Raw genomic sequence first — 119,246 nt, forward strand, 5'->3', positions numbered from 1 at the left:
GGTTGGTATTTTATTCAATTTTTATTCAGATAAGGAAAGTGAAGTTACAGGGGTTAAAGAAATAATCGCCAAGATAATTGTGAGAATTGAGCTAGGATTTGAATCCAGTATAAATTCTAAACACAGTGTCTCGCAATAATTTTTCAAATTGTTGGTCCTCCCCAACCCCTCTGCTTCATTTACTTTTCCCAGCCCTTGAAGTACATCCTTATCTTCCAGGTCCCTGAAATAACCCATTTCCCACCTATTTCAATGGCTTCTTTGGTTCCATTGTTTGTGGCTTTTTTGATTTTCTTTTCTTATTCTTCATATACAATTATCCCCCAAGATTCTGCTCTTTTCTTCACATTTTGTAGACTCCTAGCATTTCCACCTGTGGCAAGATCATCCCCTCCTGTGACTTCACCTTGTGTCTTTACGTGACAAACTTCCCTCTGTCCTCTTTCCAAAGCTTATGATCCAGCCATGCCAGCTGTCTTCTGGGCCTTTCTAACTGGATGTTTTATCTGAATCATAAAGTCGTTGTATTCAAGTTCTAAGCAACTCTTTTCCTCACACTTTCCCCATTCCTGTTGTAGGAACTGCTATTCTTTGAGTCATGAGCTGGAAACATCCACATCATCTTTGACGTTCTCAAGGTAATTGGCCCCCAGAGAGTCCTGCCAGGCCCTGCTGATTCTTCCTCTATGGTGTCTCCATCATTCATTTCCTACGGTGAGACTCACTCTCAACTCCCCTCTCAGGACTTCATCTCTTGCCTGATGCATTGCTGCTGCACCAGGCTCTGTCTCCTCAGTCTCGCCTCCCAGGCTTTATTTACAGATCAACCATCTCGAATCACATCTCTGATCACACTCTCCTCAAATGTCTCTACTGAATAAAGCTCAAGCTATTTAACTTGGATAAAGGACCTCCTTGTCCTCTTCTCAGTCTTAGACTCCAAGTCCACGCCCCTTCACATCCATCACTCTTGTTGACCTCCTGAGTTTTTTGCTCATGCTGGTTCCCCCCCCCACCCTTCTCTACATACCGAATCCTCTTCATAATTCAAGGCCCAATTCAAGTGTGACAATCTCTTTCATGCATATTTTTCCTGATTCCCCTTAGCCATATAAGATTTCTCCAGTTTCTGAATGCCCATTGCACCTTGTAATATTTTTATCTTTCTTATGTTATTTTTATCATTGCATTTTTAATATTGTACATCCATGTGCTTTCTTTCTTTTTACCTTTGACTCTCATCACTTATTTCTCCCACCCCATAATCTCCCCACCTACCAATCTATATGAATCTATTCTCTGTATCCATGAGCTTGGTTGTGGTTTTTTTTTTTAGAGTCAACATATAAGAGAGAGCATATGGTATTTGTCTTTCTCATTTCACTTAGCATAATGCCCTCGAGGTCCCTCCATGTTGTCACAAATGGCAAGATTTCATTCTTTTTTATGGTTGAGTAGTAGTCCATTGTATATATGTACCATAACTTATTTATCCATTCATCCACCAATGGACACTTAGGTTGTTTCCATATCTTGGCTATTGTAAATAATGCAAATAATTATGTTTATCTTTCTTATAACTTTTTAAAATCTCTTATTACTTATTTTTTCATCTCCATTACTAAATTGTAAGCTTGAAGGCCAAGAGTATATATTTGTAATGTTTGTTATGATACCTAATTAGTATAGTTTTTTTCTAAGACCCAGATCTGATCATTTCATTCCCCTGCTTTGTCTATGAGATAAAGGCCAAGTTCATCACCATGTGATGCATGACCTTTCTCAAACTGCCCCCTTGTGCTTCTCCCACCACTCCTCACGCTAGGCGCCCATCAAGCAGAACCACTTAGAGCACTGCAAACAAGCTAGCTGTGCCCAGGCTTCTGTGCCTTCATTTGTGCTATTTCTGCTACACCATTCCCTCTGCCTCCTCTATTGGGTAGAATCTTAATCCTCCATCCAGATTAAGCTCAAGTATTACCTCCTTTGTGAAATCATCCCCAAACCCTAAATTGAAAGTTATCACTTACTCTGGGCTCCGCTACACTTTAGACACATCTCTAACTCTGATGCTATTACATTATAATTAGTTAAATGTTGGACTGTCCCGTCTGACCACCTCCCTGAGACTGAGGAAATCAGGGCCTCATGGTCATCTTTGTGTTCTCCAGTACCAAGTAAGGAGCCTGTCATTGGTGGACACTCAGTACTTCTTGAACGGAGACCTTAACAAATAAATGAGTGAATGAAAGACTGAATGAAAGAAGGAAGGAAGAGATATAAATAAGTATTAAATGGACGCATCTTGATTTGGCTAAACATATTAAAAAAAATAAAATTCTTATGTATGGTCCAAATTTCTATCTTTACAAACTTCAACAACTTATGGGGGGAGGAAGCAATTCTATGTTTATTCATTCCATTCTTCAAGTTTTCCAGTACATGTAGGCACTTAAAAAAAAAAAAATCAACTGCAGGCCTGGTTCCCATTCTCTGAAATCCAAGAACCACCACTATGTACTGTCGTCTTAATATACTAAAATAGGCGTCTGTATCCCGATATAACAAATAAATATATTTCCACAACAAATAATGCCAAGAATTCAACTTTGGTACTGATGAACATTTACTTCTAATGAGTATTGGAGCAGTTCACTAACTGGTTCAGTATCACTTATTTATGCTTCCATATTTCCAAAATGTCTACTTGCCATCTTAATGAATTTAAATTTTCTGAGGAGAAGATGACTTGGGGGTAACTTGATGGCAATTGAGTTTTCTGTCTTCACAAGAGAACCAGTATTTTGGCTGCTAGAGACAGAAGGACATGCTACCATTTGAGGTTTGTTGAATACATACCCTTATGCTCCTTACATGATAAATCACAAAACACATTTTAACCAAAGCGCTATTTCCCTCTGGCAGATTTTATATTTAAATTTTAAATGACAGTACATGATAAAGAAAGACAACCCAATCTGACATCTGAAGAGAGTTGTGTGAGAAGGGTCTCCAGACATAGATAAATAGAAATAAAGGGTCTTAGTCTCTGCTTCTGATGCTGCCACTAGCTAGCTATGATCTAGGACAATATACTCTTTCTGAGTTTAACTCCCTTGTCTATAAAATAAGGAACTTGAACTTTGTGATATAAGCCCCTTTGTGGTTCTTTAACAGTCTATGCTTTGAATTTTAAGGATCACATTCATAGATATTTGAGTAAGCTCTTCTTCTGAGAAAAAAAAAATCACTTGACCAATTTGATCCCTCTGTCACAATATACTGGTGCTGTAACATAAAACCATCCTAAAGTGTGATTATTTCATGCCATCTATGCCGACTCAGTGTTTACATGGTCAAGTGGTGACTCTTGGCACCAGCTGGAAAGGAGCTCCTCTCTTGGGGCGGGATATCTTTAAGTAATTTTATGAATGGAGAATGACTTGACTTGCAGCTAAAAAACCCAAAGAATCTGTGTGTCTTGATGAGTAAAGGAACTGATTTAGGTCCAGTCAAATCTGAGACCTTGCAGTGGCGTGAGGAAAACGACACCACTGTTATTTTAAAAGGACACAAACTGAGATTAGCTTTATCCCCATTGTGAAAGGGATAACAAGGAAGCAATAACAAAGAGCTAATACCTAGAGCTCCACCTTGAGAATGAAGCCACTTCCTTGGGCTGGGAGATTCCTAAGAAAGGAATAAGAGCAGCTGACAGAAGATGGAGAGCTCAATTTTTTTTTTTCTTCTTTTGAGGAAGATCAGCCCTGAGCTAATATCTGCTGCCAATCCTCCTCTTTTTGATGAGGATGACGGGCCCTGAGCTAACATCCATGCCCATCTTCCTCTGTTTTATGTGGGACACCTGCCACGGCATGGCTTCACAAGTGGTGCGTAAGTCCGCACCCAGGATTCAAATCTTGGAACCCCACGCCACCAAAGCGGAATGTGCAAACTTAACCACTGTGCCACCAGGCCGGCCCCATGGAGGGCTCAATTTAAGGAGGAGTCTTTCAATAAGTAGGATGTCTACAAATAGGAATTCATTAAGTGATTACTTCAATAATATATTTGAGAACTTTATTACAGGGAGAACATTTGAACAGGATATTAGGGATTTAAATATTGACTCTGCCCTCAAGGAGACTACAGTCTCGTAGAAGTCATAACATAAACATAAAGAACTCTAAAACCAGACAGAAGGTAAATTTATGAACTGAGTAGAAAGGTAATAAATCCAATGTCAGTGGCAGTGTTCAAGGAGAGGCTGTGTGACTGTTTGGGGTGACGTAAGCGAGATTTATACATCCGGTAGGAAGTTCAACTGCACGACCTTCAACATCCTTTCCAACAAATGCTTCATGGTTTTATTAAGTCTGTCACCATAGCAAAGATTTTTTCTTTAAAAAGCAAATTGTCTGATTTTCTGTTCCACTCACATCTCAGTTAGATGTTCTTCTTACAGAAATGTATCTCTATTATATACTATCATTTTCCAACACTAGCTCTTAGAACAAATATTCTTAATGTACTTAAAACATGTCTGAGAATTTAATCAGTTAGAAAAAGCCAATAGAGCATATTTAAAACTATTTCTAAAAGGCAGATACATTTTTTCTGATATAATCATGATGGAGTTTTAAAGGAAAACTTAATTATTTTATATAATACAAACCAGAAAAATGGGACTAATATAACAAACCTACATACATCTATAATTTCCATTCACTCTTCATACTATTTTAGCTTTAAGATTAATTGTTCAGAATCTTATTTCACAGTCACTCAACTTTTATTGACTTGGATATTGACACACTTGGTACAAGTTATAACGCCTTATGTGGCATGATATATAATTAAAATACTTTGTCTCATAACTTATATTAATGGGTACATGTCAGAGAATGCCAATTCGCCTCTAAGAAGAATGTAAGTCCATGTTAATTACTTTACTGTGGAAAAGCTTCTCAGGGCCATTAACCACTTTGCCTTTGCCTTACACAGCGACATGCCCTGCAGGCTCTGGCTCCTCTTCCTTAATGTGACTTCTGTTAACAGTAAATTCATAGTCAACTAAGCTACTGGGTAAATTTTTCAAAATGTAAAGCCACTAGATTAGATTAAAATAGAGAAAAAAAAGCATTAGTAGAAACATCTTTTTTTGGAACTACCCGCTAGTGACTTTGCTTAGTACTTTAAATAGTCCCCAGATTTCTCCAAAAGGCTTCACCAATGCCTAAGATCATCCATTTTATGTGGGCTTTCGAAGAGTACTTATATTTCTAAATTATTGTGGTAAGAGAGCCTTTCACTATTGTTCCTAAATACTCATAATAAAATTCAGTGGAATGGTAATGGCTATGGTCTGGTCCAACCATTTTTAGAACACTGAGTTATAAATAAATTAGTAGGATTCGGTCCATTGTTTATAGGTCAAGATACTTACTCTGTTCTTATGCCCAAGGGTGATAAGGCTCTAGCAACTGATTTAGCTACCCAAACTGACAAGAGGCTGCTACGTAAACTGGAAAGCAAATGTATTAATGTGTCAGGGAAAAATTCACTTCTGAGGAGAAAAGATACTCTGTTGTCTGGTAGTTATGGTATCTCCCCCAGGTAAGATCAATAATGTCCCTGTTGCTTGGTGAGCATAGCATCTGATCAAGGATAGCTAGTTGAACGATATTTATGGTTACTATTTTCCATCTGGGAAAAGACCAATGCATCTATCTCCATAGTAACAATATCCTTGAAGCCACTGGTTGGGCACATTTTTCTCCTAGACAGTGCTGGAGACACTCTGACAAATTCTTGCTCTTTGGAATCTCTGTTTAAAGACACCATAAAGGTCATTCTCTTTAATATAGACTTTCACAAAAGGATGATTGAGCATCATATAGAGGCTTAGGTCAAAGTGGGGGTTACTCATTCAAATGCCTACAGAGGCCGGCTAGTCACGAAAGTGAGTGAAACAGATGAGATGTGAGAGAAGTCCAGCGTCAGAAAAAGAACCAAATTTACTTTCTATTTCTTGACCATAGTACAAACAGGTACGTCCAATATTTTTAGAGATATTTTCAGTTTTAAAATTAAAAAAAACATTGAAAAAAGTAGAAATATTTGATTACTGAATTTTCTTTCATAATTTGTTACTTTTTGACTTATCATTGAACCTTACATAAGAGATCACCATCAGGCCATGGAAACCTAAACCACAAATCCTTCAACTGGGTGCAATAATTTGATTTACTCAGTTTCATATGCATAAATGGCGTTTACGAACATCAGTGCTACTTAAGATGGATAGACTCTCTTTACCCGATGGTTATTATCTGGAAACATATGTTCAGTTCTGGCATTCCAACATCATTGTATTTAATTTTCAGTTACTTATTGCTTTGCAGTTCAGTAACTTCAATTTGTAGGTATTTTTTCATATGATCAATATCAAGTTATAAAAGTAAACTTTCTAATGTTTCCATGTTAGTTTATTTTCATAAAGTTTAAAATCAGAGAACCTTTTTGGAATTCCATTTTCAACTCTACAGCTTTGGTAATGCAGTTCAAGCCATGACTTTCATTTCAGGAAAATGATTTCAGTGTAGGATAATGGGCCAGATTATTCCTTGCCAAATTAGTTTCTTAAAGACACAATTTCACTTCAAGTGAACAGACTGAATCATACATTTCTATGACTGTTTGTGAATGCCTTTGCAGAAAGCTGTCCAAACTGGATCGGCTCTAACATCAGCCCCAAAGGCCAAGACTTTGATCTACTTTTCACTATGAAAGGTTGAGTCAGGATTTTCTCTTGAATGACTTAAAAGTGTCCAAAAATCTCTCTCAGCACTCAGCCACGTAAGTCGATGTACTACCACGGGCAGCCATAGTGTACATCTAAGTCATAAAAGGAAGCCCTGGAGTGCGTGGGTTTCATGCTATGGGGTTTCATCCAGTTCTCAGTGCTAATTACTGCACATTCATGGTATATTACATTTTAAATTCTTCGGCACAGTGCAATTCCTGGCAAATGATGTAATCAGGAGACCTAAATTCTATGTCTCTTGGAAAATGCTCCGTTCTTGAAGTTAAGTTTCCACATAACACTGTCCATTGCAGGCGTTGAATCACACTGACTGATTTTGACCAACTACACTACATTTTGCAAATTTTCTTACAGACAAAGATAAGTCATTTGCTGAGTTCTAATCAGAGCCTCTTATCTTCTGACACATAAAATTTCTTTCCAATATCATCAATTCAATATAGCTAACTATGTGATATTATTTATATCTGTGCTCTCATCCTCTGCAATAGAAAATGGTATCACATTTAACTTTCTTTATACTTTTCTGTAAGTGCTAAGACATAACTTTAATATGCTGGTCAACAGTATTTCCAGTAAGACTTAAATTTATAAGTGCTTGTGTCTGTGTAGAACACATAATTTCTGCTGGATTCTATTCTATGCTTTTATAAACTTGCCATCTATAAAAGCTTTTGCTGTCTGGGCAATTTTCTCACTTAATATATAACCTCATTTATAGTAGCATCAGATATTTTATTCATATTCAAAAACAATTGTGTGTTGATAGTTCAGTCCCTTTTCAGGTTAAGGTTTTCATTTCTCATCTTCTCCACATGCCAGTCATACATCTTACTGTGATTTAGTTCATAACAGTTTCATATGGTTTATTTAATTTTTCACGACCTCTTAAGTTGTGGTTCTTTCAATATGGACATCTTCTATTTGCATACTACAGATGGAAGAATAGTCTTCACTTCATCAAGGAAAGATGATCTCTTCCATTGTGCCTCAATCAAGCATCTTTTTCCCACACTTAGTGGAGATAGGAGCATAGAGAAGCAATTCTCTACTCTAGGACAAACAAGCGCAAGTGGCAACTGAAATCAGCTTCCATGTCAGAGAGACAATAGGGAGTGATGGTGATTGTGGTTAATGAAAGAGCAAACGCTCCATCTCAGGGCATAGTTGCTGTGGCTCCATGTAAAAAAGGTGGCTGATTATTTTCATTCAGGAATGCAGATCTAGTATTGCCAAAATTGATCTTTTTTTTTTTAAAGAGGAGCTGAACACGAGTGGTTCAATTAAAAAACAACAACGAAAATACTACAGGTCAATAGGCCAGACAGAATAGGTCAGCAGGCTAAAGTAGCCCCATAGGCAATCAGTATGCAATCTCTGTATTAATGTGTAAGATATTTTCATAGAGTTTTGCTTCTCTGAGACTAACAAACCACTGTGATTGGAGCGCCGCATACCCCCAACGCCTCAAACATTTGCAAAACTTTTTATAGATTTGAGTTCATCGTGTGAATCTCTTATTTTTCTTATCTCACCCGGTTCTCCCTAGTGGTAGGGATGTCAATCACGTGTCTCTGCATCCAGCATCATAGACAGGATGTCACGCGATGCAGCCTAGCCACAGTTCTGAGATCTATGGATGGGCACGTGACTCAAGCCAGGTCAGTCAGAAACCTCTCCAGGTTTTTGTTTAAACAATTGAGATACTCTCTTTTTTCCTGGGGCTCACCACCTGAAAGTACAATAACGTCTAGAATTGTTTATCATCATTTTTGTCAACCACACAGGAAGGGTCCTCCTCAAAATGATGCCAATATGGAAGAAGATATTCGAACTAAATATTGGAAGAAGAGAGACAAATTGGTCATAATACCATTTGAACTGCTGAATCCAATCATTTCTGAAGCCAGAATTTTCCTCTGTCTTCCTAGTTACATGAACCAATATATTCTCTTTTTGGCTTAGGCTGGTTTAAGGTGGGTTTCTGCAACAAGCAGTCCTGACTCTCTATTTGACTAGTACAGACAACTAATATTACTCATTATGTCTGAGATGTTTGACAAGCTATATGGTCCATGTAATCCTGAAATTTCTCCATTGCAATTTACTACGCTTAACCGTAATCTTTTATTTAACATCAATTTTACATGCTAGATTTAGAAAACTTTTTCTGTAAAGGGCCAGATAGTAAATATTTTAGATATTTTGGGCCAGACACTGTCACAACTAACTCAACTCTGACTTTTAGTCCGAAATCAGTCATAGATACTACATAAACAAATGAGTGTGGCTATGTTACAATAAAACTTTATTAATGGCAGAAATTAGAATTTCATATAATTTTCACATGTCATGCGATATTACTCTTCTTTTGATTCTTTTTGAGCCACTTAAAAATCCTTCTTAGCTTGTGAGCCATGTTTAGCCTGCAGGCTGGAGGTTGCTCACTCTGTAGTAGGTCATAAGCTCCATGAGGATGAGGAGTGAGTCTCATCGTCATTGTGTCCACAGCACCAAGGAGCAGTGCCTGCATATAGCAATTCATCACTAATTATCAAATGGATAAATGAATGCTCAAGGAAAGTCAAGATTATGGGAAATTCAGTTTACACCAAACAACAGTCATACCCAGCATTTTGGAAATTTAGTAGAAATTATTAAAGATTGAAAGAATCTAAGAAAAGTCACTGCTTTTACCTAGTTCTCTGGTCCCTTTGTCCCTCTCATCTCTGTACAACCTCCCTCCTGAATGGTCCCAGGAACCCCAACTTTATCTCCTTGTGTTACGCAGATCAAGTTTTTCTCTTTACAACTTCTACCTCTAAACTTGCATATCAAAACCAATCAAAGTATTCAGATGGCAGAGGGATCTACCCTACAAGTCAGGTGACCAACCTTCCCAGTTCTATTAATGACATTCTCAACAGGTAATAGGTCTCTGGCAACACACTTAACTGCTCATTTTTTCACACATAAAATGGAGACAGTGTCACCTATCAAACCAACTTCATACGTTTTCTTGAAATGTTCACATGAAACAGTGAATATATAGAGTACATAAGCTTTCTAAATTCCTAAAAAAAATTAACACATTATTAATAAAGATTTTAGTAGTCTCATGATGGTGAACGTGTATGAGGAATGTGATCCATCGTGCTTAAAAAAGTAGATCAAATTTGTTTCAAAAGAGTAATCGCTATAATGAAATTTCTCATCTTAAAAATAAACTAGTTATTTTAAATAAAGAATTACACATGGAAGTGATTAGAATTTAGCTTGTTTTAACTGTTTGGATTATGTTTCAAACTGCAAATTCTCACAAATGGAAGTTTGGGTTTACAGCCACACCACCCAGTTAATCTGTCCATTTTTGCACTTATGTCTGTTTATGAAATGTGTAAGTAAAATATGAAATACCTAATGCTAAGCAAAGGCGATTCCATCATTTAAGAAACACAGGATGAATATATATGGTTGTTTTAATACTAAATAGATCAGTAATAGCTCTTACTGGTTATCTCCCTCTGGCTCTGCAGAATCAAGTGTGGACCTATAATGGAACATTCTTTCCCCTACTCTATTTTTTAGAAAGTAATACTTTAGAAAGTAATATCATTTTTCACAGCTGACCATGAGGAGCTTTTTAAAAAAAAGATTTCACTCATTTTTTTGTTTTAATTGAAGGAGTGGGTGTGGGGAAAAGGGCAGTAGAGGAACACAGAGAATTAAATCAAGTCCAGCTAATTTTCAAAAAAGAAGTTGTGTTCTTGCCACCTCTCAGTTGTAAGCTCCTAATAGGTAGGAACCAAGGTTGTGCACAAATCTAATTCCCCCATTATACTGTGAGTTCTCCAAGGGCAGGGCCCTGCTTTACTCATCTTTTTACTCCCAATACCCAGCAGAGTGCAAGGGAATTAGGAGGAGGAGTTTAGCAAGAATATTGAAGAAATTAGTGAATGGTCAAAAGGCTAATGATTAAGATTCTATTTGTAGACAGCCATAAATCCCTTTAGAAGAAAAACGATGACATCTCATTAGCTAGGACTGTAGGGTGACCCCCAAAGAAGAGATAAGAGTAATCATTGTTATTGATTATTATAACTATAGAAAGTAATTAGTAAAAGCCACTCAAAAATTTGCATTCATCTATTGAGATCTGAAAGGTTGGGTTAGTTTATGACTGACTGTAGAATAGGGATGAAAGAAATACCATTAGGAACTAAACAAAAATTTTGCATATCAAGGACCATTTTGACCAATTGTTAGAATTTTTGTTCCTTTTGAATTAGTGTATTGCATATGGCAATATTTTAGAATGAAGTGGGGTTAGAATTGTTTTTCACCCAATATAGAGTTAAATGGAAAAACTGGCTTATCTTCTATCTATTTTCTGGAGACAAAGGTGAGATTCCATTGAAAAAAGTGGACAAGAAAGGGAATAGTTAACTCATTCTCAATAATCCTGATCTCTATCCTGGTACTCAAGTAGATCCCTTGTTTTAAAATGAGCACTTTGGGACACACTAATGAGCTTGTTGATCAGTATACAACCCAAGATTTCAAGGAACTTGAAATCAGTGACTGTTTCCTCACATGGTTTGTTGCACTGAAAAGCACCCTATCTGATACAGCCAGAAACAGCGCAGAGAAGGGCAAAGCAACCCAGGCAGGGGGACCACTTAGAAAAGTGTCTTGGGAAAGACGTGATTCACATCATTAAGAATCCAGGTACATAAAACTGATAATATGGCCTCAGCAAATTGTCGCCAATTTCCCTAAATATAATCTGGGGAACTGGGAGCTTCTAAAAAGAAACCTAACTCCATCTGCATTCAGACATTACACCAATTTACTTGAAAACTAAAATATGTATCTCTTGTTCTAAGGGGAAAAAATTGAAAACCAATTAAATTAATGAAAACAGAGGGCCTCAGACTAGTAGGACAACCCCAGTGGGCTACACCAAGTCCCTTCAAAAAGGTCCCAAATCTATAGCTGCAGGAACATTTTGAGAGGTGACCAGCGATCCATCAAATAAGGACCTAAGCACCCATATTTAGTGCTTACAAGCTACTCACTTTTTACTATATTTTTTGTTCAATAAACGTGCACTACTCCTGAATTATTTTATAACCCACTAGAAAAATGTTGTTCCATGATATTAAACTCACCAGCAAAAAGATGCTTTCTGGAATATCAAGGAAGTAGTGCTGAGTCCTGAATTTGTGTCAGAACATTACAAACACAACCACAATTTCTTGTGCTTCACATTGAGAAATTAGACAGCACTGAGGGAGCAAATTCTCACTTTTAAAAGACAATGTCCTCTACAAAATGGAACCAAATAACGGAAGCCCTTGGTCTTATCTCAGAGTCAAAAAGTTCTAGAATTACATCTATATAATTTACCTTGATTACAAGCTGCTGTCTGGGCTACAAGGAGGACACGTATGTTTTGGACTTGTGGACAGAGAGAAGCCATAGTAAGCGGCTTGGTGTGGATAGTTAAGCCTGGTGGGAGTAGGAAACAGGTGTTTGGATAAATAGGACTCAAAGTTTCTGACAGGAATAGCAAGGAGAATAGCCTTATTCATGTGGAGTCAGGCGTCAGTGCCTTGGTTGAGAGGTGGTACCTGGAAGACAATGACCAGACTCAGGAAGAAGTCCCTTAGAGGCCAGGACAGTGTCCAGTAATTTTTTCTCCAAGTAGAAAAGAGAACAGGAAGGGGCAAGAGAACTAAGCACTAGAGATTTATAGGAAAAGAAAAACAACTCAGCTGACAGAGATACATCAGTATACTCACTTCCCCAATTTCCTCAATAGTCTAGAGAGAAGAGCAATCCAAAAGTGTGAAAAAGAAAATACAGTCATCCCTCACTATCAACCAGGGGATTGGTTCCAGGACCCCCTCAAATATCAAAATCCAAAGATGCTCAAGTCCCTCATATAAAATGGCGTAGTATTTGCATACAACCTACACACATGTTCCCGTATACTTTAAATCATCTCTAGGTTACTTATAATACCTAATACAATGTCAATGCTATGGAAAGAGTTATTATACTGTGTTGTTCCAAGAATAATAACAAGAAAAAAATGTCTATGCATGTTCAGTACAGATGCAACCATCACAGGCCTTTCCATCTGCGGTTGGTTAAATTTGCAGATGCGGGACCCATGGATTCAAAGTGCCGACTCTAATTTTCTTTGGCTCTGAGCCACCAGCAAGAACCTAGACCTTTATGACACAATCATAGTTGCGTTGTAGTTACTTGCACCTGACAGATCACTAGATAGGGTAGTTTCTGACGCTGAGTCTGAATGAATGGCTTAGTTTGTCTCAGTTGATAGTAGGCAGCCTGTGAACTAAGGGACTATTTGGTCTGCCCTCATGGTTGCCTCATGCAAATGGTCAGGTGGAAAGGATGATGTAGATAACAAAGATTATGAAAGAAGATTGCCATCAAGACTTACCGCGTTTCTAATTACTCTGGGCTCACGTATCCCATATTAAAAACTAGAGTCTGTCCTGTGAGAGTGTGGTGCCTCACCCGGCTTCAGCTGTCAAGCTAACTGAGAATTCAGAAGACAGTCCTAAAGGATTTTCTGCCTGTACCTACCCTTCACTCATTTTTTAACAAGTTGGTTTTTGCAAAGAGCTGTGGAGTTACCAGGGCTGTTTTCTGCCCTGGGTACTGAGGAAGCCAACTTTGAAATACACAGTACAATGTGCAGAACGGGCTAACAGTTCTGGAATGGCCAACTGGAAAATGTTTCCCCAAGGAACTCAATAACACCAGAACCATTAAAGTATTTCTCAGCCTTAGCTGACTATTCAGCTTAACTGAATTACTCAGGGAGCTTTCAAGCCTTGGCATCAGTTTTTGTCTGCTTGTTTGTTTTGTTTATTCAGCATTTTTTCACTCATTTAAAAATATTTTAAATTGAGGTATATTTAACTTCCAATAAAATATACAGATCTTCAGTGTTCATTTCAATGAGTTTTTTTGTGTGTGCGCTGCAGTATAGATAACATAAAATTGCCATTTAAACAATTTTTAAGTGCACAGTTCAGGGGCATTGAGTACTCTCACATTGTTGTGCAGCCATCACCACTATCCATCTCCAGAGCTTCGTTTTTCCAAAGCGGAACTCTGTACCCATTAAATATTAACTCCTCTATGATGTGGAGCATCTTTTCATACGCTTATTTGCCATCTGTGTATCTTCTTTGGTGAGGTGCCTGTTAAGAACTTTGGCCCATTTTTTAATTGGGTTTTTTTTTTCTTATAGTTGAGTTTTAAGAATTCTTTGTATATTTTGGATAACAGTCCTTTAACAGATGTTTCTTTTGCAAATATTTTCTCCCAGTCTGTGGCTTGTCTTCTCATTCTCTCAACACTGTCATTTGCAGAGCAGAAGATTTTAATTTTAAAGAAGTCTAGCTTATCAAATTTTTTTGCTTCATTTTTAAATATTGATTTATAGGAATTCTTTTTATATTCTGGATACAAGTCCTATGTCAGAATTATGAACTATCAATATTTTTGCCAGTCTGTAGCTTGTTTTTTCATTTTTAAAATAACATCTTTTGATGAGCAGAAATTTTTAATTTTGATGAAAACCAATTTATCAGTCCTTCTTGTTGTGGTTAGCACTTTTTGTGCCCTGTCCAAAACACTCTGACTACCCCAAAGTTGCTAAGATGTTCTCCTATTTTTTCTTTCTAAAAGGTTCCAGGTTTTACACTTAGGTCTGTAATCCATCTCAAATTAAGTTTTGTGTATGTGATGAGAGAGAGGTTTAAGTGTATTTTTTTTGTATATGGAGATCCAGTTTTTCTGGCAATATTTGCTTAAAAAGATTTTCCTCCCCCTCGCCTCCCAACCCCTAATTGCTTTGATTAGTTTGGTCAAAAATCAATTGATCATGTATACATAAGACTATTTCTGGCTTCTCTATTCTGTTCCATTGATTTATACGTTTATCTTTATGCCAATACCACAATGTCATGATTTAAGCTTTAAGGAGTAAGTCTTGAAATCAGGCAGTGTAATTCTACCAATGCTGCTTGCTTTTCAAGATTGTTTTGTTTGTCTATTCTCGATCCTTTGCATTTGATAAAAATTTTAGAATTAGCTTGTGCATTTCTTCACAAAATTCTCCTGGTAACTTAATAGGGATTTAATTGAGTGTATAGACGTATTTGGAGAGAATTGACACCCAGGTGGTACTGAGACTTCTGATCCCTGATCATACCATATCTCTCCATGCATGAAGACATTTTAAATTTCTCTGAGTAACAGTTCATACTTTTCAATGTAGAAGAGTTGTACATCTTTTGTAAGATATTTTCCAAAGTATTTGATGTTTTTTGATGCCTTTGTACTTGGTATAATTTTAAATTTAATTTTATAATTGTTCATTGCTCATATATAGAGACACAATTTTTTAAAATTGCCTATGTATCTTATGATCTTGCTAAATTCACTTATTAGTTCTACTATGTTTTTGGACAGTTCTATAGAATTTTTTACATACAGATGTCATCCGTGAATAATGAAATTTTCTTTTTCCAATTTAGATGTCTTTTGTTTCTTCTTCTTGCCTCAGTGCATGAGCGAGGGCCTCTAGTACACTACCGAATACAAATGGTGAGAGCAAACTTCCTTGCCCTGTTTCTGATCTTAGGGGAAAAGGATTTAACATCTCACGGTTAAGTATGTTGTTAGTTGAAGGTTGTTTTGTAACATCTTTAACAAATTGAGGAGGCTCTCATCTAATCCTAGTTTGCTGAGAGGTTTTATCGTGATGAAATATTGAACTTTGTCAAGTGCTTTTTCTGTATCTATTTATAAGTTTTCTCCTTTATTCTGTTAAGTGGTGTATTACATTGGTTTGATTTTCAAGTGTTAAATCAACCTTCCACTTGTGGAACAAACTCCACTTGGTCATGATATATCATCCTTTGTGTATATTACTGGGTTGTTACAATTTTTGTGTTATGTTTATGAGAGTTATTGGTCTGTAATTTACTTTTCTTGTAATATCATTATTAGGTATCAGGGTTATTCTGGCCTCCTGAAACAAATTGAGAAGTATTCCCTCCTGTTCTACTTTATGAAAGAGTTTGTGTAGATTGGTTTTATTCTTCCTTCCATGTTTGGTAGAATTCACTAATGAAGCTATCCGGGGCTGTACTGTTCTTTCCAGGAAAGTTTAAGATTACAGGACAAGGGACTAAAAGAAGGTATGTGTTGCTGGGCTCCCTGGCTATTTTTGCAAAATCACAACAGTCTAAGAGGCAATGCCACTGAAATATCCCATAAATAAATGAAAGGATTCCTTCGCACCAAAACCAAAACCTTAGATGCTTTTAATTCAATTTCTTTAATAGATATGGGACTATTTAGATATTCTCTTACTTGTCGTATAAATTTTGGTAATTTATGATTTTTTAAGAAATTTGTCTTATTTATGTCTCATATATCTTATTTATGTTGCCAAATTTATCAGCATAAAGATATTTGTAATAGTCACATTATCCTTATAATACCTGCAGAATCTGTCGTGGAGTCCCCTTTTTCATTCCCGATACTGGTGATTTGTGTTTCCTCTCCTTCTTGATCAGGCTTGTTGGGGTGTATCAATTTTATTAATCTTTCAAAGGATCGTCTTCTGACTTTGTTGATTTTTTTCTCATTTGTCTATTTTCTATTTCATTGATTTCTACTCCTATTTTTATTATTTCCTTTCTTGTTATTTTGAGTTTAATTTGCTCTTTTTTTTTGAGCTTCTTAAGTTGGGGATTTAGATAATTAATTTTATTCCTTTCTTTTCTAACAAACATTTAAAGCTATACATTTCCTCTAAACACTGCTTTCACTACATCCCACAAATTTTGATACGTTGTACTTTCATTATCGCTCAGTTAAAATTATTTCCTAGTTTCCTTTTTGATTTCTTCTTTGACTCATGGGTTATTTAGAAGTGCATTGTTTAATTTCTAAATCTTTGGAGGATTCTCTATTTTATTGTTGATTTCTAATTTAATATCATTAAGGTCAGAGAATACACTGTGTATGATTTCAATTCCTTGACACTCATTGAGACTTGTGTCCCATCATTTACTCTACCTTGGGGAATATTTTATGTGCACCTGAAAAGAAGGTGTACTCTGATGTGGTTGAGTATGGAGTTCTATAGATTTTAATTAGGTCAACTTGGTTAAAAGTGTTGTTCAAATCACCTATTTCCTCACTGATTTTTGTCTACTTGTTTTATCAGCTACTGAGATAAGGAGTTAAACTCTTCACGTGTGATTGCAGCTTTATCTATTTCTTTCTTTAGTGTCTTGGATCAAGACAGGGACACATTTGCTTTTAATTCTTCTGATATTACTCTTCAGTGGATATGCTGCCACCAAGGTTTATTACTTACAATATTACATTGGTTATATATTGAATAAGATTATTAATATTTAACATATATAGGGTATTTAATTTTCAAGCTATATTCAAATAAATTCTCTTGGAAGAAATCACTGTTTAGTGTGTATACCTCGAGACTTTTTGGGGGGGCTATTTATACAAGTATAGACTTGTGTACAGGTGTGGTAGGTAGAGTAATACCACCCCCAAAGATATCCACATTCTAATCCCCAGAACCTGTAAATATGTTACGTCACGTGGCAAAGGGGAATTAAGGTTGCAAATGGCATTAAGGTTGCTAATCAGTTGATCTTGAGATGGGGAGACTATCCTGATTTCCATGTGGGCCCAATGAAATCACAAGGGTCTTTATAAGTGGAAGAGGGAAGCAGAAGAGAGAGAACCAGAGATACAGCACGAGGACTCGGCCTGACACTGCTGGCTCTGAAGATGGAGAAATGGGGCCACAAACCAAGAAATGAAAGTCTCTAGGGGCTGGAAAGGGATTCTCCCCCAGGGCCTCCAGGAGAGACACAGTCCTGCCAACATTTTGACTTTAGACTGGTGAGACTCATCTCTTATTTCTGACCTTCAGAACTGTAAGATAATAAGTGTATGTCACTTTAAGCCACTAAGTTGGTGAGAATTTGTCACAGCAGTAATAGGAAACTAATAAAATATATCACCATCTATCCATCTATATATGATGTCTATAAGTACATATGTAAGTTCCACATTACAAGTTTTTTAAATGCTATTGTCACATATTTTCTAAATTGCTTTTTCTACTAAAGAATATATCATGGACATTTTTCAAAATTGATAATATAGATATTCTTCAGTTTTTAATAGTGGCATAACATGCCCTTGATTCCATATTTAGGCCATTTCCAAATTTTTTAAAACTGCAAATGATACTGTATTCTTGTTCACAAGTGTTTACACAACCCATGTTGGTACCTCGCAGTACCTGCTAGGTTATAAACTATGAAATTAAATGTTGATAGATCCTCAAAAATATTGTAAAGTAAGAGCATGCCCTCTCCCCTTAATTTCACCAATTCTGGCATAATCTTTTTGTTTAATTTTTGCCAATTTACGGGAAAACTTATATCTTATTTTTATTTGCATTTCTTTAATTATAAATGAGTTTGAGCATTTTTTCACATGAATATTAGCCTTTGTATCTTTTTCTATGAATTATTGATATCCCTTGCTCCTTTTTGTTTCCTTTTTATTAATTTTTTGAAGTTCTCTCTATATTATTCATGTTAATAGTTCACTTATTCAACCCTTCACTTACGCAAATATATTTTCCCAGTTGTGTGTGTGTGCATGTGTGTTGGATGTCTTTTGTTCTAAGTATTAGAATTAGATGAATGTTTATAAAATGTCTGGCACAATGTCCAGCACATAGGAGGCATTCAATACATGGAACTATTGTGATTAATCTTGTTCTCTGAATGGTTGATACTATGAGCCTATCTTGTCTGTCTGTACTACTGGAGTCCCCTAGGAAGCTAAAGGCTTCATTTTCCATACACTTCTGACTTGTGTGGGGTTCCTCCCCCGCACACCAGTCGTGGAGAACTACTGCTTTCTTACTCCCACATTCTGCTAACAAAACAGCTAAATGTGAATCTTCTACAAGAAGTTGAGTTTTAAGAATCTAATCCAACTCACACTGAAACGTTCATACCATTTTTCATGACAAGCATCAGAAAATAATTTAAATTCTTATGAGTCATTCTTGAGCACAAAATGTCCTCAGACAATGGAACACAAGTGTAAAAGGTGTCGGTCAGCCGTGTAGTCACTGTCTCATGCTCCTTGGATGAGAAATAATGTACCCTGGACAAGAAAGAAATGAAGAATGTTGCTGTAATTCACTGTATTCCCTGTGCACTTTCTGCACAGTGGACTATCTTGCTTGGCTTGATCCAATAGGCTTAATGACATAAACAGTTTCTGCAGGCGTTGTTAGATAAGATAGGCACTTTTAACAAAGAAGCACAGGCTCTAAGTGGACCTAGACGAAAAAGTGGTAGGGCTTTCATGAGGAATCGAGAGAGCATGAGATCTGACAGTTCACTACACTTGCAAACAAGGCCTTTCAAGTGAGAGACTGATAACTCCTGGATGCTCTACCAATACAAGGTAGGCTCATGGTCCTTTACCTACCAGTGACACCTTCCTCTGGTCTAGAATAATTAAGCCCAAGCCAGTTTTCTGTCACTGAGATTGTTCAGCCACTGGGAGAAGTAGAAAGCTGGGTAAATATTAGCATTACAATGATGTGTATCCTTATATGTTTTATCCCATCTTCAAGTAGGCTCATCTAAATTTTTAACAAAAACAGTTCATTCAATTACTCATTTATTCAACAAACATCTATTGACCAATTACTGAAAGTTTTTACCCACTCTCATATTCTTAGTACCTAGCACTGAGCCTGGCATAATTGTTGATGTTTAATAAACATTTGACAAATGAATTAATGAATAAACGAATGAAATCAGGAGCTGTGCTGGCTGTATGAACATGTTTTAATCCTTACCTTTCTTGACAGTATTTGAAACTGCTGTCCATCCTTTCTTCTTGAAAGCTCTCTTCTTAGGCTTCCTCGGTGTCACACTCACCTGACCTGTTTTTTCTCCTACCTCTTAGGGCAGTCTACGCTGGTCTTTGCTGGTTCCTCCTCCTCTTCTTGACCCTTGACTGTTGCTAGTTCCTCCAGAGTCTGTCATAAGCTTTCTTCTAAGTCTATTCACTCTCTCCAGGCCATTTCATCCATCTCCATGTCTTTAATTATTATTTATATGTTGACAATGAATCTTTATTCCCAACTCAGGTCTCCCTCTTGAGTGACAGATTATATACCTAATCGCCTCTGGGCTTCTTCACTTAGATATCCTGCAGATACTCCAGATTCATCATAATTAAACTGGAACTCATCATTTCCCCCTTCACTTCCTTTCATCCTGCCACTGTCCCATGACACGCTGTCTCAATAAACGGTACTCCCATGTAACCTAATGTTCAGGTTAGAAATATAGAAGTCACGTTTGATTCCTCTGTCATCTTCATTTCTCCCTTCTATTCTCTCTCATCTAACCAATCACGAAGTCCTTTTAATTTGAGGGCTTAGATTTTTCCCAAATCTGTTTCCTTCTCCTGATCTTCTCCACAATGATTTTGGTCCAAGCCACTGTGAACTTTCACCTCCTCCTATAACAATAGCCTGTAATCTCCCTGCTTTTAGTCTTGTTCCTCTTCATTTTCTTTCCCATACAGCAGTAGCAAACAATGATTTGATGTAAATATGGCCATATTCTTCCCCTTATTGAAATCCTTTGTTCATCTTCCTTCAGGTAAAATCCAAACAGCTGAAACAGCTTATGACCCATTCTAAGATCTGGCCTAAACTTACTGCTTCTGTAGCATATGAGATGCAGCTCCTTGAACACTCGTGCTATCAGCTCCTAGCTCAGAGGTTTCACGCAGGTCCTTCCCTCTTCCTGAAACAGTCACTTCCCACCTCCACTCCACCCTTCATTGTGCTAACTCATTCATTCTCTCTGTTATTTGTCATCACTGCACCCCTAAACCCTGTACTATAAAATTCAAAAATACTTTGTAATTCCTTCTTCGTTAGTTTATCTTCCCCATTAAAATAAGCTCTGTTAGTGCAGGGATAATGTGTGTATTGGAGTCCACCATCTTTCTAGCATTAGCACCATGTCCAGTACATAGTAGCCACTCAATAAATATTTGCTGACTAAATGAATGAATAAATGGGATTCAAACAAAAATAGTCTCTGCCCTCAAAGAGCCTGGAGGAAACAGAAAGACAAAATGATTGATTATAATTAAGCCAAAATTATGTGTCATAACGTACATATATGTAAAAGTTAAAAGGGAATTAAAGGACTGATTAATTTTGCCTATATTGAGAAGGGTGCAGAAAGGCTTTATAGAGAAAATGACACCTGAACCCACCCTTGAAGCATAAGTTGACATTCAGAGTGCTTGGATATACTCAGTGCTTTTGCTGGTAATGCCAGCATTCATCCTTCCTTCTTGGGTAACAGCACTGGCATTTCCTTTTTGGGAAATATGCTTCCCCTTTCTCAGTACCTGAGGTTTGCATTAAGCTGATCTCACTCCTTGCCCTACCCCTCAGCCTGGCCTGACCAATCAGAATCGTAGAGAGTGGTTCAGGCACAGGCCCCTGGTCCCTGGCAGGCCAGTGAAAGCCAGTTCAGTTCAGTTGATAGAACTATTGGAGAAAGGCGCTCTCTCTTTCCCTGGGGCTAGCTAAACTGATGATAAAAGCCTGAAGATGCCAGTAGCCATCTTTGCCACCACATGGGCAGAGTATACCTGAAGATGAAGCTGCAAGAGTGAAAAATGGACCTGGGGTGGAGGGAGGGACTGGTCTTACTACTTTGTTTAAGCCCTTGGATCCAGCTGTGCCTGAGGTCAAGATGCATTCTAGGACTTTCTAATTGAGACGGCACACTCCTTTTTTTTTTTTTTTTTAAGCTTGTTTGCGTTAGATATCTGGTTCTTTGCAAGTAAAAGTATACCAACTTGTTCAGTGCTCAGCACATATCTATTAAAATGTATACAAAGTTAACAGGCAGAAAGCATTAGACAAGGTTCCAGATCAAAAGAATAAACAGCATAAGCGAAGGAGGAAATTAAGTTTTAGACAGCTTAATTTAACCTTTCTTAAAAATGGAGGAGAGTATATATATTCCTGTTCTTAGCAGCCCACAGATGCAAGATTTTTGATGTCTTTTAAGGCACCTATCTGAAGGATCCTTCTTCATCTCTCAAATTGTCATACATGAGAATCATAGTACATTGTAAAAGAATGAGTTCTGTTTTGTTCAAAGTTTTGTTCAAAGAAGCCTATAAATTTTGTTCATGTTCTGAACAAAAAGATTCAAGGCAATGTTATAGGACTCATTTATTATATCTACATTAAGCTATTAGAATCAATCCTAAAACCAACCATTATGATGTCATTCTTCTTGACAAACACCAGGAAACAATTCCTATTCTCAATTTATAACAGAAAGATTTGCACAACCTGTGCTATATTCAAACAGCATGCATTATGCCAACTCGTGATGACATGATTTTCCTACCTCTTCTGCATTATCACATTTCACATCTATTGAATTAGCTCTTCTCAGCTTATCTTGTGTAATTTCGATGTTAGAACTTTTCTATAGACACAAAAACCTCATTTATGTTTCTTAACATACTTCAAATGTAGTTCCAACTTAGTCTTATTTCCAGCACACCTTCTTTTTTTTAATTGGAAATCCAAAATTTATATCCTAAAGAATTTATATAACAAAAATATAAAAAGGGCACCAATTGGCTTTTGTACCTCTACAACCTAACTTCTAAATTAACTTCAGCATTTGCTAAAATGCACTAATTGACAGAATTTCATAGACTTAATCAATACTGGTGCTCAAATTTTAGTTATACCTGGGGATTCCACTATATTTAAACATTATATCCCTTACAATCTTAAGAAACTGACTAAATATAGAATACAGGAAAAATAGATATTCGTCACTTTATAGCCTTGCTTAAAGTTCCCATAGTCATAGTACCCATTGCTCTAAAATATCCCACATTTGGTATATATGCTCTAACACAGTGAATAATAAGTGAAAATTGAACTAAGTCTTAGGCACTTAAAAATTGGCTTGATAAAGACGTCAAGGGCTCTCAGTTAAATAGTTAATAAGCCCCAATGTAAATTAAAACAGGTTTCAAGGATAACAATTTATTATATAAAACCTAATTAATAAAGGGTGGACCATCCCCACTGATTCTCCATTTAAAAGCCTAATTTTGCCTATTCTTAAAATGTCGCCTGGAAAAAAATAAAGGGCCTCACATGGCAGATTACTACAATCTTAATGCCGTAGTCCCATGCACGAAGGCTCCTTATCCGATATCCATTATTATTAAAATTACTGATTCCATCCAGTCGACAACTATAAATATTTTGCCCTTATGGATTTGGCTGACGTGTTCTGTTCAGTGTCTATTTCAGGAGCCTCTCAGCTGTGGTTTGTCTTCACTTACTAAGGGACACAACCACCTTTCCAGGCTACCCATGGGGTACCTCAACAGCTTTGCCATCTCACACAATCTTTGCAGACAAGATGCTAATTACACCCACCTTTCTCCAGGAGCACAGGTATAAGATTACATTGATGACGTCCTCCTCCAAGGAGATTCATCTGACACACTCATCTTTCTTTAATAAGAGACAAAATTTTGGGGCCGGCCCCGTGGCCTAGTGGTTAAGTTCGCGTGATCCGCTTCGGTGGCCCAGGGTTTCGCAGGTTTGGATCCTGGGCGCGGACATGGCACCGCTCATCAGGCCACGTTGAGGCGGCATCCCACATGCCACAACTAGAAGGACCCACAACTAAAATATACAACTATATACTGGGGGGGGTTTGGGGAGAAAAAAGCAAAAAAAAAAAAAAAAAGATTGGCAATAGTTGTTAGCTCAGGTGGTGATCTTTAAAAAAAAATAAATAAATAAAAAAAGAGACAAAATTTTTGGTTGTTACAAAGGCCAAATGCAGGCCAGGATTCCAAGGCCACAGCTGGCTACTGCTGTGTTAGCAAAGGCGTTTTTTTAACCTCTCATACTATGAGGAACAAAAAGTCTTTGCTTCTTGTTCTAACAGGTAAATGATCCTTAGACTTGCCCTCTCCCCACCCAACACCAGTTACATCTAGCCCCCAGCCAAACTAGCCGGCCCCTTATCTTCATTTATCCTGTGGAGTATGGGAGGCGAGAGTAAAGAAAGAATATTTCATGTTTTAATATTTTTCAAAGTTTTTAGCATAGCTGCATATTTATTCATTCAGTCAGTTTTTCATTCCTTCACTTACACAGTCATGTGCCACATGATGACATCCCGGTCAATAATGGACTGCATATATGATGGTGGTCCCATAAGATTATCATGGAGCTGAAAAATTCCTATCGCTTAGTGACGTTGTAACATTGTAGTGCAATACATTACTCACGTGTTTCGGGTGATGCTGGTGTAAACCAACCTACTGTGTTGCCAGTCATTTAAAAGTATAGCACATACAATTATGTACAGTACATATTACTTGATAATAATAATAATAAATGACTACGTTACTGGTTTATGTATTTACTATACTATACTTTTTATCATTATTTTAGAGTGTCTCTTTCTACTTATAAAAAATGTTTACTGTAAAACAGTATGTCATGTTATGATGGCAGCAACCTCATACATCTTGTGTTTACCGCATCTCTTCATTGCATCATTATTTTCTCTTGTGTTTGATTTAATCTCATATTGTTGTGTTCATCATGGCCCCTAAGTATACAAAATCCACTGCTAATGCTGGCAGTAAAAGGCCACATCAAGTGATTGACCTGGAAACAAAATTAAAAGTGATTAGGACCACGAAGGTGGAAAATCAGTGACAGTTATTGCTCACCACCAGGCATGTCCCATTCCACCATAACTATGCTCTTGAAGAACAAGAACAAAGTGACAAGAAGCTGTTAAAATATCTTCTTCATTGAAGGCAATGAGACTAACAAAAACTCAAGAAGGACCTATATTGGACATGCAGAAACTTCTAATCCACTGGATTGAAGACCAGACACAGAAGTATATCCCTCTTAGCACCCTGATGATCATGGCCAAAGCAAAACGTTTGTTTGCAATGTTGAAATAAAAGGCTATACTCAACCACAATGTTGAATATACTGCTAGCTCTGGGTGGTTTAAACGATTCAGGAGTCGTTATTCCTTACATCATATGAAAATGAGTGGTGAGTCTGAAAGTGTGGATGTGAAGGTAGCTGAAGAATTTTTGGAAACTCTAGATAAGCTGATTGTGGAGGAAAATTACTTGCCAGAGCAAATATTCAATATGGATGAAACCTCCCTAATCTGGAAACAAATGCCTGAAAGGACTTTCATCCATAAGGAGGCTAAGTCAATGCCAGGTTTCACGGAATAAAGGACAGGATAACAGTCTTGCTTGGGGGCAATTTTGCAGGTTACAAATTGAAACTCCTTGTGATCTGGCACAGTGAGAACCCCAGCGCCTTCAAGCACACACGTGAAGTGCGTGCTTCAATAAGCACACACTGCCAGTGTACTACAGGAGCAATAGGAAGTCACAATGACCCAGTTCCTCTTCCAAGATGGCCTCCTGAATTGCTAAGCCAGCAAAATGGAGAAGAACTGTTTGGAGAATAACAAAACTTTCAAGATTTTGCTTATTGTTGATAACGCTCCCAGGTATCCTTCTTTTATTGGTGATTTGCATCCCAATACCAAAGTGTTGTTTCTCTCTCCAAATACCATCTATCTGATCCAACCAATGGATTAAGGAGTTATAGCAGTTTTCAAGGCCTACGATCTGAGGAGAACATTTTCCAGACTATTGTTGTGACCTAGGAAGACAGTGAGAAGACACTGATGCAATTCTGGAAGGATTACACCATTTTTGATTGCATCAAGAACCTTGTTTGGGATTGGGTGATGTTACAAGGAGTGTATGAATGGCATCTGGAAGAAGACACTAGGAGGTTTGTCCATGACTTCACAGGACTTGCCAAAGATGAGGATGTTGCAAAAATCAACCAGGTTGTGGCTGAGACAGCAAACAACATTAGCCTGGGTATGGATGAGTATGACATTGAGGAGCTCCTAGAGGTGGTTCCTGAGGAAGTGACTAATGAGGAGTTATTGGAACTGGAACAGGAATCCATAGCTGAAGAGGAGGCAGGAGAAAAGGAAACTTCAAGAGGAGAAAAAGAAGAATCCCCAAGAAAATTCACAATGAGGTGTTTAGCAGAAGCTTTTGCAGACCTCAACAAGCTCCCTAAAAAGTTTGAAAACATGGACCCCAACACAGAAAAGTTGTCATTAATGGAGAGGGATGTGCATGGTGCATTACCTGCTTACAAGCGAACCTAAGATGAAAAAAAGAAACAAACCAAGCAACCCACCAAGGACATATTTCTGAAAAGAGTAACACCTCCTCAAGAAGAGCCTCAGGCAGGTCCTGTAGGAGGTGTTCCAGAAGAAGGCATTGTTAGCAAAGGAGAGGACTGGTCTATGTGTGTTATTGCCCTTGAAGGTCTGCCAGTGGGACAACATGTGGAGGTGGAAGGTGGATGATGTTGATGATCCTGACTTTGTGTAGCCTAGGCTAATATGTGTGCTTGTGTCAAGTTTTCAACAAAAAAGTTTAAAAAGCAAAAAAAAAAAGAAAAAAGTTAATGGAAAAAAGCTTACAGAATAAGGATATAAAGAAAACATATTTCTGTATAGCTGTACAATGTGTTTGTGTTTTAAGCTAAGTGTTATCACAAAAGAGTAAAAAAGTTAAAAAAAGTTAAAAAGTTTAAAAAGTAAAAAGTTACATTAAGGTTAATTTATTATTGAAGAAAGAATTTTTTTTTTATAAATTTAGTGTAGCCTAAGTGTGCAGTGTTCATAAAGTCTGCAGGAATGTCCCAGGCCATCACATTCTCTCACCACTCACTGACTCACCCAGAGCCACTTCCAGTCCTGCCAGCTCCATTCATGGTAAGTGCCCTATACAGGTGTACCATTTTTATCTTTTATACCATATTTTTACTGTCCCTTTTCTACGTTTAGATGTGTTTAAGTACACAAATATCATTGTGTTACCACCGCCTACAGTATTCAGTACAGTAACAAGCCGCACAGGTTTGTATCCTAGGAGCAACAGGCTGTAGCACAGAGCTCAGGTGTGCAGTGGGCTGTACCATCTGGGTCTGTGTAGGCACACTCCATGACGTTCGCACGACGACGAAACTGCCTAACGACGCATCTCAGAACACAACCCCCTCGTTAAACAAAGCCTGAGTGGAAATCATTCACTGAGAGCTGACAGTTTTGGGTCCAGAACTAGGTCCTAGAATACAAAAAGGACAAGGCACCCACTCTCCCTGTAGAGGCTTGGTTTCCATTTGAAGGCCCTTCTCAAAAGAGGCAACGGAAGAGAGAAATCTTGTTTTTTTTCCTTCAGTTTTTAGTCTTATCCAAGTTATAGGTTAAAGAGTCAAATCTTTCTACACATTCCTGCTTCTAGTCATGAGACAATTGGCACTGGACTTGCTCTCCCAGTGAAAACAATGAGAAAACGGGACAGGATGTATGAGACAACTTTCTTAGGCCCTGAGGACAGGCAGAGCAGGAGCAGGCACCGCAGGAAGTGAGCTGGGGGCAGTTTTGCTCACAGACAGGTGAGCCCCAAGCAGAGACAGGTGAGATGGGTAGTCCGCCTGAGCTGAGAAAGCACACACTCAAGGTCCAGGCAGCGGAAACAGCTGGAATTTGTGGGGCAGTGTACCAGCTGGCAAAGAGGCTGCCACCCAAACAGGTGGGAGCAGAGGCCTGAGTTGGTGGGGTAGGGGGGAGGGGCGGGGTAGGGGTGCAGTTAAGATCTTCAGAAAGGCCACACCTCAGTATAGGGACCACACCCTGGAGTAAGGGCCCTGCCCTAAGACCAAGTTCAGAATGAAAATACAACCACCCAAAGAATAAACCAAGACTAACAGGATCAAAAGACTTGGCCAGTACTCTGAATGCCTATCAGGACAAAATGACACGCTCTTTAAAGGAAGATGTAATAATCCAAATTCATCACAATGCATCACCCACAATAAATCATAAACACAGGTGTAGACATACAATGAAATACTCGGTACACTGAATGAATGAACTGCTGGTACGGGCAACAACACAGGTGACTCTCACAGACATTGTGTGAAGGTGGATTCAAAGGAGCACATATGTTAGAATTCGTTTATATAAAGTTCAAGTACAGGCAAAACTAATCTCTAGTGAAAAGTAATCAAAACAGTGGTTACCCAAGGCAGGGGCAGCGGTGGGAGTAGGCAGCTCTCCTTGCGGTCAACTTGGAAACTTCCGGGAGTGATGAAATTGTTCTCTCCTTTGGTTTGGGTGGTGGTTACATGGATGTTTACCATCGTCAAAACTCATCAAACTGTTCACTTAAAATCTGTGCATTTTATTGTACGTGAATTACATCTCAAAAATTGATTTAAATTTAAAGAAAAAATAACAGCAAAGAAAGATATAGAACCATATTTCACATAGCAACACTGAGCTTTTCATGCAAGCCAGAGAGGACTTTTTACTTAAAAAAAAAACCCACGTATTTTTATTGAAGTCATTGTAAGCTGATTTACACTGCTTTGCAAGAGCTGATTGTTAAATTTTAGGAACTTTGTGAGCCAGCTGTTAAACTACTGTTAGCCCAAAATTGGCCATGGTAGGATTCTTTACAACACATTACAAATCAGGGCTTCCCACCCACTTCACCCCCCTGAAGAAAGCTGGTTTACTAGCATACCACTGGATTTATGATTTATATTAAAATAAAGATGTGCTTTGCATGTCAAGTTTAGGGTTATGGTCAATAAACAAAGCAAATTTTCCAAAATAGAATTCTACAAAGATTATTTATATTTATAGGGACGATCAGTACCTCCTTCTCTGCTCTCCTTTTCTTCCCATCACCCCTACTCCCAGGCAATAATTTCAACTCTTTTCGCTGTTTATTTTTGAATTTGCCGTCATGTCACTATATAACATGCTCATGCTGCTACTTACTTTTTCCAATTTTAGCATTATCTACTGATTTCTACTATGGAAGATAGGAATTTAGTTTTCTTTCTCACAAAACATCTGCCGCCACCATAAATACACTTCTCACTACCCTTATCCTTCCAACATTGTGTTATACTTCATTAGATCAATATTCAGTGTTGACACTAATATGATTATGAAAATATCCACAGCTGAGCTGTCTAGTATTATTAGTATTACTTTTCCCTCCTTGCATAACTTTTGTTTTCTCTGGAGTTAGTGATATTCTTGTGGTTTGTTGTTTTCATTTGCTTAGTTTTCTATGTACCTATCAGTGATTTATACCAATCTCTATCCCAATTGTTTAAATTTTCTCTTAATAGTTCCAACGTATCAGGTATTCCAGCAATTTCATCTTCCTGGAAACTTCTCTTTGGAGGCTGCTCTCATTTGAACTGGTTGCTCTCTAGGCCTAGTGCACAGCTACCATCCTGGGATTTATCTTCCCTATACCAATGAGTTTCTCATCACCTCTCTTGTGAATTGGTAAACCAACTGCTAGATTGGTCATCCAAGTATTGCTGTTGAGAAGTCCAAGGCATTTTGATTCCTGTTTCCTTAGGGGTGACCTATTTTTTACTTTGGAATTTTATAGGATCTTATCTTTGTCCTCCATATTCTGAAATTTTGTGATGATGTCACTTTGACAGTGGGTCTAATGCATGGATTCCACTAGGCTCTTACTGGGCTCTTTCAACCTAAAACCTCATGTCCTTTAACTCTTGAAAATTTTCTCTTCTCTGTTTTTTCTGCTTTCTCTTTCTAAACTCCTATTATTCAAATGTTGAACAAAATGAACTGATTCTCTAATCTTATCTCTCTCCTTTTTTTCCTCTCTTTGTCTTTTTGCTCTATTTTCTGGGAGATTTCCCTAATTTTATCTAACTCATTTTTTTTAAACTTCTGCTAACATATTTTAAATTTCACTCATCTGCATCCTATAATGGCAAACATCTCTTATCTGTCTGAGGATTTCAATGATTCTTTAGAAGTTTTCATCTCCCTGCGTAATCTCTCTCTTCTGAGTTGCTGTCCCCCTATTTGTTTGGATAGGTCCTCTTCATGTTAAAGGCATGTCTCATGAATACTGACTGCTTCCATTTTAGAGTCAAGCTATAAAAGGTTAATTGAACACATGAGTGGCACTTGTCACTTGTGAGCTTCACCCTGGGGTCACCTGACTGAACTGTTTCATTGAAAAAATTCTTTCTTAAGCCTTTTCCTTTGAGCTTGTAAAATTCCTCAGAGAAGGATATTCCAATCTTTTGTTTGGAGCAGTGTGATTCTCAAACTTCCTTAGGCATCAGAATCTCCTGGAGGGCCTGTTCCAGCACCGATGCTGGGCCCACCCATAGAGTTTCTGCTTCGGAAGGTCTGGGGTAGGGCCCTAAAATCTGCATTTCTAACAAGTTCCTAGATGATACCGATGCTGCTGGTATGCTCCTGGGACCGTACTTTGAGAACACCGGCCAGCCTGAATGATATAAATTTGATTGCCTCAAACAAAATCTGAATTAGAAGGGTTGGGATTACAACATTCAGAATGTAAGCTTTTCATAATCCCTCTGTTTTCAGTAATCATACTCTATCCCCCACAGTGACTGGTGCCCTCTGTCCAGAGGCCTTCTGTTTTATATTCTCCAGAAAACAAACCTAAAAGCTTCTGCTAGGGTTGGGGAGGGCCTATTCCCCCACTGTAATGGGGAAGACGACCTGAGGATCTCAGTGTTTCTTAAACATACATTTAATCAATCCCTTTATTTTTAGTCCCAACTTCACCGTCACTTCCACAGGTATCTCGTACTGCCAATTTCCCAGTGTTTTGAGAGTTCTCTAGAGGCAAATCAAGATGGTTTTATCTTTTTCTCTGAGGGTTTGGAACCCACTTTCTCAAGTTTGCTAAGGCATTTCGCACCCATCCATCCACTTCCCAGCTTCCAGAATCGCACTGCTATCAACTCCTCTACGTCATCTTCTCTTTCCCCTTTAGGTCTTTAAAAGAAAATCATTTCACTATCATGTAGTGGAGTTTGGAGGAAGACGCAGAGGTAAAGGTTTGTGTTCAATTTGCCACCTTCAACTGGAAGTTGGAAGAGTCTTTAGTGTCCAATAAACCATGTTCTCAGACTCTGATTGTATCTCAGAATATGAAACAAACAGGATTTGCCTGAAAGCAAATTGAACCATCCCCGAGAGTTCCACTAGGCTGGTCAGTTTAGTTGTTTCAGACCTGGCAAAAGATGTCAACTATGTTTGCCTAGGAAAATGTGTTCCATAGCTTCAGCCTGCATCTCTCCCACAGTCAAGTGTGTCATGGGTCTGGGATACAAGCCACACGTGAAATTCTGGTGACTCAAAGAAAGAAAACAAAGTATATGAACCAGAAAGCTCATCTTTGTGTATAAAGAGCAACACTAAAAACATTAATACCATGCTAAGGTACTCTATCTATTTCATACTATCTTCTGCCCAGCAACAATTAAAATGACTGTGATGCACTGAGCATATACCCAATGTCAGCATTATGCTAGGTCCTTTAGATACTTTGTCTCATTGAATCTTTACAACAACCTGATAAAATAAATATTATTTTATTCTTTCATTCCCAAGTAAGAAACTGAAATCCAGAAGAGTTAAGTAACTAGCCCAAGGCCATACAGGAAGGGCAGAGCAAGAACAGGATTGCAGGTCTACCTGATTCTAAAGCTACCACATGACCATTTTGAAATAAGTTGAGTTAAAAGCAAATAAAAATATTTATTTAGAACACAAACCCAAGCTTATTTCATGAGGCAACATGGCATACTTGAATTTAAGATTTTTACATATTTGGACCACATCTTATTTTTTCTGTGTGTGACCCATACAGCACCTATCAGAGCAAAACTTCAAAAAAAATTCATTAAATTGGAGACTGTTATAATATATTTAATAGCTCCGTGAAACATGCACAAGAAAAAGTTCATTCAAGATTATTACAGATACCTATGGTAAGTCACTAGGCGGATTTCTGCCAAGGGAATCAACAGGACAGAAACCCTTCAGAGACACACAGGCCTTGTTACTGAACATCGCTCTGCAGTATCTTCTGTCTTTTTAAGTAAAAACAGACTCCAAACATTTGAACCAACAAGGTGGTTTTCCCAAAGGCTACTTTGAGGGTGTATATTTTTGCTTTAATTTTTATAGGCTACTTTGAGGTTTTATGTTCTTTAGGGAATGAAGATTTTTAACAGAAAAGGGAGATTCAGCTAGGGAGTAACCATCAAGTTTTAAAATCTAGAAAACAAGGGGACACAGCTTCGCTTACTACCCAAGAGTGGAAGTAATCCAGTAAAATAGATAAAACGATAAGCGCACGCAACAAGAGTGGAGACGAAAAATAAGAGAAAAAATTATAGAAGCATGTTCGGGAGAAGCTCAGAAAGGAAAAGCAGAGAAGTGAACAACTAGGAGGAGGAAGGGATGGAGGAGAGAAAAAGAGCAAACTTAAAACTGCCCACAAAACATCTCTGTTACAGGATCCTGTTTCCCGCGAGAAAAAAACCATCACTCAACTACATTACGCTTTTACTTTATTGCTGGCCAGCAGATGGGCCACAGACACATAAAAAGTAAGATGCCACTAACTAATCCTGAATTTTTCACTCAATTTAAAAGGACTTTGCTAAGAAAACCAACACAAATGTGCTGCACAATTTAGAATACAGCTTAACCTGTTTTAGAGAACAAAAATATTCCATTGATGTAGTAGGCAGAATAACGCCCCCCTCCAAAGATGTCCACATCCTAACCCCCCAACCTATGAATGTGTTCGTTACATGGCAGAGAGGACGGAAGGTTGCAGATGGAATTAAGTCTGTGGATCAGCTGAGCCCCCAGAAGGAAGGCAGCCCTGACAACACCGTGCTTTCAGTCCAGCGAGATCCACATCAGACTCTGACATCAGAACTGTAAGATAACAAACGTGTGTTGTTTTAAGCCAGTTTGTAGTAATTTTTCACAGCAGCAATACAACTGACTAGCCAATGTATGTAAACTCATCGATAGTCTTATCTTACTCTCTAAAGCAAGTCAACAGACCCTCATTAAACTGAGTGTGCAAAGTAATCATTTTTTTTGTTAAAACAAAAACCTACTCAGTTTTCACCTATTTCAAATAAGTATATTCCTAGTTAAATCTAATTAAAGAAGTCTATGAAAACAGAAATTAGAACTGAATTAAACATGCATATGCAGCCCATTTAGCACATCATCATCATGGCATAATACTGTTTGAGTGCGGCCAGTCTGCTTCTTTCTATACTCGCAGAATGGAGTTACCCAAAACATCCTTTCCTTAGAAGAACTTCTCCCACTGGTCTGTATGTATTCATTACTTCTTTAATTCTGACAGTCTGACATCAGCTATTCTTTCAAGATGCTTCCTCCATTCTTTTTTAAATGTTTCCATACTAGTGAGTATTCCCATTTTCCCTTTTAACACTATCAAGGTGCCACTGTGAATGGCAAATGGCAATAGATTGTACTGAGTGCAAATTTGAGTCTGAGGGGGAAAAAAAATCACCAGAACAAGAATTTGAGAAAGAAATAAAGGTAGGCCCATAGTGTTCAAAAGTTAATGTTAATTAGATTATTTAAATCTTAGCATACATCTTCTCTCATCAAGGGTATTAAAAATGATTAGGTTCCAGGTCAGTCTATAAAACCTAATCAACCCATTAAGGATGTGAAATAGAAGTCTTCCACGTTTACTGGGTACCTGCTATGTGCGAGGCACTTGGTATGGATTCGAAACGCAAAGATGAATGAAAATTCTTGCCTTCATATAGTTCACAATCCAAAGGAGACTAATAATTATACCACTGCTGGATAATACTATAATGCATATTCAGAAAAAGTTCTGTGGAGCACAGAAGGCACGCTCAATTTGCCTGGTGGTACCAGGAGACACCTGACAGAGGAAGGAACTCTTGTGCAAAATCTGAAAGGAATGAAATTCCTATTCCAAGTACCTCCACACTTGCTGGGAAGGAAGAAGCAGTGGCCCCCACTGGGGAAGAGCAGCTGAAACCTCCCTGATACCTAGTAAACTGCTCTCTGCATCTATGAAAGAGATGGCTCTTTGCTGCATTTCTAAACCCATGCAAATCAGTCTCAGGTATTGAGAAATGGGAAATATTGCTTTCATTCGAGATCACTGAGTTCAGGTGGTCCTGGGCTCAAATCTGCTTTGAAATTGGCACTGTATTATCTTAGCAGTTTGCTTAGCCTTGCAGCCTCTGTTTCCTTGGCTGTAAAACAATCACCAGTTTTCTCATCTTTTAGGATAGTGTGAAGATTAGAGATGATGTACGTAAGGCACTTAGCATAAGAGATCAAGGGTGGAATTCTGAATTCGGACTTTCTTACACTGATACGTACACAAGTCAAGTGTTCACAGATTAGGAAATACACAAACTCCAGAACTCCTTGAGAACCACTGACAAGTTTAACTGATGCCCTTCAGAAAAATAAAGCAAAATGCAACAAAACTAAACCTACCTCCTATTTCAAGGAGGATAAACCTAGCAGCTCTGAGTCTGAATAGTCTTGTCATTTCACAACAACCCCTTAACAATCCTCAGGAAGAAGAAGTGTCAGTTCCGTAAGTACAAGGACCATGTCTTGGTCTCCTTGGTCCCATGCCACAACTACCATGATATCCTGTTTAGTTAGCTGGTGCTAATTTTTCACCTTAAAATATAGAGAGATATTGTCAGTGTACGTAAATGATGAAACAATTATTCTCATTTGGACATTATAAGTTTAGAGCTGACAGAAGCACCAAGAATATGTCCCTACTAACATAATTTATTTTATTTTATTTTTTTTTGCATTTTCTTTTTTTAATTTTTATTTTTTTCAGATGTACAAACATAATTTATAAAATATTTTATTTGAGAAAGAAGAAAACCACGCAAAGTAAACCCATTCGAGAAATAAGCTATTTGAGTACATACTACAGGTCAGGCACTGTTCTAGGCACTGGGGAGATAGCAGTGCAGAGAGACAAAAATCTCTGCCTTCAGGAAGCTTACATTCTAGTCTGAAAGATGGACAGTGAATAGGACACAATTTATAAATAAGTAACATACATAGGATAAGTGCTAAGAGACAAAGCAGAAAAAAAAGACAGGAAGTATCAAGGGGCCTACACTAGGGCAGTAGCCACGCTGTGAGGAGAAGAGGTTCCAGATTCTGCATATATGTTGAAGGTAGAAATAACAGAATTTGGTGATGGACTGGACACACGAAGTACCATCAGATATTCAACTATTAAGATATTCTTGGAGTCAACAGATAGTCACCCAATTTTTAAGTAAAGCTTTAAAGGAAACACGTATCTGGTGATAAAGCTGATTGGCAGGTCAATTACCAAAGATCCTAAGCGGAATGACTTCACTTTATTTGATGGACCAATAATTTATGGATGAATCTTTGAAGACTAAGGATGAACACTAAATAATCGAGGCTAACACACTCAGAAGTTATACTAATAATCAACAACTTGAATTAACACCAATTTTCATGTGGTCTCAGGTTGAAAGTCTGTTAGTTATATTTTTTATTATTTTTATTTTGTTTCTTTTTTTGTTTTTTTTTGTGAGGAAGATTGGCCCTGAGCTAACATCTGTACCAATCTTCCTCTATTTTAAGTGCGTCGCTGCCACAGCATGGCCTGATGAGTGGTGTAGGTCCGTGCCCTGGATCCGAACCTGCGAACCCGAGACTGCCGAAGTGGATTGTGCCAACTTAATCACTACACCACCGGGATGACCCTGTTAGTTATACTTTTTAATTCAAGAATAAAGAAAATATATTGATTAAACCAATTAGCCTCTTTTAAGGTTAGCAAAAGTGGAACTAGACTGTACTATTACTAAAATTTCACTTTTATGTCCCTTAAACTTTTAATTTTTCTTTAGAGCACATGTGATACTACTTTGAAAATTAGTATCAAATACATATTTGAAAATTTATATGGAATGACTGAAAATTATAGAGAGAGAGATTTAAAATTTATGCCTACATAAATGGGGAAGAAAGGAGGGAAGGAGGGAAGGAAGGAAGAGAGGGAGGAAGGAAGGATCGTTCTTTTATAAGGATTTGTTATTCTCAAATTTCCTCCAATTTTGCTGTAACATCTTGTTCAAGGTGGTACCAGAGAAATCCAGCAGATGGCACTCATACATTTTTCTAAATATGATGCTGAATAAAATCAGGATTGCTCACATTTTGTATTTCAGACCAGAAAGATTGAATAAATCATAGTCAGAAGCAAACACATTTCTCAATTTTCTATTACTATGGAGAAATAATGCTTTTAAGCTACTCTAATGCACATTCATAGTTTGCAAGCAACTTACAATTTTCACTTCCTGTTCTAGCAGCTTGTGGAAAGTAAGCATTCATAACTATTACCTGCCAATCAACAGCTTGATAATAGAGAGCTGAAGGGACCATTGAGAGAGTCACAAACTTTTTCCATGATGGGATACGTGATCATTATTTTCTTCTAGTTTCTTTTCAATGCTTTTATTGGTTGTTCTACATAGACAGATTCTGAAATTAGCAAACACTCTTTATTTTTCATTGCAGTAACATCGGTTTATAACAGGATATAACTCTCAGGTGTACACTGTAATATATTTCAAATTCTGCATAGATTACGTCATGTTCACCACCCAAAGACTAATTACAATCCATAGCAAATATTCTTACTGTCATTTTTCAGATAAGTAAACAGAGACTCAGAAAGAGTAAGAAATGAGAGGATAAGGTAATTCAACGAAGAAAGAGAATCAACATTAAATGAATCCAGTTCCTTTAACTTGAGAATCAATAATTTATACTTAAATTCTCAATTAATAAATATAGGTTAAATGAACAAGTTAATTCAAGTCATATTTCAACACACATTTATTGAACACTTCCTATATGCCAACACTATTCTAGGCTCTGAGAAAAAAGTAGGACAAAAAATACCCCTGCTCTCATGGAACTTATGTTTTAGTGGTGATAAATAGAAAAGAAAACCAAACAAGAAGGATATCAGAAATCACATGTAGTATGAACAGAATTAAGTTAGAGGGCGTGATAATGTGACCAACACGACTACCTTAGATTGACTGTTTAAAGGAAGGCTTCCCTGAGGAGGTGACGTTTCCGCTGACACCTGAATGACAGAAGCAGACAGCCATACAGAGATCAGGAGGAGAAGCATTCTAGGCAGAGGGAACACAGCTCCCAAAATGATCCCAAGGCCAGAGCGGGGCCTATTTGGGGAGCAGAAAGAAGGCTGGTGTGGCTGGAGAAGAATGTGGAAGGAAGAGAGTGATACGACATCAGTTCCAAGAAATAGCCAAGAGCCAAGATGAATGGATGGATGGATGAAAGAGTAGATGTTAGGAAGAACAGAAGGGGAAAAGAAACAAATGAGTAAGAGTGCTCATTCAGTTAATCACAGATTCTTTTAGATGTTGACCTTTCTAGAAGTCTTCTGTTAGTCCACATTCCTGCCTTCACAAGTACCGAAGAATGAATATCACTCTTATTTGATATTTTAAGAAGATGCTATCCTTCACATTATCACCTTAAATTATCAGTGACCACAGGGAAGCACTGAAAAAAATAAATCTGTAGAAAGTGTAGTAAAGTGGGATGAATAGGTATTAATTTCAAGAGATACTCAGAAAGTGAATTTTCAGTCTGTTTTGTACTGATTTGCCCCTTTCCCCTCATGGAGTGTAAAAGATATTCTTAGGTAATTAAAAATTCACATTCACTGATTCAGAATAATCAATATTTTCTGGTACCAAAAGGGTGATTTAAATGATTCTCAAATTTCTGTTATCTTCTAACATTTACCTGTTGTATAAGACTTAATTATAAGCAAATTTTCATAAGCAGTATATTTTAAGGTGTTGGAACTGAAGTCCAGGCAACTGAACTGCAAATAAAGAGGCCCACTGCCTCCTATGACCTCACGCAAATCAGATCGTCAGTCAAAGTCTCAGCTCCTCCTGCAAAAACCAGGATATATGCTTGGTCTCCAACTACAATCTCAATAAAGAGCTTTGATTTTATTGGATAAAAACGTTTTTATAGATATAACGTTGGTATTTTACACATTTCAATTTGCACTAGATTTGAGAGCTGACATTACACTGACCCTATGATTACTCCCATGCCACTCATTCTCAACCAGGAGCTCCTTTGTCTAAAGTCCACAAAAACTGTCAACAACCACACCATTTAACGGTGGTTTGAATTTGCAAATACTTTCTCTCAGCAATCACAAAGCCATAGCCAGAAATATTCATTAGTAATTGTATTTGCATCTATTAAATGTAGATTAAGAGGATTTTATTTTAACAAGATTTTATTTACCAACTAATTAGAATGACAATTTATTACAAGTATGAAAGTAATTAACTCAGAATTAATAGAGTAGTATAGCTCTTCCGGTTGCAAGAAAAAAAGTAAATCATTTTTCTCCCGCTCTACGGGCCTCGTTTTGCACAGCTACTTACATCAGTCACTGTTATTAATTTCACATTCTTACTTACTCTTTATTTTCCCAGACATTTGAATTCTGGTGTTGTCAATTTCATAAAGGTCTTTTAAAGATAAATTCGCTATGTATCAGAAGCGGTTGTTTAAATAAGCATTCGGTTCTGACAGCTCTGCTCTTGATACTTTTCACAGCAGAAGCTAGGAGAGCGTTTTACCATCAGTCACAGCTTTCTTTGTTATGCTTTCTTTTCCTCCTCCGATCAAAATAAATGTGTTCTTACCATCAGCATTACCCTGCAAAATTCTTCCTCACGTTTAATGAAAGCGACTCTCAGTACAATGAACAACCGCAAACAAACGAATGAAATCCTGATTCTCCCTTACAGAACAGGGAGTTATTCTATTATTTCCTTCACATGTTCGTCAATGCCTCTCAATACTATTCTTTTGTCAAATGTCAGTAAAGCAAGTAAGAAGGTAAAGCTTCTTCAATGGCGTGATGTGATGACTAGCAGGCCAAGCAAAAGACTGACTGAACTTACAAATATTATGTTTAGACAGCACAAACGCAACAAACTATACATTCCTACGTCCAACATTTCAAAGATAACTTCATCCTTCCCGTTCTTTAAAAAAAAAAAAAAAAGCTGTTGTCTTAAGATAAAAGGGACACAAAACTCCAAGACTTAATCTCTGCTTCAGGCTAATGACAAAAAATATTTTTCATTTTTAGTACACATCCTGAAAAAAACTCCCTTGACAGAAAATGTTCTGAACTAGACTCTGAGACACAAATGTATTTGCTTGAGTTTTTCAGGATGACAAAGGAGAGAAGTCAAGAAGAAACATAAAAGCTGACCTAAAATAGGTCAGCTTCAAATGTTAAAATACTTTTTAATACATTGAACAACTTCAAATTTCAAATTTTAAGCTACAAATAAATATTTGAATGACAGAACACCTTACCCTTGTACATCCAGGATTAAAAATCATATTATATTTATTTTTAATCATGTCACTGAACTGCTACTGTTTTCTGGACTGCAAATAAATGACTTATTCATAATAACGTGACACAGTTATGTATGATTGATTGGTATGAAATAGAAAGGGACTTTGTCCTCAGCATAAGCTTAGAACAGGGCCTGTCCAGTGCGTGCTCCCTGTCCATCTGCAGCTAGCCAACTGAATTACTGATTGCCCTTCTGCTAACAGACTCAATGGCTGTTTTGCTGCATAATTTTCACTCTACAATAAATTACCCATCCCAATTGATTCTGTTTTAAGACATTTCTAGATTCTAATTCACTACAATACAATAACCTCAATCTTTATCTTAGACACTTTTAAGAATCTCATCAGGGTTTTTCAAATTTCAAGGAAAAAAAGACAGGCAAACAAAATGCTCCTCAATTTTTTTTTCTTTTACAGAAGAAAACACTACTATTGACAAAACAAAGAGTAGTATAGAAATCTTCCTGATTGTACATACTGTACCTTAAAGCTTTTCCTTTTCTTTGCTTTTTCCTCCCATTCAATAATTAGGCCAGGGAAGGAAGAAAGGAATTTCTAGTCCAGTGGTCACGTCCACATCCTATAATTTTGTTGCTGTTTTCCCCCAAGCCAAATAACTCCATTAATCAGCTGGAAAAATATGCAGCAAACTATCTATACATCCTAATATTATCCCCAGTGGAGAGCTGAGAATCAGACAGTTGCTTCTGAAAGAACTTTTGTTACAGAAAAGAACTATGGTGGCATGCTAGGAAGCTCAGAGCAGTACCAGTGTTACTCTGGGTTAGTATGAGCTTTGGTTATAACTGAGAATAGTGGAAATTTGGTGAATTTACTTAACGAATGAGCAGTCATATAAAAATTGCCTCTCTGTACAGCCAAAGTCTTCCAGAGTAATTAAAGCCAGCCTGAGACACATTTTTACCCAAATAATTTCAGTTATTTTTCATAAGAATTTCATGAATTACTAATTCTTAAAAAAACTAAGAACAGACCTAATCTACTGCTGATATTTTATATTGACAGTGCAGTTTAGTTTTGTACACTGTGGTTTCTATTGACTGTTGTATTTCCTTTATCCAGTGAACTTGTTCCTTTGATTACATTGATTCTGATAGTCCCAGTTATTTTGACTGGTATCACATGGGTAATGCTTTGTATTACTCTACCATGCAGTGCTAAAATAATCATTCATTTGATTGTTTGAAAATTAGTTGAAATCTTAAAATATGCATTTTAAGCATTCTGAAATAATGAAAATACTGAGCCTTCCATTTTTTTTCAAATTCAATTCATATGAATCCTGATTCCATTACTAAGCATTTAATCTAGATATTCTATATGACACACACACGAAAAGACAGTTGTATCAGTAAGAGTTTATTCTACATATATATCATTGTGTGTTAGTTACGCAAATAAGTGGCAGGTCTCTAGTTCACATTAATATTTTAGCTACAAAACCAATAGTGAACAAAAATTACTGGTAAGTCAAAAAGACTTTATGTGTAAAATAAATCTGCATATTAATAATATGATACATATTTAATAAGAGATATTCACAAGACTTAGAATGTAGGTAGATAAATGGACTAAAATAAGACAGAACTGAAGTCATGACTAATCCCAACAACCATTTCCTACTTTATATTTGCATATAAGATAAATTGCAATTCCCTGGTACCATTAATTTTTTTCTTCTTAAGCAAAAATAATTTACTATTAAATATTTAAAGACTCAAAATAGAAATCACTTCTGAAAATGCAAATTATTTAAACAGATTGCAATTGCTGCACATCTCAAAGGAGAGTTTTAACTTCGCTAATTTTTAAAAAATAAGGGTGTAAAACAACATATTCAAAAAAGCTATCCCAAAATAAGACTTGCTCTGAAACTAGACCCAAGTACTCTACCTCAACATCAGTAGATATAAGACATTTGTAAACATTCCACATTTGATGTTAAACTAATTCAACTACAACCACAAAAGAAAACCTGATTCTAACATTTACACTCAGTACTTTGAGATATATCCCAAATAGGTTTTGTTCCCCTCTCCAACCTACTGCAGTTGAGTCCCTTGTTGAACAGTTTCAATACTCTTTTTTTAGAAACTTGTGAAAATATACCTTTCTTCCTAGTCAGGATTACTAACAGCAGAAAGACACCGACATGATGTTGGAAATTTGCTGCCAATACCAAGTGTGATCAAAACATAAGCACACCGTTTTCAGTTGCTGTGTTTCAGATCACCAGCACAAATGAATCCTGATGGCCATAAGGAGATTATGTACCTCCCCAAGTGAGTGACTTCTTTCTTTCTAACCAACACTGGCATTAGGAAGAAAACTGGTGGACACAAACTGCTGGAAAACCGCTGCAGATGCCCCAGACTTAACTCAATAGACACATCTTGAGAAAAGTGGAGAAAACTGGCTTTTGCAGACGAAAGGCCTCAAAGGACCTCTGCCGACAGACATCATATGATTAGAGAAGGATTAAAATGAAAGCAAGCACCTTTGTTGGTGGAAACGACACCAATAAAATTGGGTCAATAATCTGAGCATTTCTTCCTGCATGTGTTTGATTGGACCTGAGGTAAGCTGCAACAGAGAATGAGTGACATCAGAAAGTATAGATCAGCTTAAGGGTCAGGGGGATATGAGAAGCCTGAGAACACAGTGTCCACTTCTCCTTTTTCTTCCTTTAGAAACAAAATCAAACCACACAAGAACCCTCAAATTTCAAGCAAGCAAGAAAACAAAACATTATTTTTTAAAAGTGCTAATAAACCAATTCTAGGTGCCAATAACTTTGAACATTCTGGACCTCACGTTTGCCACAAGAAGCTGTTGTAATGGGTGTCACGCACACATCTATCACAAAGATTTGATTCTAAGATGCTTTGATCAAATCTCAGACAGCTAATCAACTCTCTACAAGTTATTTGTTCTCCTGAAGATCTTTCTGTGCCAATGTCTGAAAAGAAACATATAATAATTATAAATGAGGGAAATGAAATTCTTAACAAAGGAATTACATACAATTTATGTAAATTTAGCACAACAATAACTCTGGGCATTTCTAAATTTTATTTTTGAAAATTTTTATAAAAAAATATAAATCCTAACATAACCTCTTAGAACACTTTAAACAAAAAAAATGTTTTCGGAAAACAAACATGAAACAAAATGTAACATATTAAATTAATACTATATTTTAACATACTTTAAAGCTAGCTATATATGTCTTCTTCTAAAATAGAGCATGGCAAATACTGTGCTCTTTTTATAAGCAACCAAAGTAAGAGGTTAAAAGCAATTTAAAGTGCTCCCACACAATCCGAAAATAAGTTTCCAATAACTACATCCAAAGTTCTTGAGATCACAGGATCAAATATAATAAAAGTATAATTTATGCCTATCAAAAACAAAAAGCTTTTAAGTATTATGATAGTTAAACTCCGTTAGTGCATTAATCCTCTAATAACAGTTTCAGTCAAGGGAATGTTGCAAGGTCAGGTTTGAATTTTTTAACTCAGTTTGAAATTGTATATATTCTCTTTGACTAGAACTTGGTTTGTGTAGCACCTAACTCTCCAGGAACTCAAAACACCACACAGATTTACATTCTGACTTTAGTTTTGTTGTTGCTGTTTTGTTCTTTGTATCTAGTACAAATCCATGTGAAGGGCAAAATACGATGATGTTCAATGATGTGTGTACCAGTAAAACCATTATTACCCGTAGGTAAAACAATGCTAAACAGAAGTGAAAGAACCAATGATGGCTTACCAACTCTAAAGATTCTACTTCTGTTTGGAGAGCTTCATAAACACTTTGCATGTCATCTTCCTTATAAAGTTCTAATTCTCTTTTAAGTCTGTTTTAAAGGAAAAATTCGCCATATTAGTTCAGCAATAAACTTTTAGAATAATCTTTTATTATGTGGGTAGCGTCAGGTTTGCAGCTTCTATCATCAGAATTTCAAGGTAACACTAAGGAATTTGGAAAGAAATTTTAATTTTCTATAATTTTGTAACAACTATATAAAATTTTGGAAAAAAAAAACCTTCCAGAAAGAAAATAAGGTAGATAGACTGAATAAATAATAGATGGTTAAAAATTTGAGGTTAATTAAAAGAGCAACATGGTTTAGTGGGAAAAATATAGTACTGTACGAAGACCTCTGTTTCAGTCCTGGCCACTAACAAGGTGAATAACCTTGGCTAAATCATTTAGTCTCTCTAAGCCTCACCTGAAAAATTTTAAGGACAGGAAAAAAACGACATCTGAGATCTTCTTGCTCTAAAATTAAACATTAACTTTATAATACACATATGTAATTAAAATATATTTTAATTTAAAAATAAGAAAATACTATCAATGTTCCTTTTCCCCAGTTAAGTCTCTAACCCTTTGAATACTCTGAAATTCTTTTTTCAAAAATTATTTTATATCTATATTTAATGTGAAAAACAGTGAAGAAACAGTCTTTCATTTCTAGTATTATGACTAACATTCCTTCCAAAAAGAAAAACATAAGCAAAAGCCATGAACTGTGGATGGAGAGGTGGGGAACTAGGGAGTGAGACTGGGTAGCTACAAGGTGAGGCTGCTCTGAGGGCAGATACCAAGAGTCATAGTGCTCTCACAAACCTAAGCAAGTTGAGCAGCCACAGGTGAAATGTATAGATCAGCTTGAACCTTTGCTGAGTCCTGACACTTAAGGGGAAGGTGAGGGGGTCCTAGGCCAGTTGCACTCCATGTTTACTGGAAGAAACAAAATAAAAGCCTCTCTGAAGGGAAGTTTAACATATTTAGGCCCACAGGCCTCTCACAGACTAAGAGCAAACGATGAGTTCACAATCAAAGATCACCAAGCACTTAAGAATGCAAGCCACCATAAGTAAAAGTCAGCAGAGACAATAAACAGCAGATTATATCCATAATATATGAAGAACTACAAGTTAATAAGAAAAAGACAAGACAATGGAAAATGGACATGCACACACACACACACAAACCTTCACCAGATTATTCACAAAAGAAGCTATCCAGGGGCCAGCCCAGTGGCACAGCAGTTAAGTTCGCATATTCCACTTCTTGGTGGCCCAGGGTTCACTAGTTCGGATCCCAGGTGCAGACATGGCACCATTTGGCAAGCCATGCTGTGGTAGGCATCCCACATATAAAGCAGAGGAAGATGGGCATGGATGTTAGCTAAGGGCCAGTCTTCCTCAGCAAAAAGAGGAAGGTTGGCAGTAGTTAGCTCAGGGCTAATCTTCCTCAAAAAAAAAAAAAAAAAGAAGCTGTCCAATGGCTAATAAAAATATGCAAGTGTGCTCAACTTTATTAGTTACCAAGAAAATATAAAGGAAAAACACAATGAAATGCTACTACACACCCACCAGAATAACTAAAATGAAAAAAAGGAAATTCCAAGTGTTGACAAGGATATGAAGAAACTAGAACTCTCAGACACTGCTGGCATAGGATATCATTTTCCATTTTTTCACTTTTAATCTATTTATGTCTTTATATTTAGAGTGGGTTTTTTGTAGAAACCATATAGTTGTGTCTTACTGTTTTACATAATATGATAATCTCTGTTTTTTAGTTGGTGTGTTTAGACCATTGACATTTAGTATAATTATTTATATGACTGGATTAAAAATATAGCATTTTGCTAGTTGTTTTCTATTTGTTCCATCTGTTCTTTGTTCACTTTTACCTCTCCTTTTGCCTGCTTTTGGATTAACTGATTTTGTTCATGATTGCATTTTATCTCCTATATTGACATTTTTTTATACATATCTTTAAAATTTTGCAATGCTTGCACTAGGTTTATAATATGCATCTTCAGTTTATTACTGTACATTCTCAAATAATATTATATTGCAGTACTTATAGTATAAGAACTTTATAACTGTATATTCCCAATTTCTCCCTCCAGTTTTTTTGTTCTATTGTTATCACAAATTCTTCTTTTACACATACTATAAACATCAAATATATCACTACTATTTTTGTTTCAGTCATTTATCTTTTAGAGCAATTAAAAATGGAAAAAAGTTTTCATATTCACCTTCATTTTAACCATTTCTGGAGCTTTTATTTCTTTGTGTAGCTCCAAGTTTCTATCTGGTATTATATTCCTTCTTCCTGAAAAACTTACCATAGGCTTTTTTTGTAATGTAGTCTATTGGCAAGGAATTCTATCAACTTGTATTTGTCTAAAAATATCTTAATTTGCCTTAATTTGTGAAAGATATTTTCATGGAGAATTCTGAATTGACAGTTCTCACTTTCGATCTTTAAAGATGTCCTTCCCTCATGTTCTGGCCTGCACAGTTCCTGATGAAAAGTCTACTGTAATTCGGGATCTTCATTCCTTTGTGTTAATGTGTCTTTTCTTTCTCTTTCTTCCTTCATGATTTTCTCTTTATTTTTATGAGGTTTGAATATGATGTGAATAGATGTTTGCTTTTTAAAAATGCTAATGGAGTTCTGTGAGGTTCTTGTATCTGTGCTTTAAAGTATTTTATTATTTTTGTAAAATTTTCTGCCATTATCTTTAACATATGGAACAGTACGGATGAATCTCAAATGCATTATGCTAAATAAAAGAAGCCAGAATTAAGAGGCTATATTGCATATTATTCTATTTATATTATGTACTGCAAAAGACAAAATTAGGAAAAGAAAATAGATCAAAGACTGAGTGCACATTGCAGGCATTGGTTATAAATGGGCAAGAGGGAACATTTTGGGGTGACGGAAGTATTCTATACCTTGATTGTGGTGTTGGTTCATCACTGAATGTGTTTGCCAAAATTAACTGAACTGTATACTAAAAACAGTGAATTGTACTGGATATAAATTAAACTTCAATAAGCCTGTCTTTAAAAAAAGACAATGAGAGTAATCTAGGTTCTCATAGGATAATAGCAACCACCTAAATAAAAACTCTCTCTTCATAAGAAGACCAAATAAAGCCACCCATAAGCCATACCTACAAGCTAACTAGGAAATAGAGGATATTACAAACTTGAAATTACACGTAAGCAGGGAAATAAACATCTAAATCCAGCAGAACCAGCTCTGAAGCCTACACCAATGCAGAGGGTGAAGCAGCAATTAAATGGAAGATAGGAGAAAGAAGAGGAAGCGGGACATGGAGTGATGAGACACAGGTTCAAAGGCCCTCAGAAAGAGAAAGTCTCACCCTGTGTGGGACAACAGTGAGGACAGGTCTGAAGCCTCACGGCTCAGAGTACTGGCTTTTGTAAAATCGAGGGAAGTTTTCAATCAATGGCTCTCTTATTTGGGGGGTCTAAGTGTTGTTGTGGTTTTTAATTTTATAATTTTCTTTTGTTTCTCCAAGGCCCTTAATTTTCACCTCTTGCTTCTTTCTCATCTTTAAAGGTTGTAGCCCTTTCCAAGTACTACTTTTCATCCAATAACCATAGCTGAAATGGATAAAATTTTCAAAGAACTATACTAACAATAAAAAAGCAAAAACACTTTCAGAGATCAGATAATCCCAATACTATATAAATTGGCCCAGGGTATAAAAAATAAAAAAACAGTCAAATTCTTTTCAAGTGTAATAGTGATACCTAAACCTGATAAAGACAGAAAGATAGCACACACATCACACCCTCCCACCCCAACATATGAATACTGATGCAAAAATTCTAAATAAAATATTAGCAAAAAGAATCTAATACCACATTAAGTAAATAATATATTATGACCAGTTAAGATTTATTCTAGGAATGAAGGTATGGTTCAATATTAGAAATTCATTAATATAGTTGACCTTATTAGTATTTCCAAGGAGAAAAATAATATGGTCACCTCCAGAGGTGCTGAAAGGAGCTTTGAAATATTCAAAACTTATCTCTGATAAAAACAGTCAATAAAAATCAGAATTAATGGATGCTGTTTTATATTGTTGTTTTTGTTGTTGAGGAAGACTGGTAGTAAGCTAACATCTGTGCCAATCTTCCCCTTTTTGCTTAAGGAAGATTGTCCCTGAGCTAACATCTGTGCCAATCTTCCATTTTTCGTATGTGGGACACCACCACAGCATGGCTTGATGAACAGTGTGTAGGTCCACACCTGACATCCAAACCCGAGAACCCTGGGCCGCCAAAGCAGTGTGTGTGAACTTGACCACTACACCACCTGGCTGACCCCTGAATGCTGTTTTTAAATGATAAAAAGCTCATGTCAGAGGCTGGCCCTGTGGTATAGTGGTTGGGTTTGGGTGCTCTGCTTCAGCGGCCCAGGGTTCCTAAGTTCAGATCCCGGGTGTAGACTTATAAACTGCTCATAGGGTGTCCTGTGGTGGTGTCCCAAATACAAAGTGGAGGAGGACTGGTGCGGTTGTTGGCTCAGGGACAATCTTCCTCAGGCAGAGGGAGGAAGACTGGCAGCAGATATTGCTCAGGGCCAATCTTCCTCACCAAAAAAACACGTCAGTCCTAAAGTAAGCATCTTACTAGGGTAACCCTAGAGTCAATCCCCTTAAGTTCAGAAACAAAGATGCCCACTGTCTCTACTACTTTTTAATATTTTGATGGAGAAACTAGCCATTGAAATTAATCTAGAGAAAATAAGTAGAGGAAGAGGAATTTTAAAGAAGAAATAAAGCTATCTCATTTTTTGGTGATTTGACAATATACCTGGAAAACCTAAGAATCAATGTTACCAGCAGTAACTAACATGACTTTTTCTTGGATAGGATGTCATAAAAATGTTAATTATCCTTAAGTTAAGTAAAATTTAATTTGATCCCAATAAAAACACTAACATCTTGTTTTTTCCTGGTGCTAGGCAAATCTATTCTAAAGTTCACACTATAAAAAAATAAACATTCTAGGAAAGCTCTTGAATGTTTTTTTCGATGAAAGCTCTGGAAAAGAACAAACAAAAAATGTTGACTAGCCCTGCCAGATATTAAATCATACTATTAATCCTTTATAATTAAATAGTGCAATAGTACCATATAAATAGAGCAGTAGGACATAGAAGATGGAAATAGACCAAAGGACAAGTGGACATTTAGTATGTGATAAAAGTGGCTCCTCAAATCACTGGGGAAAAAAAGATGAGCTTTTTAATAAACCGTGTTAGGAAAACTGGATAATCATTTGCAATGTGGATATAAATGGACAGTCAAAGCTAAAACTGGATCTGTATCTCACAGCATATACTGTGGATCAATGATTTAAATGTAAAAATTGAAACAACACAAGGACAAAGTAAAAGTATAGGTAAATTCCTTTATAAGCTGGATGTGGTCAAAGACTTTCTAACTACGACTCAAAATACAAATGCAATAAGAGTATTAAATTCAGTTACAGAGGCCAGCCCCGTGGCCACGTGGTTAAGTTTGTGCACTCTGCTTTGGTGGCCCAGGGTTTCACCAGTGCTAATCCTGGGCGCAGACATGGCACCGCTCATCAAGCCATGCTGAGGCAGCGTCCTCAGCATGTCTAGAATATACAGTTATGGACTGGGGGGCTTTGTGGTGAAGAAGAAGGAGAAAAAAAAAGAAGACTGGCAACAGATGTTAGCTCAGGAGCCAATCTTTAAGAAAAAAAATTCAATTACATTTTTTAAAATTGCATAGCAAAAAACATACATAAAATCAAAAGATGAATGACAATCTAGTAGACAATATTTGCCACATATCTCACAGATAAAGGTCTAATCTCTCTAATATATAAAGAAATTTTATAATCAAAGGAAAAGACCAAAACTCTGTTAGAAAAATGGGGACAAGTCAGAGACAGGCAGTTCACAGAAAACAATATACAAATCATTTTTAAATATATGAAAAATGGTCAATTTCACTCATAATAAAGGACGTGTAAATTTACTACACAGGGATATCATTTCTCATCTATCAGATTCGTAAAACTTCGAAAACTTAATAACACTCTTTTGATAAGGCTGTGGGGAAACAAGTGTACTCAAACAGTGCTATTGGGAATTCAAAATGATTAAACCTAAACGGAGGGGGATTTGGCAATATCTAACAAAACTATATTTATATTTTTCTTTTGATCCTGCCATTCCATGTCAGTAATATACCCTATAAATACAAAACAACATATGCACAAAGTTTATTTGTAATCATAAAATACTGGAAACAACCTGTATCTGGTCTTATGAGACTAGTTGAATAAACTATAGTATATTCATATAATGGAGCATTAAACAGTATAAAAAGAATGAAGATGATCTGTTTTAACTAATATGGAATGAATTCAAGGATATATTGTTAAGTGAAAAATAGCAAGATACAAGAGATTATATATAATGTGTTAACATATGTGAAAGAGAAAGGGATATAAGAATACATACTTACCTGCTTATTTTTGCAAAAGGAAACATAGGAAGGATAAACCTGGAACTAGTGAAAATGGTTACCTACAGCAGTAAGTACAAATGGGGTGGAAGAGATATGGACTGGAATGAAACTCCTCAAGGTGTATCTTTTTACATACTTTTGACTTTTGAATCATGGTGATGATTTATTTACATATTTAATGAATAAAATTAAATCAATAAAGATTAGAAAAAGAACTATCACTTATATTTTATTCTTGCCAAAAAAATGCTTAACCTGGATCTAATTTCAAAGGAACAGATAAATATAAATTGCATGACATTCTACAAAACAACTGGCCTAGATCCTTAAAAAAAGAAAAGAAAAGGAAAGGTAACTATAAAGAACATTATTAAGATAAAAGGAGAAATACGAATGTAGACTGTGTAATAGCTAAGAGCATCGTGTCAAGGTGACATTTCTCAGGCGTGTTAGCTGTGTCGTGGGGATGGAGAAGAATAGTCATGTTCTTGGGAGATACGTGCTGAAGTATTCAGGGAACAAGTGTTGCAGCAAAATGATACAGGAGGGTAGAGAGATAAAGAATTTACAGTTGTGCATGGAGCACACTTTTTTATAAATTTAATTTTTTCAAAATAAAACTTGGGGATAAAAAACTGTCTTTCCCCCAAAATGAGAAAATACAATAAACAATTTTATGACATAAATTTGAAAACTTAGGTAAAACGGACAAATTTCTAAAAAAATATGACTTTCAAAATTTATTCTAGAAGAAATAGAAAGACTAAGCAGTACTTTAACTTAAGGAAAACCAAATAATTGGTCCAAAAATTCCTACAAAGAAAACACTAGACTCAGATGGGTTCAGAAGTAAGTTCTAAAAAATGTCACACTTCCAAGAATAGATCATTCTAATCTCATACAAAAATCTTCCAGACAATTGAACAAGAAATAATACCCCTGTACTCATTTTATAAGGTTCATATAGCCTTGATATTGAAACCATATAATAGCACAAAAACAAAAAATTTAAGTCAATCTCACTCATAAATACAAACGCAAAATCATAAAATATTAGCAAAACAAATCAGCAGTATGTTAAAAAATATACACCATAACCAAGTTGAGTTATCCCAGGAATGTAATGATAGTTTAATATTTGTATATTTATAAATGTCATTCACCACATTAGCAGATTAAATAAAGAAAAATACATAAGATTTCCTCAATATATACAGAAAAAAATTTTGATAAAACTTACCCATTCATAACAAAAAAAAAAACTCGTAGAAAACTAGAAAAAGAAGATAATTGCTTAAATCCCTTGAAATATACCTATAAAACTCTCAACAAAACATTCATAATAGGGAAAACCCAAGAAACTTTCCCTTTAAAATCAGCAACAAGATAAGGATGTTCCCTATCACCGTTTTTATTCAACAGTGTACTGGAGCCCCAATTCACAAGAAGACAAGAAAAGAAGTTAAAGGCATAATGACTATAAAGAAAGAACAAAACTATTATTTACAGATGTTGTAGTAGATGGTATATTCAGTGTTCCTCCCTACAGGATGCTATGTTTCTGCTCTACGGATGTCAGGCTTGGCCAACTGACTTCTTTTTGCCAACAAAAATATGAGCACAAGCTTTCTAAGCAGAAGTTTTCAGAGCAGACGCATGCTTCATTATGACCTCCTTTACTCCTGCGGTGAAACTGACTACATCCCAGTAGGGCCTGCTCCTTCACACTTGGTCACCGAGTGAAGACCAGGAGGAGAAGCGTGGCTAACTCCCAATGGACCTGTAGTGTGAGCAAGAAATAAACACCTGTTGTAAATCACTGAGATTTTGGGGTTGTTTGCTTCTGAAGCATAATTTGTCTAAGCCACAGAAAAAAATGTTAAAAATAATTGAGCATCAATGGCCACTAACATCCAAAAAATGAGAGAGAGTAGGCATTATAAGAGCCTCCTGACGGAAAAACACATCACCACTTTTGATATGGATTTGCCAAAAAATTCAACCTGAATTTGATCAAGCCTCTAGATCCAATTGCCAATTTACAAAAAATATATGTCAAATGAATATGTTTAACCATACAATGGGAATATAATCAACCACAACCAAACTGTGGGAAACTCTACAGGATAAAGAAATTTAATTTCCTCAACAAATAAATTACAAGTTAAAAACAGAAGGCGGAGCTTCTAGATTAAAAGAGATTTAAAAGACATATCAGCTGACTGTCATGTGTGAACGTTTTTTGGAACTGAATTCAGACAAACAAAAAAAATGACATTTATAAATAATTGAAAACTTAAACATTGACTGGATATTTGATGATATTAACTACTGTTTATTTTATGTGTAACAATGGATTCTAGTTATGTTTTTTAAAGTTCTTACTTTTTAGAGAGACATAATAAGATAATAATATGATGTGTATAATTTTCTTCAAGTAATACAGGAGAAAAATGAGTGGAGATATAGATGAAATAAGATTGGCCAGAAATTGATAACGATTAAAGTTGAGGGATGAGTACATAGGATTCACTATATTTTTTCTTTTTTACTTTTGTATGTACTTTAAATCTTCTATAATAAGTTTTTTTAAAAAATAGAGTTTAGCAACGATAATGGCCATAAAGTCAACATACAAAAATCTGTTATATTTCCATGCACCAGCAATAAAAACAAAAAAACACATTTACAACAGCAACTAAAACTGCAAGGTATCTAAAATTAAAACTCACAAAAAATGGGCGAGATTGATAAACAGAAAATTATACAGTTTTATTAAAAGATATTAAAGAAGACAAGTAAATCGAACTATCCTAAGTTTATAGACAGGAAGTTTCAGTTTAACAAAGATGTAAAGTCTCTCAAAAGTGACTACAGAGTGAGCGGAATTGTGACCAAACTTACAACAGAGTCTCATGGATATAAGGTGATTCAGAAATGTACATGAAAGCAAAGAGCCAAGTATAGCCAAGACACTCTCGATGAAGACAAAGGACAAAGAGGAGTGTCCTGCCTTATAACAAGACTCGCTATTACTTAAGTCTGCATGTGTCACTGTGCTAATAAATAATATTAAAATAACCACCTTTAAAAAACTCATTATAAAGTATCAGTAATTAAATAGTCAAAACTGAACGATATGCATTTAGTAGTGATTAAGACAGGTTTGAACAGAAATGAATGAATTGACCAATGAAAGAGAAGAGGAAATAAAATCCTGAAACAGATTCATGAATATATTATTCTTTTTATAAGAGAAGCGACTGTAGATCACTAGAGGAAGGAAAAACTATTCAATAAATCTGCTGGGACAATTTATTACCCATGTGGGAAAAAAGAAAAATGGATCTTACTGTACATTCAAACAAAAATCAATTCCAGATAACAACCTAAATGTGAAAAGGCAAACCTTAAAAATTATTAGAGAAAATATAGGAGAATATCCTTCTTATCTTGGGTAGGGAAAAAGCTCTTAAACGAGACACAAAAACACTAACCATAAAAAGAAATGACAGATACTTTCAACTACAGTAAAAGTAGGAACTCTATTCAAGCACAACAGCATAAACACCAAAAAAAAAAAAAAAGATCAAAAAGAAAACCCTGATCAGGGCCAGCCCAGTGGTGTAGTGGTTAAGTTTGAGTGCTTGCCTTCATCAGACTGGGGCTTGAGGTTCTGATCCTGGGTGCAGCCCTACAACTGCTCTTCAAGCCATGCTGTGGCAGCGTCCCACACAAAATAGAGGAAGATGGGCATAGATGTTAGCTCAGGGCCAATCTTCCTCACACACACACAAAAAAAGAAAAAGAAAACCCTCGTAAACTGGCAGAAGATATTTTCAATGCGTAACAGACAAAATCCAGAATTATTAAAAGATTGAAAATAAAAAACTTCTAGAAATCAATAAGAGAAAGGTAAATTACCCAAACAACCCAGTAGCAGAATAATTAGGAGGCATTTTACAGAAAAGGAAACATATGGTCCATAAAAAGACGAAAAGATGCTCAATCACATAGGTAGTCAGGGAATGCAGATTAAGACCACAAAATATCATCTTACATCCATGAGATTGGCAAAAATTATTAATTCCGAAAACAAAGTATAGAAGAGGCTGGAGATTAATGGGGAAGTTTACAATGTGCTAATGGAAGTATAAATTAGTTTAATCACTTTGGAAAATAGTTTGTCATTATCTTCTAAGGTTCAACATTCATATGCTTATACTCAGCAATTCCACCACGCATAACTAGAGAAACTCTTGCACATGTGCACTAGGATGATCACAACAGCACTGTTTGTGATGACAAAAACTGGAAATAACCCAAATGTGCATTAACAAGAAAAAAAATTGTGGTATATTTATACATGTACGCTCAATAACATGGGTAAATTTTAAAAACAATGTTGAATGAAAAACAAGTCCCAGACAGTGTGATACCATCTTTACACAACTCAAAAACAAGCAAAAATAAACCAATATATTGTTTTAGCATGCATATAAATGATGGGCAGCTCATATATATAAATACGTGGCATAAATTTAAATAAATCACAATGAAACAAAGAAAATTATACATAAATAAGAAAATGAATCCACTAAGTCATATCTCACACATACACACAAGAAAATGAAACACAATCTAGGACAGTAAATACATTTGGGAAAAGAAAGGAAGTATGGGATAAAGGAGGAGCCCATAGCTCACACAAGTTATTGGTAATGTTCTAGTTTAGTTCACAGGTGCTCATTACGTTATTATACTTTAGAACTTACATATACTTAAGGAAGAAAAATATAATAGTTATAGGGATGGAGGGGGAAAAATACCCTACATATGCGAAGTTCATTGTGTTCTGAACTTTTAGGAAGGTAATAGTAAGTAAGAATTCTAAAGGAATGCTCAAGTAGGAAAGATACAGCAAGTTATTAATTTTAAGCATTAGATTTTCACACAAGCATAAAATCCCTTGTAATAAATATTTTTAAAGAGTAAGTGGAAAGTTAAATGGAGAGTTACAGTGTACTGCAGATGCTGCTGTACAATGCACTTAAGGCTTTATTTTCATATATATATCTCCTCAAATAAAATGGTAGGGATCTTTCTTCCCACCATACCATCAATACTTGCCCCTCCCCTTTTTCAGTTCAAATGGACTACAGGTTCTGTAAGATCTTTCATGCCCATCGGAACTGGGCAGTGATCGCTTTCCCTTTTAGTTAGCTAATAATAAGAATGAGAGACTACTGAAATTAAAGAAGGCATTTAGAGCAAATTATAGGAAGTATTTCACTCTTCAGCATATAATCAAGCTGTAGAATTTAGATGTGCACTTAAAGAAAAGATTGCTGTTGCTAGCTTTAAAAGGGGCTAGATGATAATGGTATGAATATTAATACATTTGCAGCTGGCCAAAGCTCTACAATGGTAAGCAGATCTCACGCTTCAGTGCATAGACTGATTGCCTACAGGAGTCAAGAAGGACTTCCTTCACCTACCGCACAAAAACTAAGGGCAGTTTGCACTGGTTATTATCACTTTTTTCTGAATCATCAAATAATGACAAGGATGGGCCAACACTGCTAGTTAGTTTAGCAAAATTTATGTTCCATGTATTTTTATGATTTTATGCACCATTCCAAATGTTTTTCAGTTACCTCTAAGTGCCACAGAAAAGCCTTAACTAAAGAATACTCTTTTTAGCTATAGAACTGCACAAATACTAGTTAAGCAGAAAGAAGGAAAATTTTCACCCAAAGTCCTAGTACACAAACTCAAATGCTATTAAAATTTAGGTCTGTTTCATCACAGTCTGGTGTTTCCGTATAATAGTGATTATGTAATCTTGCCTCCTAGTTTTTTCTTTTGCTTAATGCTACCATATACAATTCCCCCAGTTGTTTGCACATGCCAATTAATACCATTGAAGATAATATGTAGTAGTCCAAGTGGCCATAGTACAGTTAACTTAATCACTCATTTATGGTACAGCATTTAAGTTGTTCCTACTTTTTTTCTACCATAAACAACATTTCTAGGAACACCTTTATGCATAAAGCTTCTTCTGAACTTGGAATTATTTTCCTTGCGATAGAGCTCATAAGTGGAATTATTCGGTCAAATAGCATAAACATTTTAAGGTGCTCACAATAATTTTATATACACCTAATTGCATTCCAAATATATGCAAAGTATACTGCCACTGCAATGCATGAATTCTCTCTGTACTGCACTCACGCCAATCTGGATTATGGTCATTTAAGAATATCTTTCAAAATTTGACAGAAAAATAATATTCAGTGGTTTTAATCTGCATTTAATCAATAAGCAATATAACTGAATTATCTTGTTTTATTCATCTTGGTATCCCTGGTAACTTGCACAGTGTATGGCATAAAGTAGGCATTTAATATATGTTTGTTGGATAAATACATGAATGAAAAACTATTGATTTTAGTGTTTTCTTGTTGATTTTTTATCAGCTGATTGTTTGATAAACTGTTATCCCTTGTTTGTCATAATTACTATAAATTTCTCCCAGTTTATCATTCCATGTTGACTTTTTTGACACATGGAATATTAAATCTTCTATGTTAAGTCTATTAATCTTATCCTTTTTGGTTTCCTAATCACGCCAGAGGTTTAATAAGTAGTTGTTTCTACTTTTTGCTAGTTTTTCCATGGTTTGACTTTCTTAATATTGTCTATATTAATTCATAAGAAAATTATTTTAGTGCCATTTAAACACAAAAATACTATTTTTAGAGATACACAGGTCATCCTCTTTCATACACAATTTATTTCTGAAAGTAGGTTTGAAAGCTGAACATATGAAAGCAGAATTTCACCTTTCTAATTATGCCTTTCCTTAGTCCAGGCCACCAGCAGACAGGTGAGAACCTTCACAAGTGTATAAGGCTCACCAGAGAGACCTGTTGAGGAGGAGGTAGGAGAGAGAGGCGTCCTGCCAGCATCTCCGTTACTCCAAATCCTAGGTTGGCTGGATTAGGCAGCTCCTTTACCACATATTTTTTATCATCTTCCACACCGTCACATCAAAAGAGGTTGCTTATAAAGGTAAACATATGAAAATTTAAAAAAAACCTGTATTACGATATCAAAGATACTAACGAATTTTGAAAATGATTACTTTAATATTATATATGGCTTGTACAATAAGCAAAATTATTTCAAAGTTTAGGGACATTTACAAATAGGCAAATTTACATCAGAATATAACTTTTAAAATAATCAATTGATTCTATCATCAAAATTTCCCTTTTATTTACTAAGAAGCTTTAATAACTATCGTATGTGCCAAGAATTCACAAAACAAGGGATCTCTTTTTAGCTTGAAGGCTACATAATCAATGTTGTAGAGACACTTCTGTTAGTGAATAAATGATGACGTTTCACCAGAAAAGATGAGGAGTCAACAGAAATATTCAATAAAATACATAGCTAAGAATGATCCTGGAATCAAACGAGGATTTTCATATTTTATAAACATTAGAAAAAGAGAGGGCTGGGGCTGGCCTGGTGGCAGAGTGGTTGAGTTTGTGTGCTCTGCTTTGGCAGTCTTGGGTTTGCAGGTTCAAATCCCAAGCACAGACCTGGCAGTGCTCATCAAGCCATGCTGTGGCAGCATCCCACATAAAAGAAGAGGAAGATTGGCACTGATGTTAGCTCACCAACAACTTTCCTCAAGCAAAAAGAGGAGGATTGGCAACAGATGTTAGCTCAGGGCCAATCTTCCTCACAAAAAAAAAAAGAGGAGAGGAATGTTATTGGTCACCTATAGATACACAATTATTTGACCAGTATTTTCCAGAAACTTTAGAACTGAGAGCTGGTTATACGTGTCCACTTTGAGTTCATTCTTGTTGATGTCAAAGAGTACTGCAAAGTAAATGTGCATTATTTTCTCAATGTAGCCTAGATAACAATTCCTATTACTTTACTAAATGATGATTATTCTAAGTAATGGTACAGAAATACTCCCACAAGTATTTAAGAATACATTTATAAAGATGTTTCTAATTATAAATATTTAGAAACTCTTACACATCTATCAGTGGGAGATAGGTTACATAAATATGACATCTCCATACACTGGCATTAAAAAGAATGAAGTTGATCAGTACAAACTAACATGGGAACTGTCTATAACATTTTCCTAATTAACAAAACAAATTACAGACCAGTAAGTGTGACCTCAGTTTTTGCTAAACACACACACATACACACAGAGATAGGTAAATTCTGAAAGGATACGTGCCAAACTTTTAACGATGGTTACATCAAGGGTTTCTGGACAGAGGTGATGAGAGAGGAGACTTTGATGTTTTACATTTTTGTAGTGTTTGAATTTTTTATTCAATCAACAGCCTACTCTTATAATTTAAAAATATCTCTATATATTTGGCAAAGTAAAAAATATACACATGTGTAAATATACATATTTATCTGTGTATCCTTTAGAGAGGCTGGAAGTATTTTAATACCATCATGTGTTTATGCCTTCTTATAAATCTTAAGGACCACCAATGTGACCTCCATGAGGAACTTAACCTGATGACTTTTTCACTGAAGAGGCAACAGCACTGATTTACTACTTCATATAAATACATTTAGAGTCTCTCAGTAGCAGGTGTATATTAACTTTTGTGCATTTTCCATTGCAAATTTGCTCTTTAAAAAACCACACTATCTTCAAATGTTCAGAAGGAAAATCTCATGCTGTTGACTTGGCAGCTTCATTTCTGAGACCAACTTTCTGTTGTATTAAACAAGCACAAACACTGGTTATAAAAAATGTTAAACCATTCTAGAAAGAAGTTTTGTGGGTAAGGAAAATCTCTCAAATGTCTCAAGTTGTCTGGATGTTACTATTTGGAATAAATAAAAAGTCATGATCAAGAACTGTATTTTGGTGACCCTGGTGACCCTGGTGTTGGATAGCAATAAAAATAACAAGCGCTGGGAATTTGAAGGGGCCCAATATATAACACACATCTTTCCTGGCTGACTTCTGCCCAATTGAGAAATAAGGAAGACCAAGATGTACATTTACTACTAATATAGCAGATACTGAGGAATGTGGCTTATATCTGCAAGCAAAGGACTTACAATGAACCCCAGAATTAGACGAACCTAACTTAAACCATTACGCCACAAGCTTTCTCTCATGGAGTCCTACCACTGTAAATCTTAAGGCATGGAGGAGCTAGTGGAACACACACTCTCTGAGGCAGGCCCACTTCCAAAGAGATAGGGAAAAGGAAGGAGCTGAGCTCCAGTTTACCCTTCCAAATTCACAAATCAGACTGAGTCACTCCTCTTCACCTTAGAATACGAAAGGGAGGTGCTATGGGGAAGGGTAGGAGGGTTAAACCAGTAAAGGTTTTTCCACATGGAAGGAAAAAAATCAAGAGTGGAAAGAATTCCATGGGGCTACCCTGGTGGTTAGAGCACACTATGTCTTTGCAAATAACACTGAAAATACATGAAGAAATTTTATCTTCTTTGTAGTGAAAATAAAATTTTATGTAGACTCAATTACTGGAACAAATATTTATTCAACACTATGTGCTCTTGACTGTGCTAGATGCAGAGACTGATAGAAAAATAAACAAGCAGAGGGAGTTCCTAGTCCAGTGGGATAGACTGATGCACATAACTATCATAGAATAAGATTAATGATACAATAGAACTATAACTATTTTCTCTATGAACTCAGAGAAAGGAACAGTAGAGGAAAGCTTTCATAATTTATTACATTCATTTATTTGTCCATTTATTTATTCAACACCTACTATATGCCAAGCTCTGTACCAAAGTATTAGGTTGTGAGTCTACAATAATGAATAAAGTAGACAGGATCCCTCCTCTTATTGAGCACATGGTGGAGAGAGACATTAACAAAATAAAGCATATAAATATGTAATTACAAAATGGCATCTGTGCTATTAGGAAAAATAACAGAGGTTACAAAATTTAGATCACAGGGTAGTGGGGGCTTCTCTGAGGAAACATTTTAACTGAGACCTAAAGCACGGGGTATGTCCCACCAGGCAGGAGACAGGCAGGCAGAGAGGTGAACAGATAGTTTCAGAAGGAAAGGTACAGACGTCTTTAGGCAGAAGAAGGCGTGGAGTGCTTGAGGGAGCAGAACGAGAAGAGTACCATTGAAAATAAGCGGGGATGAGGTCAGAGGCCATATTGTGACAAGTCATGTAGGCCACACTACGGACTTCAGGTTTCATTATGTTCCTTATGAAGCCATTGAGTGATTTTAATAAGGAGGATGACATGATTTAACTTACAACGAGTTGAAAGGTACAAAAGTGGATGAGGGGAGAGCAAAAGAGAGATTGTTACTGTGATCCAGGTGAGAGAGGACTGTGGCTAGAACTAGGACATTAGCAATGGAGACAGAGAAGAGGAAGGATTCAAACTTGGTGAGGGACCAGGGTAGGGTGAGAATGATGAGATTTGTGAACATGTCAAAAATGCCTGCTACATTTTGGATTTGAGCAATACTGTCCCCAAAATGAAATATGAGCTGGGTCTTGACGACCACACTGGAATTTAGCTAAGGGAGAAGAAAGAGAAGAAAGGGAGAAGGATACAAAGGTATGAAGGCTTGTGGAATATTCACACTTCCCCAAATAGTACTCTGATGCACTAGCAGTGTAGGGTGTGTGATAGAAATGCAGGGAGATAATGGACAGGCACACATCACAAAGGCCCTTGAACTTTGTTTCCATTTTTGTTTGTCTAATCAGGGCAGCATCACTTCAGATCTATTCCTATGTTTACATGAGACTGTTGGGAAGTCAGGACTGGAGCTGAGAAAAAAGAGTTTAGGGACAAAGATTTGGAGATTGTCTATGGATGATAACTAAAATCATTAGACCAGATGAGAAGCCTACGGAGAGTACACATTAAGAAGACAATCAACAATTAACCTCTAGGGACCCTCTGCGTTTAAGGGACAGGTAAAATTTAAAATGAGAAAGAAGCGTGAATATGAAATCCACAAAGATAATATGAAATAAAAATGAAATCATGAGGGGCCCACCCAGTGGTGTAATGGTTAACTTTGTACACTCCACTTCGGGAGACTGGGGTTTGCCGGTCTGGATCCCTGGCGTAGACCTGTGCACTGTTTATCAAGCCACATATAAAGTAGAGGAAGATGGGCACAGATGTTAGCTCAGGGCCAATCTTCCTCGGTAAAAAGAGGAGGATTGGCGGCGGATGTCAGCTCACTCAGGGTTAATCTTCCTCAAAAAATAAATAAATAAATTATGAGTAATTAAATAATTATAATGCTATCTAATAATTATAGAACATTTACTGTGTGCCAAGCATTGTTCTAAGGGCTTTATACATATTAAATCATTTAATTTTTACTACAATCCTGTGAGGTAGGTGCTATTATTAACCTAGTTTCATAGATGTGGAGACTGAGGTATAGACAAGTTAAACTGCTTGTCCCAGGTCACCAACCGAGTAAATAGCAGAGCTGGGATTCAAAGGGGCTTGTAAATCTTAAACTCTATGCTTATGGCCTCTCAAGACCCTGAGCTTTATCACTTCTCCTCCCTAGACTATATGAAAAACTAGCTCAGTCATAGTTATACAAATCTGGGAAGCTTCTTATGAATTAATCTAACCTCTGGCTTAATTGTTAATCATAGCAATATTCTACAAGTTAGCTGTCTTAACATCTGCTAATTAAGGATCCCACACTCTTCAAAATGGAATCTTTTAAATAAACAGACATCTTGGTTTTTATATATAGGGAAAGATCCCCTAAAGCAGAGACCATTAAACCATTATGAATAATGTAAAGTACTGGTTCTCTACATTGATAGATGACATCGAGACAGAATCCAACACATAACCTAAACATGGCAGATTAACTTAAAAAAACATAATCATCATTAAAGAATTTCAATAATATAGACAGAATAAAATATATATCAAAATTTTCTAATTACTAAAAGTAGAAACAATAAGCTCATACAGGTGAACAAATAATTTTTTTGTAATGACTTTCTTATGGGTTAAAGTTTAATAAAAGTAGAAATATAGCTACAATAACCTTAAAATAAAACTGGTTCTCAATTGGGAACTATTTGGCCCACACCCCCTCTGCCCAAGGGACATTTGGCAATGTCTGGAGACATTTTGGTTGGTACAGCTGCGGGGAGTGGTGCTACCGGCATCTAGTGGGTCGAGGCGAGGGATGCTGCTAATCGTCTTACACGGCATAGGACAGCCTCCTCCAAGAAGAATAACCTCACCCCAAATGTCAATAGTGCCAAGTTTGAGAATCCCTGCTACAAAAATAGCATCCAAACCAGTAGCAGTTCAACCCAAAAAAATAAGAAAAAGGCAACCATTACAGAATTCAGTATACATTTGAACACACAGATGAAAAGTGACTATTCTATTCCAAAATTAAAGCATAAAAACAACTTAATTTTGGCTTTCATGAAAAGTTGAATAAATGTCATATCATTTCTTGCCATCATTAGCTTCTTGTTATTGCACTAATTATGAGTCTGAAGCCCTCTTTCCTAAAATCTTTACACTTCATACCTTGACTCTGCTCTTCACATTTGAAATAAGCTTTATGAAACATACCAGAAGGAAAACTAAGTTACAGATATCAAACAATTTAAAGTGGGAATTGATAAATATTGGTATTTCATTTAATAACTGCTAAAATGCAAAGACTGGACTAGGTATACGGACTGATGTTTCTTTCTATGCAAATTTCCTCTGTCACCATTTGTGAAGGAAAAAGCACTCTCTAACAGACTTTGTGTGTTTAATTTTAACCCAGGGCAAATTTTTATAACTGAGTGATAAACCCACAAACTGGAGTTCATGTTGAAATTTCTTACACTACTAACTATAATGATACCAGTGGGCATTACCACTTTTAAAAGTGTTAAAAAAATCAATGAGCAGATTGTCATTACAGAAACTCATTCTGCATCACACATATCACCCAAGAGATTGATATTTCATGCTTATAAAACTTAACATAAAATTAAATTGCAAATATTTTCTCACAATCTACTAAAATTATGGTCTAAGGCAATACATTGCTAATATGAAGCATTTGTTCAGCTCTAGTGGACATATTTCCTATATGATTTATATGAAAGAAGGCTTCATTTGCTTCTTCATGGATTCAGTAACGAAGTTTCTTTTCTTATATTAAGCCTAAAAAGTATAGGAACTTCTTTAAAATTAAGCCAGCAACTACAACACTGAATTAATAATAAATAATAGTCAAATTAATGAACTGGGGGGGGTCTCCTTGTGTATATGACTATGTTATTTCAAACATCAGTTATTCTTTCATTATCCAAGTACATAAAAAGCATCTAAATATTCCATACAAAAATACACTTTCATTCTTTAGGCACAAAACCAGAGTAATACATTTCAAGTAAAATAGTAGACTGTGATTTCTTTCTCCCCAAATCTGGATAGATAAAAAATAACTTCAATTATTTTTTTAAAAAGTTAGGAATAACAAACAGAAAGGAGAGTTGTGGAACCGATACTCTGTCTTAGTCTATTAGGATATGAAGAACAGAGTCCACCAGGTATAAGGAAAGATAAAACTGATTTCAGTATCATCAACCTGATGCATGGTGAAACTTAACGTGTAGAACTTCCTAGCCAGTGAAGTGTTTGCTTATTAGCATGTTTCAGAACACACATAGAAGGAAATAATGTCTTCATCTGGAACTTAAAAAAAAACTATGCATTTAGTTTTATGCTGAAATCTACTTGACAACTTGAAAAATTACCAGATTTTATACCAAAATATAATAGGCCATTCTTACCTTAAGCATTCAGCATCATTTTGAGGCTTTTCATTGATTTTTACTTTTTCTGCCTCCAGGTACTTGGTAGTACAAATGGCTTCATTCCTTTTATCTTCAAAAACTAAACAGTTAAGAAAATTCTTAGTCTTTTAAAAATTAAACATAAAGTCTATCTTAATTCATAAGAACAATACTCTAATGTTTGGTGCTTCACGTAAAACCTATGTGCTAATGATTTTTATTTTTCTACTTTACTATAGCAATTAAAGGCACAAAAAAGATCTTAAAAAAATTTCTGACATTAGAAACACCAGATCTAGCACTGATCCATTCAGTGTTTTACCTCCTCCTTTTTTATACCAATAGTAGTACTATATCCCAATAGGTTAATATATTTTTAAAGAATAATATGACCCTGCCATGTGTATGTAACTATACTCACTGATAAAATTAACTAACTCCTAAAGGTAATACCTTTAAGTTTTCTCTGCAGAGTAAATAATTCTTGTATTAATTCACTCTTTTGTTTTTGAAGTTCATTTAACTGGCCACGATCATGTTCCATTGACTTCAGTTCTAGGAACAAATAGATAAACAAAAACCAAATTTTAACTATTTATGCTTTGCATTAAGTATGTCAGCAATTATTAACTTTTTCTCATGTAGTAAAAGTTTGAGCAACATATGGTGAATTTTGAGCCCCAACTGGCTTCTCTTGGCCACCTAGACACTAATAAACTGACTAGAATTCGTTAAGCAATAACTGGATACTAAAGAATAAGCTAGTTGATGGTTAGGCTACCAAAAGAGAATTCAAAATAATGTACTATGACTAAGTAAAACAAACTTCCCAAGACATAATAAGAAAACTCTATCCTTCATAACTAAAGCATATTTGAAATGACACTGCATAGTACTCACTACAGTATATGGTTACAAGCTTCCACAATATTGCTAATATTGTTTTCTCTACCTAGAATTCCTTTCCTCCTTTTATCCCCACAAAAACTCCAATTCATCCTTTAAGATTCATTTCCTAATTTCTCAAATATTCTTTCTCTGCTGTACCTTCTGGGACTCCATTAGACATTTTTATGGACTAAGTGTTTGTGTCCCCTCCAAATTCATATGTAGAAACCTAATCTCCAACGTGATGGTAATTGGAGGTGGGGCATGTATCAGTACATGATAGACATTTGAGTTATTTCCACTTTTTGGTTAACCTAAATAATGCTGCTTTGAACATTGATGTAGCTTCTTGTATGGACATATGTTTTCAATTCTCTTGAAATACCTTGGAATGGAATTGACAGATCCTAAACTCTAGTTTAACATCTAGTTTAACATCTAGTTAACATCTAGTTAAACTCTAGTTTAACATTTTGAGAAATGCCCAAACCGTTTTCCAAAGCAGTTGCATCATTTTATGTTCCTATCAGCAATGTATGAGGTTTGCAATTTCTCCACAGCCTCTCCAACACTTTTTTGTTTTTTGAGGAAGATTAGCCCTGAGCTAACATCTGCTGCTGATCCTCCTCTTTTTGCTGAGGAAGACTGGCCCTGAGCAAACATCCGTGCCCATCTTCCTCCACTTTATATGTGGGATGCCTACCACAGCATGGCGTGCCAAGCGGTGCCATGTCCGCACCCGGGATCTGAACCAGCAAACCCCAGGCTGCCGAAGCAGAATGTACGAATTTAATTGCTGCGCCACAAGGCCAGCCCAGAAACACAAGAGTTTTTAATTTTGAAGTCCAATTTATCTGTTCTTTGGTTGCTTGCGAACATCTAAAAAAACATTCCTTAATCCAAGGTCATGAAGATCTACATCTGTGCTTTTTTCTAAGAGTTTTTATTTTTAGCTTTTAAATTTAGGTTTTTGACCCATTTTGAGTTAATTTTTGTGTATAATGTGAGGTAGATATCCACATTCATTTTTTTGAGTGTGTATATCCAGTTATCTAGCACCATTATTTAAAAGACTATTCTTTTCCCATTAACCTGTCTTAGCATCCTCGTCAAAAATCAATTGACCGTACATGTATGAGTTTATTTCTGGACTCTCAATTATATTCCTTTGATCTATATGCCCATACTCATGCCAGTACCACACTGTTGTGATTACTGCAGCTTTGTAGTAAGTTTGAAATCATAACGTGTGAGTTCTCCCACTCTGTTCTTTTTCAAGATTGTTTTGGCTATTCTTGGTCTTTCCCATTTCCAAATGGATTTTAGGGTTAGTTTGTCAATTTTCACAAAACGCCAGCTGGGATTGTGATAGAGGTTGCATTGAATCTGTAGGTCACTTTTAGGAGTATTGCCACCATAACAATATTAAATCTTCTAATTCATCAACTTAGGATGTCTTTCCATTTACTTAAATCTACTTTAATTTTCTTCACCAATGTTTTTTGTAGTTTTAGTGTACAAGTCTGGCACTTTTGTAAAATATATTCCTAAGTATTTTATTATTTTTGATGCTATTGTAAATTGAACTGTTTTCTTAATTTCATTTACAAATTATTCATTGTTAGTATATAGAAATGTAATTGATTTTTGTATATTGATCTTATACCCTGCAACCTTGCTGAACTTATCAGCTCAAAAGGTTTTCCTGTGGATTCCAGAGGATTGTCTATGCACAAGATTATGTTATCTTCAAATAGAGATAGTTTTACTTCTTCCTTTCCAATCTGGATGCTTTCATTTCATTTTCTTGCCTGATTGTCCTGGCTGAAATCTCTAGTACACTGCTGAATAGAACTGGCGAGAGTCAATATCTCTGTCTTCTTCCTGATCTTAGGTGGGAAACTTTCATTCTTTCATCAGTAAGAATGACATTAGTTATGGGTTTACCCTAGATGCCCTTTATCAGTTTGAGGATAGTGCCTTCCATGCCTAGTTTATTGAATGTTTTTTATCATGAAAGTGTGTTAGATCTTGCCAAATGCTTTTTCTGTCTTTGCTTATTTTGTATATATTCCATTTATCTCTTTATTAAATTCATGTCCTTGAATATATTTATAATATTTATAAGAGCAATTTTAAAGTCTCTGCTAATTGCATCATCTCTGTCATTTCTGGGTATGTTTTTATTAATATAATTTCCTCCTTGCTATGAGTTACAATTTGCTGGTTCTTCACATGTCTAGTGATTTTTGATTGGATACTAGGCATTGTGCTATTTTGTTGAAAGTTTGAGATTTGCTATGTTCCCCTGAAGCATGTTGATGCTTATTATTTAGCAGGCAGTTAAGACACTTGTGAATCAGCTTCAGGCCTGGTTTTTAAGATTTCTCCCCACTAGGGGAACATTTTCCTTATGCTAACATCTATGCCAATCTTCCTCCTCCCCCCGACCAAGTCCCAACAGATGTTGTGTACAGTTCTAAGTTCTTCTAGTTCTTTCATGTGAGCTGCCTGTCACAGCACGTTTACTGACAGATGAGTGGTGTGGTTCTGCACCCGGGAACCAAACCTGGGCCACTGAAGTGGAGCATTCTGAACTTTAACCACTAAGCCATCAGGACTGGTTCAATTAAGATTTTTTTTAGTAGTGGGTTTAGAATAGCCTTAAATCTAAGGCTAATTTAATCCCACTATTAAGGCAGGACTCTTCTATTTAATGAGATTTTCCTATTCTTACAGGATGGAACATGAATGTCCCTTAGTCCTGTGTGAGCTCTTAGAATTGTTGACTTTACCACTCCCCAGCAGTTTTTCTTTACTTGGCCTAGTGGAGTTTTCCCTATATATGCACAGAATAATACACAGCCAAAGACTCAAAGCAACCTCTATTTAGATTTCTGGAGATTCTTCTTGGTGTAGTTTTTTTCCTCTCAAGTACATAGACCTGAAAATTCCAGCTAACTCAGCCTCCCTGAACTCCAGTCTTTGTATCCTCAACTCAATCAGACCACTTTGCTTTGCTTAAGTTCCCTCTCCCAGTGCCGCTGTCCAAAACCTGCATCCAGGTAGAAAGCTGGGGCAATCACAGAGCTTACCTCATTTGTTTCCCTTCTCTCAGGGATCACAGTCTTACACTGTCTCTTGTCCTTAATATCTACAAATAGTTTTTCACATTTTTTCTCCAGTTTTCAGTTGTTTGTGTCAGGGGAAAGTTCCATAAAATTGCTCCTTCATCATCATAAGTGGAAGTTCTCCACATAATATTTAAATTATCCTTTTACTTATCTATCTTCCACATTAGACCATAAACTCCTCAACAACAGGAACTAAGCCTCATTCATCTTTAAACCCCAATTCTTGCACAGTGCCTGGCACAGTATATACAGGACACACAGCACATTCTCAAGAAAGCATATTGAACTGAACTAAAATAAGTCATAAAATTGACTTTAAAGTTTTTTATGATCCACAATGTTTTTGCCCACAAATGTAGAGGATAAAAAACAGACAATTTTACGAAAAGAAAATTAATATACTCACATTTGTGCTTCTGCTCCTTTAATAAACAAAAATTTAAAACACAAACATAACTACATGCTAATAATAAATAGAGGTATTGCAGGATATCATAACATAATCTTTAAAAGATAAAAAATGATGCAATATTTTATTCATTATTAGTTGACTTATTAGACAATCAATGATAAAACATTTTAGTAAAACTTAGGCAAGAATGATGGAGAAATTTTGGATTTCAACATTTCTGAGGGAAAGAACATATTATTTTTCTTAGTCCTTTCTAGGCCAAATTGAAAAGGCATAATCCCAAGATTGATTCTTCCAAGAAAAAATAAAACAAATTTCTTTTTTTTAAATTTTTTTTTCAGATGTACATCATATTTCGAATTCTGTGTACATTACATCATGTTCCCACCGAACACTAATTATAGTGCATCCCCTCACATGTGACCCCAATCACCCCTTTTGCCCTTCCCCCTGCCCTCTTCCCCAATGGTAACCACCAGTCCAATCTCCAATGCTATGTGTTTCTGTTTTTTTATAGTCGTTTTTATCTTCTACTTATGAGTGAGATCATATGGTATTTGACTTTCTCCCTCTGACTTATTTCACTCAGCATAATACCCTCAAGGTCCATCCATGTTGTCACAAATGACCAGATTTTGTCATTTCTTATGGCTGAGTAGTCGTCCATCGTGTATATATACCACATCTTCTTTATCCATTCGTCCCTTGATGGGCACCTAGGTTGCTTCCAACTCTTGGCTACTGTGTATAATACCACAACGAACACAGGGGTGCAAGTATCTCTATGCCTTTGTGTTTTCAAGTTCTTTGGATAAATACCCAGCAGTGGGATAGATGGATCATATGGTAGATCTATCCTTAATTTTCTGTGGATACTCCAAACTGCTTTCCATAGTGGCTGCACCAGTTTGCACTGCCACCAGCAGTGAACAAGGGTTCCCTTCTCTCCACACTCTCTCCAACATTTATTGTTTCCTGTCTTGTTAATTATAGCCATGCTGACTGGAGCGAGATGATACCTCATTGTAGTTTTGATTTGCATTTCCCTGATAGCTAATGATGTTGAGCATCTTTTCATATGCCTGTTGGCCATCTGTATATCTTGCTTGGAAAAATCTCTGTTCAGATCTTTTGCCCATTTTCTAATTGGATCGTTGGGTTGTTTTTTGTTGAGCTGTATGAATTCTTTGTATATTTTGGATATTAACCCCTTATCTGATATGTGGTTTGCAAATATCTTCTCCCAATTGTTAGGTTGTCTTTTCGTTTTGTTGATGGTTTCCTTTGCTGTGCAGAAGATTTTTAGTTTGATGTAGTCCCATTTGTTCATTTTTTCTTTTGTTTCCCTTGCCCAGTCAGACATGGGACTTGAAAATATGCTGCTCAGACTAATGTCATAGAGCATACTGCCTATGTTTTCTTCTAGAAGTCTCATGGTTTCGGGTCTTACATTCAAGTCTTTAATCCATTTTGAGTTAATTTTTGTGCATGGTGTAAGGGAATGGTCTACTTTCATTCTTTTGCATGTGACTGTCCAGTTTTCCCAACACCATTTATTGAAGAGACTCTCCTTTCTCCATCGTATGCTCTTGGCTCCCTTGTCGAATATTAGCTGTCCATAAATGTGTGAGTTTATTTCTGGGCTCTCAATTTTGTGCCATTGATCTGTGTGTCTGTTTTTGTGCCAGTACCATGCTGTTTTGGTTACTATGGCTTTGTAGTATAATTTGAAATTGGGGAGTGTGATACTTCCAGCTTTGTTCTTTTTTCTCAGGAATCCTTTGGCTATTCGGGGTCTTTTATTGTTCTATATAAATTTTAGGATTCTTTGTTCTATTTCTGTAAAAAATGTTGTTGGAACTTTGATAGGGATTGTGTTGAATCTATAGATTGCTTTAGGAAGCATGGACATTTTACCAATGTTAATTCTTCCAATCCAAGAGCATGGAATATCTTTCCATTTCTTTGTGTCTTCTTCGATTTCTTTCAACAATGTCTTACAGTTTTCAGCGTATAGATCTTTCACCTCTTTTGTTAAGTTTATTCCTAGGTATTTTATTCTTTTTGTTGCAATTGTAAATGGGATTGTATTCTTAATTTCTCTTTCTGCTACTTCATTGTTAGTGTATAGAAACACAACCAACTTTTGTACATTGATTTTGTATCCCCCAACTTGACTGTATTCCTCTATTATTTCTAAAAGTTTTTTAGTGGACTCTTTAGGGTTTTCTAGATATAAAATCACGTCATCTGCAAAGAGTGATAGTTTCACTTCTTCTTTTCCAATGTGGATCCCTTTTCTTTCTTTTTCTTGCCTGATTGCTCTGGCTAGGACTTCCAATACTATGTTAAATAAGAGTGGTGACAGTGGGCATCCTTGTCTTGTTCCTGTTCTTAGAGGGATAGCTTTCAGTTTTTCTCCATTGAGAATGATATTTGCTGTGGGTTTGTCATATATGGCCTTTATCACGTTGAGGTATTTTCCTTCTATACCCATTTTATTTAGAGTTTTTATCATAAATGGATGCTGTATCTTGTCAAATGTAAAACACATTTTTTATGAAGCTTACATAACAGAAAAAAAAAATCTCTGTTTGTGGTAATAACTTTTCCCCCACTTCTCTATTGCCTTATATTAATTTTGTTATTACTTTTATTTTACAGCTTTACTGAGGTATAATTGACACGGGGAGAACTTTTTACTTCTTCCACTGCCTAAACCCCACAAAGTTATAATCAATAGCTAGGTTTTATGGCTATGAATATTAAACAAAATTAAGATAATAAAAATTCATTCCCATCTTTTGACATGTGAGTTGTCTTTCTCATATGACTGTACATTGCTTATCATTAAGGGATATTAGCAAGCAAAGAATGTATTGTGCTTCTTATGTAACATCCAAGAAAAACTGATTCACCAACTTGGAGAAATGAGTAAGGGGGACATTTTGAGAAAAATGTTACGACAATCATTATAGTCATTACTTTGAAGCTAAGTGATGACCCTTTTATCTATGAATAACCAGATGTTTAATATGAATAAATATTTAGTAATTCCACAAATATATACTGAATACCAATTACTCCAAACTTCTAGTTGCTCAGGCCAAAAACCTTGGAATCAACTTGAACACCTCTCTTTCTCTCACACCCCACATCTAAACAATTATGAAATCCCGCTTTTTTATCTTCAAAACATATCCAGTATCTGAACACCTCTCATCAATTTGCTTGTTACATCCCTGATCCAAGCCATCATCATCTCTGGTCTCGATTACAGCAACAGACTTCTAGGCTTTCATTTCTGCTTTTACCTCTATTAAGTGTGTTCGCAATAGCAGCCAGAGCTATCCTGTTAAAATATGTGAGACCCTTCACTCCTTTGGTTAAAACCTTTCAATGGCTTCTGATCTCACCAGAGTAAAAGCCAAAGTCTTTTGAATTGCCCATAAGGTTTTAAATGATCTGAATTCTTGTCACCTCTGTGACCTCAAGACCTCTCCTTCTACTCTAGCGACATTAGGCTCTTCGCTTTTCCTCAAAATCAGATTAGGCACAATCTCCCTTCGGGGGTCTTTGTATTAGCTATCTCTTCTGTCAGAAACGCTCTTACCCTAGATATTGATTTGGCTCATTCGCTTACCTCTTTCAGTTCTTTATTCAAACCTCACCTTTTCAGTGAGGCCTTCCCAGGACATCCATCTAAAACTGTAACACATACATACACACACACACACACAGGGGTATGCGAACCCTGCCCTGAATCTTTCTATCCTCTTCCTTCTTTTTTTTTCTCCTCAGCCCTTATCACTATTTAACATATTTCTAATTAATTCATTCATTATAGTTAATTTTTATCAGTCTCCCCTACTGGAATGTAGGCTCCATGTGGGCAGGGATATTTTTTTCCTTTTTTGCTTGCTGCAGTATCACCAATGCCTAGCACAGTGCCTGATACACAAAATGCACAAAAAATTATTATTGAATGAATGCACTAAGCAGATTTTAGAAATACATTGATGAACAAAATGGTCATAGTTCCTGTCTTTGAGGAGGTTTACACATTAGTGGGGTAGATATATATGAACCAAACAATAAAACAAGTAATTACAATACTTTCAAGAAAAAGTATAGAGAACAACAAGAGAACCAGAGGAACTGACCTAACATGGGATGAAGGGGTACACATCAGAGGAGGATTTCCTGAGGAAGTAATATTTGAGCTGAGATCAGAAGAATGATCGAGTTAAGCAGATAAAGGATAAGAAAAATATTCAAGTAGAGCATATTCAAAGGTCCTGAGGCAGGAGGAAGCATGACACAATCTAAGGAACAAAAGAGGCAAGTTGGCTTTAGCACAAAGAGCAAGGCCCACTGCGAAGGCTGGAAGGTGGGCAAACATTAGGTTGTTCAGGGATGGCAAAACAAAGTATGGAACTTGGTTTCCTCTGTTTATCATGACATTTTTAAACAGAACATAACTAAACTATGAAGTTTATTGTAATAATCTAGTACTAATAATTTCTTTTAAAAATATGAGTGTTAAGATTTTGGCAACCTCAAGGAATGAGAACAGAATCCAACTCCAGTGTTAAAAATTAATAAATCAAAGAAGATGTGTGGCAGTGGACAAAACACTCCTGAGTAGTAGAAAATAATTAAACAGCAATGGAGAGTTGTGGGTGAAGATTATTCAAAACCTAATGAAACTGGCTGACTAACCACATTATGGGCTAAAAGCTCAATGGGAAAGGTCAGAGAGGGAAGCCAAGGTGAGAGAAATCAAGAGTCAGGAAATAAGAGATGTTGTGGTACAAATGAGAAGAAGGAATGGAAGAGCCATCACTGACAGGAAAGAAGACAAACAGAAACTAAAACTCCTCTGGGAAGAATATGGCTCCTAATGTATGTTTAAAATTTGAACAACTGCTTTCTTCACCACCACCACCAGGGAGAAAAATTCACCAGAAACAGTTTCACAGGTAAATTCTTTTGAACCTTGAAGGAACAGATAATTCCAGTATTTACATTTTTCCAGCTGGAGAAAGAAAATAGCTTTTACAATTTTTCTGTTGTCAACACACACGCAAAAAAGATATCTCACTTATAAATATTGATGCAAAAATCCTAAAGAAAATATTTTTCAAACAGAATTCAGTAGTACATTAGAAGACTAAGATACCCCAGCTAAGTAAGGTTAATAATAGGATACTTATTCATAAAGTTCACTAAGTTAATAGACTAAAGTGGGAAAAGCATATATGATCATCTCAAAAGGGGGAGGGTAGGGGAGGAGGGAAGGAGGGTAGGAGGGTAGGAAGGAAGAGTTGAGAGAGGGAGAAAGAGTAGAAAGAAAGCTTCAATCTGGCATCATGATTAATAGTAAAACTCTAGAAGTACTTCCACGAAAATTAGTAATAAAGAAGGGTATCCAATATAACTACTAAAGACAATACTTGTGTCCTCCCAAGATTCCTATGATGAAATCTTCACCCCCCAGAGTGATGGTATGAGGAGGTGGGGCCTTTGGTAGGTGATTAGGTGCCCTTATAAAAAAGACGCTGAGGAGCTACCTCACCCCCTCCACTATGTGAGAACACAGCAAGGCGGCGGCAGTCTATGAAACAGGAGGCAGGTCCTCACCAGACATGGAATCTGCCGGCACCTTGATCTTGGACTTCCTAGGCTCCAGAACCGTGAGTAATAAATTCCTGTTGTTTATAAGCCACCCAGTCTGTTGTATTCTGTTATTCAGCCTGGAAAGACTAACACAGTCACTAATATTTAACAGCATTCTCTAAGTATCAGCCAGTGAAATTAACTTTAAAAATGTAATAAATATTGGTAAACAAAGACAAAACTATCATTAGTTGAATATGACACAATTACACATAGAAAACCCAGTGAAATCAGGTACAGACAATAAGAGAATTCAGTCTGGTGGCTTATTAGAAAATCAGAATATGAAAAAAAGTATTTTACTTACAAATAACCAAAAACCAGCAAGAAAATGTAAGAGGGAAAAATCCCATTTACAGTAATTAGTAATACTTAGAGAAATATTAACAAGAAAAAGGCAAAGACTTAATTGAAATATATATCTTGCTTTTGGATAGGAAGACAAGATTGTGAAGTTATCAATTCTAAATTGATTAATAAAATTAATGCAATTCTAATTAAAATACAAGATTTTTTGAATTTGATAAAATGAGACAATTTTATCTAGGAAAATACACAGGACAATCAATCATGAAGAGTAGGGAGACAGGATTGCTCTGCTAGACATTAAATCATACTATGAAACTAGAATAGTTAAAAAACAAAGTCGACAGAGAGCATAGAGTACAGAAACACACAGACACACATATATAACATGAATTTAAGATATGATAAATGTAACTTGGTTGGAAAAGGTGAATTATGTAATAGTGTTAAATAACTGACCAGTTATTTGAAAAAAAATTAAGTTGAATCCCTAACCTCTTACACTAAAATAAACTACAGATGGATATAAAATATAAATGGGAAAAATGAAACAGAAAATTACCGTAGGTGAATTTAGGTAAACATAGGTGAATTTTTTTATTAATGTTACAAAGAGAAAACCTTTCTAAGCCGGAGATAAAAAACCAGAAGCCATAAAGGAAAAGAGTGACTAAGATGACTGCAAAAATTTAAAATTTCTGTATGGCATTCAGACACACACACATACACACACACACACTATATCAAAAAGTAAACAATAAGCTATGAAATAAGATTTATAACATGACAGAGCTAACTTCCTTAATTTATAAGAAGCTAATATAAATCAATAAGAACAAAAAATAGAAAGATAAAGAACATGAACAGACTATTCACAGAAAGAGAAATATAAGTGGTGAGTAAATTGGGAGAAACACATTCAATGTCATGTGAAATCAAAAACGTTAATTAAACGAACAATGAAAATATCTTTACTACTTGTCAGATTGGCAAAAATTACAGTTATTCATAATGCCCACATTGGTAATGGGATGGGTAATAACGTAGGAAAATAATTAAACAAGGAAAGTAATATATGAAAATATTCTGTCCCCTAGGTGATCCCAACTTCACACAGTAACGTGCCCTACCTACCTTTCTTGAAGCTCTTTCTCAGACTCAGCTGGGTTTTCCCTCTTCTTGCCTTGAAAATCCTGGTACTTCTCAAGGTTCTATTATTTTCTTTCAATAGATTCTCCCTGGGTGACTCTCAAAATTTAATAGCTCCAGTCCAAACCTCTCTTTGAGCTCTTAACTTAAATACCCAACGATCTGACATCTACACTCAAATCTTTCTCTGCTAATCCCTACTACCCTTCAGACCTCAGTCTGAAAGTCACTAGCTCAGAGAGATCTTCCTTAACGACCTAGTCCAGGTCAGACCCCCTCTATGTTCTCACATCATTTTGTACTTCTCCTCTTGAAGCAGTCACCAATTTATAATGATCTCATTCATACTGTTGGAGATAAGCATTAAAGAAAACAAAGTCTCTGCCATTATGGAAATTAAAGTTTCACATGGAAATGTTATGAAATCTCTAGAGACAGACTTTCTGAAAGTATAAATAACCAACAGTATCAGGTACCACGGAAGCAAATCTGGTAAAATAAATCCCTATTTCTGGAAGAACATAAAATAGAGGGCTCTTACAGCATTTACGGTATCAATTCTCTTTACCAATTTTATTGAGCAACAATTTACATAAATTACATCCGTCTAGAGCATACAGTTCCATGAGTTTTGACCATCATATATAACCGTGAAACCATCACCAGAATCAAGAAACCGTAAATTTCCATCAATTCCAAACGATTTTTTGTGTCCCTTTGCAGTTCATCTATTCTGACCCATGCAACCTTGTACCCTGTAACCTTGCTATATTGACATTAATTTTAGTAACTGTTTTATAAATTCCTTAGTATTTTCTATGTAAACAATGATGTAATCTGCAAATAGAGGCAATTTTATTTTTATTCTTTTTGATCTTTATGCCCTTTTTTCCCCTTGTCTTACTGCAATGGCTAAAATGGCTAGGACATCCAAAGCCATTTTGAATAGAAGTAGGAAGAATGGACATCCCTGCCTTATCCTCAATCTTAGTGGGAAAGTATTTAATATGATATCATTAAGTATGATATTAGTATTCAATATTTCAACATTGAGTATAACGTTAGCTGTAGACTTTTCATACAGGTTCCTTATCAGATCAATAAAGTTCTGTTCCTGGTTTTCTGAGAGTTATATAGGATGGTATAGGTCCATTCACAGTTCCTCTCTCCACTCCTTTATGTTACAGCTGTCATATATGCACATGACACATACATACGTATTATCTCCACATACATTATAAACTCCACAAGGCAGCATATTTTCACTTTAAACAATTATACATAAATATATTTATATATTAAAAATAAAATATATAATTAATAGATTTAAGAGAAAAATAGGTATTTACTTTTATCCATATATTTGCCATTTCTCATTATTTTCATTCATTCAGGAAGATGTGAGTTTCTCTCTGGTATCATTTTTGGTTCTATTTGAAGGACTTCCTTTAGTATTTCTTGTAGTTCAGACATGGTGGCAATGGATTCCCTTAATTTTACTCTATCTGAAAATGCCTTTATTTCATCTTCATTTTTGAAGGATATTTTCACTGGATCTAGAGATTTACTTTTCTTTCAACAGTTTTTCAAAGTTTCATTCCACTGTCTTCTTGCCTTGACAGTTTCTAGTGACAGGAATATGGTCTTTTGATTCATTGTTCCATATTTTCAAGATTTTCTCTTTACTTTTGGCTTTTTGCCAGTTTGACTAGGCATGGATTTCTTTGAATTTATCCTGTTTGGGTTTGCTGAGTTTCTTGAGTCTGTAAACTAACGTTTTTCAGCAAATTTAAGAAATTTTCTGCTATGATTTCTTCAAATATATTTTCAGGCCCATTCTCTCTCCTCTCCTTCAGAGACTCTATTTACTCACTTAGCCCTTCTGAAATTGTCCCACAGCTCCCTGAGGTTCTATTTTTTGTTTTGTTTCAATTTTCTATCTCTTCTTCAGACTGGATAGTTTCTATTGATCTATCTTCATGTTCACTGGCTCCTCTGACAGCTCCATTCTGCTATTAAGCCTATTCAGCACCATTTTTATTTCAGATATTGTACTTTTCAGTTCTAAAATGTTCATTTGATTCTTTAACATATTCTATTTCTCCACTAAGATTACCTATCTTTTCATCTATTACAAGTATATTTTCCTTAACTCATTGAGCATAGTTTATAATAGCTGCTATAAAGTCTTCATCCAATAATGCCAACATCTACATCACTGTGGTTTTGGCATCTCGTGATTTTCTTTTGACGCTAGGTCACATTTCACTGATTCTTCATAGGTCGAGTAATTTTGGACTGCATCCTGAACACTGTGAATATCATGTCGTGGAGGCTTTCAACTTCTTTTGCTAATAGCCATCCTAATGAGTGTGAAGGGGTATTTCACTGTGGTTTTGATTTTCATTTCCCTAATGACTAGTGATATTGAGCATCTTTTCATGTGCTTATTGGCCATTTCTTTGCAGAAATGTCTATTCAAGTCCTTTGCCCATTTTTTAATTGGGTTGTTTATTTTTTTAAGTGTTGAGTTGTAGGAGTTCTTCATATATTCTTGATATTAATCCCTTATCAAAAATTTGATTTGCAAATATTCTCTCCCCTTCTGCGGGTTGTGTTTTTACTCTCTTGATAGTGTACTTAGATGTGAAAAAGATTTTAATTTTGATGAAGTATAATTTACCTATTTTTTCTTTTGCTGCCTGTGTTTTTGGTATCCAAGAAATCATCACCAAATCCAGTATCATCACCAAATCCAACATTCCCATGTTTTCTTCTAAGAGCTTTATAGTTTTTGTTCTCAAGTTTAAGACTTTGATCCATTTTGTTAATTTGTGTATATGGTGTAAGGTAAGGGCCCAACTTCATTCTTTCGCATGTGGTATCCAATTTTCCAAGCACTATTTGTTGGAAAGATTGTCCTTTCCCATTGAATACGTTTAGCACCCTTATCAAAAATCATTTGACCATATGGACAAGGGTTTATATTTGGGCTCTGTATTCTATTCCATTGTTCTATATGTCTGTGCTTATTCCAGTACCAGACTGTTTTGATTACTGTAGCATTTTAAATCTGTGGCATTTAAGTTTTGAAATCAGAAAGTGTGCGTCCTCCAACTTCGTTCTTCCTTTTGGCTATTTGGGATCCTTTGGGATTCCATGTGAATTTTAGGATGAGTTTTTCTAATCATGAAAAAAATGCTATTAGGATTGTGAAAGGGACTGCATTGAATCTGTAGATCATTTTGGGTAATAATGTCCTCTTAATAATATTAAGTTTACAAATTCATGAACATAGAATGTGTTTCCATTTATTTAGGTTTTCCCTAACTTCTTTGAGCAATGTTTTATAGTTTTCAATGTACAAGTCTTTTACCTCCTTGGTTAAATTTATTCCTAAGTATTTTATTCTTTTAATGCTGTTATAAACGGAATTTAAAAACAAATTTTTTTTCCTAAAAATTGTCCCTGAGCTAACATCTGTTGCCAATCTTTTTTTTTCTTATTCTTCTCCCCAAAGACCCCCCAGGACGTAGCAGTATATTCTAGTTGTAGGTCCTTCTAGATCTGCTACACAGGACGCCACCTCAGCATGGCTTGATGAGCAGTGTTAGGTCTGTGCCCAGGATCTGAACCAGTGAAACCCTGGGCCGCTGAAGCAGAACATGCAAACTCCACCACTTCACCATGGGGCCAGCCCCGAAATGGAATTTTTAAATTTCCTTTTTGGATTGCTCACTCCTAGTTCATAGAAATGCAACTGATTTTTGTGTATTGAATTTGTATACTGCAACTTTGCTGTATTTATTTATTAGCTCTTCAGGTTTTTTTGTGGAATCTTCAGGTGTTCTATAGATAAGATCATGTCATCTGGAAACAGAGATCATTTTACTTCTTCCTTTTCAATTTGGCTGCCTTCTATTTCTTTTTCTTGTTCGGCTAGAATTTCCAATATGTGCTGAATAGAAGTGATGATAACTATGACTTTTTGAAGAAAGTTAGTTTCAGGATTATCTCCTAAAGTTAATACCTATTTAACTCTGTATTTTACATGTATGGTTATTAAACAACAGTACATATCAATATCACCTAAGGGACTTAAAAAAAAAGTTTCCTGTCCTCATCAACAGAAATTCTGATTCAATAGGTCTAGGATGAGACTCAAGCATTTAAAACTTTTTTAATGCTTCCCAGATGTGCACCTGTGGTTAAGAATCTCTGTCCTACCAAATTAATTTATCTCTGAGAACTTCATTTCCTTCATTTATAAAATAAGACCAATTAAAAAGTATAATCCTTATATTTTTGAAGACTTAATTATGTGCCAGGCAGCAATCTATGTGCTTAAATATTCTTTCATTGAACCCTCACAACAACTTCGCTAAGGTCATTATTATTATCCCTCATCTTTACAGATGAGGAAACTGACACAAAGAAAAGTTTGGCATCTGACCTCAAATGACACAACTATTAAGTGAGGAAATTAAGATTTAAATTCAGTCAACCTGATTTTAGCATTTATAATCTTCAGGATGGTAGTTTTTATATAGTATAAGCCTAATAAATATTACCTACAATAATAATTATCATATGCAAAGCACAATAATAAATTATTCATCGTGATAGCTCCAAGTCAGTAAAAAAGTTAAATGTGTTTATTATTCTCCACTTACTAAAGGCATCAAAGTGAGAGTATATTTTAGAAAAGCTTCCATTAAAAACTCATTGTCCACCTACTATCATTTATATTTTCATTCTCCCTTTCCTCACCTCCCATTGACTCCTTCTCTACTACAACCAGTGTTCTTCTACCATTCAACTCTACGATACTACTCTTGAAATGTTCTGATTATCAAATCGATGTCCTATTTTGATTCCTAATCATTTGAGAAAAACTTTTTTGCTTTTGGTTTCCAAAATATTACTCTCTGCCGGTTCTCCTCTTGCCCTCCTTGACTACTCTGTCTCACTCTTCTTCTCTTCCTTTCCTTAAATACTACGCTTTCCCAGTTTTCTGTCTCTGGTCTTTGCTCATCCTCTATGTTGCCTCTACATGTTCCCTCTGAATGATGTCACCAATTTCTTTGGACTCAGTCCAAACATAATACTCCAGTTCTGATCTCACTTATCAGCTTCACAATCAAATTTCCAGCTGCCACCTGGACATCAGTACCTGTTTATGCCACAGACATCACCAACTAAAAATACGTGAAACAAAACTCAATCTTTTTGCCCAGAAAAGACTATAGTTCAGACAGGCTTCTCCACCTCTGCTCTTCTTCCTGGTACCATATTCTACTCAATCTCTGAAGTTTGAAAACTGTGACTGATTCTTGACTTTTTCTATTTCTGTTTTCATCAATCAGTGATAAAGTAGTGTCAATCTTCCTTAATATCTCTTTAATTCACTCCCTCCTCTCTTTGGCAACTTCTTTAGTTCAGGATCTTATCACAGATGGCAATGACATGCATACTAGTGTTCTTGAAATGAAATTCTCCTCAACCCGCTGTGTAACCTTGTTTCCTAGTTTAAACTGGATTTATGGTAAAATGAGGATTATAGCACCAGTCTTACCCCTATTATAGCTTCTATCACATTGTACTCTAAGTATTTGCTTACATATATGACTCGTCTACTTTTTAGTTATATATCCCGTAGAGGATAGGAATAGTTCTTACCATATAACATAGTAAACAGATATTTGCTTATTGAATGAATGATCAAATGTTCATGTCACACCTATTTCTAAATAATTTGAGACTGCTCACAATAAAAGATACATATTCATTAGGACAAGTAAGATAAAAAGTTAAAAGAATAGCTATGCAATAACTCAATTTGCTTATTAAAGAGTTAAATTTCTGGAAAATCCATTGACTCAAAATAAGTTATTTTCACTAATGCCAGATAAATGAAGCCGTACTGTGTATTCATACCCCTTTTCAAAATGTTTGCCTGCTTTTCTAAGTCAGATATTTCAATCTTGACATTTTCTTTCATCAAAAGCTCTCTTTTCTTTGTTATTTCATACTCATTATTGAAGTCTGTAATTTCTTTAATAAATTTTTCCTTCTCCTCTGTTACTTTTTTCTTTGTAGCCTCCTGGAAAACAGAAATAAAAGATCAAATATAGGTGTTAATTGCAATAATATTTTTCTTTACTATTTAAAATACAATCACTGGAATTATTAACAAAAGTATAAAATTATACTTTCTGGTATTATCACAGAAATGCTTTACTCCTCCAGCAATAGTAACAAAAAACTGAAGCTATTAAGCAATAACAACCAACTATTTTTACATGAAAGATTTATCCTTAATGTTTTGGGAGAATTATTGATGTAGAAATTCCACCACTCATCATTATATACGTGGTTTGTGTATTAAACTTACAACCATATATGCCATTACAATATAAAATTAAGTTGTAAAATAATTAAATGATGAAACTTGAAAATGAAAATCTGCACTCAAAGGAATTACTGCCTTATAGGGAAAAAAAAAGAAAAACAAACAAGGAAAGCCAAGGAAACCTTTAAAATGCAGACAATGAAGTTAAAATCATACATTCATTTCAAATTCAGTTCTAAATAACAGTTTACATTTTATAAAATATCAACATAAAGTAGAAACAAGAATTTCCAAAAACTGTGGACAATGCTAGAACCTAAACTTTTTTAAAATGCTAAAACCTAAACATTACTGCATTTTTCTAGGAGATGTCAACTAATTATGAGCAACATTCAGAAACTGGCCATGTCATTTATAACCACTGGTGGCTGATTCTGGTGATTCTGACTTCAGATACATATTTTTAATATTTTAAAATATATTTTCATTGAAATGTCAATTAACTACAAGTCATATGCCTAAACTGCCCTATCATTTAAAACTACTGAGCCTGTTGGCTCCGATTTATGATAAAAAGATAAACAAAATCTATCTCTTCACCCACATCCATAAATATGCCTAAGTATGAACCTCTCTGCCTTTCAAAGGCATTAAAACCAAGGTCTCAAAGCTTGAGCAATTCAAATCAGTTTCACTGTTTCTTTTATGCTTATTATAATTGCAAATAATTTCTATATTGCATCGCTGCCAATAGGATTCTTTCAAACTACATTACCCTACCAACTGGTTTTAAATAGCACTTAATACTTCTCCATAGCTGAACAGGACTATCTGCCAATATGCGCATGGATAATTTTCTGAAAGTACACCTAAGTATATTTAAATACTTTTTGACACAGTCAGTGAAACAGATTTTTCTAAGTGACTGGAGGCTTACAAAAGTTTGAAGAAGCATAATCCTTTGGTTTGTAATTTCACTGCACTGCCTTTCTAAGGCATTTTCATGAGTTCTCAAAAGCTGTAAGAAGAAGGACTTTTCAGAAAACTCCTGAACCTTTGAAGTGAAAAAACAAATATCAGAATGAAACAATTAATTTAGACATTTTAGGATGGCTTAATTAATAGAGACATATACAGTATAACATGCTTTCTGTATTAATCTTTAAAATGTAAAATAAAATTCACACTAAACGTCTTATTTTATATGCACTATCATATATTATTTTATAAGTGCTTTATAGTTACAATTTTTATAACCTCTTCCCTCAGTAAGACTATAGACTCCTCAAGGGCAGAAAATGTGTTTTCTTCTTCCATTCCAATACCTAGCACATTGGGTACTACAGCTTTTTGACTACACACATTGAAATTTGCTTCAAGACAGCTTGTTTTAAAGAACAAGTTTCTATTCTCATCATTTATAAGGAAGATATGGATGAATAAATCACGTATACAATATGACTAATAAAATAATGAGATTAAAAATCTAGAAACCACAAGCAAAAACCCAGTCCCATAACTGTAGTTATACTAAACATAACACAAATCTGCTAAAGTCCACAAATGTGTTTTGAGAACTCATTTATCTTAGAACCTCATTTGGTTCTGACTAGCAAAAGACATAATAAACATTAATATTAGATATGTAACTAATATTTGGGCCATAAAGAATAGTATCTCCTGAGACCATGAATATTGAAATGAAAGTCAGGAAGCTTTGATATATAAAAGCTAGAAATGATGCTGGACTGGAAATAATCTTTCTACTACCTTCAGGATGGCCCTCGTAAGAAAGCATCACTTCTAGTTTGGGGCTGTTCCCATCCCCACAGAGGAAGAAAAAGGAAATAAATTCAACTTAAATTGCAGAAAGCAAGATTTATGCTAGCTATAAGAACCTCCTCAAGGTGAGAGACAGGCTGTGAAATCTGTCCCAGATGATACTGAATAGTAACAAGCTTAGGAATAGTCTAGTCCAGAGGCACAGGGTTGGCCTAAAAGACATTCTGAAATAATATGGCTAAAAAATTCTAGAAATATTGGCATTAAAAAAAAAGTAGCCCAAATAAAACAGAAAATATGACCTTACATTAGTACAATATCACAGCACATGTTCCCACACCTCCAGTCCTTGGTGCTATTCTCATCAACTCTAGCTTAAGAAAGACATCAAGAGAGGAAGATTAGAGAGGCACAATTCACACAGCCAGAGAAAATCAGAAAGTACTTTTAAAATTGAGAGAAGGGAAACCAAGGCAGTTAGTAGTTTACTGAGAAGAAAGAAATTAGAAAACATATGGCCAGATCTATGAAACCATATAGAAATTGGTAACAATGGCAAAAAAAAAAAAAGAGTATGATCAAGAAATCTATCACATTCATTTAGAATAAGAAAATACTTCAGAGCTATTTAGTATTTATTATATAAATGAAAATAAAATGAGTTCCAGAGAAGTTAAATACTCTTCAAAGGTTATATAATTAATCAGGGGCAAACCCAGGACTAAAATCCAAGTCTTCTGACTTCCTTTCTTCTAAATCATGATGTTAACACGGAAATATTAAAACTATTTCAAAATAATAAAGAGATACTTCTTAAACTAAAAAGGGACTTCACTCTCTGATAATAATAGAAACTGAAAATATATAAGTTTAAGAGAGAGAAAAATTATCAAACACTAGGTCCATCAGAGCTTATTGAGAGAAGGTTGCCTGCAGTGTACACCTAACTCTCAGAGTTGCTATTATGGACAGTAATCATGAATACCTGCAAAACGCTTTCAGATCAAATACTGCGCTGGACAAATTCAGGTTTAATCCAATAAGCTATTTCATGTAATACGCATTTCAGAATCAAAATTCCTGAATTCTGATTCTGTTTCTGCCACTGATTTGTTGAAAAAGACCTATGTTGAAACCCAAAAATGGAGGAAATATTAACTATAAAACTGAGGAATTTTTAAATAAGCCTTACGTAAATTTATTATTCAAGTTCAGAAAAATCTTATGTTAAGGACTGGGAAATTAAGGTGTTCTGTTCCAGCTATCACTAAGACCTAAAATTACCACTGAGCTCACGTCTTCTTTCTTAAAAGGCAGAATAACAATATTAATGGAAGCTATTAGATATTTTGGCATTGAACTATTTTACCATAACCTGAAAAACGAAAGCTATAGATCCAAGACTGAAAAGTAGACAGTTATTCAAAAGATCTGTAATTTTCCTCTTCCCCTAAAGTCCTATGTTAATTATCCATTTTGAGGTCTTTTCTGCTTCTTTGTTCATATTATTAGTCTACTTCTCCTCTTCAGTCCCACTTTCTGTCTTAGACTCTGTCTTTACTTTTCTTCCATATTTTCCTGTTTTAATCAACTTAAAAAATCCCAGAGAGTCAATAACTACAGAAAAGTTACAGTAACATTAATTTTCAAATTTACTTAGGATCTGTGATAAACACATTTAATACAAAAAGGAATTGGCAAGTAGGGGAAATTGGCATAATAGAGAAAGAGGCAGGAATGTGGGAAAGCTCAAGTCAGGAGGGTCAAAAAAGAACAGATGACTACAATATGCAGATTCACATGTTGAGGACAGCAGTAAGCTGGGGTTGCAGAAGCTACATGGGGTCTAACACTACTAAGAGAGAGCCTTCACATTTTAATGGAACTAAAGGGACAAAAACTTTTGGATCTGCCCAGTTCCTCTCTACCAAGTATAAATTATTAACTCTTAGGAACTAAAATAGCTTTTCACAACCAGCTATTTGCAGAATGTGTTTCTCATTGTTCCTTTTGTTCTTTCTGTTATCACAACTAATTTCTTAAAGTATCTTTCATTTTCTTGTGTTTGAAAACCAGACCTACTGATGTGTAAAATTTAGGTAAATATTCTAAATATAATCTGAACATATTGACAAGATCACAGGATGAGGTCATTTCACAGAATAAATTATCATCAGAAACCACTCAGTTCCTCTTTGTTGCAAAAGTGATGGGTGGGGATCATAACTGGGAGATACTAGAAGAGATGTAAAATCGTGACTAATGTTTTTGAAACTACTGACTCTATCTTGTAAGTTACCCAGGGATCCTGCAGGGCTACAAACCATAAGAAAAGGGTGGGAGGTTCCTAGCAGTAGTTAGACAAATTTCTCTTTCTCATTTCTCTCTTTCCGCCGACTACAAATGAAGAGAAAATATTTGCATGCAGCCTTAAAGTTACATTCTAGAATCAAACAGCCAAGCTTTGTCAGAAATTATTGAGTTTTGGAAAATTTTAATTTATAGCAATGCCAACATTCTGGTTAATTCCGCTTCTCTCAGCAATAAAGTTTTGTTTTTCCTTTACCTGTTTTATTCCTCTTGGGATATTTGATTTTTCACAGGAGCTTACGGTTTTCCCAGTGAACTGACTTATCCGCTCAACTAGGCCAGTTTCAACATAGCCACCATTTGTGACTCTCCACTACTCTTGCTGCCTGGCTGCCTTTACGTATTCTTCTACCAGAAGAACCTGAACGCTGAAAATGACTGAGGATTTTAAATTAACGTTTGGGTCAAAGTAAGCAAAGTACAAAGCTACTCTTGGCTGTGGTTGCTGTTGTTCACAATAATCTCCCCTTCTAGAAACTGATACATTGCTGATTAAACACTCTGCCCAATAGTATAATAGGCATCTTTACATAAGAAAACATGAAGAGAGTTATGTAGGAGATTTCACATTCATAAGATCATGGGGAATGAATGTGTTTACTATGATCATGATAACAGACATTTTAAACACTAGAGTACATCAGTGAATATTTGTCAATAATAGATATTAAGATTTTTTAAAAAGTAGATCTATTTTTAATAAATAAATTTCTTAACCAAGGATGCAATGCTTAAAGACTCACTATGACACAGTAATGCTAACATAGTAAGCAAGAAAGGTTCAATATTAGTCCTTACAATAATGGCCTTTAGGGCTTTACATGATCTGCATTCCTTATTCCCTCTCCAATCTTATCTGCTACCAGTCTCCTCCTCAGCCACTCCTCTGTAGGCACACTGGCCTCCTTGACATTCCAGAACTTATCACGCACACTCCCTCCTCAGCTTTTGCACTGGCTGTTCTCCGCCTGGAAATCTCTTTGCCCAGACTCTTCCTGGTTTGTTCCTTCATCTCAGTCAAGACTTTGCTCATCTCTCACCTCTTCACTGGGGGTTATCAGGATGCCCAATAAGACCACTGCTATTTAAGTTTGTTCTGGAAGTTCCTATTAATGCAATATGGCAAGAAAAAAGAATAATAGATGTAATTATCAAAAAAGCTGATATACAATTCTCTCTCTCTCTTGTTTTTTTGGGCAAATGCCATTATTATATACCTAATAAATCCAAGAAAATCTATCAAGAAACTGTTAGAAATAAAAAAGAATTCAGTAAAGTGGCTAGTGACAAAATAAATACAAAAACTAAGAATCTTTTCTAGTTACCAACAGTAAACAGAAAAATGTATGGAAAAAATCCCATTCATAACAGCAAAACCAAAATAAACAAAACACAAATAAACTTAATAAGAAATATCTGACATCTATATGAAAAAACCTGTATACTGAGAAACATAAAAGATACTAATAAACAGAAAGATATGCTGCTTTCTTGAATGTGAAGATTCAGAGTTGTAAATACATCAGTTCTTCCGAAATTAGCACATGAATTTAACATAATCTTAATTAAAACCTCAATAATTTTATTTTGTTGGAATTTGACAAAATCATTCTCAAATTTATCTAGAAAAACGAGCAAAAAAAACTGTGAAAAGAATCATGAAAATTCTGAAAAAGAGATTGTCCTTCCAGAGAGTTAAAGATATTTTAAAGCTAATGTAATTAAGTGAATATGATACTAGTGCCAAAATAAATAGATTAATAGAACAGTGAAGAATATCTAGAAACAGACACAAATATATATATACACACATTACTATATTATAAAAAAGGCACATCAATGAGGAACATTTGACATTTACTCAGGTGAAAATAGATAAGTATTTTATTTAAAATATTAAAGAAAAGAAAACATTGTAAAACTACTGGAAAAAGACATTCTTTAAAATCTTGCAGTAGGGTGGACTTTCCCAAGCCTGGAATGGATTCAGAAACAAACAAACAAACGAACAGACTAAAAATTCCAGCAACATAAACATTCTAAACTTCGATTATAAAAAACGTCATAAAAAGTTAAGCTAGAAATAATAAAATTTGCAACTAATGACAAAGAAAGGGTAATATCTGTAACATATAAAAAGCTAGAAGTCAATAAGAAAAAGACAAGGAAAGGAAGCGTATAGGTAAATCATGAAGTACATATGAACAACCTAAGAGCAAATAAAAAAATATAAGCAAACAAAAAAGTTCAAGTTAAAACTACGAAGGGATGTCAGTTTTTTTATATTTGTAAAAGAAATGATAATTTCTATTGTATGAGTGGTGAATTTGTGGGAATATAAACTGGAACAACTTTTCTGGAGGACAATTTGGAAATTATTAAAAGCCTTAAAAATATATACCCGTCAATGTAGCCATTTGATTTCTAGGACTTTATCCTAAAAAACAAGTGCACAAAGATGTATGCACAAGATTGTCATCACAGTGATATTAATAATAGTAACTTCTTCATAGTAAATATTTATCAATAGGAAATTAGCTAAAATATGGTATAGCTTATATTTAATGGAATACTATGCAATCAATAAAAATTGCTTATTTAGATATGTATTTCCTGAGATATCCAGGATATAGTAAATGGAAAAAAGCAAATCATTTAAGAAAAAATACATGCACTTAATTCTGAAAGAAAACTTAGAAAAATATTAACTACACAGTGGAACTATGAGTGTTTTCACTCTGCTTTTTTGCCTGTCTCTATTTTTCGAATAATTTGCAATAAACATGTATTACTTTTATGAAGAGTTAAAACAATAAAGCTAGTTCAATTCTGGAAAAAAAATGTCTACCGAATGTTCATCATATATAATGGTAAAAGGCCCTCAGAATTTCTTGGGAATATAACCTACTCTTCCAGTAGGGACATAAGCAAGTAATCCTAAGACAGACAGAGAGGAGCAGGAGTTCATACTAAAAAAAAAAAAAGACCATTTTAGAGTAACAATCTGATCTATCTTCCTACTGTGGTGGATACATATCTCCCATTCCTTCCTTTTTTCTGTCTTCTCTTGGGAGGAATTGATTAGAATTTTAACCACGAGAAACTGGACTATATTTAAAGCCGTGGAACTAGTCTGAATCAAAGTAGCTGAGGTAGGCAGCCTTTCAACTTATCTTAAAATATTAATTCACATAATAACAATTCATAAGATCGCATAAGCACCAAAGGCTATATGAGAAATTCTTTCCAGCAGCATCGAGACCACACACAGCTGTAAGTAGCCAGTTTGCCTTTGACCTCTTCCATTCATCTCTTCTGAACCCAACCTCTAGAGCCGACTTAAATCTACCCTTCTCAAAATAACCCCCATACTCCGAAATTATTCTTCCCCTTTTCCTCAAATAAAACTCCCATTCCCAGAGAACTGCTGATTCAGCTAGATATTAATCTGATTAGGGAAAGAGCAGTGAAGCACAAATACCGATAAGCCAAGAACATTTTGTAACGACACTTCCTAATCTGAAAGACTTGCTGGAGAGATGCTTTCAAATAAGGTGACTTCTGTGCTATTTGACAACTCAGGAGGCAGTACCTTATTTTACTTATCACTACATCTTCCTATTCTGTCAGGACATAAAACAACGGAATGCTGAGAGTAGTGATTTCTCATGTACTGCTTTTAATGGAAGAACTGTAAAATGTCACAGATTCTTTAAAACATACATTTTCCTCCTCATAATAAGAAAATCTGGCATATGGGCAAGAAAAGATCACACCTCAGTCAAGAATACTACAAGAATACTAGAAATTGGGTTGGGGATATTCACATCAACTTGTCAACCAGCAGCTTTAGCTGTTAAGACAGTTCATTCTTCAAGAAGTCAAGAAAACAGGAATGGGACAAAGAACTATTTATATAATGTATCTGTTGGCAAACTGAGTCTGGCAGTTCTCACAGAAAAATAGCATAAACCCTACCAAAAAAATATGGTAACAGAAGAGAAAAAGAGAATTACCCAAAAGATTACAGAGAAAGAGTACTGTATATCTCTATAATATATTACGATACGGCACAAAGAGAAAAATTTTGTTAACTAATTACTTGATGTCCTCAAGAAGATGCAAAGATGTCCACAAAAAAACAAGAGCAAGTAAGGACACAAGAATGAGATAAGAATACAAGCTGAGATGAAAAGAAAGAAAATGCAAGAAATGTAAGAAAGAAAAGTAAGAAGGCAACACAGCAGAGAGTACTGAATAGCAAAAATAACACCGCAAAAGTTGGAGTCAGTGATGTAAAGTACGGAGAGTTCTCCAAGACTGCTGACAACTAGCAGATAACAGGATTGACTCAGAGCACAGAGAACAAACACCTAAGCTGTAAGGAAGAGGGGTACTTGAAAAAAACCCAGAAGATAATAGTTGAGGTTAAAATGGGCAGCTCATGCATGTTCTAAACAAAATTAATATATACAACTGTGCACAAACATGAAATTATAATGATTAAAAAAAAACAATTTCTCCAAGCTACCAGGGAAGAAAAATGAAACAAAACAGATTACCTAAAAAGGATATTTTTTTTTTGAGGAAGATTAGCCCTGAGCTAACATCTGCCACCAATCCTCCCCTTTTTGCTGAGGAAGATTGGCCCTAACATTTGTGCCAATCTTCTTCTGTTCTATAGGTGGGATGCTGCCACAGCATGGCTTAATGAGCAGTGCTAGGTCTGCACCCGAGATCCAAACTGGCGAACCTTGGGCCACGGAAGCAGAGCATGTGCACTTAACTGCTGTGCCACTGGGCCAGCCCCTAAAAAGGATTTTTAAAAATCAGGCTGACTTCAATACTTCTCTTCTGCATTAATAAATTTCAGAAGACAATAGTGCTAGATCTACAAAATTTCTAAAAACAGGTTTGAGTCAAAAATTCTGCATACAGACAAGTTTTCATTCAAGTGTGAAAACAACAGAAAGAAATTTAAGATGTTAATGGCTTAGAAAATCCATTATGCACAAATTCCTTCTGAAAAATTACTTGAACAATTACACATAGTTGTGAAAAGATAAATCAAAAATAAGAACTCAAGAATGAGAAAGCTGAGGCATTAACAATTTTAAAGTGAAGAATTCTGGTTAATATGGTAGTCTAAGCAAATGTGAGAAAGACCCATTTTCTACTCAAATATAGAGAAATGCTGGATAAAATATAACTACATTTAAAATATGTATCATTTACATAGCTAGGCCAAAAGCAAGAGAGAAAAATCATTGTGTCAAAAACAAAGAGGTAATTCAGGGTTAGAATGGTGTGCCAGAATTCAGGGTATCTTTGAGACTGGATACGGGCATTAGAGGCTAGGTTTTTAAACGTCCACATAAGACCAAAAGTCAAGGCCAAAGGGAGCTGGAACTGGGCTCATTGGATAAAGTCAGGGATCAAGAAGGGTCTATGCCAGCCTTGCAAGTGAAGTAACCAAACTCCATCCATCGGCTTAGAGATGCAGCATGTAAGTGAACTGCCTCCAGTGAGCCATGAATGGAAGGGGAGTCATACCCGAGGAACTTCAACCCCAAGCTTGAACTGTTCATGAATTCGAGATTCAAATATCTCTCATCCATGTAGTGTAGAAACTCTCAGCTCAGAAATTAACAGAAAAACTGGTCCCGAAGAGGTGAAATCTGCAAGGACCCGGCAGCAGGGATGAAAGTGTTTCACAGGGACATCTTTTTTATGAAGGGAATGTGTGGTACTCCTAGGAAAGATGAGCCCTGCTAAAGATAAGTTCACAATAAAAACTTTTAAAGCTCGTAAGAAAATATACCACTACGTAAGAAAGCCATCAGATGAAACAAGCAGAATTCACAGAAGAGGAAAACAGGAAACAGAAAATTCTATGAGAAAAATGTTAAACTAATTTATTCATTCAACAACATTTAACAGCTACTGTGATTCAGGCACTGTTCTGGATACTGGGAATAACACTAGTGGACAAAATAGAAGTATTTCTCGTGGAGCTTACATTACACTGAGGGGAGACAAATAATAAACACATCAATACAAAATACATCAAGAGGTGATAAGTGAGTGCTACAAAGAAAAATAAAGCAGAATAAAAGACAGAGCTAGAGATGGGATGCGGTGATGCTATTTTACATACGAAGGTCAGGGAGGGTCTGCTACAGCAGCTGTATCTCCAACTTTTTGGTCTTACAACTTTTTGGTCTTTAACACTTTATAAGTCAAATTTTTGAGGACTTTTTTTGTTTGATTGTTTTTGTGAGCTATACCTATCAATATTTTCTGTAACAAAGATTAAAACTGAGAAACAAAAAAAAATTTGATTCATTTAAGAATAACAAAAACAAATCCACTGCATGTTAAAATAAATATATTTTTTATGAAAAAATAGTATTTTCCAAAACCAAAAATAATAGTAAGAAGAAACGAACTTCTATTTTTTGCAAATCTCTTTAATGTCTAGCTTAATAGAAGAGAGCTGGACTCTCAGATCTGCTTCTTTAGTCAACCTTTTGCAATATGATTTTTGGTTGAGGTATATGAAGATAATCTGGCCTCACAAAGAAATGTAGTTGGAAATGGGAGAGGTATTTTAATATCCTTTGAAAATGACTATGTGTCATCTTCTCTGATAGCATACCCAAACTCAACAAGTGGTAGGTAGCTCCTCGCAGGTTAGTTGCAATGTGGAATCTGAAATCATTTCAATGAACTTTTCATCCTCTGTGACAATAAAATCCACTGGTCTACCTTGTACTTTGAGTGGATCTTTTATCCATGCACGGTTTTGTGACATTACGTGCTGGTCATTTGGAAAATATTGCTTCACTGAATTATTCAGATTCTTCAAATGTTGATACATTTCATAATACAACACTAAACAATAACATTCATGGGGCCGGCCTGGTGGCACAGTGGTTAAGTTTGTGTGCTGCACTTTGGTGGCCTGGGCTTCATGAGTTCAGATCCTGGTTGCAGACCTACACACTGCTCACGAAGCCATGTTGTGGTGGCGTCCTACATACAAAATAGAGGAAGACCGGCACAGAGGTCAGCTCAGTGACAATCTTCCTCAAAAAGAGGAAGACCTTAAACAAAAAGAAGACTGACAACAGATCTTAGCTCAGAGCCAATCTTCCTCACCAAAACAAACAAACAAACAAAGAAAATTCATTAGTTTTGCCAACAAACTCCTCAGAAAAATCTTTAAGTACTGTTAAACTGTCAAGCTTATATTGACAGATCTGAGTCTTCCAAATTCTGATTTTTGTTTGAAAGGTTGAATATTATCATTGGCAAAATAATAAACATAATAATAAACATAATAATAATAATAATTTTATTTGTTTGCCTTCAAATGTCAGAGCCAGTTCATTAACTTTTGAGAAAATTTTGCCGAATACTCAAGTTTAAATAATTAACAGTTTGACTGTTAATTACTCAAGTAAATATGGTATTCCAGAAAAAGAAGAGCTAATTCATACTGCAACTCAAACAATCACACAAGTGCTCTCATTTGAGACAATCATTGTACTCTGGAGTCCTTTATGTGAACTCATTTCATCACACACAATATTAAAAACACATGTACACAATGGTCAGCTTCAAAACAGTACTTTTTACACTGTAATCAGGGGCATACCGTGAAACTGGTGAGTTTGTTTCTTTACTGTGAGTTCATAGCAGTAGAAGAATACAACTGACCATTAGTACAGTTTGGTGCCAGTGCCTTGATTTGTGCTAAGGTGCTAACAGTTTTACTCACCATTGCCTGCGCACTATTAAAGTGCATTCAGCACAGTGAGAATGGCAAATAACACCTTTGTAGTATTAAGCATTTAATTTAAGACCTCCTGAAAGAGTCTTGGGGACTCCTATGGATCTGCAGATCACAGTTTGAGAAGCACAGCTCTCAAGTGGTAACTGAGCAGAGAGCTAAGGTAACCAACCATCAAGAATTGCACAGGACTGTTCTAAAGTTAGAACTTAAAGTCTCATGTTCCAGTAGAATGGGTAGCTATCCTACTAGGAGAGACCTAAAGGAAGTGAGCATGCATAAAACACTAATAGCTGAGCGAAGAAGCACTTCACGCAGAGGAAACAGCAAGTGCAAAGGCCCTGAGGTCAAAGAATGGTTGGTATAATAAGAACAAAAGAATACATTACAAAGGTACATGTTCCTAGAAAATCAGATTATCCCCAGGCAGGTAGACTACTAGAAAATGCCACTGCTACACTCAAAGGACATTTGGTGACCTCTTCTGTCTAGTTCTGCATTTTAGGTATTTATTCACGATAAATGTGATAAGACTTTCTTAATAGAATTACATAGAGATAATTAAGAGTAATTACAAACATTTTAAAAATGAGAACATCAAGAATTTTGAGTTTACAGTTAGATTTATATAGTTGAAGTTGCTTGATGTTAACCCTCTAATTAAGGCAGAAAGTTGTTATATAATTTATTTGCCAATTATTCATTACGTGATTTAGAAGTTGTTCAATGAATGTTTGTTGATTGAATAATTATTCACTGCATGATTGAAGGCTGTTTAGAAGTGAGAAACACAGCTAATTGATTTTCCAAGAACTCACAAATCAAAAGGTAAACTTTTTAAGAGGCATTCTTTTGTGCTGTTACAGTCTTACAAGCTTAGCATACTAAATTTTAATCTAATGCCTTCTGCATACTGAGCCACAAGCTTACTATTCTTTATATGAGGATCATTTTCTCAGTTCGTGGAAAGGAAGCATTTTCTTCTGTTCAAAACATTTCTAACATTTCAGGCTAAACAATTTATTTAGATTGGCTCTTTAAAAAGAAAGAAGGAAAGAAAGAAAGACGCACACTGGTAGATTTTACCATTAGAAACAGTGCAGTAGATTTTCCACTTTGTGGATCCAAGCCAGGAAACGCGCAACTTTTGTGACTTTTAAGCTCTTGCAAACAGAAAGGCTTTCCAGCATGTTGTTACAGAGTTTGCTCTAAACTACTATTACCATGAAATATTCTTTGGATCGTGAAAACAAAGTTGAGAAAAAGGAGTTCAATGAATGCCACATGTACAATTTTACACTTCATTTAGAAAGGTAGTCATTTCAGTTCTATTAATATGAAGAGAGATTGCTACTTCTCAGAGACCAGGCCCCCAGAAAAGAACTGTAACCATGTATATGACCATTAATCAAGAAGCTCATGTTAAGAATGGATGTGTCAAATGGCCAACAAGCACATGAAAAGATGTTCAACATTAACATCACAGGGAACTGGAAACATAAACCAAAATGAGATACCACCTCACATCCACCAAGATGGCTATAAAACAAACACAAAATAAACAAACAAAAAACCAGAAAATAACAATAACAAGTGTTGGAGAAAATACAGAGAAACTGGAACCCTCATACATTGCTGACAGGAATGTAAAATGGTGCTGCCACTATGGAAACAGTCTGGCATTGTCTCAAAAAGTTAAACTTAGGATTACTGTATGACCCAGAAATTCCACTCCCAGGTGGAATACCTGAGAGAATTGAAAACACATGTTCATACAAAAACTTGTACACAAATATTCATAGCAACACTGGAAACAATTCAATGTCCATCAACTGATGAATGGATAAACAAAATGTGGTATATCCACACAATGGAATATTATTCAGCCATAAAAAGGAATAAAGTACTGATTTATGCTACAGTATGGATGAACCTTGAAAATATGCTAAGTGAAAGAAGTCAGTCACAAAAGGCCACATATTGTATGATTCCACTTACACGAAATGTCCAGAGACAGAAAGTAGATTAGTGGTGACCCAGGGCTCGTGGGGTCTGAGGGGGATAGACAGGTAACAGCTATGGGTATGGGGTTTGTTTTTGAGAAGATGAAAATATCCTGGAATTAGATGGTGATGGTTGCACAATCTTTTGAATAGGCTAAAAGTCATGGCTCTGTAACTTCTAAAATGTATCTTTATTTTTTAAATTAACATAACAGCTATGTCCCCACCGCCAGCCTAAGAAAAAGAAAATTACATGTACAGCTGAAGTGCACTGCATACCCTTTCCTGATTACATTTATCTTCCATCTTTTTCAGAGATAACCACCATCTCGATGTACTATTGATCATTCCCATGCATGTCATTATACTTTCACCATCTATTTATAAATCCCTCACAAAACGTATTATTGTTTTGCATGTTTTTAACTGGTATCTTACTTATGTACCTTCTATAGGTTGCTCTTTTATCACAATATTATTTTTTAACAGATTTATGAATTAGCTTTTTAGGTCATCATTAAGTGGCTTTTTTACAATGACACCCAGCACTTAGGTCACACTCCCAGGAACAATAACTAACTGTTATTGTTAAATGTCTTCGCCTACTTTTTTATCAGGTCCATCAGATCATTTCTCCAAGGATTCCAAACCATCATTAATTGAGTTTTTGTTCAAAATAAAGGAATTTACAGTGCATTTCATAACATGAAAGCCTTTTTAAGGACTCTAAAATGAAACAATTCCTTCTGACTGAGGGATAACTTAGAGGGGAAAAGCTTGCACTATGTTCTATCATATGTGATAAATCATACTTACATTAAATGATAAACATAATCAATAATTAACCTGAAATATTTCAACCCACTACAGGCACTCTCTACATGGCCATTCTGGTTTTAACCACTGAAACCTCTCTTGGAGACACTGCGGTTGCCTCCTTAACACGAATTCCTTCTTTCCTTGGTCAATACTTACGTTATTTTTTGGAAGCCTGCACCATTCTCAGACAGCCCATTCAATTTGGGAGAAGTTACTACCCTGGGACCACAGGTATTGGTTCAGGGGTAGTCACATGTCAAAATTCACAGAAAAGAGATGGAAGAAGGTATCTGACAAGGATAATTTCTCTCTTTTTCAGAGAAAGCTTCTGGAAACTTCCTTCTCTCCTTAATTTAAACAAAAAAGCATGTGAGTCTAGGAGTTGTTAGTAACTATTTGGGGAACACAAGGACAACTAGCCATTCTACCATTCTTTACTAATTAAAATTCCAATTCTGTTCAGAGCAGGAATAAATACAGTTAAAAATACTCAACTGAGACAAAGTCTATGTGAGCAAAGATGAGGACTGAAGCTGGAGAGAGAGGCAGGTGCTCCACTGCCTTCTGGCTCTCCTTGACCCTGCAACTGTCCAGTTCTAGAGATACGTGGGCAACATAAAAGGCAGGAGAACGCAGGGCTTATGAGACGGACTCTGGAACCAGCCTTCCTACATCTGAATCAACCTTTCACTTTCTCCTAAGCGTATAACTTAGAGAAATTACTTAAACTCTCTCTACCTCAGTTTCCTCATAAATAGCACCTACCTCACAGGGCTGTTGTGGGGATTAAATGAGTTACTATATGTAAAGTACGCCCGCACACAGTTAAGCACTACATGTTTGAACACATTATTATAGTAAAGTCCTCAAAACTGAAAAGAAAAAAATCACATTCCCAGACCCCATTTTCTAGGACTGACCACGTGACAAAATTCCAATCTTTGAGATGTAGATTCTAAATCCTTAGAGAGGACTTCCCTTCCACCAAAGCAATGATAAAGCCAAATGAGAAGAAGCCTTTTGATTTTCATCCTTTCCCTTTTTCTCCAGCTGGAATTCAGATATGATGCCTGGGATGGAGGAGTACCTGTGACTATGAGGGTAAAAGCCACATGCTAAGGATTGTGGAACAGAAAGACAGAATGTGCTGGCGTGTTCTAGGATTTCCTCAAGCAGCTTTAATAAATGGCCCTGGATTGCCCACCTCCAGACTTACCGTTACATGAGAAAAAATAAACCCTTATTTGGTAAAGCAATCACGGCTAGATTTTTGTTATAAGCATCCTGATGCAATTTCAACTGATATAACTCAATCAAATGTTGGGTTTTCAAATATACGTCAAGAGTTTCCCAACACTGTTTAAGCCATTTTGAACTAAATTCCTGCTACTTGCAAGCAAGAGAGCCTCCACTCTAAAGAAGGGGCAATATCTGATTTGACTCAAGTCCCTCAAGGGCAAAGCCCATATATTATTGATCCTAACCTGCTGCCTGACTGATACGAATCAGTCATGATAGTAAAATGAGTAGCCCACTTGATTACAGGGAAACTTTTCCAAACTCAAGGTATTACCTTGCTTGCATGAGGCCACTCAACTGGTAAAGCAGAGGAACAAAGGAATGAGATATCCTTATTAATAACTTCATTAAACATATACAACACATACTCATCAAATTTGTTGAAATAATAAAGCGAGGAGACTACTTTTAGTGAATCATGCCTTTAGTTTCCTGTCGCTAAGCCTTCGAACTCTCCTATCGCCTCATCCTTTCCTTATTCCTTCCTTTTACACTGTACTCTAGTGGTTAAGACACAGGGCTCTCTAGTTAACCCAATAGAGATTCAAATTTTACATCTACTACTTACCACTTACATCATCTCATGCAAGTTACTTAATTTCTCTGAGCTTCAATATTCTCAAATGAATAACAGACATAATAAAACTACCAACCTCACAGGGTTCTTGCGAGAATTAATAGAATGTTTATAAAATGCTTACCATAAGGCCTGATACATAGCAATCGTTTACTAAATGTTACCTATTATTTTTAGTTTTTACAACAGAAGAGGTATCCCTCCTCTGTCTACGGCTAATTCTTACCTCATGCTCTGGATCCCATCCTCCGTCCACAGCCTCAGGGCCCTTTAACTATTTAATATCTTTCTCTCTAGACTATCTTCAATCTCTCTCTACAGGCCCCTTCCCACTAAAATGCATAATAACAATGACGATTAAGATGATGATGATGATGATAAAAAATATGAAGGAATTTGAAACATGGATGGAGGAATTGTCCCTTGTCAGAAGGAAGGACACCTCATCCATAACAGGAAGGAAAAGGAGAAGATGAGGTCTTTACTTAGGCAGGTTTGGAGATATCTAAGCAGGGAAAAAAAAGTCTTGTTAAATAGCTTCTATTTTCTCTTTGAAATAAAAGGCAAAGTTATTGCCTGAGAGTTAAGGAGTTCAGAAGAGAGGATAAAATACACAAGAAGAGTGAAGGTTTACAACAGTCACTGCAGAGAGTGAGACAGAGAAATGAAGTAGTATTTCCAAGCAGTGTGGAAGACTCAGTTGAGGTTGACGCTAATGTCCATGAATGGACACTGGACCTAAATTCTCCTGGAATGGCCTGAGCGCTGCACAGTAGCAGATAATTGGTTCACCCAGAGTTGGAACCTTGTGAGGCAGCTGCAAAAAAAGGAGAGATGAGTTGGGGAAACAGTGGAATGCTCAACCGTGAAATCTAAGAAAAAAGAGGGAAATGAATATAAAGGTAGGTACTAGTGGAGGAAAAAAGACAGAAATGGACTCGAGGTCCTGATGAAATCGGAGAACAAATATAGTGGGAGAAAAGTGAAATGCTTTACTGATTTTGAAAGTTAGGTGGTTTTAGGTGATGGTAAAGTCCAGAGTATGATTATGGGAACAGGTGGCTGATGGAGAATAGAGAAAAAAGTCACTGAATATGTGGCTACCAAACAACTGACAGGCCAGGGTGGTAGCTGAATGATCCATACAGACAATGACACCATCCAGGATGATGACAAGAGTTGGGACAGAGTGGAAGCCTGACAGCCCAGAGCCAAACTCTAAAGAACAAAGGAGAGTACCCAGTGAGTCAGCAGGATGACAGAAAAGAGGAGGGGAAAAGATGGTATAGCCTAGAATACAGCGTGAGCTACCACAAGAAGGTAGAGACATAATGTCTTGGAAGGAGCACTGGAGAGTGAAGAGGACATCCACCAAATCTCCAACTATGAGGTTATCTTGAGTATGAAAGAAAAACCACCCTCCGTAGAATGGACTCCAGACTCAGAAATATATTGACTGGCTATGGAATTGCACATACGTAAAAGGACAATATATCTAAAGTTCTATATTACAACTTTAAAAAATCAGCTGTACATATTCAAGACAGGATGGATTTGGCTTAAAGAAATTTCACATGAAAAAGTCATAGAGACAGCCTAGCGGTTAAAGTTCAGCGTGCTCCACTTCAGTGGCCTGGGTTTGGTTCCCGGGTGTGCAACCACACCACTTGTATGTTGGTGGCCATGTTATGGTGGCAGCTCACATAGAAGAACCAGAAGGACTTACAACTGGAATATACAGCTACATACTGGGGCTTTGGGGAGGGGTGACAAAAAGAGAAGACTGGCAAGAGGTGTTAGCTCAGGGCAAATCTTTCCCAGAAAAAGAAAATAAAGTCACAGAGACTGCAAGCAACCAAGTGCAACTGTCCCCAAAAGTGTCTTGGTCACAATTAACGGAATTATAGGTATGTATTAAATTGAGATAAACACAATTTCCTCTTTACTTTCTAAAATTAGGATTAAATAATTCACATGTACTGCTACTTAAACAAATGTTAATTAGAGGGGAGAAATAATTCCCCTCTTTTACTATGTTTTTAAGCAACTTTTAATCAACAATAAAATTAAATTTAGGCAGGATATAAGTTTTTCTTTGATTAAACTTTAAAAAAAGGAAAAAAATCTCAATTACAAAACTTCATTCAACATTATAAATGATGATAATTTGTGATTTTGTTTGTTCTTTAATCAGCTAATAGAGTACTAACAATACGACTTTGCCTGTTGTTCTAGGAGGATTTCTAACTTTTATTAATTAAAAAAAAAGAATGTGTACAGTTTGAAGTAATGAAGTAAAAGAAGGCGCCTTAGGTTGTTTATTTCAATATAATTTTCCTTTCAAAATTCATAAATATTATTTTATTATTGTTTTGATGTTTAAGCAACCAGTTAAAATTGGGAGAAGAAAAAATAAACAAAATAGCCTCAGACTTTCCTCCATTTACTTCCTCTTGAGGGAGTATAGCATTGTATGAGGTTTTATGTAATACGTTTATAAAGATTAAATGCCCAAATTTTAATATAGACTATCTCTTAAAACAGAAAATATTCTTTTAGATGCTTAAAAGAAACTACAAACGTTCTGTGAGTCCTTTTGACTTGCTCTGTCATCACTACGATGAAACCCTTCCTTGACTATCAGAAGCTTTAGGCATATTGGTAAGCATTAATGTGAATCCAGGGTATGTTCCTGTCTTTCTGTTTTCGTATTACCAAACCTAACCAGGCATACTGTGGCTCTCCAATTCAGAAAGTACTCATACTATATAAGCTGAGACTTTTGCAACCATATATTCTAAAGGACTCATTGAGCCCTGAAAGGCAAATGCTATCATTCAAGTTCTAATTACATGCTACCTGGGTTTTACAGAACGGAAAAAAATGAATACTGTTCTTCCTAAATACATTTTCTGACCACAAGCAACTTCCAAAATAAATGCCCAAAATATTTTCTGAATGTATCACTGTAAAAATAGCTCAAGCACTGGCCTATTCAAATTATGTTCTAGTTTCTCCTTAAGCTGCTTCTACTTGATAAATTGGTCAATAAATGCCAAGTCAAATATTCAAGTAAATATATTTTCATTGTTATTGGCAGACAAATAATTAAGTCTGAGAATAAAAGAAACAAGAAATCAATTTATGACGACTTCTTCAGTTCCTCCCATTAGTCATTTACAACTGTGGTCCCACTTTTAAGATCTTTATACAGACACACACACACACACACACACAATTTCGACTATAAATCAAATTATTTCAATTACAAATTAGTATTGTATGAACTGTGAACCTCATATGTTAATTTTATTAGTAAGATACAATTGTATTATTACTCATGTATATGAGCTGATTAAAAAGCAATGCACATTTATGAGCCTATATTAATTAGTACTTTCAGCAAATGTTTCTAAACAATGTTAGGGATTTGCTCTGTCTTCTCTCCAGTATAAATATTTGAATCTACATTTTTTATGTATGTGTATATATCAACAAATTACATTTCCATTTTCAGCAAAATAGGCTACTGACAAAATATTACAAAGAGTAAACCTATTTTTTTCAAAGAAGATATTCAGAGAGTAAATCTTTTTTTTTTTTCTTTAACATTTGTTATCTGTCAGGTCAATATCTTCACCAATCCATTTTGCACAAAAGCTTACATAAGTGACCTTTTAAAAATATTGCCCTAAACTAGATGCCAAAGCTTCAGATACATTATTTTATGTGATTTTCATGAAGAAAAAAGTTTAAGATGAGTTCAAGAAATCTGTTTTAATAAAACATGTTGTCACCACTCAGTTGTCACTTTCATGGTGGTAGATTAATCGTTTTTAAATTATATACCAGGGACAAGTCGTTTAACCTCTGAGTTTCCTCCCCTATTAAGGGGGATTAACGATGGTGCCTCATCACGGGATTCCTGGCAGGATTAGAGGAAATAATACAGCTGAAGCATTTACAACGTGCCCAGGATAGAGTGCGCTCAGGAAGGGTTAGCTATGCTTTACCTACTTGTATTTGTCTCCCTCTTCGATTAACTTCTAGTTACCAATCCTTAAGGGATCTTAATTCTTTTAAAGGAAAAGAAAGCCACATCATGACATTCTCAATGCTTTGCCCATCCCGATTCACAGGCAAAATAGGACATAGGGTCTCACTGAATAATCATTCCAAATTTTATTTTAAAAGACAGCACTCTCCCTATTATCTCACTATTACTCATTAGTTACTCACTAGTACTCACTAGTACTCATTAATTCATTCAAAATGCTAATGTATATGATGTGCTAGACATTGGATACACTGGCTATAAACTGGGTGAGAAAAAAATTCCAGATATATTGCTCAAAAATAGCGAGGGATACAAACACAAGTGCATATTGCTGTTTAATTGTAATGTGGTACACTGAATGCTATAATAAAAAAATTTTCCAAGATCTCCAAGGGAGGGCTTCACAGGTGTGTCTGAGCAAGACTTGGAAGAGCAGACGATCACGAGGTGGAGAAAGAATCTTTGATCATTTTATTCAGAAAGAGACTGAAGATTCCTCACAGTGCTAAGTTAAAAGAGACAGTTTAAGCAAATGGACTTCCTCAAACAGCTTTCCCATTGCACAGTTTGCTTATTTTATCTTCAGAGCTGAATAAATATTTTTGTATGACTGTCGCCCCCACCCATGGCGAGGCCTTCATTGTGACGTACTTGGATGATGTTCTTAGCTCTGTCCTCCCAGAGCTCAGCAAGATCTTCCTAGAACCACTTTTATGACACAGCTCCCTGATCAAAAACCTGCAAGTTTCCTCCTGTTCCCAGCTATCAGCCCTGTGCTTTGGGAGATTTCTCTCCCAATATGCCCTGGGCATGTCTCCCTTTTGTTTCTATCCTCTCTCTGCCTCAATGCGGTTCTCCAACTACTTCTCTTTGCCTCTCCAAAATTCTACCCACCACTTCAACATCCTCCTTCAGGAAGCCATCAGATTCCCTTGCTTCTATATAAGACAACAGAATTTCACAAATGCTGCAGCAAAGAGTGAAATGCTAGTGGAAAAATTATACTTTGGGATGTAAGACATTTCCAAAATATGGTTAAGAATTAAAAAACGTAAGGCAGACACACATTTGAAAGTTACATTCAATTGTTACACCAACAAAGCACTCTTCTTAAATTATTTATCATTCAAAATTTACATATACCGCACCAACTACTTATTGAACAATTATTTGTCCAATGACATGGTGCTCTTTTAAAACGTTAACCAACCCACAACACTGGCTTCTTTAGGACAAGCTCATATTAGAATCGAAGGTGCCACTGGATCTAGAACTTTAGATCTTACAACATGGAACTACACTAACTAGTCTAGTAGTGTGCTTCCTACTTGGAGCACTGGTTAAACAGCTGAAAATTTGAAACAACTAGTTAAATAACAAATATCCTCAAAAAGCCAAGTTAAAAAAGACTTTCTCAAGTGATAATGAGCCTGCTCTACATGTCAATACCTTAGATTCCAACTTGATTTTCTCTTCATTCAGTTCCTCTGTTGCTTTCTTAATTTTTCCACGACATCTGCTTATTTCCGACCTTACTGTAAAACAAATTAAATCTTTAAACACATCAATCTTTCTCAAGTCCCCATGCTGCAGGCTGTGATAAGACGCCTTTCAGCTGCCTTGCCCTCGACGTGGAAAGCAGGCGCCCGGAGCTGCTCTGACCGCTGTCTTCTGGATTTCCTCCCGCCCCAAGCCCCGCACCGGGAAGACTAGAGGCCCCCTGGCAAGCGGCCGACGCGCCCACCTTCGCGCATCCGGCGGCGACCCTCCTCGGCCTGATGCTCGGAGAAGACGATGTGCTGAAACAAAGACTCCAGATTCATCTCGGGGCCGGGCTCCCGCCGATCCTTTTTCCGCTCTTAAATATTTAATAACCAAGCCTGAGGATCCTGGAAAGCACAATAAAGAGGAAGGATTGTTCCAGGGCGATCCCCAGGTCGGCCTCCCGTCCCTGCCCACACCGGGGACCACGCGCGACCCCGGGCGCCTTCCCGGCCGGCAGCGGCGCTCTCGGCCTTCGTCTGCTCTGTCACCAGGGCCACACCGTTTCTTCGCCCTCCTTGCGCCTGGGACAACAGTTTCCCACTCTGCCTCTCCCTGGCTGAGTGCAGCTCCCCTCGGACGAGGCCTGGGCCCCTCTCCGGGTTTCCTCGTTCGGGTGGCAAATAAAAATGGACGCCCTAGGCCTTGGCGTCGAGCGGGTGTGGCCAGCAGCCCTTTCTGTGGTCAGCCTCTTCCTCTTAGCCGCCTCTGTTTTTAGACATAAAGTCCCCAAAGCGCTCTGTCTCTCAGCAAAACGTGCACCCGCTAACAGTACTGCGGGCTGGAGACCTTCTCGCAGGTGGCGGCCCACGCCTCCGGTCGGCCTCGCCCGGGGGGAACTTTAAATCTACGGCATCCGGTTGAGCCCATTCCCATTCCGCGTTCAGCTGTTTTGCTGTGGCCGTGTGGCCCCCAAAGGTCTCAGGCCTTACTTGGAGTTGGGGTGATCTATCTCCAAGACACAAACACCCAGGATTATAAAGTACAGAGTACTCATGATTCTAAATATAAACTTTGGAAAGTCTTATCCTTTGCGTATGGCAGAGGCTGCTATAAATGTGCAATGTCTGACGTTCCATCTTAATCATTCCTTTGTAATCAGGGCATATCTTTTTTGTCTCCTTTAAAATTAATCATTGCCTTTTGTAATCAAGCTACAGTAATATTAACACTTCAATAGCTGCTCAATATGTGTCAGAGACCAACGTGGTTGCTAATTAAAGCTTAATCATGAAAGGCACCTTTGGGACTTCTGCATGGAATTTTTTAAATTAAAAAATAAAATATTTTTAGTTTTAGTAGGTCAAAATATTAAGATTATAATAAACACGACTTTATTTTTGACTGTTAAATTGACATTGGCTAAACTTTAAAAAGTAATTTCTAGTTAGTTACTTCTAATGTATTTAGAAGTAAGCAAAAGAAGGTAAATGCAAATTCTGTCACATCATCTGTATAATAGAATTAATTAATATTTCATTAATGCTGTAGTATAATTGGTTATAAATTTTAACCTTTTGCAGATTTCCACCTTAATTTCCATGAAGCCATGTATGCATAAAACTTAATTCTTAAACTTTGTTATAAAAGGATACATATTGAAAAGTGTAATGAAGTAGAAAAGAATTGCCCAAACATATCATTCAGAAGCAATATTAATAACATTTTGGTTATTGCCTTCCAGGTTATCTTCCTCATCTTGCATTTTTCCTTTATAAACTTGAAAATATCGTGAATAAGTAATAGTAATAGTTATTATTTTTTATTGAGTATTGGCCAGGCACTATCCCAAACACTACATATCTTCTTAAGATGATTTTTACTATTACCTTCATAGTATAGTTGAGGAAACTGAGGCACAGAACAGTTATGTATCTTGCCACCCTTGCATATCTAGTATATGGCAGAGTGAGATCTGAAACCAAGAAATCTGAGATCAGAGGCCATGAATTTAATTTTGAATTCTGCTCCTTTTCCCGCTTTTTATGTCACAAGTATTTTATTGAAAAGTATTTCATTGAAAACTCTCCCTAAATATATTTTTATAATTTCATAATCCTCCATCATACAGATGCACATGTAAAATTTAGGTATACTGAAATAAATTTGATTCGTTTATCTGTTTAAGGATGGAAACAAAGCTGAAATTGTGGTTTGGATCATTTTCTTTGAGGACTCATTTGAAAGCTTGTGAACTGTGCCATAGCGGCCATCAAAGGAAAGGGCCTCCAGAAGATAAATTATATTACTAATTAATATCACTCCCTTCAGAATTATTTCTGTAGACTTACCCAGGGAGTGCCCTCACAAGGAGGCTGGTTTTCAAAAGCATGCTGCTCTTTAACATTCCAGTTTTATTAGTTACACTCAAACTCACATTTATTATTTACCATGCTCTTTCTGTACTGAAACTTGGCGGAGGGAAATTTGGGCAGCCTTTAGGGAGCCCAGTCGCCTCACTCACGCAGGAGTATGGAAGACAGAGCTGCTGGAAATTCTGGGAAGGAGAAATGGCTTCTTCATCTTCTGCACCTCCCAGAATATTTTGGTGCTTTTAAATCCCAAGTTTGAGTCTTCTTAGAGTTACCACAAGTGTAGCCATGAGCAGGTTTTTTGTTTTATTTTATTTGTTGAAGCAAACCTAATTATGCAAGCCCACAATTCAAATTTTAAAAGTTTCATAATAATGAGTAAAATTAACATACTAAAATATTGCTATTGTGTATCTAGCTTTATTCATACATTTTCAGCATGTATATCTATATATAGATAGACATGCTGATTACATTCTATAATCTTAGAGCAAGAGTAGCATTACTTAAATTTATGCCAAATAAAAATGGCAGAAGCATGGTAAAACTAGAGCATGCTATTTTCTGAAAAATGTATCTTATAAGTCTAAAAAAAGGAAATGATTCATTCAACAACTGCTTAATGAGTCTCTGGTAGTCATTCAACATTCATTCAACAAATATTATTGAGCATCTCCTATGTGCCATATTAGAGAAACAACAAGAGGGTTTAATAAAAACAGAACTACATAAAAAGGATTTTTCTTCCCCCGGATATTTCTAACCTCATTGGAGAATTATTATATTTTTCAGCATTTTGGCAGCAGTATAAACAACTGCTTTCAGATGTTTCAACAGATGTTCTTCAGAAAGAAAGCCAATTATTTGCGTTATGATATCCACGTATGATTCTCAGATCTCAACTTTCCATCTGTACATGTTCCACTGAATTGCATACCCATGAAATATAAAAGTTAAGATTGTTCATTGTCTGTCAACCTCAGACTTTTACTCATAATAACACTAGCACCTGGGTTATTGAGCATTCGATAATTGCTTTGCTAGAAGGCCTTATATAAGGCTATATTGCTCTTGTGATTTAAAATGTATTTCCTCTCCTTTCTTAGATTGATGACTTCCCTAAGTTCTAAACCAGGCTTGCAAATACCCACTAGAGCCCACGGCATATATATTGCAATGAAAAGAAGAAAAGTAATTCATTTATTTTATGTTTTTCTTAAGACATCTGCCCCCAAAAAATGCGGGGTTCAACCAAGTTTAACAACCATTTATTGAGTATCTACTTAGGGTAAAAATCTCTACTAAGTACTATGGAGGATACAAAATTGAAAGATACTGGCCCTGCCCTCCTGGAGGTCATAATCCATCAAATGGGACACAGCGTGCACAATAACTCCTAGGCAGGCCGTGTACAAGAGCTTCACCCTTGTGCTATGAGAATATGGCAGAGGGAGAAAGAATAAGTCTGACGTGGGTGATCTGGGAAGTCTTATCAGTAAGGAATAAAATATGAGCTGGATTTTAAAGGAGGATGGGACTTTAACAGATAGAGATTAAAGGAGAAAAAAGCGGAAACTTAGATACGGCCAACACTTGGCCAGTGTTTAACATTTTTGTATACACAATGGAGGACCATGTAATGTTTTCTAGCAGGTGAGTGGCATGTCAGAGTTGCTTTATGCAGGCAATCTGTGGCAATGGGCTAGAAACATTAAAAAGAAAGAGACTAATAGCTAACATGTGTTATTAACTTGCTATGTGCCAACCATTGTCTGAGACCATGACAGCCCTTAATTCTTTTAATCAACTCAACAACGCTATAAGATCAATGCTTTTACTATTTCCACATTATTATTGGAGAACTTAGGCAGAGAGAGCTAAGTAACTTGTCCAAGGTCACATTTGGTAGCGACAAAGTAGCAGAATCAGGATTTAAGGCAAACTCTCTCTTTTTTTGTGTGTGAGGAAGATTGGCCCTGAGCTAACATCCATTGCCTATCTTCCACTTTTTGCTTGAGGAAGATTGCGCCTGAGCTGAACCTCTGTGCCAATCTTCCTTTGTTTTGTGTGTGGGATGCTGCCACAGCATGGTTTGATGAGAGCGTGCAGGCCCCTGCCCAGGATCCAAACCTGCGAACCCTGGGCCGGTGAAGCAGAGGACACGAACTTAACCACTACACTACCAGGCCAGCCCCAGGGCAAACCCTTAACCGTTTCACTTACTGCCTCCAAAAAACTAGAGGCTAGAGAAAATGAGACTATTTCAGCAGCTGTGTTTCATTTCCAGGCAGATACATTTCCTAAAAAATGCTTGTCACCAACAAATTAATATTTTTTCTGAAGTCATTTTCAGACTTCTAGAATTTGGATTAGTAATGCAATGCATCTGTAATGAATTAAAATCAAATGTGGTCTAAGGAAAAATAATTGAGAATGGACGATGGCTTATTGTAAATGCTTATTTAACCAGCTATATATCTAATATGTAGAACTAAAAATGAAATTCATATATGAAGTATTGTATTAGTTTCTTAATATTTATATTGTTTTCCTAGGGCTGCTATAACAAAGTACCACAACTAGGTGGTCACAGTTCCAGAGGCCAGAAGACTGAAATTAAGGTGTTGGCAGGGTTGGTTCCTGCTGAGCTCTCTGAGGGACAGTCTGTTCTTCGCTTCTTCCTGGCTTCTGGTCCCTGCTGGTGGTCTTTGGCGTCCCTTGGCTTGTAGATGCTTCATTCCAATCTCTGCCTCCATGTCCCTTGGAGTTCTCCATCTGTATCTCTGCCTCTTTGTCTCTTCTCCTCTCCTTATAAAGACATCATATGAGATAAAGGGCCTACCCTACTCCAGTATGACTTCATCTTAACTAATTCCATCTGCAACAATCCTATTTCTGAATAAGATCACATTCTCAGCTACCAGGGTGTTAGGATTTCCATGCATCTTTTTGGGGGACACAAGTGGAGCCATAACAGACCTTAAAAGTCAAGTTGTGGGAAATACTTATGAATTTTTTTAAATTTGAAGTTTATTTTTATTATAATCAAAGCATTTTTAGTGGCTTGTTGGACTTTAGAAAACATCTTGCATAATCCTTTTATTTTATAGATGTTAAAACGGAGCAGGTGGACGTTGATGGATTTTCCCAATGTTGCTCAGGCGATTAATGTGAGAGCGAAGTCTAGAACTCCCTCCTAATTCCTTCTGCTCCAGTGAAAGATCTTTTTTGTTCACTAGTGGCTTTCAATTACTTCAGTTAAAACAACTCCTCTTTTATGTTTTTTCTATGTTGAACTTTTTAGTAAGAGTTTGAAGAAGGGGTATAATGATTTGGGTACAGAGCTGGCCTGGGGCAATTCATCTACTGCAGGAGCCCCTCCACATTAAGGAGATTAGATAGATAGATGATAGATGATAGATAGATAGAGATATAGCTAGGGACAGAGTCAGAGAGAGGTAGACAGGCAGAGACAGGTAGATAGATATAGAGAAAACACATGCATACATACATATATAGACACACATATGTGATAAAGTTATCTATATAAATATAAATGCTTAAAGACGTCAATTTTATTTTCAGTCGTCTTACACTTCTACAATAGAAATGACAGTAAACTGCCTGTTCTTAATTACGGATTCAGAAAAGCAAACTTTTCTTGGTTGTGAAATACATTGCATGAAGAAATTCCATTAACACATTATGAGTTATTAAATATCAAAATAATTAGAAGAAAAAAGCTATAGTGTAGCTGGTGAACTTGGATTTTCACGTTGGCAGAGCCCAGCGCCCAGCAGAGGGTCTAGGAGGGCAGCTCCAAGTGCCCTGCCCAGGAGGCTAGCCGGTCAGCCCCAGAAAACCAAAACGAAACAAAACTTGGAAACCACTGTTCTCCACCTTGCATAATTAACGTGTTTATGTAATAAATATTTGCTGGGTGTATACTATATGTAAGGCGAGTAAGAACTTGAGATTACAAAGATGAAGAAACAAGGGGCTTGAAATCTGGTTGTACCAGGTTATAGTTTCCATGGCAATAAATATAAGTGGTTTGGAATTACATAGAAAGAGTTAAAAGAGAAATTTAAGGCTTTTTGTTTGTTTGTTTTCTCTCCAGTTATTCGTTTTAGTCATCAATGTGTTCTTTGCCTACCTGCTAAGCACATGGTCACTTGGTAAATAACCGACTCTTTAGTTGTCAAATAGGTCTAAATTTAAACCAACAATTAACATATTGTACTCTAGTCTCTTATTACAATTTCTATGAAGAGTTCTATTAATTTCAGTGAATGAATCATAGTGACTATTTGGAAATTTGGGATAAATTTTAATATTTCTGTTACTTTCTGTGAATTATTCACAGTGACTGTAAATTTTGAAAAAAAAATGAAATGTACATATATATATGTGTATAGGTAAAGTGAACCATAAATCCTATTTTTTCTTAAAACAATTTGCTAAATTGCTCATTTATCAGGATAAAATGGTTTATGCTTCCAACGTTTAAAATGACTTCAGTGGCCTTAGTACAATAGTATTACCTTATAAAAGCCAGACACTGCCATTATTTTCCCTTCACGATGCCATAGACAGTTCAAAATGTTTTATTCTAGTTTACATGGCTCATAAACTTTATCTTTTATTTGACATTGCAGGTGTGTTGATAATAGAATATGGAAACTCGGTAAGATGGTTAAAGGAAACAATTAATTAGCATTTAAATAAAAGAGCTCCCTAAGAAACATTTTAAACAGAGAATAAGCTGATTATTTCATAGGTAATAGTAAGCGGTTCTGGAACAGAATTGAAGGAAATAAATGAAGACAGTGAAAGGAATTTAAATATCTGAAAACATATAAGGAAATATTACAAAATATTAGAATTACTGAAGTTATGTATATATCATCATTTGAAATTTGACAGTCTTTACTGTAATTCTGTGTCGTATATCTCATTATTCATCTTAGGAAATGTGTACATGCACGGGGTTCCTAAACCTTTTGATAATCTACCTGCACCATTTCCCATTTCCAGTCATGAACACAGAGAAAAGCAGGAAGCAGCTGGGATCTTGTACTCTACGTGCCTTAGCCTCAAGTGAAGAGATGCAAGGACTGTGCACATGGGGTCCAAACACTCGTAAAAAAAGATTCATAGGGATATCCTTAGAAGAAATTAATAAAACCTAAGAGAATTTGTCAGAAGAATGTCCTAAAGATGATTTTATTTTGGTAATTGTTGTATTTTAAATGCTTTCCTTTTCTTTGGTGATGTCTTTTATCTTACTTACAGATGCTATTATTCATAAGATATGATATTTCAGTCCAGAAAGCTGTAACTGTAAATGAGACATAATATTCTCATCTAGAAGTAGATAAGGGGATTCAAATCTCCTGCTTCACAGTGTAAGCTGATTACTGCAGAGGTCGGAAAGCTAGTTGCCACTTCCTTTAAGTGCCAGCTGTGATATTTTACATAACCGACCAGACACCTTGTCTTTCCTTTATTCAGTCCCAGCATCTGGTTGGCAGCCTGTCTCAGTGGTTCGCAAGATGGACCAGGAATTCTGTGCCTTAAGAGCAGTGCTATGACTTTAGGGTGAGGCCATGAGGAATGACCACAAACATCTTTCACGAAATGTTCATTGAAGAACTACTACGGACCAGGCTCTGCCACAACAATGAATAAGACGAATGAGCTCTCTGCTCATATGGAGCCTACAGGGTCAACAAGAAACAAAGTACACACATTCACTAATTCAATACACACAGAGTAAGTGTAGGTGTCAAATCTAACAGTATGGGACAGAGACCTGCTGTAGACAGTGCGGACAACACGTTTACGCTTCCACAAAGTCCCTCAGGCTAGACAGAACCGGCGTCTGAGGGACGGAGAGGAAGCCCCTGGGATCCTTGCACAGATGGGGTTGGTGAAATGGTCAGGGCCCAATGCAGGGCCTTGAAGGCATGGAAGGAGTCCAGCTTTTATTTAAAATGCAATGAAGGCCATGAGAGGGTTCTGTAGGGGAATGATTACATTTTAAGAAGAAGAAAATAATTACTAAGCACTGCTCTCTTGATGGAGGAGTGACTACACATCACTGGATAAGGATGGAGGGTGTTGACCAAGGTCCAAAGCTCGATTGAGCTGATAACTAGCTAGGAGAGCTTGAGCAAGTCATTGACTCTCTTTTCCCCTTATTGCACTTGTTTTCAAATGGGGATAGGAGAGGCAGAGTAAAAGAAAGGAGGAAATAGGAGAGATGAAAGAAAGAAAAAAATACTCAATACTGAAACATGGAAAGTTCAGATAATAAATTGAAAAAAGAAACAAACAACTAAGAATTTAGTAATAAATGCCCCTAAGCAAGAAGTAGTTATCCCACTCCACAGTCTGGAAAATCCCAATTTAGGTCACATAGAAAAGAATCTAGAAATCTGTTAGAACCATTGCCTTGGCTACTTTGCTTAAGGGTTAATAGCAGGGTCATAAGGAAGAAAAATTCAAGGGTGATGCCAGAATCCACTCTATATTCCTTAGATTTGGGTGTGCATAAGTGTGGGCACAGCAGAAATTCACTGGCACACCCATTCTGACTGTAATAATATTGAAATCTTCTCACAGTGGTTGGTAAATAACCGCTACCCCAGACCTCCAGTACCAGCTCCCACTACTGGGCTCTCCCACCTCCACGACCATGCAGATGTTTCCACAGTCTGGCAACTAAGGGTTAACACCCAGCTTAACAAAGAGCCTCGAGGAGCCTGCTCAGGGTCAGCTCTGATTTCTCAGTGCCTGGACCTGTAGGTGTATTGCCTCGTTGCTGCTATGACAAATCACCACAAACTTAATGGCTTAAAACAATACGAATTTGTTATCTTACACTTCTGGAGGTTACAAGCCCCAAATGGGTCTTCCTGGGCTAAAATCAAAGGATCAGAAGTCTTTTTGGATGCTCTAGGAGATAATCTGTTTCCTTACCTTTTCCAACTTGTAGAAGGTGCCTGTGTCCCTTGGCTCCCGGCCCTTCCCTCCATTCAAGCAGACAATGTAGCATCCTAAAATCTCTCTCCTTCTCTCATTTTCCTGTTGCTTTAAGGCCCCTTATAATTCCATTGGGCCCACCTGGATATGTCAAGATGATTTCGCCATCTCAAGATCCTTAACTTGATCACATCTTCGAAATCCCTTTTGCTATGTAAGGTGACATAGTCACATGTTTCAGGCATTAGGATGCAGATATCTTTTGAAGCCATTATTCTGTCTACCACAGTGCTTATATATTTTAAATACCATCCTTGAGTGATGTAATAAGCTACCTAGAATTTTCATAAAATAAAACTGAGTGTGTCACTGTTGAAAAGTGAGATATGTAGGGAAAGAATATGAGTCAAATAAGAAAAACCTAAAGTAGGTCCATATCTCAAGAATTTTCTAGAATGCTGCAGACCTTTAATTTTCCCCTCTGTTTGGTAGTTACCAGTATCAAATAGATGAAATATCTAAAAGGGGAAAAGAGTTGGGACAGTCCAGAAAGAAGGAGTGAGGAAGAGAGAGAAAGAATAGAAATATCACTAGTATGTCCAAATCTCCTGTGAGGGCTCAGGAGAGGAAAAGGACAGGGTAAGGACCCTCAAGTGGATGGATCCAAGAGAGGACAAGAGGGGGCTCCAGAAACTGAAGGTAGGGTGGCACTAGGTAATGTCAAACCCTTCGAGGGTTAATTATCTCCTAACCTGGGATACTGAGAGATGAAGGAAGTGCAAAATGACAATTTGAATTTCTTCTGTGATTTAATGCCCATGGAACTCCTTGGGATGGTTTGACGAGAGTTGGGGACATTTTAAGCAGGGTAAGAAACAACTAATCTAGTCTAGTTTATCTGCTCTTAGAGGGCAGGACCTTGTCTCATGGGTCTCTTATATCAAAGTGCCTTGTAGGCAATGGGGGTAAATGTCCTGAAATAAAATCCAGGCGCACAATAGAATGTCAGCTCCATGAGGAAGTGCCTGTTGCTCTTGTGCACCACCCATGCCCAGCTCCTGGAACAGGGCCCAGCCCATAGCAAGTGCCCAGTAACTCTATGTTGAATGAATAAAGGAAACTGAATGCATGCAAAGGTTTGGTGTAAACAACAGCTTTTGGTATGAACAGCGAACATTTCATTGTTCCTCTTAGTAACCAGAAAATGCTAGAAACCAATACTCAATTCAGTGTACTGACATTTTGATATACTATGTCAAAGCCTAAGTGATCAAACGAGCTGAGAAGGCCTATATTCCTGTCTATAAAAGAGTTGCCAGGTTTAGCAAATAAAAATACAGAATGCCCAGTTAAATTTGAATGTCAGGTAAACAATGAGTAATTTTTTAGTATGAGTGTGTCCCAAATATTGCATGATAACTTAGCTAGAAAGTCATATTGTATCATATTTTAGATACATTATAACTTTGTAAAAATGTTATTTATTTATTTTTGGGGGGGTGAGGAAGATTGGCCCTGAGCTAACATCTGTTGCCAATCTTCCTCTTTGTGCTTGTGGAAGATTGTCACTGAGCTAACATCTGTGCCAGTCTTCCTCCACTCTGTATGTGGTACCCTGCAACAGCATGGCTTGATGAGCGGTGTGTAGGTCCACACCCAGGATCTGAACCTGCAAACCCCGGGCTGCCAAAGTAGAGCTCACGAACTTAACCACTACACCACCGGGCCAGCCCCCAAAATGTTGTGTTTTTAATGATGGTATTATTAAGGAAGAAAAAGGAAGTGCTTTCACTAGACTGTGTTCAAAATGGGGGTAGCGAAAGGTGAAAACTGGCTGTGTCATATTGTGTTGTTTTAAAAGCATGCTTTTCTGTGAGCGCCCATGGAGAAGCACTGAAATTCAGCTCTCATAAATTCTGCAGAGCTACCAAGGAACAGTAATCAGCAAGGATAAAATCTGAAGGGAAGGTCAGTGGGGCAGGTAAGAGCTGCTGCATCCATATTACCTAAAGCACACACAATTCCACAAAGCAGGACCGGCAAGAGAGCAAGTAAGAAGGAGAGAATCACACCATGAGAGCCTCATTAGATTGCCTTTAGGAAAAAGCCCCCACCAGCCCCAACAGCTTCCGTACTTTTATTTTATGTGCATATTGTGCTTGTTTAGTCCATAAGATAGAGGTGAGCACGTTCTCCGTACTAAGTGATCTGTCTTCATAAAGCCCTGTTGCTGGTGAAGTAATTCACTGTTTTTCTTAGAAAGGGCATGATGTTGCTGTATTCGTCTGTGTCTGATCTGAAGAACCTCTATCGATGCCTTTTTTTCCACTAGGCATTTAGATGCTACCTGGCTGTTAGGCCTGAAAATACCAGATGGAGCTTGGGAGCAGAGCAGACACCGTTGTCATAGAAACGAGATGCTATCCCAGTTCTATGCAGCTGCCATCTTTTTTTTTTCTTTCATTGTGAGGAGTTCTGATAGGAACAAGTACTGATAAAATATAGAGATCACCCCCACTCCCCAGGTACACTTACCCACCTTGGAAAATAGTGCTACATTTCAAATGTTGCACACGTAATTCATTAAGATGTCCCTCAGCTTACCGAAAGCCTAAAACCACGGAAAAATGACTTAATGTCCAGGTCTCCAAATCAGAGTCTAACTGGGAAGCCCATGCTTTGACATCATCTTCTTCCCCTAAACTGCAGTGATGCATTTGTCTTATCCCAAAATGAGACAATATCCTTTGTAGCCAGGAGAGCCTCAGTGTTGACATTTCTGGAAAAGGCAACTTAAGTGTTCCTAATCACTCTGTAAGCTCTCTACTCAGCCCGAGAATAGGGAGGGACCTCTCCTGGTTCTCTGAATTCCCCGCAGTGGCTAGCAGAATGCTGAGCACACAGGAGAGGTATGATGAATTCTTGTGTGTCCAAGCTTGAGGGATGCAGTTATTGGCCACAGTCCCACACTGCTGCATTTTCTCTTTGTGGCGGCTATGGCATCCTCAAGGAAATAGGACTGTGAAGGAGGTGCTCAACACAGATGGGAAGGGGGGCAGCAGTATTTCCTAGAGGCGAGGCTGTTTTTGTGTCCCTCTGCAGTTGGGAAACAGGTTAAATCCTAGGGCCTTGAACCCCTGGCTTGAAGAGTTACATTTAGCAACAAAGGACTATTAAAACTGAGGTATTTTAGGGCAATGGTTCGTGTATTAATTTCCTACTGCTACTGTAAGAATTACCACAAACAGTGGCTTCAAACAACACAAATTTATTCTTTTACAGTTCTAAGGGTCAAATGTCTGAAATCTGTTTCATGGCTAAAAGATGTCAGGAGGGCTGCTTCCTTCTGCAGGCTCTGGGAGAGTCTTTTCTCGCCTTTTGCCACTTCTAGTGTCTGCCTACTCATTGGCTTCTGGCCCCTTCCTCCATCTTCAAAGCCAGAAGCCTAGCATCTTGCTTTCATCATCACTTTGCCTTCTTCTTCGGTAGTCCAATCTCTCTCTGTCTCCCTCTTAAGAGGAGACTTCTGATTACATTTACAGCCCACCCACATAATCCAGGCTAATGTCCCCATGTCAAGAATCTTAATTTAATTACATCTGTAACCTCCCTTTTGCCATACAAGGTAACATTCACAAATTCCAGGAATTAGGACATGGATTATTTTGGGGGGGGGGGGGGCGGCTGCCATTATTCAGTCTACCACAGTTCCCAAACCCGGATGATCATGAGAATTACCTGGGAAGGTTTTGAAAATAAAAATTCTCAAGCCCTACACTACAGCGATCCTATCAGAATTTCTTAGGGTGAGTGAAAGCCTAAAAATCTCTTTTTAAGACTCTCTCAGGTGATACTGTTGAAAACTTCTGTTAAGAGCTTCTTGAAGCTCTTTCCCAAACACAGGTGGTGAGGATTTAGTACCTCCGTGATTGGATTCTCTGGATCATGTTCAGGGTCAGTGAGTGTGTGGGAGAGATTTTCAAAATATATTTGTTGGGAAGGTCATACCATCCTCTGAGGTTCACAACACTGCCACAGAACGGCTTTGGCAAATGATTGTATCACGTGGACAGGGCCCAGCAACTCTTCAATTTAATGGTAAAAATACCAAAATTGCTTGCTCATGCCTCCCTAGACCTTTAACCATATGAAATATGTATCTTGATATCTGGGATCAGCTGTTGTTTCTTCTCCTTATGGAGATTTTCATTTAGTGCCTCAGAACATTCTCTTCCTTCATAGATGCTGCCATGTTGTTCTCAGAGCTCTTAAAGTTGCCTATTTTGCCTGCCTCAAGAAAAATGGCTATGGTAGAGGAAAAAGCCCACACAGTATCTTTAGAAAAACTGTAAATATTTCATCATTTCTTACTAAACATACATTATTTACTCTGTAATGTAAATATTTTATGGCCTGCAACTGGCAATTGTAGAATATATTGGTATGTTTGGAGAATTGCGGTTCAGTTGAAAATCCTACACTGTACGCCCAGCTCATATTTAACTTATACAACTCTTTAAAAAGCATTTAACTCTCAGAATTAAGGGAGTAATAGAATCTATTTTTCAAAGGGGCCTGGAGGACCAAACTTAGAACCTGAGACAACACGTTTTTGTTAAAGGAGAAAGTTGGAAGCTGTAACTGCCCAGGACTTCTCTCTGCGGCAGGATGCCAATATGATAGAGATACCGATGCCTGAGTGGGTCTAATTTCATCCAATGGATAGAAGGGCCAGACATGCTCACAACTAGCTGATCAGAATGTTCATAGTCTGGTTGGGAGTGAATCTGAGAAGAAGAGTTTTACCCCACAAAAGGCGGTGCCAAAAAACCTTCCCCAGCTTTAGGATAAGTATGTGAAGCTGTGCATAGGACAAGAAAATCCTTTCATTAAATAAAATGGCTACATGTCAGAACATTTAAGCCAGATTTTGAAATATAAACCTAAACTGTTTGGAGAATTGTTGTTTTTTTTTTTAATTCTAGTGACTCTCCAATATAGAGGTCATTGGAGCTGCCATCATTCTAAATAACAGCCCATTTCAGGGGTTGGCTGTAATCCAGGAGGTTGCATTATTCCAAATTGCCTGTCAAAAACTGTCAAAACACTGCCATTATCAAAAAGTAGTCCTTTTAAATAATTTTCTCACTCTTTTCCCTGAAACTTTACTGGCATTGGGCCTTAATATCATAGCTTATAGGCATAGTAAGTGAAAGCCTTTCAAATGAGAAGTGGAAATAACAAAAAACGTTCTAGGCATGCAACAACATATAAAATTCTAGGCAGAAAATTCAGTCAAGTTTGGAAATGCTGTGTCCCCCAAAAGCAATAGCCATTTCTAATCTACAGATGAAGTGGTAAGCAAACGATACAGAATTATGAGTCCTAATAGTATGACTTTTTCCCATGTTTAAAGCATGGAAAGAATTCTGTAGTTAGTTGCTAGACTCCATATATTTCCTTTTTTTCCTCTCCTTCCATATCAACTTTCTAATGAAAAATGTTGTACCTTACAGATTACTGGTGTCTATTCCTTTCATTTCATAAATGCAGAAATTGATGCCCAGACAGCGGCCAGATTTACCCAAGGATTCATGACAGATCTAGAACTAAACTCTGTACTCTTTTTAATACATGTTCCAGCTCTCTTCTTGACTTGGAAGTTCATCTCTTCTACGTTCTCTTCTTTACTTTATGTTTGACCCTATAGAATTTCCCTGCTTGGATTAGAAAAACCCACTGAAAAAAAAAGAGCAATCTATGCCACTACATTCTCTCGGATATAGACCTTGACGTTAGAACTTCAATTCTAGCAAAGAATTTCAGCAACTCTTCTGTTTAAGACCATTTATCTTTCAAACCGTGTAAGATGACAAAATATTTTAGAAAGACTGCTCTTATTTGGAGTGATTACAATTCAAGCAACGAATTAGG

General features: G+C 36.3%; 1 protein-coding gene across 1 annotated transcript; it reads right to left on the minus strand.

Moving 5' to 3' along the window:
* Positions 1-41,953: 41,953 nt before the first annotated feature.
* On the minus strand, positions 41,954-104,475 carry CCDC172 (coiled-coil domain containing 172). The gene is made up of 8 exons (XM_070504505.1): positions 104,216-104,475; positions 103,921-104,006; positions 82,707-82,823; positions 81,355-81,520; positions 64,303-64,404; positions 63,847-63,949; positions 43,378-43,465; positions 41,954-42,562 (listed from the first exon to the last, which is right to left on the minus strand). The coding sequence occupies exons 1-8, from the start codon at positions 104,292-104,294 to the stop codon at positions 42,527-42,529; spliced, it is 777 nt and encodes a 258-aa protein (XP_070360606.1). The 5' UTR covers positions 104,295-104,475; the 3' UTR covers positions 41,954-42,526.
* Between the last annotated feature and the right edge of the window lie 14,771 nt (positions 104,476-119,246).

This window comes from Equus asinus, chromosome 2 (assembly GCF_041296235.1).
Source record: "Equus asinus isolate D_3611 breed Donkey chromosome 2, EquAss-T2T_v2, whole genome shotgun sequence".
NCBI lineage: Eukaryota > Metazoa > Chordata > Mammalia > Perissodactyla > Equidae > Equus > Equus asinus.

Coding starts and splice junctions, on each gene's coding strand:
- CCDC172 (XM_070504505.1), bottom strand. CDS start 104,294: ATGAATCTGGAGTCTTTGTTTCAGCACATCGTCTTCTCCGAGCATCAG. Junction 64,405..81,354: donor GGCAAACATTTTGAAAAGGG/GTATGAATACAC, acceptor ATTTGTTCCTAG/AACTGAAGTCAATGGAACAT. Junction 43,466..63,846: donor AATGATGCTGAATGCTTAAG/GTAAGAATGGCC, acceptor CCTTTAAAACAG/ACTTAAAAGAGAATTAGAAC.